General features: G+C 32.1%; 1 protein-coding gene across 3 annotated transcripts; it reads right to left on the reverse strand.

The window, feature by feature from the left end:
- Nucleotides 1-53,902: 53,902 nt before the first annotated feature.
- On the reverse strand, nt 53,903-98,868 carry CA1 (carbonic anhydrase; the record flags this gene model as incomplete). Of its 3 annotated transcripts, none has more annotated exons than XM_051210462.1 (6): nt 98,537-98,868; nt 83,707-83,918; nt 75,660-75,780; nt 70,087-70,409; nt 66,020-66,129; nt 53,903-54,300 (listed from the first exon to the last, which is right to left on the reverse strand). In XM_051210462.1, the coding sequence occupies exons 1-4, from the start codon at nt 98,652-98,654 to the stop codon at nt 70,402-70,404; spliced, it is 459 nt and encodes a 152-aa protein (XP_051070457.1). In that variant the 5' UTR covers nt 98,655-98,868. The 3 variants fall into 3 exon arrangements, with proteins under 3 accessions (XP_051070457.1, XP_051070458.1, XP_051070459.1); XM_051210463.1 differs by lacking the exons at nt 53,903-54,300; nt 70,087-70,409 and adding an exon at nt 62,321-62,434 and having other exon boundaries at nt 98,537-98,725; nt 98,759-98,868; XM_051210464.1 differs by lacking the exons at nt 53,903-54,300; nt 66,020-66,129; nt 70,087-70,409; nt 75,660-75,780 and adding an exon at nt 78,533-78,789 and having other exon boundaries at nt 98,537-98,725; nt 98,759-98,868.
- Nucleotides 98,869-104,728: the final 5,860 nt, after the last annotated feature.

Genomic DNA, 104,728 nt, shown 5'->3' on the forward strand with positions numbered 1-104,728 from the left:
CTAGTATGGGATAGTGGCTACATACTACTGAGGAGTCCCATAGCAGGACAAAGCAACTGTCTCGCGAATCAAGGTTTTCGTTGTGGGTCTAACGTTGGTCGGCTAACGATCCTATACATTAATTGATTTCTTTAAAAGAAATTAATTGAACAAATATTATATTTATGTATATGATCGTCAAGGGATTTCAACCAATCTTTATCTCAATGGTTAAGATCATGAGTCATTTGAAGATAGACTACCATTGAAAACCTGGAAGCACTGGACGGCCGTTTCGTCGTATTGTGGGACGCCTCAGCAGTGCGCATCCACGACCCCGCTTCCTGCGAGATTCCAACCCAGGACCCATCAGTTTCGCGCGTCAACGTTTAACCTCTAGACCACTGGACCACTATTCGACGGTGTTAATGTATAATTTCAACTAATCCACCTAATTGAGCGGCACATCCACCATCGTCTTCGGTGAGTTACTATCTCACAACAGACCTGGTTGAACTCCACTAGTTACTGCTTCTCACTAGAACTTCAGGAAATACTTCTTGAAGCCAGTCACTGGTGAGAATCTGCTGGTTAATATTAGAAGGGGTTTTGGTGGATAATATAGTAACCCAGTAGGTCCTGGGTTGGAATCTCGCAGGGGTTGGGTCGTAGATGCGCACTGCTGAGGCGTCCCACAATAAGACGAAACGGCCGTCCAGTGCTTACAGGTTTTCAATTATGGTCTATCTTTAAATGACTCGTGATCTTAACCATTGAATTACTATAATATCCACAAAACCCATCTGATATTAAATCTTTATCTGTAGATTACGTACTTCTAGGGAAGTCTGAATGTATAGGTTCCAATGTTGTCCAGAGTAGCGGGTTCTCGTCGATATATGTTGAATCAAACTAGTAACAAATTCCATTTAATTTATCAACGCTTTACTGGACACGAGTCTCGAATTAAAATTTTTGGAGAGAATTAGGAGTACAAACCTAGACACAGATATTTTGTTTCATAGAGCGTGTTTATTAGGATAACACATAGATGAACAATGTTGCTTTCAATTAGATCATGAGGCTTTACTCTAGAGTATGACAATATTTGTATTTATTTATGAAGAACATTACATAAATCAAGGCAATTTATGGAAGAAAGATAACAAGGTAAAAGGAATAAATGATTAATTCTAAGTAATAAATGTACGAATGGATAGTTCGGAAATAGCTGAAATAAAAACATAGGAATAGTAATAGTATGATTACGTGAAAAATAAGTCGACACTGGTCGTGGTTGATAGCTTGAAAAAATCTGTAATTTGATCTAGCTTCGAACGACTCATGAATTGAATTATTAAACTAGGCGTGCGCGCGTGAGAACTATAGATCCTGGGTTGGAATCTTGAGGGGCGGGATCATGGGTGCGCATTGTTTGGGAGTCTCATACTAGGATGAAGTGGCCGTCCAGTGCATACAGGTTTTCCATAGTGGTCTAACTTCAATTGACTCATGAATTAAACTATTAAATTGCTAAAATCTCCGCAAAACCATTCTCTGAATAATTGTGATCTCGAAGCAATCAGTGTTAGACCACCACTACAAACCTGGAATCACTGGACGGCCGCTTCGTCATAGTATAGAATTCCTCGGCAGTGAGCATCTAAGATTTTGCACGCGAGCCCCTAACTTAAGACATTTACACCGTTGTATGCTCAACGGTATAGAGTTCAGGGGTTCATATGGAACTGAAGGTCAAAGCCTGACAATATTAAACGTAAGCAAACTTAAGTGTCGAGGAGGTGCTATAAGTTTAACATGGTAAATTTGAGTGATTTAATAAGTATTCAAAAATTCAACTGAATAACCTTATGAATAAATGCCTTGTCAATCTTAAGCTATATTTACATCATCGCTAACTTAGATCAAAACAGCATTATTTATTCACATTCCGTAGGTAATCATGATAATGGAGCTATTTATTGATCTGAAACGTTACTCAGTTGTAATAAAAAACAGTTTATTTATTACCTATTGACCTCAAAACTTGGGTTAGCATTTTTTTGTCTGTAAACTTGCGGTAACTTTTATTGATATCATTTTTAGTTAAACAGTGGATTTTATTCAATGTCAAATATTTTTGACAATTTTTTCAGGTTTTCCATGGTGATATAGTTTCAATTTACTCATGATCTCAACTATTGAAATTACTATAATATCCACCAAAACCCCTTCTAATATTAACCAGCAGATTCTCACCAGTGACTGGCTTCAAGAAGTATTTCCTGAAGTTCTAGTGAGAAGCAGTAACTAGTGGAGTTCAACCAGGTCTGTTGTGAGATAGTAACTCACCGAAGACGATGGTGGATGTGCCGCTCAATTAGGTGGATTAGTTGAAATTATACATTAACACCGTCGAATAGTGGTCCAGTGGTCTAGAGGTTAAACGTTGACGCGCGAAACTGATGGGTCCTGGGTTGGAATCTCGCAGGAAGCGGGGTCGTGGATGCGCACTGCTGAGGCGTCCCACAATACGACGAAACGGCCGTCCAGTGCTTCCAGGTTTTCAATAGTGGTCTAACATCAATCGGTTCATGATATCAATCGAAAATAAATTTTCCTACTGTCTCAAATTACCAACGTTATGCTTAACATGTACAACTAATTCTCTTAAAAAACTTCTTTTTATATGAAGAACGAATTGATATGATAACACAACTGACAAATAAGATGCTGTTGAATCAACAATTTGCTTTCAGGACTAGTATCTGGAAATAAACGTAACATTTAGAAAAAAAGCAGAATTATTACCTAATTGATTGAAAAAATACATGAATTTAAACAATTGTTTATAGAATAAGTAAGCCATATATAACGAACCAGTTTCTAACTGATAAGTTGAGATACGTTGATAAGTTCACGTGTTTTCCAACTCGGTGTAACATTTTATAATACTGATTAAATATCCCCAGTGGGATATTTTGACAATAGTTTTATTCTTAGCGTAATCCAGCACGATATCGGTTTAATATTTTTCAATATAACATTATTTCAAGTCAATATGTTTTTACCGATTAAGTATGAATTTCGTTTCCTACGACATTTGAGAACTTTCTTCCGGTATGACAATTATATTCTTTGTGTCTGACAGTAATCCTGTGTTTATTTTCATTTATATTGTGCTTATTTTCATATCGTCAATTGTCTGTAAAACCACCACACAGATAATTGTATTTGGTTTCATGACGACGTGAGTTAGGTCGACTTGTTTAGAGGATTTGTCTTTTGCGAGTCAGTAAATCTCCATCTGCACAAGTCTTCTGTTTTTGCTTGCTTGCGTGAAAATTATGGTGATAGAACAAGTGTGACACGGCCATAACACTAACAAATGATCAACCAAAAATGGAAGTGATCGCAAAGTAATTACTGTTTAATAAAAGCATTGATCGAAATTTGAACTAACGTGTTGGTGGTGATTAGGCATTAAGTATGTAGAAGACAATGAATGTAATAAATGTTTATTTAAGTCGATTTCTGTGATAAAATTTTAAGTAATTCCAACATTTCACCTAACCGTCTGGTTCGAGCTTCTTTAGGGAGATAATCAAATTTTAGTTTTATCAAAGATCAGTAAGGTATAAAACATATATATCATTAAACGTTTACTCAATAATATTCTAATGTTGATTCTGCTCATGTCAGTATTATCAGCAATATAGGAAACGGGTGAATTTTGTAAAAGTGTTTTAAGCACTTCAGTAAAATAAATTCACTTGGTGTTGCCTTACTTGTATCTCTCCATTGTTATTTAAGACTGCAATTGATCAGTTTCTTTCTGGCATATATGCATCCTGTGCGGACTGCCTCGATACCAGGACTCAGTAGCTAAGTGGATAATGTTGGGTTCGAGTCCCAGAGTGGACATCAACTCAGATACAGGTACATCCAGCTGACGAGTCCTAAATAGGGCGAAACGCGTGTGCTGGATTGCAGTGCTAACCATTATCCATCTTTGCTTCGTTCAGTAAAATAATTTTAGTAATGGTATGGATTAAAATAGGCTTTTAATTAACTTTTTTATAAAGTTATATATTGTTCACTCAGGTAAATTAATTCATTAAAGTGATATCAGGTCAATTAAATTGTTCACTTTTTGATAGCAATTTAAGAATCGATTACCATTTTCTAGTTGTGTGGTAACACTAGACGTGTATCTATTGATCATTAGTGGACAGTATTAATGGGTCAAAGAGTAAAGCTAAATAAAAAGCCGAAACGCACAAGTTTACTCGTTTTGTTAGTTAACAATATCTGTTGACAATAAATCCCATGGAAATAATTTATTGTGATCAAATGGTACTTTGTCTTCTCTGTTTATCTTTTAAGTTGATATTATTAGGAATCATACACTTTTCAATGATGAATTATTTTTTGAAATAAAAGTACTGATGAAATATGCGATATCAATCATAAATAAAGTCATTAAAGTTGTACAACTAATGGCAATGATAATTATTTACAACCATATGAAGGCTTTCACTCTATAAACAATAATCCTTGATTTAAATGGCTTGGATACTTGAGTACTCTTAGTTAGTCTCCTGTAATATTTTTGAAGTGACCGCTTGTTGTGAATTCTAGAGTATAATTATAAAGTTTTCACCTACTTTTTGATCAACTCTATCTATACTTATCTGAAATAAGTCAGCTTATATAGAGTTATTACATAAGTGTTACACTTGTTCATTTGGGGTTCATTTCCATTTAGACTTTGTTAATTATCTTATAGTATGATATTTATATCTTTGAAATTGACCGTAAATGTATGACTGATGAGACTCATGAATACATGTTTACGGATTAAATTGATGTAGATATCCTTATTTGGTATGGATTGGTAGGAATTCCATGCTTTTAGAAATTTGTCAACTGTCTTAGCTTTTTCTTCATTTACGTTTACGTTTACAATTTTGATTCGTAGCTTTTTGTATGACAACAGGTAGATTCATTGGATTGTGGATCTAATTTATTATGTAAGTGAGCAAAAGTTGATCGTATGAAACTATTGGGTTAATATACAATATGTGCATTTATCCTATATATTACATTGAGCCCTATTTTTAAATATATTTTAACTCATTCATCATATTTATTAATTACATTATTCAATCACAAGTTGTTCTTAAAAGCTTAAATATTGTCCTAGCGGTAATCACTTTGGAGGGAAATAAAAAAAACTCTATCATTTAAAGCAGGTGACCGTTGGAATTCATAGTACAACTACTCTACTAAATCTAATCAAATAAAATGAAAGAATTCTTAAAGACAAGACTGAGCGAAAATGTATATAGCTAAATATAAATGGCAGGTTGATAATGCTGTAAAACATACCTTACCATATTCATAGTATCCTTACAGTTAAAGTACATTTTAAAACAAATATATAAGAACACTTCATATTAAGAGATAAGAATCGTAGTCTGTAACACATAAATAGCATCAAATGGGGGAGATTATTTATACCAAAACATCCTATCAAAGAACACTTTAAACTAATTATGATTCATTTTTCCTGATGTAAAAAACATCTAAATTATGTGGTCCCAATGATCATGAAATTTAGATTTATGATTTCTAGGTGATTTCTTTCAATTTGTAAAGAAGCTTAGTTTGATGATTACTGCATAATCATATTCAAAAGGATTTGTTCACTTTCAGCGGCGAGATCATTTACAGAAAGTAAGTTTCCAAATATTCTAATAGATTTTATTGTCTTAGAATAACTTTAGGTTTTGAGATCACACATTATTTCATATCCGTGATAACCCCAAGTGATTCTAAATTTTAGTAGTTAAATTCATGAATTGATCAAGGCTAGACTACCATTGAAAACCTGGAAGAATTGAACGGCCGTTTCATCCTAGTATTGGACTCCTCAGTAGTATGCATCCATCCAGTACTTCCAAGTTTTCCATGGTGGTCGAGCATCAATCGACTCATGAATCCAACTATTAAACTATTAAAATCTTCACAAAACCCCCTTCTTTTAATAATTCTTATATTTGTTGAATTCGTAGTGTTGTTTAAATTTTCCAATTGAAATTACAGTAGGATCTTTAGTTTCATAGATACAATATCATGATAGTTTATGTTCTGCTTGAAGATTTACTGTCAATGACCTAAAGATATATCACTAAAGCATGTTGATTTTTACAACTAGTGACTATATTGTAACTTGTGTTATACTAAGTTTATGAGATATTGGATGTTAGTCAATAGATATCAAATATTTCATTAATACAACATATTAGACATAGCCAATTGGTTATATTTTTAACTATGACATTAAATGACACAAGTTTCAATCTTCTATGATACGATATAGTATTATCATTCATGGTAGAGGTATAATATGACACACCAAAAATACTAAATAATTCAAGATATATTCATCAAATGTCCAAAAACAATTCAATAATTCAAGAACAGTTTGTCATTTCATTTAGAGAATTTATTTTATTATTATTATTATTATCATTCTTTTTTTATTTACCCAACTTTTGGAACAAAAATAACTTTGATTTCGGACTATTCTATCCATTATAATTTCAACTTCGAATTTACTCTTGATAAGTTAAATAACAATAAAAGAAAAAAAAGAGAGAAAAAGAAGCAAGTTAAAAAGAACTAATAATATAAACAAATAAACTGTCAATTAATTCATAATTTTCTAGTTGACTTTTAGGTGAGATCAAAATAATGCGATAAATTATATTGATCGATATGGACAGATAAAATCAATTATTATTTACTCATTAATTATTAATGGGGGGCAGTATTCGAGTTGTTTACATTAATTCTGTAAGTATTTAACTAGAACAATTTTTATTAAAATTAATCTTCTTTTGTGTAAATTAAATGATAAACGTGTGGTGAATTGAGAAACATTAAGAATTGAATGAAAAAACAAACAAACAAACAGGCAAACAAAGGGTTTGAAGAATTAATTGTTAGGTATAAGCTATCAAATACTATGATGTAAATGTCCGTATATATATATATATATATATATATATATATATATATTCTACCTAAAGCGCAAAAGATTTTGTAACGGTGTTTGTGGATATTTTACATGCATGCATTTTAACATTCATGTTATTATCTTTTATTTCGGACATTGATTGGTACTATCAAGTTTGATCTATTAAAGAGAATTTTGTTTTCTACGCTCACTGAACTCGGTGAGTTGTTTGTTCTTATGTAGTGAACAAGAGCACCAGTGGGGAACAGTCGAATGTATTTAGCACAAAATTACTGAACTTTTTAATAAAATCTAACAATCATAAAATGAATGCTTAATTTGCAAAATGTCCACCAATTGTCTCAAAATGACTCAGACTTCATTGTTCTTGCATTTTCATACAAATTGCATTTTGTTTTCATTCTTTACTGTTCGATCCTCTTGTCTCTCTGTTGCTAGACCTTCCGTTCACGACTAACATCATATACTACTTATGTCAATATAAGTAGCACACACCACACTTACACTGAATATCATAATTATGGTGCTAACATTGATTAGCTGCTCTGAGATGGGTTGAAAAAGGAACACCACATATAGTATAGGTTACACGCAACTGACCACTGAATAAGACGTTTACTATAAGGCTATTTAATCTGTACCGCTGTACAGATGTGGGCAATATAATTCACGAATAAAAAAATATATTGTGGTTTTAAAAGCCGATCACAAAATCAATGTGTGAGGTGATATTGAAACGACGTTATTTATTGATACATGGCATTGTAAATCTTCGTTGGTATATTTTACAGCAAGTGCAGTTTGTTTTTGTTCACTACCAAAGAAGACTCTCTTCAGGAACTTTCAGTTTGAAGGATAAACTACATTAGAAATTCTGATAAACAGACTTTTGAGATTTAGGTAAAAAGTTCTATTCGACTCAACTTCGCATTATATTTTCTAGTCGTCTTATGTTTTGAAGTTGTATGAAGGATAAGCTCCAGCTATGGGTCAAACCGATCTGCTAGTATGCTTGCTCATATGGAGCAGATGGATTGTGGGGACTCCACTTCACCAGAAGCCCCCTTTTGAATTACACATATACAGAAGAGTTGGCTCAATAGAAATGCAAATGCTGTCTACCAGTTTAAGCCTCACCTTAGCATGGAAAACCAGTATGTTCAATACCTCATTCTTCCATGGCCCTAATCACCCTATCTTCCACAATTTGTCATTTTTCACTTATTTTATCATTTCTACTCCTTTCCAATCATTTTAATAAGTATTAATTAGCAGTTATTACAACTTTTAATGATTCTGTGATAAGATGATGCAATCAGGCGAGAAAATGAGTGTTAGCATATGACATCGGACTAAGTGCAGACTAACAGCCCTTTCATTTTATATGTGCATGAAAAGCACTAAATATTTACTTATTATTATAACTCCATCTGTCACTTCTTATTAATTCTGACCTAAACTCCATAGAATCATTCTATCTATTTACCTTCAATATTTTCATTACAACATCTGTGTTTATTTAAAACATCAACTGTTCATAACATACTGAAATGCTCCAATGTATTAAATACAAATCTATAAACAAATGTTTATAGTGTTCAAGATTTTGAATAGTAACAGTCATAACATATAATTATAGAATGTATTAGGTTGGTTAGTTTCTTAATGGTTTTTTCCATGTTATTCTAGTTTAAGTTGTCGAAAAATCATTGTAACATTGAATCTTATTAAAACGAGATAAATTAAGGATAGAGATATTTAGTAAAAGAAATTTTGCGTGCAATTCAAAGATAATGCATGACGAACAGTTATCGAAATTTTTAAAAGGATATAGAAAAAATTGTGTTTTTCAACCATAATGTTGAAATGCTGATGTTAGATGTATCAAATACTCAGTTCTTTCTCTTTAAATTGAATATAAAAGATTAATCAACACTATTCTTTAATCTCAACCATAAACCTTTAATCCTGAAGTAAACCTTAATTTGTTGGTATTGTTTTCAATGAGCGAATGAATCAGATAGCGCCTGGTGAATTGTTAAACACAATTTCATCATCCATATTGGCTAAATAGATGACACCTATTCCTACTGGAAACCACAACCCTAAATCCCTTATCTTAACCTTAAATACCTAACCTTAATGAAGAATAATATGGGGGCTCCTAATAATCCGTTTTAGTAGTTTCAACTGTCCAAAAACATCAGCGATCTATATTCATAGGTACGGATACATATGTCGTTGTTTTCTCAACTTACTAACAGAACAACCAATAAAGTGCATTAATGCAATTGCTAATTGTATAGAACCTACCTACACTTTATAAAATTTCCTTTCCATTGATCCTCCATTTGTAAAATTTATTATCTGATTAGGCAGAACCTGGACAATCATTTTGGTTGTTTCAAGCTTGTCTCTATTACTATACAATGCATTTCACTTAAGTAATTTTTTCCCATATAACTAGTATTTATTTACAATTATGAAACTTTCTTGAAATCCTATGTACTTTATAGTTATAAGTTATTGTTGAGTAGTGACTTGAACGATTGTCAATAGGACAGAATGTGCAGCCATGAAGAGTTTTTCAAGGTTAGTTTTATTATAAAATAGCAGATGTTTAAGAATTATTAAAAATATCATTTCGTTTTAGAGGCCTATCTCATACTTACCTACTGGTCTTCCTTAGTTAACTACTACAATTTTGTAAGAAATTGGAGTCAGAATCATCAGATTTGAAGGGAAGCACGATACTTTTACGCTATTAAGTTTATATACATTGGTTTAAAGATTACAAACCTAGTTAATTGATGTTATAACAAAGTCTTGTTTAATGTCGCCTTTTGGTAACAGGCGGATTCTAAGTCATTTTTATTACGTGTGCCTTAGTATGAAAGTTCTGTTTATTTTTTGTAATTGTCAATTTGTTAGAATTTCGTACAATTCGATGTTATATTACATCACAAACAGACATCACTGGACAGCTATATCAAACTGTAATGGGACTCCGAAAAGTTACAAATTCATAACATTTAGCCATTCTGATTGGTTCATACTTCATCAGTGCATGCAGTTTACTAACTTGTGGATAATACAAAAGTTTACCAATCGTTAATTGATTCACACAGTTCTGCAGTCGATTTTATTACGTGTTTTTGTTTCATGTCTTTATATGACTAGACGTTGGTAATTAAACTTTAGTAAATAAAATATACCTTACTTTTCAATGATATGCTTTACAAGTTAATTAGATTTTGAAAATAATTTTGTACAGAAACGATCTGAAAAATGTGATGAATTTGCGCTATACATTTTGAACAATCTGGTCACATATATACTTGTCAGGGCATTTTATATGAATACATGTATCACAGTACGTTAACATTTAGGGTACACAATGACAAAGTCAACTGTTATTTGTTTATTATTCAAAGAAATTTGATTACTTAATTGCAGCAATTATATTGTGCTTAACTCATAAACTCTGAAATGAATTCATTTCAGTCTATTTATAAAACGGCTATCTTAAGATTTCAACTTCAAGACACATTTCCGGTTTTTAATTTCTGTAAGATCGATATGGTGTAGTATAGCTAATAAGAAATAGTACAAACTTATTATCATAACGCTATAACTGGCCTGTAAGTTACTTAGCAACGGTCTGTTACAAATAAGTTAACAAGAAGTTTACCGTAAGAAAGAATGAATATGTTTCTTTTATGTGTAATTCGAAAAAATACACTTAAATCCATCAGAAGATATATCAAATGTGGGGTAAAAAGCATGTTTACTGATCAAAAAATTATTATTCTTTGTTTCATACTACTAATAAATTAAAGTTAGTTAAAAAATGTTTCTAATAAGATTGTAATCGATTACTGCATTGACATATCTGTCAAACAGAGTATGATTTGTCAATTGAATGAGTTGCTGGTAACTTCTATCAATGAAAAAAGCGATGTTATGTATTCGTTCTTTGCAGCGACTGTCATGAAATCTACTAAATCTAGGGTTATATTAATATGGTATCCAAAAGAAAGCTGGATATATTACAAACTGCCTCTATCCCACAGATTTAATGAGAAATGATTGTTTGTGGGATTACTGTAAGGGGATTACTGAACTAACCATGGACCTTAACCTTATTAATTTGTATGCATATGTGAATAACCTTACCAAACTAATTCCACCCTTTTTGATATGTACAATTAGGTTGGTATAAGAACAGGGTGGTATGATCAGATTTATAAAAAGGGTTGTTTATCCATAGGTATCGAATTTGCTATATCAGCGATGACGTTTGTCGATCATTATAGCTTACTTCAATGCAGAAAAAAAAAATAAACGAAACTCAGTGTATTCAAACATAGTTTTGATAGATTTTTAATATCAAAAGACTTGTTGTCTTTGGTCTTTGCCTTTTCACTTCATCGTTTATTCGCTTTCTATGTTAGGAATAAGAAACGCATTTCGTTCTAATAACATAGGTTAGGTGTACAACCCTCATTGCTATAAGCAAAACATTTTAAAAGGTTTAATAATGTTCAGTTTGTATTTTGTTTAGTAGTTATTCATAAAGTGGCTAACATCGATAATTATTTATTTCATCAACGTAAAGGATCACTCCAATAATTATATGTAATATTTTCACTCATTACTACTCGGTATCCATTGGGTCCATACTTAGTGTTTATACTAATAGTTACCTAGAGGTGCCGACAAATCTCCAAATATTAACGAGTCATACAAGTTTTTGACAAACATGTGATGCAAAAAAGAACATGTTTCGTGTATAGAAATGTTTTCTAATACTGGATAATATCAACCGGGAAACCAATAGCACCAGGTAGAATAAGAAGACTTTGTAATCATAGCTTACGAATCGTTAACAGCGTAGCATGAATACTCTTCAAGAAATCGAACACGAAGTTTAGTAATTTCTACCGACTATATCGTGCACTCTTTGTCGCGTCAGTTGGGCTAATGACTACTTTGTAAATTGACTGATGGACGTCGACTGACACCAAGGAATAGGCAAACACCTTATTGCTCAAGACACAACGGTTAACAAATGTAAATGCATCATTTATACAGTAGGTCATTGTAGGACTGAATAACTTAGTAATAACCTTTTGGACTGTGAAACAGAACGGTCTTTGTTCGAGCCCCTCAATCGGCATCAGTTACTCCGAAAATGAATGTGTGACTTGATGACAAATCCCAACCAGAACGAAGTCTGCATCCAAGGTTTTCAGTCGATTATCTCTACACACCTAACATAAACAAATGATTTTTATATTTGGAGAAATTGCAAAACGAGTAAGTAACTATAAGCTTTTTATATCCAGTTATTCCATGGGTACATTTCGATATTTCTTTGCTAAAAGCACGTATTTAGTACAGATTCACTAATTAGTGAGTATTTTCGACCTTAGAAAACGATTCCTTATGGAATAATAAATCCTAGGAGAATGCTTATTCACTCAGAAGCATAGATAATCGAATGAAATTGTTTACCACAAGCAGTGCACCAGTAAAATGAAGTTAACCTAATCAGCATACACCTCTCTGTATTTTTATTCATTCTCACAAAATTATATTAGTATCAATATAATTTAATAACTGACTTAATTCAGCGCATACAAGTTTTCTTAACAACTTATAAACATTTTAGTCTGTTAAGAGGTTAAAAAACGGCGGACATTATAAATAATTATCTGCCACAGTGAAATTATACGTTGTAATTTTCTTTATAAATACATTTCTTAAACATTGTACGAAAATTCAGTTTAAAATTCATCATTCGTTGGTTCAATTGATTGGCAAACATCAAGGCAATTAGAGGAAAGATATTTCAAAAGCTGACACTATCTAGAGAACAAGTGATTACGTAAGAGTTTAAAAAGGATAGCCGCATATTTGAATTCAGTACTCAAATCGTCTGAGTTTATAAGTTGAACCTATTTAGAGTATATTTCAACACTGATCAAAGCCCATCATTGAGAAAATGTCTCACATCTCAGAAGATTGATCGGAAGGACTTTTGAAATCGAATCAGATGTCAGTCTCTTGTACAAACATGAATGCTGTTGTGGGTTAGAACTGTCAAAGAATGTTAGACTACTACAAACAGCTACCCCATTTTTTTTACTGTCGTAGTTTCGTACTTGATGTTAGTCAATCATTAAACCTAACTTCAAAAATACGCTTTTCTATTTGAAATTCAGTCATAATTTCCAGTCACATTCTAAAATTTTGTTGACTACGAGCTAGATTACTACTAATAGTTCGTAAACCATATTTAATATAAATATAGAACTTCAATGTTTTCATGATAAAATCTCATCTCTGTAATTGAACAGTATAAATCTAAAAAAACTCCTGGAAAGTATTTATTGAATAATAGAAATGTTTCACAATATTTCTTTTTTTAACATTTAAGTATGTGTTAGCATAGTTCATATGTCTGACTTGAAATAGCAATACTAATGACAATTATGCTCATGTTCTAACAGAGCAAAATACATTGAATCATATTTCACTGACATGAATCCAATTTTTTGTCTTCATGTCACCAAACATATTTTAATAAGAGTTTAATAATATACTACTCACTTTTTCAATATTATTAGATAGTAAAACATTAATTAAAATATTGATTACTTTCATTTGTTATCATCATCATTGAATGAAACTAGTGAAAAACTTTTAAGTTTGTTCTGTTAATTTGGAAATGTATATACCTATAATAAAAAGGTGAATGCCCTATGGAGACTAATGTTTATCATAAAATATAGTGATGTATATTTTGTAAATTTGAGAAAATGTTAGGCGTCGCAGACTAACTACTGATTCCGATAATTTCGGGCAACATTCGAAGAGCTCGTTCTCGTAAAGTTACTATTTCTCAGTTATAAGATTCCAAATTAGGGGCCTGTTAGTATGCTTATACATACCAGTAAACAATAGTGTCAGAATATTGGATTGATTTGCAAACTGTTAAGAAAGCTGGTCAATGGCTATGGCTTACAGATTTTGACTAATAGATTATATGTTTGCATCTGGATCTACACACGTTTGCTTGGGTATTCTGGTATAATTGACAAGCTTCACAAAAAGAGTATAGTTTAACTGTGAGTATATAGATAAACATTGGGTTAGTAAATTACATTATTATTATTATTATCATCATCAATATCATCAATTTCACTATTATAACTATAGTAATAATAATAATCATTATTTTGAATAAATGGATATCATTGTATAAGACAGTACCGTATATGTTTACTGAGAATTGATATAGGAATAGGAGTGTTGGGTATGCGACATCGATTCTTTGCCAATAATGGAAGATGTTTGACGAATATTGAGAATCTATTAAAATTAGACTTGTACAATATTGGATGCTGGCTTAGTGGTCTTTGGGTTTAGCAGTCACCATGAACCCAAAGGTCCCGAGTTCAACTTCTAGATAAGAGGTAGTGAATGCTCACTGTTGAGGACATCCATTCTAGAATGAAACAGCCATCGGGTTCTTTCTAGTTTTCAGTGATGGTCTAACTAAGGTCAATTTGTGATCTCTACTATATAAATCCATATAAATAAATCGAAAGGAGAGAGTTTACTAAAACTCTCCAATGTTATTTTACACATGAATGCATCACAAATTCAAAGAAGCATAAATTAATCTTCATTTTCATCATTCATTTATAATCAAATCACATAGCTAACAATTGATATATACCTGCATACATATTTGAACTTTAATTGAGAATGACATATTCATAGCCGAAGATCTCATTTTTACTATAAACTGATTTTATATCATTATTTCTGATCAGACTATTATGCTGTAAATCATTGTAGAAATATACGTATGCATATATATCAAACTGATTTAGACATGCTACAAAATTATTATGCAAATGACCATAAATAAAGACTAGTCCATATGAAAATGTAAATCATTTATGAAAATTTAGACACTATTTAGATTTTGAGTGAATTAACTGATAAATTTGATGGACAACGAAAATGAATTGGATAACTGTGTATTACCTTCATAATAATTATTAGTTCCTTTGTAACCGAGTTTAGTAAAGAATATTTAAATCCCTGGTGATGAGTATAAATTAAAATGTGTTGAGTGTAAAACAGTTACACAATACTATCAGATAATATCTTTATTTTAGCTCAGTAGTCTATAGATAACCTACGACGAGATTTGAATAAGTTACATTCTCGGTAGGATACGTAGATTGACACAGTTAAAATATACCTCTTAAATCTGATATTAGTTCTCGACAGAAACCATTAATAAGTTGGATTGTTCGGCACATATCCATATGTTTCAATCATAAAATAATCGTCAAGTTTTTTTCAAGTATACATGTGTTTTCTTTTAGGCAACCTGGAGGATGTCGTAATAAGGAATTGTGTTAAGAAAAATAAACTTAAATACAAAATGGTGGATTCATTTTTCAGTGCATCGTAAAAGATATCTATTTTCAAAATCAATGAATTTTCCATTTTATGTTATAGTAGTAGAAAATATAAAAACTGTATTTGGTGGATTAGTCGAAGTTACACATTAACACCGTTGGATACCGCTTCAGTGGTGTAAAGGTTAAGCGTTCACTCGCGAGACTGGTAGATTATGGGTTGGGATCTCGCAGTGCGGGATCCTGGATGCGCACTGCTGGGGAGTGTCATACTAAGACGAGACAGCCGTCCAGTGCTTACAGGTTTTTCATGGGGTCTAACTTCGACTGACTCATGAATTCAATTATTAAATTGCTACAATCTTCACAAAGCCCCTTTCTCATTCTATTTACTCAAGGTAGTAATCATTTTTCGGCATAAAAATGTTTTGAAAAATTATTTTATTTCTGTTTACTACTTAAATAAATCACATATATTCTGCATGAAAAAAACCATATACATTTTATAAAAGTTTTTCTCATTTCAAACGTTCTTATATAAAGTGAAACTATTCATTAATCCTTTTTAAGTTGTATTAAATTTTAGTGAATTTCTTGTTAAATAGTATGGATATTACGTCACGACTAAACGTAGTTAATTATCTATTGAAATATCGGAAGGCCTGGATAACCGTTTCATTTTAGTATAGGACCATTATATAATAATCATTCTTGACCAAGAACCACAGTCATAGAGGTGAGCGACTAGCCTTTTGACTACTGAGTCGACGTCCAGTAGTTTGAAAGTCTAACTTCAATGAATTATTGATATTGCGAGACATTCTTTTATTGTCATTGGTAAATAACTACCTCAATATTTGTGTTTTTTTTACGATAATTATTAATCGTGTATTCTCAAAGAACTAATTATGAGAAGTAGTTCACGCGAATCTTAGAAGTAGGGATTAGTAAAGTTTAATCATGATGCAGTTGAAGCACGTATCTACCACTGATGATGGAAGATGGCTTAGCAATAGCGTGAAACGTATGTCCAACGTACCATTTGAAATATATATTAAACAAGAGAGAAGTGGCAGCACAAAGTTGTTTTGCTTACATGAGAATAGTAAATCATAATAAATTCCATTATATCTAGAAGCAAGATTAAGTTAAATAGCTTCTTATTCTAATCAAATCAGACTACAAAGAAACAGCAAAATCATTCATCATATCCACATTAAACTGGCTTACATTAGAAATATCAACTTTTATTAAAGAAAAAATACAGGTATCTCAATATGTCATTAGTACATTGAATGGTTGTCAAAGTATTAAACTGAATACTTCGCATATTATATAACCTTCTTTTAGATTTAAAAAAATAAGCAGAAATGTAAGATAGTAAAAATGAAATAGTCAAAAATTATGATTAATCGAAGAATGCTACTGAAATAACATGTATGTCAAGTAGTATGAAATATAATCATCAGTAATTAATAATTTTATATAATAAGTAGGCTTCAATAAGGCTGGTGCAACACAAAAAAATACTTATGACATGAAGTGAAATACTGAGCTATGAACATGTATATTAATCACAGATAAACAAAGTAGGCAAGAAGGTGGCTCTCGTGGGATTGATCAGTTTGTACTTTATTCATGTAGGATAATTTAAAAGAGACGAATGAGGTATTGCGTAGAATCGTAAATACGTTGTTGTTAGAAACAAGAATCATTAAATGTTAGGTAAATGGTTTAAGTGGTGAAGCTTGACGACTGGCATTTGATCTCCATCGTGGACTTCCAAAAATTAAATGAAAAAGCTAATCAGTGCCATCCATATTGCATTGGTTACTTAATTACGTAATGTCAGTCACTGTTATGAATTACAAATGTATTCAGAACAAACTTGTTTTTGTTATTAAAGGTAGTACTTGTCACTGAAGTGTTTTTTAAAAATCAAATAATTGACTGTTTGGTACCCATTATCAACACATTCAAGTTGTCCATGGAAAATTTTAAAAAATATTATTCATTTAAAAAATCTACTGTACTAATGACGACAGTAAGGATTTGAGAAATAGATGATAAACTATGGTAAAGAATTTACTCAATACATTTGCCGTATCACTTATTACTGCTAACTACTACGTGAATAAATTTATTAAAGCTTATGCATTTATGTATGAATAGGAATATTGATTGAAAATTTGCAATGTATTTAAATAAGAACCTTCTGACTTAAGGCAAACTTCTTTCCAGAAATCTTTCAACTTGCTGATTAACAATGATCATAATACATTTTATGGTAGAATAAATTTTGAACGGTAAATCTATTACCCGATAAAGCATTATGCTTCATTGGTTCTTGAGGTCATATGACAAAAGTATATTATCATATCAAAGTATATGGTGCAGAACGTGTTTTATTACTAAGGAATGAAAAATTGAACAATGAAATGATTAGAACATTGAATTATTTGTTGTTGATTGAAATCGTTATTTTAGTAAAATTCAGTGATGTGATTGTTTTACTGTTGTTCGTAGCTAATGTATGTATATAGTTAAATAGAAACGTTGTTTTATTAAAACACATCATTCTGTTTTTCTTCCAGCGTTTCATCGTAGTGTTGGTATTAAGTAAGCTGGATCAATCAGTTATACCGGTCCAAAGTCAAGTGATAAGCGAGAGATAGTGACGGGTGTATGTCATTGGTCCAAACCTGCGTATTAACTCTTGATTTTTTCTCTCAAGCATAAGGTTGAATCGCATACATTTAACATGTATATCAGTATCAGAATTTGTAAGACCGCTCCATACAGTAGTATTTGTGTAAATCTCGAAAGATTAAAAATTGCTAATGATTACAGTTTGTATCAAGACTGATTGTTGTTGAGCAATGTTACAAATATGCTTGTAGTCAAGCATTTGAAGTGTGGAGTCTAATCATTCATGAAATATTTAGCAAAATTTGCACCAGAAAATACCCTTAAATGGAAAAGAAAGGTTAAAATTAGATTACATTATCTATGATCAATGATATGGGCATTTTTTTGAAAATTTCGTGGGAATTACATAAGAATAATGGTGTCCACTGAAAAATTTTCAGATTAATCGGCTCTTATGCAATCTATATAGAATAAAATCACTGTATGAATAAACTTCGAACATCATTCATACTACATAAATTGAATTGGACATGGTGTAAGAATTAGTCCTATTTCAATATAGCCGATAATTTGTCGCTAATCCCTGTCTCTCAGGACTGCACATGAACACTGTTTAAAACCATTATGCTCTTATTTACTCAATAATAGAACCATTATATTTTAATATTTGTTTATTTGAATGATTCTTTACTAATATATCATTGGCATCAACATAATATCTATTACAACATACTATGATGTCATTGACGGTAATGTCCATCATTAAGTCAACACTATAATTAGATGAACAGTATTTGTATAAGTCTAACAGCTAAGGTTAGTTTACAATATTGTAAACATACTATAATAGACAGATGGTTTTGATAAATAAAATTGACGCGTACTGAGTGAAACAAACATGACAGAACATTTAAATCAAAAGTACTAAACTAAATTGAAATATTCAGTGAAAAAGTAATATAGAACATCATTATTGTTAGTAGTATCGATTGTATTCGTTAAAGTTTTCGGTTTTCTTTCCAGAAAAAATGACAGAACACTATTGCGAAATGCTATGGAACAAATGACACTGTTTTCTGAAACACTAGAGTTTATAGATTAAAGTGATTATTGTAAATAACCACTATTTCACACATCGAAATTCCTCTATTTTGTTTGAACTAAGTAAAATTCATCCAGAGTCTGTTTAATGTTGAAGTGAGTCTCATACATAAGTAGTTTAAAAGTGGATTGAATTACCATAGTTTGTATGATTTTGTTTTAATAGTAAAAACAGTGTCTATCCTTCTTATAATTGATCTCACTAAGTCTAATGTAGAATTAACATACTTGAGTACTATTGTTTCATCTCATTTCAGTTACTTAAACATTATTAGTTAAGTATTAGTCTATTACAAAAGAAAGTGATCAACGATATAAGCACATAGATCTAGGAGACAAACATTTACTACTACCAGTTGATTAGTAAACAAAATCATAATGAACAAAGACAAGTCAGATATGGTTGGTACCGTCAAATATTATTAATAATATAAGATATCGGTTGTCATTCACCAGTGATAAGTTAATAAATGATTACTACATTTTTGCGAGTATCGTTATCAAGGTTTTGAGCATTGAATAAACTGTTTATAATTACAATATTAGTGTATTTATATAGTCTCAATGAATAAAAAAAAATAAGATTTCTGGCTTTTATCAACCGAAAACATTGGACAACTATTTCTTTCTTATATAAAACTCTTCGGCAGTGCTTTCCCACAACTCAATAGAAGATAAAATCCAGGACTGTTAAATCCTACTTCGATTAATTAACCTTCAGAACTTCCATACAATATCCAAAGGTCTTCATATCTGATGCTATTTAACTCTTCCAAAAACTATGGTGTTTGTATGAGTCATATCATTGGAATTCACCGGCTACGGTTACTGATTAGCAACTCAAAAATTCCACTCGAAAATATTCACTAGTAAATACATAATTACTATTATTAGTATATGCGATTGCAGGGATATTTAAATTTTATCGTTCAAATTACGAGGTGATTTTAGTTAGACAAATCATTCATGAATCACTTTGTCTGATGTTATAATGTTCATCTTATGACTTTTACTTATTATACATATTTGTGCTGATTGCATACCATCGATCATCTTTTATAAACGCGTTCAGATGATTTTTGATTACGAAATTGTAGAAAGCAGCAACGAAAATTATTATCATCCAAATGAAATTAACAATAGAGTCTGGTTACTTTTGGTGTTGAACACTACCGATAATGGTCATCTGTACTAATGTAAAATTTGTGTTTGTAAAAGTATATTAGTGTACACAGAGTTACTGTTTCTATGTTATTGTATCATACTGTTTAAATCTTTAAATTACCATGGTTTCTGTATTGATTTGCAGAATATATTATTTTTATTAGTGATGGAAAAAACATTATCTGGTGTCAGTGAGTTTAAAAAGATACTAAGAATGAGCATTTCATTATTGTGAGTATTTCAGAAACCATTTTGATTTTGTCAATAAAACCTAAATGATACACATATATGCTTTTTATAATGAGGTTTTTCAGGGATTGGTTAAAGTGTAGAATATAGAATTGTGAATTTAACAAAAATTCCATGTTCAATATTTTATCTTTCTGTAGCTAAGATCAATAGGTTTAATATGTCACATTAAATAATTCCTCAAAAAAAATAGTTTTATTAGTCTTTTACACGACTGTTGTATTGCACACATCACTAGCTGAAGACTTTCAACTAAGTAATACGCCATAAGACACTCCTTATCAGGTAATTAACCAGTTTCAAATTTACACAGAATGATAACTTTACCTATATGTTAAAAATGTGTCACTGTTCATTCATCCTCGACTTCTTGTATTGGTTTTGAAATGATTTCATTAGGAGTAACTCGGATATCAGTGATGTAGAATTTCGTTATATTCATAATCTTTTTAGATACCTTCTGAATATTCGTCCCGACTTAATACAAACGAATAGTGAGGAGTAAGTCATATGATTAAGTCTTAAGCTGATTATTTGTGGATAAAATGTACCTAAAAAAATCGAATTACTCATTCACCTTTCCACTAACAATAACAATTTTTTTAATTTCTGGACAAACGAGTGTAAACAAAGTGAACAGTGGTAATGAAATTGACATTTGTAATTTATCAGTATAGGGTTGTGGAGATTATTAAGTTATTGATTGAGATCTTGAACCAACTGATGTTAGACCACCATTGAAAACCTGAAAGCACCGGACTACCATTTGTGGGACTCCTCAGTAGTGTGCATTTATAGTGAAGTTCGATGTGTAATTTAATTAATATTTAGACTATTGGAAATTATATTAAAGTTCAGAAAGTCATTAAGATATTGACACGATAACAATCATTAATTTATATATACAATTCATTTTGAAAACGGTTTGAATAATAAAAACCAATGAAAAGATTGAATGGTTAAAACTTGTCAGATTATTAATAAAAATAGGATATTTGTAATATTTTAATGTGCATTCATTTGCTAAAGAATTGGCTCATGAAAAGTAAGAAAATTCAATTTTTCCATTAATTGGAATATTATAAGTATATTGTTTTCATTGATAATATTCTACCTAATGCTCAAATAATACTCGTGAACTCGTTAATTGAATTCGTGAGTTAATTAGAACTAGATCACCATGAAAAACCTGGAAGAACTGGATGGCTCAGTGGTGTAGAGGTTAAGCGTTGGCGCGCGAGACTGATAAGTGCTGGGTTGGAATTTCGCTGAGCGGGATCGTGGATGCGCACTACTGAGGTGTTCCATACAAGGACGAAACAGCCGTTTAGTGCTTCCAGGTCTAGCTTCAATTGACTCATGAATTCAACTATGACAATTAAAGTAGAAGCATTTTATTTTAAAACCATCCAAATATTTTCAGTTTTATAACTTCTATGATGATGACTCATTAACATTCTATGATTATGTTTTATCTTAATGATAATATTTTATCGGTTCCATGCATAAATAGTAATATGTTACAACCTATTATTATATACATTCAAGTTAGCTATTGTACTTAATAGAATAGAGAATAACATATTCATCAACTAATTGTTTTCTTTTCGCTTTTTTCTCTTTCCTTTTTTTCTCTTTCATTAATTCAATTCAATAACAGTCTAATTAAATTTCGTTTTATTATTTTAACAATGAACTTGTGTTCTGTAATATAGTTTTTCTTCAGTTTATTTATTCGTTTATAAATAGCGGAAAAATCACTTTGTTAAGTATTAATTATATAAATTTATTTATTTTAAACATAAATACATTTAAGTTCACAGTGAGATATTTACTTATTTATTTATTAGAAAGAGCTTACTTCATCTTGATTGAAAGGAGTCAACCAAGTGAATAGTATAGAACAAGAGCGAGAGTGAGAGAGGGAGAGAGTAGAGAGTTTGTTGTGATTAATGACTTTTTCCAGAAGTGTGGCATATAAATCAAATTAATATCATTACTATAACATAGAAGTGTAGAGTTATCAGTTGATTAATGGTAAAATTAATGATTCATAATTTGTAAATGGATAATTTCTAGCATATTTATGAATTTGTAGCTTGAAAAATGTAACAAGATCTTGAATAGATAAGTTTTTGAATTCTTGAAATCATATTGTCAGTATGATTACTATAAGTACTATTACTATAATTATCATTGTTATTTATTCCAGTTGATACAATATCACAGTCAAGGATGTTAAATCTAAGAGTGATTTACTTGAGGTTCGAAATGAACACAGTGATTGGTTACTCGAAAAAGCATACAAACTACAGGTATAATTAAACGACAAGTAATATTCAGGAAGAAATTCAGACTTACATCTTCTAGTTAATTTATTCTATGTGAAAATTATATTTGAAATAATCTCAGCAATTGAAGTTCCAGAAAATTCCAAAGTTTTGTCCAGAAGAAGTGTCTCAATTATTACCCTGAAGAAGTCCAGACAGGTTTGCTGGATGAAATGTTGAAATTATTTTAAATTTCAATCGCTGAGATTATTTCAAATATACTTTTTACATATGATGGCTTCTCTTTACTCGGCGCCCAATTTTTGTTAAACCATTCGTTCTAATATTGACAAATATTCCTATAAATTAATTTCTAATTAATTGTTTTCAAGAAAATGACTGGTATTCAATAAACTGTAATCAGGATTCATGACAAGATACCATGACATTATTTACTACTGAAGAGTCATAGTTTATGAGTAGACTGAAAATATTTCGATAGACATTCTCCTTGTTTAAATGGAATTTCACAGTTTTTTTTAAAGTGTAATTTTCACTATATGGTTGTGAAGAATAATATTTTTTTATATTAAAACCACAATTGAAAACCTGGAAGCACTGGACGGCCATTTCTTCCTATTACAAGACTCCTCAGAAGTGCACATCAACGATCCAACTCATAGGATTCGAAATCAGGTCTGGTACGCGAGACTAAAGTTCCTGGGTTCGAAGGATCATCCATTAAATATAACTCATTCTCATAGTTCATTATAATATAAAACCTAATTTTTTTAAAATGATCGAATACATTAGACAATTAAAGAATGGATTCATTGAAAGCATTTGATTAAAGTGAATAGCAATTAAAAATAAATCGCAAACAACATTTATTATTTAGCATACGTTAATAACTTCGTTAAATGATTCATTTAAAACATATTTTCTCTTTAGAAAAATGTAAACTGTTATGTGAATAGTAGGCGTCACTAGATTCAACATTTGTGCCAAATAATATATATATATATATATAGGTAAAGGAACAATATCCTATTGAACAGGGGATAAGGGGTGTTTAAGTATTTTTTCTCTTATTTCGTCTTGTCCCTAATTACACATGGCGGTAATAATGAATTACTTTTGAAATAAAGAAAGAAAAGAAGATGATTAATAATTCATGTATAAATAGAGAAACAAATGAATAGAATAAATCGGAATGATTATTCTCCTTTTGTTTAGGAAAAAGAAAGCTAAAAAAGGTGTTGAATAATTGTTCCACCTTTTCTATTGTCAAATGTAACACAATGTATTCAAATGTTCTTTTCTTCTAGTGAATTATTTCCAAAATGAAGTATTTTTCTTTCTATTGAATGAAGATTAAGATGATATTGATAATTAGGATACATATTATCATGGTTTATATTAGGAAATAGGTGGCATTAGATAGTTGTTTTATTTTTGTATGGACCTTCTCAACATTGTACAGTGTTGGGATTAACAAACAAACAAACAAGATTAGTATTAGTCTTAATGAATTTGTAAATTAATTAGTTTTTTTTTGGAAAAATTTCGTTTGAAAGAAACTGTATCTTCAAGTTGTTCTTTATAAGAATTACAAACGTTCAGAACTGAGTAAAACAGAAAAAATGTATGTTGCTAGCTGTTATTCAACATTATTAATACTACTCTAGAGATTACGTTTCGATATTCTGCTGACTAGAAATCACACTACTAATCATTAAATCTATATGAGCCTTTCACTTATTTCTAAACTCAAGACATGTATATAAGTAGAATTAAATTGTTTGTCAGTTTGTATGTTCCTGTACTATGTGTAACCATAACTGAACGACTGAAATTTAGATAGTTTGAGTAACGCAAACTCATGCTACCAAAGTGGCTGATATTCAAATTGAAGCCTAGTATTAATTACATTGATGAATTCGTAAAAATAAATCATTTGATTCAGTTGGTTATTTTATATTTCCAAAGTGACCAACTATTCTTTTTGAAGATTTTAAATTGTCCTGTGATACAGTATGATCATTTGAAAATATGGGTTATCATTTGCTAGAAATTATACGACAGTTGACTATAAAAATAACTTGGTATTTCGAACACAAAATCTTTAAATTTACAATGGATCTTATTTTGTTCATATAAACTTGGTCAAGTATAGCAGAACTGTTTGTGACTTATATGACAATTAACATTTCCTACCGTAATTTGATAGATTTTTATGTTTGCCTGGTTTACGTATTAAATGTTAATTTTCTCTATCACATTTTTATCAAATCGCTTCGGTTCCATAAAAACTGGACAAATATTCGTGCTTATTGACTTATGTACTGGTTTGTGAACCACGATATTTTGTGGAGTTTAGTGATCAGACAGTATTCATATTTTGCAAATCGTAATTATTTTATAAAATAACCGAGATACGAGGTATGATTGTGTGTGCGCTTAGTTTCTGTCCATAAAGTGTAAACGGTACATAGTATTTATACAGACAATTATTTGTTCAAAAAAGCTAACTTCAATAGTATCTGAATACAGAATGCTCCAGAAACTTAACAATACATCATTAATTTTAACTGTCCGAGCTGTAATAAATCTGTGTGAAAAAGTAAGCCAAGCATGTAATTAAATTATCCCACCGTACTGATTAAAACAAAACATAGTTCTTAAATTTCCTGCCGATCATCTATAAACATCCAACTCCGCCTGTGGCTCTTATAGGGTTACTGCCGGTCCCAAGCCCGGGTAAAGGAGGAGGGTTGGGCATGGGGTTAGCGTCCCCATCCCGTAGAAAACTAACTCGCTAAAAAAACGCTTTCCAGAAAAAATAATCCAAACCATTTTAACTCTGCCCTGGGAGTTAGAAGGTCTTCATTTAGAAGAATTATGACGCTTCATGGTGAAAGCCGAATTCCTTCGGAAGCCACGAGGCCGGCGCCCCTTCTAACAACCAGAGCAAAACTTTTTATAGGTACATGGAACGTTCGAACAATGTGGGAAACCGGGAAGACCAGTCAAATATCAATGGAAATGAGGAGATACAACTTAGCAGTACTGGGAATCAGCGAAACCCACTGGACCCAAGCTGGACAGAAAAGGCTAGCTACGGGAGAGATGCTGCTATACTCCGGTCACGAAGAGGACAATGCTCCACACACACAGGGAGTCACTCTTATGCTGTCCAAAGTAGCACGAAATGCACTTGTAGGATGGGAATCTCACGGATCCAGAATCATCAAAGCATCATTCAAAACAAAGAAGGAGGGGATCTTAATGAATATTATCCAATGTTATGCACCCACCAATGATAGCAACGACGACATTAAAGATCAGTTCTACGAGCGGCTGCAGTCAATCATTGAGAAATGCCCAAGAAAGGACCTAACTATTCTGATGGGAGATCTAAATGCCAAAGTCGGAATAGACAACACTGGATATGAAGATATTATGGGACGACATGGACTGGGAGAAAGAAACGAAAATGGAGAAAGATTTGCAAATCTATGTGCATTCAACAAATTGGTCATAGGAGGCACAATATTTCCACACAAACGTATACACAAGGCTACATGGATCTCACCGGACCACACTACAGAGAACCAAATAAATCATATTTGCATCAACAAAAAATTCCGAAGGACAATGGAAGATGTGAGAACCAGGAGAGGTGCTGACGTAGCTTCAGATCACCACCTAGTTGTAGCCAATTTAAAACTGAAGCTAAAAAAGAACTGGACAAGTGGACAAACAGCAATACAAAGGTTCAATACAGCCTTCCTTCGAGATACTGACAAACTCAATGAATTCAAGATAGCTCTCAACAACAGGTTCCATGCCTTACAAGATCTACTGAAAGAAGAAGAAACTACTATGGAGGACAACTGGAAAGGCATCAAGGAAGCATTAACTTCAACGTGTCAAGAGGTTCTGGGCCTAAAGAAACACCATCATAAGGAATGGATCTCTACAGAAACACTGGACAAGACCAAAGAAAGGAAGAACAAGAAGGAAGCAATAAACAACAGCCGAACACGAGCATTGAAAGTCCAAGCACAAGCTGAATACATAGAAGCAAACAAGCAAGTGAAGAGGAGCATTAGAGCCGACAGGAAGAAATACGTGGAAGAACTAGCAACGACGGCAGAAAAAGCTGCTAGAGAAGGAAATATGAAACAGCATCACAATACAACGAAGAAACTAGCAGGGAAATACAGTAAACCAGAGAGGCCGGTCAAAGACAAAGAAGGCAGGAAAATCACCGAAATTCAACAACAGCGTAACAGATGGGTAGAATACTTCGAGGAACTCCTGAATAGGCCGGCTCCAATGAATCCACCGAACATCGAAGCAGCACACATAGATCTTCCTATAGATGTCAATCCACCAACTACGGAGGAAATTAGAATGGCCGTCAGACAAATCAAGAACGGGAAAGCAGCAGGACCCGACAACATACCAGCTGAAGCACTGAAATCAGACATCGAAGCAACCACAAGCATGCTTTATCTTCTATTCAAAAAGATTTGGGAGGAGGAACAAGTGCCGATGGACTGGAAAGAAGGACACCTCGTCAAGATTCAAAGAAAGGAGATCTGAGCAAATGTGAAAACTACAGAGGCATTACACTACTGTCAGTACCAGGGAAAGTCTTCAACAGATTGTTGCTGAACCGGATGAAGGATGCAGTAGACGCCCAACTTCGAGATCAACAAGCTGGATTCCGTAAGGATCGGTCGTGCACAGACCAAATTGCAACACTACGGATCATCGTCGAACAATCAGTTGAGTGGAACTCATCACTATACATCAACTTCATTGATTATGAAAAGGCATTCGACAGTGTAGATAGGAGGACATTATGGAAACTTCTTCGACACTACGGAGTTCCTGAGAAGATTGTCAATATTATCCGGAACTCATACGACGGACTACAGTGCAAAGTAGTGCATGGAGGACAGCTGACAGATGCATTCCAAGTAAGGACCGGAGTCAGACAAGGCTGTTTACTCTCTCCATTCCTCTTTCTTCTGGTGGTCGACTGGATTATGAAGACCTCGACATCTGAAGGAAAACACGGAATACAATGGACAGCTCAGAACCAATTAGACGATTTGGACTTCGCAGATGACCTAGCTCTCCTATCACGTACACACGAACAGATGCAGATAAAGACAGCCAGTGTAGCAGCAGTCTCTGCATCAGTAGGCCTCAGCATACACAAAGGGAAAACTAAGGTCCTCAAATTCAAAGCGGAGAACAGCAATCCAATCACTCTTGATGGCGAAACTCTGGAAGATGTAGAGTCCTTCACATATCTGGGAAGCATCGTCGATAGACATGGAGGTTCAGATGCAGACGTAAAGGCGAGGATTGGCAAAGCAAGGGCCGCATTCCTACAATTGAAGAACATATGGAACTCAAAACAACTTTCAACCAATATCAAAGTGAGAATCTTCAATACGAACGTCAAGGCAATTCTACTGTATGGAGCTGAAACTTGGAGAACTACAACAACCACCATCAAGAAAGTACAAGTATTTATAAATAGCTGTCTACGCAAGATACTCAACATCCATTGGCCGGATACCATCAGCAATAGCCTTCTGTGGGAGAGAACAAACCAACTTCCAGCTGAAGAGGAAATTAGGAAAAGACGATGGGAATGGATAGGACATACACTACTCAAATCGTCGAACTGCATCACGAGGCAAGCTCTAACTTGGAATCCTGAAGGGAAGCGGAAAAGAGGAAGGCCAAAGAACACATTACGTCGGATAATAGAAGCAGATATGAAAGCGATGAATTACAACTGGACGGAGCTAGAAAGGATTGACCAGGACAGGTTTGGATGGCTAATGCTGGTGAGCGGCCTATGCTCCTTCACGAGGAGTAACAGGCGTAAGTAAGTAAGTAATCTATAAACATCCAACATTCTGTAATAAGAGACAACCATTTAATCACTATGTCACATCCTTCAGTGATTTACACTCGAAACTCTTGAAGGAATCGACCACAGAACTGTCATATTCAGTGTTAGGCATAATATAGATGACAAAAACTGCCCATACATTAAAAAAATTTAATTTTGGTCCTCAGAAACGTTTAGGGATATATTTCACTAATGACCAACTCCATACTGGGTGCAGAGAAAATCATGTTTACAAAGATAATGGGTTTCAAGGATTTTTGTCCATTAAACAGGTCGACTTACTTAAATATATGATCTACTATATATTTCGATATAGTTCAACTTTGAACACATACATGTACAAATACTGTAGAGGCCTATACGGAACAATTGATAAGAGGAGTAATAACTTAATGAATTATTCCGAAGCGAATCGACCTCAATATAAAATGAATAATTTCCCATACTGAAAATCGTTTAATTTCCAAATATAGATGACCTATTAATAATCATACAAAATTATCATATTAGAACACTGCATAGTGAGACTTTATTAAATATCTTACATTTACCCTATATGCCTATTGGTAACATAATTTTTTAAGGTCAAACGTATAATGTAGCTTTGAAGCAGATATTTTAGATAGGCAGAAGAAGGATTACACGTTCCAGTTTCTTAAGAAGAATCATCCTTTCACACAAATATATTTTATATTTTAAAGAAACACTTTATAAATATATCCGGAAACATTCCAATGAAATAGAGAAACATAATTGAAACATAACTGAAAAGTAAACAAAATCGTTGATCTAATCTCAACAATGTATTAACTATCATTATACATTAGAAAACAAAGGCTATATATAGCTACTTTCTCTCCTTAAGCATTTAATTATTATCATTACTATTATGAGATTGATATTTCCTCTTAAGTGATAATACTACACATGTGATTCATTCAGTACTATTGAAAAATACAAATTATATTATCTTGTTAGTAATCTATAATAAAACATTTGGACAAATTCATTACCTGAGATCATTGTAGTTATTCATTTGCATTGTAATTCATAGTTACCTATTGGAAACATAGAATAAATAGATTATTGATCAATAACCATAAATGAGATCAACTTTTAATGCTTTGTTTGTTTCAAAGAAATTAGTCAGCTGATCGTTGCATCCATAAAATAGATAATAGAAGCAAAATCTTTGACGGATGAAAAATTCGAGTGATGTATTTTTAGATATTTTACACTTATCTGGAAAGTAAACAAAAAAAAAACAATTTACTATCACCCAATGGAATATAAGTGGAATTAAGTTAGCCGTTTTGTTCTAGATTGATACACTTCAATATATTGTGAAAATATAAGTATACGTAAGTGTTAGAGATGGGATAATTAAGTTTCAAGCGTTAAACAATCAATCTATTCACGTTAAGATTAAATTAAAGATGTGTGATTCATTTCAACTAAATACGTTTGAAATTTTCATCAGTTATTCGTCACAGTTTGAAAACGTTCTGCAGGAATAGTGTATTTCTGTAATTCTAGGTGGTGAACATTGAATGACTTGTAGGCCAATTTTTTATAGTCATATAATCTTCTGCATTTGAAATCAGGACAAAAAGAAAATGAAGGAAAGTTGATACAAAGTTTTTACTTTTAATATTAGGTTGATAATAGGAGGGAAAATACATTCACAGGTTTACACAACACTCTAAATATCCAGAAGTTTCTAAAGAACAAACTAATATTAATAGTAATAATACTTTTAGCCTTCAGTCATATAGACTATATGACTTATAGCTTGGTGAGAACTTTTAAAGAGTATTGATTCGTTAAAATTCATGTTTATTCCAGGCCTTTATGGGATCTATTCAATAATAATGAACACCACAAAAATCAGTCTATGATTTTATGAATAATTGTTATTATAACACTTTGCATTGTAAGCACTTGTAATATCACACTTAGCAATATGAATCTCAGTAATAAAGAACTGAAATCGTTGTTTCAAATGTTTCAGTGAACTATAAATGTTGAATTGTAGTAGATAAAGCCTCAAGAAATATCACACAAAGTGAAACCAACGATACAATAGAAGAATTAGGTTTCATACAGTTAGATCAGGTTGAGGTATCTATTTTTTGCGCTCAAATTAATAACAGAACAAATAAACTTACTTATTAGATAATTTTAATTAACATTTTGTTGTTCTGATATTATCACAAATAGGTAAATCCTCATTACCGTTCCTTAAACTGTCAAGGAGTCCCATAATAGGACGAAACGGTCATCCAATGCTTCCAGGTTTTCCATCGTGATTTAGATTTAATTGACTCATGAATTCAACTATTAAATTTTTAAAAAATGCCAACATATATACAGTTAACTCATACTGATGAGAATAAGAAGAATCTTACACCACCCTCTTTACTTTATTAATTATTCCTGTATAATGGTTCAAATCATACTGACTAGTTCTTGTCCTCTAATGCGAATTATTTGTTTTTTTTTGAAAAACAAAAGATTTTACATTATGTTATATAGACTTCACTTCTGAAGCTAGAAATTTAATTTAACCTCTGATTTTTACTAAATTACACTGATATATGAGAAAAATCATTTACATTACATACTATAGAAATATTAAATAACAGGTAACTAGAGCCATACATAATAGATTATGTCTATAGTTACCTATTTAGTCCATTGTAATTTTGGGTTGTAGAATGTAGAAAATTCATCCTGTTATTAATTTTTTGCTTGTGGATTAATTTTCTCTTCAAACTATCTTAGTTACAAATAAGATACCTACAAAAATTGATTTTCTCTCATTCTTAACTGTGTATTGCTAAGAAGGAAACTGTAATAAAAATCTAACAAACAGGCGAAAATTGTTCAAGTTGATAAATGAAGGAAACAAAAATGTCAGAATCAATGGAGTAGAATGAAAAATATAGTTTGTTTTACAGAAAAAATAAAACAATAAAAAGAAAAACTAACATCCGTTTGACAATTTTAAAGAAAGATAAAATGTTATTGATTTGTAATGTCTATTTTCTATTTGACTAGAATGAACTTAATCTGAATAGGAATCAGTTGAATTTCACTCATGATCTTAAGTAGACAAAAGCATAATGCATATTTGAGAGTTACATATTAATGAACTATACAAAGTTTGAACGTATTAATATTCATATATTTCAGTAGTGTATGACTCCAGTCTCACCTTGCAAGAGTGATATGTAGAATCTTCAGACTTAAATTATTAGTTCATAAATAAGAATACAGTTTAAGTTTATGATAAGGGCCTTATTATTATTATTATTATTATCCTAAAACAAGCATTATGAACGCATTAGCATCAACTTCTTTTTTAATATTCAGTTGTCAAATGACTGGATCAGAAATTATGTGTTAATAATATGGATCAACTATTTAAAATGAAGTGGTATTCCTAACAGAAGATCATCTAAATTTCTGTGTGTCATTATATTACATGGGTTTGCGTAAACTGTCAATTCATGTCATGTTTTTAAATAAAATCCTGGTATCAGTAAGGGTTTTTATGAAAGCATTTTATTGATATTAAGAACATTGATTACTCAATTTTTTTTATGGGATATATAAATCCTATACAAGTTGCTTGAATGTAACCTTTGAAATATAAGTTCTGGCATATTTAAATTATATAATATGTTCCATCAGATAAGCGGCTTTTATTTAACTTGTTTGACTTATGCATTTTCATATAGTGCTACAAAATTTCCGTATTCACTGTCACTTACAACTGATCATCGAAATTATTTCACTTGAAATGTGTCGCTGTATTCAATATTTAATTTCTTTTTAAAGTCAAAATAAAAAAAAGGGACATCGATTAGAAATTGATGATAAGTCATTAATATTGTGTAGAAGATAATTTACATTGAACACAACTATAGCCAACAGTTAGATAAACGTAGATACAATCAAATATGCATGTATATACTTCACGAAATTAGTTAGGTTGATAATGAACATTATCTCACTATCATTGGCGGCCTGCTGGAATATCTGGGCTACCTCTTCCTGTCATTTAGATATTTCAAAAAATTATCTGTTTTTGTTTGTTTCAACATATAATTATATCTATTATTCACACAAACTATGCACGAGCGTTTATGAACAGTTTACGACCACTTGCTGCACAAATTACACAAAAGTACAATCAGAGAAATTGTGATGGCTGGCAATATGTACTGAAAAAGATGAACATTATTAAGATGTTGATTCCGGAACTGCTTACATTTAACTAACGACCACTCAATAGTCTCGATCAAGAAATAAGGAAAGAAAACTGGTTGAAAATATCTTGTGCTGGGAATTCTTCATTATACCAAAAATATAATACTGAATAAAGCTAATAATAATAGTAATAATAATAATAATAATAACTAATTATAATTTATATGATGCATCTCAAAAATTCATCACATGAAACTCACTAACCTTTTCACATGTTAATTCAACATTGATGATTGTTAATAACACACAGTAATCAATCTAGAACTTGCTTAAGCAATACAATATATCAACGACAACGACAACAACAGCAACAGTAACAAAAGATGTTTCATTTACAGAAGGAAACATTCTATTTTTAGTAGTTTTTTTTTTGTATAGAATAACTGGAGTACGCTTATTAATATTATAAAACTTATTTCATCTATTAAATTTATTGACTGAAAGATTACAGTTGAGAGATCTTGTTTAAAATGACATCACTTACTGAAGATACAAAACTGTTTTTATTCAATGATTTAATAAGTATAATCTATTATAAAACCACAATTGTATGAACGAAGAATATTCTTTTCAATCAATTTCTCATCAGGTTCTATAATTATCTCATATCCAAATTAATAATCTATAAAATTGGCCAGATTTAAGGCAGAGTACATCATTTGGAGATTGTAATATGTGAATTAAGAATTGTTGTTTGTTATATAAAATCAAATCAAATCGTTAATGGTGGGGTTGACTAATACGAAGTGTTAACTTGAATCAGTTTATAAGTGAAATGAAATTGTGCGGTAAATAATCAGAATAAATATGGTCAACATGGGGTAAGAGAGAGAGAGAGAGAATATTGTGATTACAAATCGGAAATTGCGTAATATGTAAAATAATTAGGTCAAATACAGTAGAATCTACTAGTGAATCTACTATATATATGAATATTTAGAAAAGTTGGTTAAGTGCTTTCTGTTTTCATTATGTAGAGCTGGATACATTTCGAAAGGCTTTCCACAAGAGTACTCATCTAGTTTCATATAAAACCTTTATTAGAGTAATGATTGTCTTAAGAAACTATGGGATTTGATACTTCAAACTATGCGCTACATTATATTGATCAGATTTTTCTTGTTAGTTTGTCTGTTTTTAAATCTTGTAGAAACACATTGAACATGCATAAAACTTCATAGTTTGCCAATATTTTCAAATGTTTTGATTTGTTTGTACATTGTTAGTTCCATTTATAAGTCATATAAGTAATTTCTTTAGCAGGGTTAAATTATACGAACACTGTTTATCATGCTATTGTTTCTGGGGCTTTTTTTCAATGAAAATGTATACCTAAATCATTGAATCACTTACATGAATAATACACACAGTTCTATGATTATCTTGATCAAATAATGTATAGGGTACTTTTAAATACCCAGTTAAACGTATTAACTACCACACCATTTCATTTACAAACATTTAATCTGTATAAACATATTTTAACATTATTAATCAAAACAATTATTCTTCTTCGATGCAGCATACATTCCGTATGACGGATAGCAGGTATTGGTTTTCTATTAGTCTATCAACTTATCGTTTATTTTGAGAGTTCAATTAGGAAAGTCGATTTTAAAAAAAATGATTTCATTCTAACCTCCTAAATGAATTATTGGTAACAATCATTTATTACTGTGACTCAATATAACTATGAAATGTTAGACAGAACTCTTATATCACGGCTTAGGTTGTTCGAGCTGAATGATTTAATCAAATAGCATCCATTTTCATCATTGGTTTTATAATCAACCTAGGGTTGAATAGACCACCTTTACTGCCTAATGTTGTCATTGCTACGAGAGAAATATAAGACTGCAAAGACTAAGGTAAGTATAACTGAGTATCAATTGAAACAGAGCTGAATATCTCGCAAGAAAAATATTAGAAACAGTCCATTGTAAAAAATAAGATTGACTAATGGAGAATTTTTGTAAACTTATGAAAATCTTTTGTAAAGTTATATCTAGAATCAATAAATCATTTATTATCATTCTAACTATTTATAGTCTCATTTATACATATAGATCAGTGAGACCATTATTTATGGACGACCTTTGAGTGACTCTGAAGTGACCTTCAGAATGTTTACCTGATGACTAGAACTAAATGAAGGTTTTAAACCAGTGTGAAGAATAAGGATTGTGATTTGATTGATGGTTAGGAATAGGGAATAAATTAAGGGTTTTCATCACGAACTGACATCAGCTAAAATGTCGAAACGCTATTTAGCTATATGGATAAAGAATTTTGCGCCGAAATCCAAGACCTGTTATCGTAAATCTGATTGGTTCGTCCACAAATTATAGTCTCGCCTATAAACTATATGAATGGCACTTTTTCTTCTCATGTATATTCAATGAATATTTTTGATCTACTTCATTCTCATAAAAAATATTCAAACTTTATTTTAAGATAAACAATGGCTAATGAAGTAATTCATCTTATTTTGTATTTATCGATGAATTCCTTTTCAATAGTTGAATTCATGAATCGATCTAAACTAGACCACCAATGAAAACCTGAAAAAAGTGGACGGTCATTTCGTTCAACTATGAATCCCCTAAACAGCGCTTATTCACGATCCCACACGCGGGACTCAAACCTAGAGCTTCCGAACTAGTTCACTAACGCTTACTCCTCTAGATCACTGAGCCAGAACTTAACCGTGTTCATGTCTAACTTCAATTCAATTATTCATTTTCTGATATTCTTTTGTCACAATATTTTAAATTAATAGAAAAAGATGTTAAAAGAAAACAGTCATTCTACTTTACGTTTATCATTCATACATATTACGTAATGAACTTTTGTATGCAAATGGATTTTAGTTCTTCTATATACTAATTTTGAACTATAATCAATCAGGTGAAGGTTAGATTCACTTATCTGTTACTTATATTTTTTTTGTCGTTTAGTCTCCATAACAAATTCATATTATTCTAATCATATTCATACATATATTAATATTGATAAAAATGATGGGTGGGTAATTGCTATAATCTTTAAATTAGATACTACTAATTACTAAATCAAAACTCATTTAGAGTCATTATGAACAAATTGAATATAAGACAAATATAATTTCATTACTAAAGTAAACTATATTGTTACATTGAAAAAAAAAGTGTTTTATGGACCTGAAAAATTATTAAAGAAATAAAATAAGTCAATATCATTCATTGAAGAATTTGTCATAATTTCATAGAAAAAATTATTATAATTAAGATATTTGTGATCATTAGCATGGGTATTGTGTAGATTGTTGAGTTTTTGATTGAGATCATGAATTAATTAATGTTAGAGCAGGATTTAAAACCTAGAAGAACTGGACGATCGTTTCATTCTAGTATGGAAAAAGTCAACAGTACGTACCCACGATCCCTTGTCAGGTGTTACTTAATGGAGATAATGGAAGATGGTCACGCAACATCGTAGATTGATTGAAGTTAGACATTAACACCGTTTGATGCCGAGTCAGTGGTTTTGAGGTTAAGCGTTCTCAAGCTTGACACCGAAACTCATGTGCTCGATTCCAACGTGTAAGACCGTGTGAGACGTACTGCTGAGGACACTCATACTAGGACAAAACAACCATCCATTGCTGCCAGGTATACAATTTTGGTCTAACATTCATCAATATTTGTTACTTTTCTTAATCAGTTAACCTAGGTGTTAAGTTTTACATGATAGGGATATGATAGTTAAAAAATGATTTATGTTTTTTGATGATGGTTGAATAACTATATTTAAATATCAAGTTATTTGTGTGTACACTTGTGAATGTTTTAATTAAACAATATACATATAATACAAATCAACACTTGTACACTAATGAAATGGATTAAACCTACAGATGAAAACTGTCAACATAAAATGAAGTAATACTCATGATAGATTCAAGCTTGTTTTCATTCATATAACAAGTTTATCTGTTAAGTTATCTTTCAGTATAACTATGACACAAATAATAGGAAATACATATTTTCTTGAAATTCTCACTGAAGTCACTAATTGATATTGATAGAATTGTATAATTTTCTTTTTTTTACTTCTCATTTTTTTTAATTTTTTTAATTTTTTTGACTCTTAGTACAATTGACAATATTAAAAAGTTTATATTCACAAATTGCTATTTCCTTTTTTTTGGGGGGGGGGAGGTCGAATTTGCATAAACCAATCTAATCACCTTTTTAAAAATCAATATGGTGTTGATTAGTTGTTGATTGGCATTATATTATATAACTGGTTATATGTTTATATGTGTATTCATTGTAGTCTATTTGCATAGACTATACATAAATTTACTTCAGTTAATATCTTAATCTAGTTAACAGTAAATGACATTTTATTATTTTTCACTATTGTGATGTTTGTTCATATATATATTCAACTAAATTATTTGTACTTATTCATGATTTTACATTGTCAATGAAATAATTCACTTTAAGTTTCGTCTAATATTCATGAATTTTAAATTTGACTTAGTTGAAGTTAAACAATAACATCGTTCGATGACGGCTTAGTGGTCTGGACGTTAAGCGTTCGCGCGCAAGACCGACAGGTCCTGGGTTCGACTCTCGCGGTGCGGGATTGTGGATGAGCACTGCTGAGGGGTCCCATATTGGGACGAAACGGCCGTACAGTGCTTCTGGGTTTTTCACTGTGGTCTAGCTTCATTTGACTCATGAATTCAACTATTAAATTTTGAATTATTATAAATTCTTGTATGTATATTACTTGATGTTTAAAAACACCAACTCAAAGCGTCTACATTTATTTCTAGTAGTTCATAGCTTATATGAAATCACTAAGAAACAAAATTACTTTTTTGAATGGATAGATATTTCTGTCAACTGTATTTCACTATTCCTTGTTATGTCATAAGCAACTAGGTTGAGTTGCTGAATGTAGTTCAAGAAATGTGGTTAGTATTACACCACATATTATACAAAATGGATTGATGTATAAATATTCACATAAAATTTGTATTCCTAATCTAGCTGGATATATCGATGTTATTCTGTTGTTTCGATCTCGAATTCAGACACAGACTGACTGGATTATTGTAGATAATTTAAAACACGAATTTCAGCGAAGGGATCTCTTTTCAACGAATTTATTATTAAGCTGTACAATCGTATATACATGAAAATTTTGTTTTTTTAAAAGTACTAATTCCGTGAGGAAATGTGAACACAATTAATAAAAAAGGTTATAATACTAGATTACGTAATATGAATAATAACAATAGATTTAGTGAATGTAACAAGGTGATTAAAATGTTTTTTGTCATAATAATTAAAGGTCATAGAGATGTAAATAATAATAAATAAGGTGATATGATGAGTATTTACGAATAAAACAATGAGAATATAAGACATAAGTAAAAGGGAGAATGCAGTAATAATAATAATAATAATAATAATAATAATAATAATAGGATAATCAAAATAATTAAGGCCAAGGTAATGATAACGATAAGACGTACTTCTTTTGTACGCATAGTTCTGGTTTAAGCTCCTGGGTGGTAAGAGCTTCGGCTATTTTGTAAGAGTGGGATACGAAGAAATCTGGGTAGATTTGAACGAACCATATAAACAACCTTAAAGTCAATTTGTGGATCTGTAGAATGGTTATGGTCGAACAGGTGTTTAAGTATAGAACTCCTAACTGCTTTCCTTTCCCCCTTATAGAACCAAGCTGGGATATGTTCCCGTATCCGAGTTGAAAGTGAGCGCTGGCTACGGCCAATGTACCTTGCTCCACAAGAGCAGGTGAACTGGTAGATGCACATGGAGGCGACCAGACACGGAAGCTTATCTTTTATGGATACAGGAAATAAGTTTCTACTAGTGAAGGTTATTCGCAGTTTTGCTGCGTTAAATGTTCTGCTAATAGTTGTTGTTAGACGATTTTTGATTACTTCTGATGTTCGATCATCTTTAAATTCCAGACTTATATAAAGGTTTTTCTTCGTAACGGAACAACTAGGTTTCTTGTCACAACTACTTCTATTCATATTCTTTTCTATGAACCGTTCTGGGTATCCATTTTCCGTCAGGGTTTTCTTGAGGAATTCAAGTTCTTCGTTAATGCATTCCTTACTGCATATCTGATGTATTCGATAACATAAAGAGTGGATGAGGTTTCTCTTTCTACTTAACGGAACCCAGCTATAGAAGTTGGTTAACTGTCCATTCCATGTTTGTTTTCTAAAGATGGATCTTTTTAAAGAACCATTACTCCTTCTCATCAGACGTACATCGAGAAAATGAATTTATTGGTCCCGTTCCCTTTCTAACGTGAAGTCTGTAGAAGAGTGGCATGAGTTAAAGGTGTGTAAAATATTCTCTAAATCAATATTATTGTCACAAACGATAAACGTGTCGTTCATATATCTGACGTATAGGTGAAATTGATTGATCATTGAGTTTAGTTGGTCGTTTTCTAGTTTTGCCATGAAACAATCCGCTAAAATCGGACCCAGTGAAGAACCCATTGCGATCCCATCCCTCTGTCTATATATTTCATTATTGAAACTAAACTGGACATTAAAAGTGCAGCGTAACAATAGTTCTTTCAAGTGTTCAGTCGGCAAACCTAGATCTATGTTGTTGGAATCAATATACTCACATACATAACACATCGTTTCGGTTAAAGGTACGCTAGTGAACAAAGAGTTAACGTCAAGAGATAACATGTGTTTTCCGGAAGTATTAATGTGCTTAATACGATCAATAAATTGAAAAGTATCATGAATAGAAAATTTAGATACTTGCCTTCTAACCCGTCCCAATATTTCCGCTAGCCATTTGGCGATTCTGTTGTATGGTGAATCCGACATATCCAAAATAGGTCGTAACGGTAAACCGGTTTAATGGGAATTATCTGTCAATTGTAGATAATTTGCTTGGAATTTCCGACCCCCACCCAATTTTTCAACCATACAAATAATTTTTCTGTTTTTGATTAAAGTAACATTTTATGTATATTGGATGCCTACTATTTTAAAGGGTTTCATTGGACGGTTTCAGCCAATTGTCAGTAAAATAACCTCAACATTCATGTACAATTGACAGATTTCTTGTCTTGCTCAATTTTAGGAAACAAGAAGCGATTACATTGAAAATTATTGTCTTAAATATACTATTTAACTAATGATAGATAAAATAATAGGTAAACTGGTCTTTTAAAATGTCTACAGATAATTTATAGTGGCTAATCATTATTACTGAACAAATGTTACATGTACTTTGAAGTTCTGAACAATTTAAACGGGAATCGATCAGATTGGTATGTTTATTTTTGCTGAATAGTCCTAAAGTGCTGATGTTAGATGAATACTAAAGTTTAGATTTCTAAATTATTTCGTCTTTCTGTGGTTCTCTTTTATAAACGTATTTGAGGCGTAATTTTCCAACGCTGCTTATCATTGCAAATCGATCTGTTTCACACAAAAACCAACTACATCAAGATTGAGAGTAAAACCAATGTTTCAAATTTCATATATCATGCAATGAATGATTTGTTGTTACGTAACAACAATATTAAGATTAGCTATTATAATCAGATGTACATACTGTGAATCGCTACAAGTATATTTAAATGAAATATCATATTTAGTAAACAGTAATATGCTATAAGCTTACAGAATTTTTCCGGTACACTTTTCAGCTAAAAGTTTGAATACAATTTTGCTTAAAGGAGTAAGAATTTTATCTGCTCTTCAATTTCATGATCTGCTTTCGGGTGATAACAAAGTTGAAAAATGAGTGTAAATAGTGAGTGTTCGGAGTTTATACCTGATAGGAACTGTAAAATTGACCATATCAAACTGTTACATCGCTGTAATCTCTGTTGCATCACCATCTTACTTCTGCTACTTAGAGACAGGAACCACTACAATTGCCATGATATAAAGGAATAATACGAAGACTGGTACAAATGAAGAATTATATGAAGATTTTGCACACTGGACGAAAGTTCACTAATGTCATACTGAACAAACTTCGAACTAAATTAATACAAACATAATGATCGGAAATAATGTTACACTGGAAAAGGTAGCCTGAATATTGTGCGAACTTAAACGTTAAATTGACAATCATAGTCGTATCAAAATATCATATTGCGAATAAACTACTGCCATAACAGTTTACACTGTGTTCGAGGGATTCAGAACACATCATTTTGTTCCGAATTATTCACAAACCACATAATATCTGGAGTAAGTGGCATAAAAGTAATGACATTTGAAAATGAAGTTACATTACGTAACAAACATCGTTAATGAGTAATACCTGATTGTAAATTTTTAAGCTGACTATATACAAATTATTTCTTTATGTTTGCTGGATGAGACATCGTCACAAAAGCCAGAAATTTAAAAAAAGAATGAAAACGCTTGTTTTAACATTTATCATATGCAAATAACTCTATTGTCTTAGACATGCACTAAGCTTCCATTTAAAACCAGCTAGTGGTTGGTTTATTTGTTCAGATTACTGGTTTCAGTCATATCTAGATGTTCTATACTTTACTGAAGAAAAGTAACAGCAAACAATATAATACAAATGCATGACAACATTTATAAAAAATATTTACTGTATACATCAAATTTATGAAAATCTTGGGACGAAACCTATTTTCAACCAACCATTAAAAACTTGTTTGAAACACGTACTTTTTGTTAAGTACACATGATAGTATGGTTGTCATCAAAGTATATTTTGAAGAGGTTTATATATTTTGTGCATACTTTGCAAGTGATCAATACCATTTGGGTGTCAACAAGCATAGTTTGAAGTTTTCTTTAAAATTGTCATTCTTGTTTCTACAAAAAATAGTTTAACGCTATTGATTCCTTATGTATAACTGTATTTTTACAAGTTTAAGCAATTATATTTTAACTGAAGAAAGAATATTTTGAGTTTTTGTTATGATTTATAGTGAAACTGTGATTAGGTAACAAGTTCACAATACATGGGAGGGTTGATTTAGAATATCCCTGGAATAGGACTACTTTTTAGTTACATAAGACGCAAATACAATAGTTGAAAATAATATATCAACAAATGATGTGCTTAGTTGCAATCACAGTTATATATTCAACTTTTTTCATTTATACTTAAGTTGAATTCACCTGAGCACTATAAACAACTAGGAACCGTCGAGGAGGTGTTTCACTCTAAAAGCGGACAACTAAGCATTGTGCATCGAGCAAGCCTTCAGAAATCAAAACCAGGACTTTTAGGTCTCTTGGTGTTCAATGGTAAAAGTCCAAATTCAGTCGTTGATACCTTGACAATCATCCAGTGTCACTAGAGACAGTTTTTCCTATATCAACATGTCCAGACTCCAGCAGACATATCTTACTAGAACTACAGAAACTTCTTGAAATAAGTCACTAGTTTCGTTTTGTAGGTTATATTCGTCACAGATTGATCTTTATTTACTACCACTTTTGTCAAATTATGAAAAAGTGAGTTCCTAATTGGATGCCTATTAGTTTAATGCAATTTACTAATTTGTTAAATATATTCCATATGTCAGAGTAAAATAGTATACACACTTATTGAAATCGGAATAAATAACTAGTAACAAACTTTTACAACTGAATATCCTGGATCTATGTATTCATTCAATCCAAATATGTTCGATGGTGTATTATTTTGATCAATTCTATTCCTACAGCTTACTGTTCATCTTGTGTGTTGGATAAATATTACGTTTAAACATCTTGAGAGATGTGACGCAGGTTAAACGACAGCAAACAATGGAAATTGACTCTTCTAATTTTTTAGTGTTTATCAACGTAACAACTTTTAAACCTTTTTTGTATTATCTAGTTAAGATACATATTTCACTGGCCAAACTAAATAATTGACCGATACAATCATCTTAGTATTCGTATGGTTGGAAAGTAGATGACTGAAATTTTTATTCTTTTTTTTAATAAAGCATAAAAACTTTTAAAGCACAAATGCTGCCAGAACTGTGGTGTAATGTACTCATTTCGACAGACATTAGTAGTATGTAAGACCATTTGGAAGTGAAAAACCTGGCAGTAGAGTGTTAAAAGGATCGAGTTGGAAAGAATAGAAGAGTAGATAGAAAGAAATTGTGAACAGAATGTAGAGGACAATGATAAAAATTTGCAAATGAAGTATTCAGTGTATGGTTCTTGCATTTTACTAAAATACTCCGTAATTTTGTATTAAAATGCATTGGTTGTCCCCAGTTGTGTTCTCGTTCATCACAGTAGTAATAAAGATAGGCAGCGTTCTCAAAAGAACTACCACTAGGCAAAGGATATCACAAACATTTGTGGAAGACTTTCCATTTTCCTTCTTTGAGCAACTTTCTACAATCGTTCCTGTTTTGTCCTTATGGCCTGACAATTTTCTCGTGACTTATCGCCATTGACGTCAATGACGCACAAACCAGTACAAGCAGTCGAGAATCAACTCTGAGTTCTTATTGGTTCACAGAGATAGTAGCTTCTCATCTCTAAGATTATGAAAACACATATAATATTGTTACTTAATAGTTATACAATAAGAATGTTTATATAATAATAGTCCATAAATAGATCCTAGCATTTACTATTCATTATTCTTTGTCCAGATATAACATTTCCCTCGATAGAAAATATTTACTAAACGTCACTTATAAGGCATAAATGTTTCTGGATAAAACACTCGCCAACTACTAAGTCTTTGTAACGTAAAGTTGCAGTATTAAGCATCGAGGGTAACTTTCATAAATTTTCAATATGAAACAACAAACTGAACTATTGACTTATACAAATATCAACTCATCAAATCTCTTTTATTTAAGATTAGTGTTACGTAAAAAAACAATCAAATTATAAAGCAGTCTATATTTTTTGATTGAGATCATGAACCGATTGATGTTAGACCACCACCTTTGGAAACCTGGAAGAACTGGACGGCGGTTTAGTCCTATTGCGAGACTCCTCAGCAGTGCGCATCCACGATCCCGCTCGCGGGATTCGAACCCAGGGCCTTCGGTCTCGCGCGCGAGCGCTTAACCAACTGGACCACTGAGCCGGCATCCAATGGTGATAGTGTCTAACATCAATGAATCCACGAAATTTTATCATTCATTACTCAAGAACAACAGTTCAGATAACAGAATCCAGGATGATGAAAACATGCTCACTTTATTTCGGCAATAACGGGATGAATAAAAATGTGTTTGTAAAATCTCAGCGAATGAATTTGAAGTAAACCAAATATATATTTCCTTGAAAAAGCTTGGATTAGATTGTCAGGCAAAGCGTTAGATTTACTTCAAATTCATTCGCTGAGATTTTACAAATACATTCTTCCTCTTTAATATCTCACATCAACTCGGTGCTCAAATACTGCGAAACTATTAATGGAATGAATAGTAAACATTTATTTTTTAAATGTTAAAGTTTACTATACATTTGGATTAACAAAACGACAATAGTAATTTATTTCCATAACAAGTTTTCATTCTTTTCAGATTGTCCAAGCTAATATCAAAGATTGATTTAAGAATAAACTTTTCAAAGAAATCTAATATAAAAGGGAAGTAATTAATGTATACAGTAATAGAATCATGGCTGTGTACACTAACACATTACAAAATTACACTGTGAATAGTGAATAAAATAAATTATCTAGTGAAAACAAGACAATTAATTATAATCAGAGAGGTGTTTTGTAAATGTTATAGTAATTTAATAATTGAATTCATAAATCAATTAATATCAGACCACCTTGGAACACCTGGAAGCGCTAGACGACCGTTTCGTACTAGTATGGCACTCTTCAGCAATGCGCATCGACGGTCCTGCATCGCGAGATTCAAACCCAGGACCTATAGGTCTCGCGTATGAACTCACTGGAATCTCTATTTCAAAGAAAATCTTTTACTAAAAATATCAACTTAATATTTTCTTAATGACTATTTAATAAGTTCCGTGTATTACAATCATATTTATCCTTTAAAAGAACAAATTAATTCGATAAGATCATGTGATTTTTGCAAACACTGTTTATGTTCAAATTTCATTTGAAATCAAATTGCTCCATATTTGTTGCATAATCATTTTAAATACTGGAATTACATAATCAACTCCTCAGTGTTAGTTTTTTTTTTTGTGTTTTTATTTTGTTGCTTAATACGTGTGGTACGAATGGTGGTAAAATGAAATTTAGAAAAGCTTCATCTCATATCGATTGGAAATGATCTTCATCTAAAACAAAACAAACAAAAAAACCGAAGAGATATTTCACATTATAATAAAATCTTTAGTAATACAAAATTAATTTAATTAAGTCACGTAATTTTAAAATTAGTAATAGGAGCTTGTTTTAATCGATCTTCGTTCATAGAATGACTAATGGAATGCAAATCTTCAGGCATATCAGACAGTTTGTGTTTTACTAGCTCAATGTTAACTAGATTTTTCGATTTATTTATATTTTCAGTTAGAAAAATAATAAGCTGAATGGGATTTATCAGGTGTTTTGTGGAGATTTTTACAAATTTCAATAGTTGAAATCATGAGTCAATTGAAACTAGACCACCATGGAAAACCTGGAAGCACTGGACGGCCGCTTCGTCCTAGTATGGAACCCTTCAGTAGTGCGCATCCACGATTCCGCACCCCGCGGGATTCGTACCCAGGACCTACTGGTTTCGCGTGCGAGCACTTAACCAATCTGTGAAATTTCTAGTCTCCACAAACCCCTTCTGATAATAATCATCTGCTCACTAGTGACTGACTTCAAGAGATACTCCTGGAGTTTTAGTGGGAAGCCGTTACCAGTGGAGTCCAACCAGCTCTGTTGTGAGATGTCAGCTCACTGAAGACAATGGTATACAGTGGCGCAACTTCGTGGATTGGTTGGAGTTAGACATTAACACCGTTGGATGCCGGCTCAGTGGTCTATTGGCTAAGTGCTCGCGCGCGAAACCAGTGGGTCCTGGGCTCGGATCCCGCATGGTGCGGGATCATGGATGCTCACTGCTGAGGAGTCCCATACCAGGGCGAAACGGCCGTCCAGTGCTCCCAGGTTTTTCATGGTTGTCTAGCTTCAATTGACTCATGATTTCAATCTGTGAATGGGATTTGTTGATATTATAGCAATTTTAATAGTTGAGATCATGAGTCAATTGAAGTTAGACCACCATGGGAAACCTAGAAGCACTAGACGGCGTTTTCGTCGTAGTATGGGACTCCTCGGCAGTGAGCATCCACGATCGCGCACCGCAATATTCCAACCCAGCACCTATCAGTCTCGCTAGCCAATCGTTAACCTCTAAATCACTGAGCTGGTCGGCATTCAACTGTGTTAATGTCTAACTTCAACTAATCCACGAAATTCAGCGACTCATTCTTCAGTCAGTTACTATCTCACAACAGACCTGGTTGAACTCCACTATTTACTGTTTCTCACTAGAACTCCAGAAAACACCTTTTCAAGCCAGTCACTAGTGACCATATGTTGATTACTATCGGAAATATCCGTCCAGTGCTCCCATGTTTTCCATAGTGGTCTAGCTTCAATTGATTCATGATTTCAGCTATTAAAATAATAATCTATTCAGTTCTGTAAATAATTGATGGCATTTTAAAATATTGGGTATAAACTACTTGTACTTATATTTGTTGTTATCGAAATCATAGTTAGACGTTAGCACTAATACGTCCTCTAAGGACAACTGTACATCATACAAAACACGCATCCTGGATTCCACTGTCATCCATATTCCAACTATTGGATACTAACATGTTTGCAGATTATTGATAATAATTGTTTTTATCACATCGGACTAAATTTTATTAGGTAGTAAATCTTACAAAGATTACATTACCCATTTCATTGTCATATGATTTATTTCTCTTGTAATCAAGGTAACCGATATTGGATGATCTGATTTACATTTGAGAGCAAACACATCACTTTGTGAGTGCCAATTCAATTGTCTAGAGGTTAGGGTTCTTTTCCAATAGATTAATGGTCCTAAGTTGGATTGTAAGCGTAGTCATCATCACATCTTGAGAGTCCCATACTAGTACAAAGTAGCTGTCTAGTGCTTACAGAGGTTGTTTAACTTAAGTCAGTCCGTGACAGTTCAGCGAAGACTGTTTTCTTGTCAGTGATATCACTTTTCATCGTCATCCAATTTTTATTGGCAATCAGAAGTAATATGTTCAATGGCACTTAACCTTTTTTTCTCATTTCCTTAATTTTCCTTGTTTTTTCTATGTATTTTTTATATTGGTTATTTTAATTTCATTTCCTTCTTATAACCCATTTGATTATTACGTAACTTTTGTCCAAAATCCGAGAGAATATTTGTGATTTGTAGTAAATAATCATTTTAACAATTTAACAAACTTCAATTTTTTTCACAGATTACTCTATGTAGATGTGTACCACATTAGTAAATGGGTGCATAGAAGAGAAAATTTACTTTGTTGAAGTTAATTTATGCGTATTTTAAGTATCGGTAAATGTGATTGTTCTATTTGTTATGAATAGGTTAAATTTTATTTTTGTAATAACCATTAACTATTGATATTCAGTATTATCCTGTTTATTCTTATTCAAAGGGGGAATTCCATTAGTAGTTTTAGTCTAGTGAAAAATCTCGTGACGCATGAAATAATACGTATTTGATTCCATAGCATCGTGTAAATAATTATTTAACTTATGAACAGCATTATGAAAAATATCTATCTAATGCAATCAAATGATAGTTCATAACAATATTTGTAAAGTAAAGTAGAGAACTAATTGTGTTTTCTATGTAATCTATATTTTATTGTCTGTTTGAGTAGTCGGAGAATACTATTAGTTTACGTTCAAGTAAACTAATGAGTCACTGAAAACTCATTGCATGAACTCTTAAAAGTTATTTGTATGATAGAGAAGATATGTAGATCAGGTGGATGATTTAGGTGAAGTTTTGTTCCCTGAACTAAATGGTTTGGTTTGTGCTGATGACGTCGTTCAGATTAACGATGAAAGCTCTACAACCAAACCATCCATTCCAGAGGACAAAACTCCACCAAAAAAGTTATTTGTATGCTTACAGTAAAACTCACTCACATATTCTCAGTCCAAGAATTACACATTTTATGAGACGGCTCAAAATATACCCTAATAAATTGTACTTATACATGATTCTGCAATTTCAACAAACAGTTTGTTTGTGTATGCACCGTTTTGTTTTTCATAAAATGCTTCCGAAATATATTATCGTTAAATATGAAGCATATAATAAATATATCTTACTGTACCTATTTAAACTTCGGAATCCGGGTGTTTAGTGGAAGGGTCCCTTTTAAATCAGCTCATAATCGAATATATATGTATGCAGTTTTAAGTTTGAACTCTGTAAGGAACTAAGAAAAGTAAATAAACATCTGACATGACAGAAAGATTGTCATATGTTTTATGGTGTAAAATGTTAGAATCAGTAGTTGAATGATTTTTCTCGGATGGGTGAAAATGGAAACTGTGCAATATTAATAAACTTACATTGAATTATATGATGATTAAAATGTTCTTATCACAAGAATTACGGTTGTACATTTGTCCAGTTTGATAATAAAGTCGTTGAGAAGAGATATCTTCTTTGAATTTTACTTTTTCATAAAGATTTTATGCATAACTAACTTTTTTCAATAGTTGAGATCATAAGTCAATTGAAGCTAGACCACCATGAAATTAATACAATCTCCACAAATTGACTCATGATCTGAACTATTGAAATTATTACAATCTCCACAAAACCTTTCTGATAATTAACTCCGTTGTTTTCTTCATACTTTAAGTCTTAACATGTACTTAATTATGGCAGTAGCTTTTCATTTTCTGATGTGCTGCATGAATAATAGTAATAATAAACGTGTAAATGTTATTGATATTTTTCTGTTCTGTTTGCAATAAGCAAATGACAAGAAAATAAAATTTTATTGGTAATTAGAAGAAGTGACATTATGAACTTCATGAAGAAGTTATTGCTGTAAAGAAGTCAGATGTCTTCTTGAAAGATAGTATTCAAATTAATGAACAACCGATAGACATATTTAATTAGAACCAATCCATCAATTCGTAAATATAAATGTCAATCAACTACATGGACAGAGGTTAACGAAACATGGCAGTCAACGTGAATACAATGATAAACCGATGATAAATCAGTCGATCAGATCTAAATGTTGAAACAACTAACTCCATAATTAGATTTTTTATCTCGAACAAGTCAGTATAACTATAAACGTTCACCTGAATTTGAACTCTTCGTTAACATTCATCATAATTCAAACTTATACGTTAAAACTGTATAAAGTACAGATGATTTAAATAATGAGATGTTCAACATAACCATAATTACGAACTATTCTCAACTAGACTACTGTTCAAAATCTGAGTGTGCTGTGTGGTCTCCTAATAATTTCTTTAACATTAATACATGGATACTTAGTTTTATTCTTGGACTATGATTATCATATCGTTTCACTTCTTATATATGCATATCAATGCAAAATATTTAAAAAAAAAAGAACTAAGATGAATATTCATAAGTTGATTAGTACAAATTGGAAATAATGAAAACTACGTTGATTATAAACATGCATAACTGTGAGACCATATTTTGTTACAAATAGAACATTGATAGGTCATGTACATAGTTTGTTGTATTCTATTGTAATGAATTTATTACTTATTTGGTATATTAATGCTTTCAATACATTCTCTTTACAATCATGTACATTGAATGATTTAGATTAATATTCGATCTCTAATATGACAACATAAAAATAGTTCTGGTTTCGTGTTAGAAATCAGCTTGTTCCCATTACTTTTTCAATAGATACGATAATTAAGTTTCAATGGTTTACATTAAAATCGGACAAACTTTACAACATAATCATAAAGTATTGACAGCTATTTCATTCATGTTAATCACGGTCGTCCTTTTTATGAATCGTAATAGGTTTAAACGACTTTTAATTTTTAGGATTGCTGAACACATTCCTCTATTGTACTTTTTCATCAGTAATATACCATTCTGATCACTTTTGAGGAGCTCAATTCGATAAAACCGTTTGTTTACTCGAATCTAGTAAAGCTATAAACTATGAGGTAATTGAAAAACCTGACACTGAAAGGCGAATTAAACAGTAGTGATGTTGATGTAATACTATGAATAAAAAGTTTTGTTAATTATATAATTCCTAGGATGAAACATTGATCTGTACAACTGGTTGATTAATTATTTACGCCCTGGAAAATATCAGTAAATCAAACAAGGAAGTTGGTTTATAGTAGCTGTATGCACAAAAAGTGCAAAATATACGAAATACATGTATAGCATTTTATCCAGTCCAATTTGCAATCACATGAATTGGTATAGTCAAGCTGTAATATTTCAATAGGATACATGATTCAGAAATGTAAAACCAGCTACTTGTAAAAACGTTAATCTGATGCAACTCAAGAAAAGTGTCTGTATTCTCACGGAATAAATGATTTCAATGTACTCAAATGTCAACAATAAAAGCCATAGGATAGCAAATATACGTATGTTAGGAAGCATTAAACTAATTACTTGTCAAAAAAGAAGAAAAGTAGTTTGGTCGTCAAACGATAGTTTAATTCAACCAACTGAAGTAGTAAAAGTCAAGCTCGATTTTTCAATATAGCAAATTAAGTCAAATAAAATAACACAATCGCTTGGAAGTTATTCAAAAGAAGTGGCACATTTAAAGCGACCAAACAAGAATAGTAAAATGAATATTAACATGGAAGGATTTTTACACACACATACAGTAGCAAAGAAGACAATACAAATATTCTGAAGGTGTATGAAACTGTTGTTTATTAAAGTAAGTAAAATATAGTATTCTATGAATCAAGTGTTTTGCGTCATTGAACTGATCGGATTTGTTTCAAAGTATTACACCGTATATTTGCAAGCAGCATTTCTGTGAAATAGATATTAATAACTTCGGCTATAGTTTCTTTAAGCAAAACTAAGGAAGACAAATGATCTATTTTCCAAAATAGATGGTTTACAAGTAAGTTTACGTTTACCGTGTATACATCATTTGCCAATACAATCAATACATTTTATCAAAAAGAATGTTATGTGGTTAGAAAAGGAAAGTAATAACAATGCTTTATCACTGTATGGGGGAAGAAATGTAGTTTGTTTACTGTTTATTGTCATTTGTGGTGGTAGAACCTGCGACTGAGCTAATGAATAATACAAATTCAAAATGTTTTAATAGGGTGATTCTATTCAAGATTATAGAATAAACCTTGCTGGTTAGTATCAACTAGCATGGACCTCAACTGTAGTCTATTCTAACAAATGCTGTTAACCAACTTAATTGCCAATAAAAAATACAGTATACTCTTAGACTATGATTATGTTTAACTTGTAAACACCTTATTTTAGAAATGTCTTACGGTTAGATAACAATAAATATAATAATTTATTCAATATTATGCTAAACACATAATAGTCGTCCGAAATATTTAAAAGACTATTGTTAGTTTTTATCTAATTAGTGTATCATAGACTTTGAAAGTATGTAGATTTCAACTATGCTTTAGTTCAAAAGAAACATAGTAAATTATGTAATTATCCGTAAAGAACTTTCTGGCTACAAAAACAAGTCAACTAATTATAAGTTCATATTAATTAATATGACTGTTTGATCCAGATCATTGAGATAACATTGAAAAGTGCGTTTTCTTAACAGACTATGAGGATTTTTCACAAGATCAACTTATTCATTTTTAGCCACTTTCTCTTAATTATCAATCACGTATCTTAAGTATACAGGACATTGTATTTTGGTTTCTATATTAATAGAAATTATCAAATCATTTAACTACTCAACATACATATATGTACCTGTAATCAGTTAGGATTTTCTGGATATTATAGTAATTTAATAGTTGAATTCATGAGTCAATTGAACCTAGACTACAATGGAAAACCTGGAAGTACTGGACGACCGTTTCCTCGGTAGTGCGCAACTACGAAACTCCTCTCTGATTATAGACATCATATACTCACTAGTGACTGGCTTCAAGAGATATTTTCTGGAGTTCTAGTGAGAAGCAATGACCAGTGGGGTTTAACGCGGTCTATTGTGAGATAGTAACTGACTGAAGACAATGGTGGATGTGTCACTAAACTTCGTGGATTAAATGAAGTTAGACATTAGTACTGTTGGATGCCGACCAGCTCAGTGGTCTAGTGGTTAAGTGCTGGCGCGTGAGACTGATAGATTCTGGGTTGGAATCTCGCGGTTCGGGATAGTGGATGCTCACTGCTGAGGAGTCCCATACTGGGACGAAAAATCCGTCTAGTTCTTCTAGGTTTCCCATGGTGGTCTAGCTTCAATCGACTCGTGAATTCATCTGTTAAAAAAATAAATGTATCTATCATTAAGGTTAGTTATTATTTGCAAGAATATAAAATCATATATAATATGTTATCTTTTACAGCATCTATCTACTGGTCACTGAATTTGAAATAGGATCGACAGAATACCAATGAATTATTCTATAACGAATATGTTCTCATTAACCAATATTAAACATGATATTACTACTTTCAAAATTTCAAATTAAATTTTGAAAGTCGATATTCAAAGTTTGAGTTCCTTTTATTTCACTATTATTACTATCAAAATAGATATCAACTTAAACTAGCAAAAGATTTTGAATTAGCTAATCTCTGTCCTTATGATAAATAGACTATTACGGTAAATAAACCAGTGAAAAGTTGAACTCCTTCTCAACGAAACAATTACATCATTAGAAAAATGAATCAATATTCGATTAATAGGATGAATTCTCCTCGTACAAAATAAAACATCTCTGATGTACAATTAACATTGTACTTCATATAGTTATGAAGTTTAAGGTTGAAATTTATCTTCCATTATTATTGACACTACTGCATGTTGTTCACTGACGATTGAACTCAATATCTCATCATAATTATCGCCTATTTTCCCTATATTTCTCTCACCTATCATCACAGATTTATCTTTAACAATTCTTTAGGATGGAAACTTCAATACAAAAATCGCTTTAAGAAAGATAGTTAATGCCTAATTTATTTTCGAAATTGTCATTGATGAACACTTAATTTTATGACTCAGAAAAAGCGGAATCAAACGAAACTCTCCACTCATTATTTGGATGCCTTTCATTTAAAGTCATAAAACCATACAACCGTTCTAGTACCGTTATTATAAGCACAATATCAAATATCACAGGTTTCAAAATGTTTCTCTATTTTTTTGGGCGGGGGGTGGAACAAACACAGAGCACTGATTAGACTTATCGGTATGTGAAAAATTTTTTTATTGCGCATATATATTACTGTTATCTGTTAAAATTATTGTAACCTACAAATGACCAGATTATGTTTAGTATTTTAATTAACGAGTACTTGTCGTTAAATCTGGCCTTTAGGTTAATCAAAACTGTTTTGCACCTTATTTTGTGACAATCAATTTTTTTTAATGTAAACTAAGGTGATCACATTATTTGGTTAATACGAGTTACAGATCCTTAAATTAGAAACGATGATTAAGCAACTTGAATTCCCTCCATTATCAGGGTTTTCATTACAATTCAATATAAATGAATCTGTCAACATTACTGTTTTCTTTTATTAAATTTATATGAAAAGAAGTATAGATTGTAATCATTAGCAATAAATCGACAGTTAAGAGTTGAAAAAGAAAAAAAAGACATTTATCTATCACGAAAATTTACTGTCAATTAACACTTTTTTTTATCAGGGTCATTAATAAAACAAGGGAAATCGTATATTCCGTTTCTCGTGACTATAAATTGATCGGTAATTCGAGTTTCTACTCCATTGAAACAAACTTCATTATTGATTTCAGTTTCTTTCGAATGAAAAACTTTTTGAATTTTCTTTCTTGTTTTTTCAACTTGATTATAATGAATTTCTATTTGAAAATATTGGCTAAGTTTATATTGAACAACATGATTCACAGGGAATAAAAGGTTATTCATTCATATGATGGACGGATATTATGTTGATCTTTAGTTATTCTATAAAGTTCTGTGAAAGAAGTTAGTAAATTTTAGATTTTCAATTTACCAATGAACTTATGTCAAATAATAATTAATATTTTCTGTTTTTAGTTCTTACGCATTGAACAAGCAAGTGTATAATAAGTTGATACTAGAAGAAAAATGTTTTTCGGATTCGAGTTTTATCATGACCATTTACATTCGAATACAAGTACGTTCGGCGGTCGAGTGTTGTACAAGAGGAAACATGCAGTCAGAATTCCACTGTTAGCTACAACTTAAAAGTGCTAGTATCGTAATACCTGTCAAATAAGCATTAGCTAAAACCCAAATTTCCTTAGCACCATTCTACGGATTTTATAATTCCCCTGGTAGTTATTATTGCTGTTGACAACCTGCTGAAATTATTCTGATTTGTTTAAAGCGTAATTTAAAACTCAGATCATGAACTGGGAAAGGACTTTACTAGTATTTTGTCAGTAGGACACATCTTCTACTCTACTAGGGATCAAAACCATGAATTTTAAGCTTTACTTATATAGATTGCTTTATCATTTTCAGAGGTTGTTCAGTGAAATATATCCTAGTAAAACAAACTATAACATTAATGGCTTATCTCTCAGTTGTTCGAATATTATTCTTGTTCAGCTCATCATTATATTTATCAATAACATCAAATTCATGAAAAAAAGCTGATTTCAAATATTTTTTTTCATTTTACTTTGTAATCAAAACGTTTTCATGAATGTGTTTAGTAGATCATTTATTTCTTGACGCAGTCTCAGTATTAACTTCAGTTCAAAGAATAAAGTAGTAATGAAAGGTTTTTCTTTATTATTTTTAATCAGATCATTAAGTGATTGATATAACCTACATAACAATTAACACATCTTTATATGCTCATTCAACATATACTAATATGTTCTGTGAAAAAATGATTAAAACTATAAATCGATGTATTCTACTGTTATAATCCATAAAGAAAATCACATTAAGGTATGCCTAATTGACTTGTTAAAGAGCCCATAATCATAATAAAACAAAGGTCAAGGTGTTGGATCGCTTAATTAGCAAAATCGTGCTATTATGATCAGTAGAAATTAATAAGCAATGAAAACTAAATAAACAAGACATTAGTTTCCACTGCAACATTATGTGACAAGTATTCTAATTTCGAAGTAGGCAGAGTTTTTTAATATTGTGGTCACATAATGCCAATGCAAAATAACGGGTTCAGAGTTCAATAATTATATATTGTGTGCATAAACATTTGTAAAAGTGAACTTAATATAAATACATCTAAATAATATGAAAAAATAAACACGTTTTGTTTAGATCATAAGCGCTCTGATTTAGATAACCATTAGAAGGGTGGAAAAAATGGACAGCTGTTTCGTCCTTGCACGAAACCGCTCAGCAGTGAGTGTCTACAGATTACAGTTGCTTGCAGAAAGCTTGACCACAAAATAACTGACTCGGCATCCAACGCAGCAAGCCATTTAAATTATTTTGTTGATAAGTAGTAGTCAATATGAGTTTATAATTTCCATTTCATCACAATGCATTTTTTGATAGTTGTAAAAAATAAGAAAGAAACTCATGCAGACTGATGCCAATCACCAAAAGATATCTATAATTATGACTGGACTGATTGATATGTTTGGATATCACAATACTACGAGAACTCGATTGTTTTTCATACCACTGTGTCGTAGTTATAATACTTTATAATGCTTATTCAAATCATATGGAGATGATCGATTCCCTCATTATTGTAGACATTCACAACTAATAGTTGGCAACTAAAACGAACTTGTGTGTTCATAGTGTCTTGGAGACTGCCTCCAACCAATTGGCTGACATGTTACACCAACACTTTGCGATAAAAAATGTTCTTTTTTGCCTTAAATTATTTTCTGTTTCTCTGCGATAGCTGTACATAGACGGAACAAAACTAATCTTATTTAGACAATCATGATCAATATTATTAGTTTTATTCTATGTGATCTATATCTACTCAGGAACTGTGAATAAAATATAAGGTATTTGCATACCTAATTATATGGATGTCATGAAACATAACTAATATACGGTCCTGGTAGATTTCATATCATTTTGCAAAGCTTATTGATTGAGACGATTTTAATGTGAAAGTTATAAGTGGATAGCAAGAGTTAAAAGATTGTAAGATGCACCATTCATTGCAATGTAGTGTTTATGTGAATAAACGTTTTTCTTACAATTCTTGTATTTAAAAATCATGCACAGATAACACAATATCTTTTAAGTAACAGAGAAATATTTCAATGGTTGGTTTGCATATATTTGTGTTACATTTTTAAGATTAGTTTCATCATGAGCTGGTTAGTTATTTGTAATTTTTCAGAATCTCACAGGTGTTTTGTCTTCTCACAAATAGAATCCGATAAATCTAGAACTTATGAAAACTTCAGTCTGTTTATGATAATCATGGAATCTCATTGTTGTATTCCATATATTTAAAAAATCCATAATCCACGATTCTCAATAGAATTTCTCGAACATTTTAAGTCCCTCTCTTGTTCAGTTATTAAGTTAGGTCTTTTTTTCTGGAATGGAACAAAATACCTGTCCACTGTCTTCTGATTTTCATTGGTACATCGATTGGGTTTAGTCGGTGACGAATAAAGAATTAAAAAACTAAACCAATTTACATAACCTTCGTTCCGATTATCCGAAAACAATTTTAGTTAATTTATTTCTAACTAAATAAAATTAAAATGAAATAAGAATACGGCCCATGTCTGAAGTTTTTCCAGAATAACTAATTGCTAAACAAAATGTTAAACAATCATTATTTTCAGTAATGTCGGTAAGTGGCTAGCAATGAAACACAGTACGTCGGCTACGTTCTTCTTCGAACTTATTAGCTGATCGTACTTGAATCCCAGTATCGAAGTTTACACTCAGACTTCAAATGAGGGCTTGTTACATCTAACACAAACGAATTATTGACCGAGCTATTTCATTCAGATAGCTTGCGAATAAATATAAATGAAAACTCATTTATTTAATGATCCACATATAAGAACAATGACTGATCAAATGCAGCTATCTGAACTCAGTGGACAATGGACAGTGATTTGGAGCTAAAGGTACTTGGTTCGAGTCCTAGTGTGTGTACTAGCACCAAGTTGTACGAACTCAGCTGAAGGGTCACAAATATGACGAAAGGTGTGTATTGGATTTCTGCGCTAGTCACTGTCTAATTTTCTTAAAAATTTATGACTAAGCGACTGTATAGAAACGAACCTCTAAAGATGCATATATATACTGAAAGATGTTAATCAATTCAACGCTTTAAAACTTAAAACGAAAAAAATACAAACTTTTACAAATAGTATTTGTTATATTAAAAACAACCATTCTGAATATGAGAATTTTCCTAGACTAATATTTTAACTACCATTGAATAAAAGTGGTTAGATTAACAATGAACAACCAAAAGATTTTATAAGAGATAATATAAACAATACAATTGAGAATTCAACTTCCTTCAATGAGTCATAATACGGGCAAAACAATCTATCAATTTATTTAGAAACTAGATTTATTTCCACCAATTACAGAGGCATTTCCTGAAATTCTCTGTCTAATAAGATCAATCATACAGTGTTTGCTTTCAATTGTATTTATCACTATATATATACACATAAATATTTGTATGGATTCCAAATGAATATCAGTACTGTAAACATTAATTTTAATTCCGTTCTAATTCTCGGACAATTTTGCTGTTAGTTGTTATTATAGAAAATCCATTAGTTGAACTGAATATCTTACTTTTGAAATAAACTAAGTTTATACAGTTTAAAAGATCATTCCTTTTGGGTATAGACGTTGTCAAATTGTTAAAGGTGCATTTTCTCTTTTATCAATTTATCATAAGGATGTTTTTAATACTTTATTGTATATAATCGGAATACGAGGAAGATGATGGTGTCTATTACAGACAAATAAATATTCTCTTGAGTGAATTACATTAGTTTGCTAAGGATACTCTTGTAAGATAACTAGTTATGAATGGTGTACAATATTTAGCTTTTATTTGCAAATCTTATGAAAGATTTCAAAATAGTTTAATTTAGATGCATGTGACTTCAATGCTAGATTGTATGTCCTACTTATGCAAGTAATGAAAATTATAACTTAGAAACAAACAAACCTCAAATGAAGAGGTACGATTTGTCATTGATGATGCAAGTAAGATTAATTACTGTGTGATTATACAAAGTCAAAATGACCAAAGTTTAAAATAAAATATCATTGGTCCGTTTATTTATGAACCATAATTAACAAGTCATCTTTAGCCCAGTACACATACCTTCAAACGCCAAGTCCACATAGCCACATTTCAGACCCTAGGGAGTTGTTCTTTTAGGATGTTCAAATGCCAACAGTTAATAATAACTGTGAAAGATTAGAATATTCAAGTTGTTATGGATAGTTTCATAGTCTTTAAATAACAGCTTGAGAGATATTAAACGTTGTTTATTATATAAGAAGAACTAACTGCAATTTAAAATATAGAATACTAAATTTCAAACGATAGATATTTCACTCATGATATCTAAAGTTCCTGGGTTTTAGTTCAAATGGATTGGTTTGTATACACTAATCGGTATGAAATTATTCATTATCATAAAATGTTTTTAGCAATTCTCAAATCCCAGTTACAAGTAACCTCGTTTGTTAACAATTTTATCGATATTATTGGAAACAGTATTATCGATCAATCTATAACAAGTATAATCTATAAATTCTATTAACCAAAATACTGTTGATCCGCTGATATACACTTTAAACATACATTGCATAAATGTTGATAAATTCGTAAAATAAATAGTTAATTCTAAACCAATGGTGATGAAATTCGAAGATAAATTGAATTGTGATTAACTTCGGAAATTACATTCAAATCAATAATTATGAAACGAAAAACATTTTTAATAAAGATAACCATTTGATCAATGTTAGATGACTGTTGAAAATCTGGGAGCACTGTGTGACCGTTTGGTCCTAGTATGAGACTCCACAGAAGTGCGAAACCACGATTCCAAACACGGGATTCAACACAAGATCTTCGGTCTCACCCAAATAGTTAACCTCTAAATCAATGGTATTAATGTCTAACTTCAAACATTCCATGACATTGCGCGACCATCTTTTGTGTCTTTTGTGGGTAACTGCTTCAGATTCGACACGGCTGAACTCTACCGGTCATGGCCTAAAAATGTATTTAAAATACGTTCAATGTAACTCAATGGAGAAACCCAAGTTTATATTTTTGGTTCATGTTGATGTCTTTCATGTTAGACCAACTATTTTAATGAACTATCTTACTCGAATTGAGTAGAATGACGTTCAAACTAATGCTATAATATATGAACGTTTTGAATCTACAAAACTGATCGGAAACTTTGTTTATCTGTTTGTTTGTTAGTTGCAGTGATCAACACATTTGTACAATATTTCGAGAAACTTAAGTCTTGTTTTATTTTCATTCCAAACATTCTTGAAAAGTGTGTATACTCATTGATTACAGAATGATAAACATGTTATTGAGATCGCGAATAATTCAAAGAAAGCGAAATACGATGAACCTGAATGAACCAATGTTTTATTTCTAGAAAAAAGCGGCTTTAATTTAAATAATATTTATACATAAATTGTCTAAATTGCACAAGAATCAAAGGTTTCAAAAACAATGATTCATAGAATAGATGGATTATGGAATCCAGGTCCCATCTTTTGTTTTGGTTGTGACTTGTCATTTGGACATACCTGCATTTTGTCACTTAAATTCAGTGCTTTTCAGTTCGAAAGTGACATTTTCCACTGAGCTATTAATCTGAAGTAGCTATTGGCTTGTTTCGTTCTAAATTAGCAATAGGATTATCTGAACCATGTTTAATAATCATAAAATAATAATCTTATCTGGAATGATAGTAAAGGCTTCAAAATTGAACCGTCCTATTTAGTGAATTCAAAAGTACCAAATAATCTGACATTAGCCATAAATCATTTCTACTCAACTAACTACCAGTAAATAATGTTTACTGGAATACAATATTATTTCTGGTTAATTTCAAACGTCTGATTTTCCAGTTTAGTTTCTATTCATAGCATTTAAAGATCATCTAGGCACCTAAGGAATTTTCAGACATTAGAAATAATAATAAATCAACCAAATGATAACTGTGATTAATTTTTTTAAAAATAAATTTGGTGTGATACATTTTGTTATATCTCGACAACAATTATCAATGGTAACTTTTGAGAAGTATTTATGGACAAATATTATACTTATATTCTTAATGTATAACTATTCAGTAGCTAGATTATGTATAACTATACTCCATTTATTTCAAGTTTTATTTTGACCCATAGACTACCGTTCTTGAATGGTGCCTAGTCTACTAATTGCGGTCTCCCACATTCACAGCCACTTTTGTCTAAGCCTTATATAAATAATATTTTCTATTTTGTGGTACAATGTGGTCTATTTGATTTGTATATAAACCCAGTATTTTAGAAATACCTGATTCATATCACGAAGGCTGTGATTGGTGTTCTGGACTCAAGAGGCAGGGCTAGGCAAGAAGACGGACCGATAAGGACTGTAGACTACTCGTACGGGTTTTATGCGTCATCGGTCCGGTCAATAAACCACTATTCTCTATTTCGCGGTATCATTACGTTATATATTGATAGGGGCATAAGGTCACAAGTTATAACACAGTAATAAAGTGGATATCTATCTATGAAATGTATTCATGTAAAATTTTAATCCGTACCAAAATATGTAAAATGCTCTTCTAAATACAGAAACGTAAACATTGAAGTAATTTATGACTATTATTCATCACCAATAACATTTAATCATTGTCACGTTTATTGATTTTTATCACTTGAAATAGCATATATGAAATCGGTCATTATATTTCTGTTGGATTATTGGCAGGAGTTATTTTTTAAATTACCGACTTTCAAGGTGTTTTGTTTTAGTATAACAACCTGAATTCTGTACCAGAAGATGATTTACTCGGATATCCCTAAATCTAATGAGTACTCCTAAGTTCTGTATATGTATATTTATATGTATTTCGTTTATTTTCTTAATCGTTCAAGTTTCATTTAATACAAATAATATTAAGAACCTCTATTTTTGGCTTCCATTGCATTTTCATCAAATCTTCAAACTGTTATCATTGTCTTGAACGTGTTTAGAAAAATAATAATACTTTCACAAGTAAACAACTCAGCTCATAGAGAATGCAACTTCACCTGAATCAATTACATAACAGTAGTATATTTTTAAAACCAGCTTGTTAAGTCATTTCTTAGAAACCTTCAACTGATTTGAATTAGAATTTTCCATACATATATTTAATTAATTATTTATTATTCTGTTTAATTCACTGAAAACAAACAAGGTGAAAGTAATATGTTCTTCAAATCTAAAATCATTAAATTATATTAACAATGATAAACAGGTAAAGCAAAGGAAAGGAGACCCTTTTCAAAATGAATAATAATTAAATAATAATCAATGAAATGATGAAAATAAAAGAAAGAAATCAATTAATTAATTAATTAAGCAGAACAAAATGAGAATCTTGCTTAGTTAAATTTTTACAGTATAATGAGAAGAAGCATTAAAACATCAATTCAATGATGAATAAACTGTGTATAGTAGTAATTTGATAGTTTAAAGGAACAGAAAACAATAATTTGATATAATGGGTCTCTTTATTATTTTTTTCTTTTTGGGTAACTATTCTGTGGAAATAATCAAGCAATGTATAGTATAGTCTCATATGATTGTGAATATCGACTAGAATACTATTGGATAGATTGAAATATTCCTGATTCTTTTGTAAATGAGAGAAAAAAAGTTTTTTTCTTCTGTATACGGTTGTAAATAAAATGACTAAATGAGTAAATTGCATGTGCATTCAATGAATCTGGCTACATTGGATTGTTTTGTTGTTCGTCTTTTTTTATTTTTAAACTCGAAATGAACATCTTACTAAACGTGAACCGATTGGACAAATTGGACGAAAATTATCGGTTTGACCACAGGTTACACAATTAGCATGCATTTGTCGTAATGTTTCGAGCTGATTTTAGAATAACAAAGAAACAGAATATTATATATGTATGTTTGATTAAGGCTAGCAACATAAATGAGGCAAATAATTTGAATTATTTAAAGCCATTAGCCCTTTTGATAAATTTCGATCATGTAATAAGAAGACGAAGATCATCAGAACTATGTGATGATATATTAGCGCAATATATTTCGAACAATCTGATCACACATTACATACTTGTTACGAACATTTATATATAAAAATAAATGGTCAACTAGATTGGAAATGAGGCAAGAGGAGACAAGTATAATAATAAGAGTAATAATAATAATGTGAACACAATTCAAAACCTAATCACTCTGGATAATAAGTCAATATTACCAGGGTAGATTTAAGTTGAGAAAAAAATGTTTTTGAATGCACAAAGGGGGTATGGCTAAGGTTTCAATAGACCTTAGTATACGCCCTTTTATACTTTTATATAACACCACAAAAACCGAGTTAAGATCAATCTTATGGCCTGTTTCGATTATATATTTAGCAACAGAAGATGAAAGTTTATCCTCTACTCTTACTGAGTCACTTGATTCTATTTGATTCTGCAACCATTACTCTTATTATTATCATTGTCCCCTCCTACCCCATTTCCAGTCTAGTTGACCATTTATATATATATATATATATATATATATATATATATATTCGTAACAAGTATGTAATGTGTGATCAGATTGTTCGAAATATATTGCGCTAATATATCATCACATAGTTCTGATGATCTTCGTCTTCTTATTACATTATCGAAATTTCAATTATCCCATTGTTAATAATCTTGACTGGAATTTAATGAGTTTTTGTTAACATATAGATACCCTATATAAAATAACCATTATATTTTACAGTTTTATAGAACACAAGGATTCCTGTGTCAGTAGTTTCATCCGGATTCAAACTCCTCATCTAGATGTTTTTATATCTCAGTGGCTATTTAGACTTAGTTTTCCTGACCAACAAATTCTCTCACTCTCTCTGTGTGTGTCTCTTTCTCATTTATTATTGAATAAAATTGAATACATCATATTAAAAATTCAATCTTTCATTTATAATAGAAATGGATTAAAACAAAACAAAACAAAACAATTCGACTGATTCAAATATTTCGATTCTATCAGAACTATGTCAGTAAACAATGAAACAAAAGAAACGGAATAAGATAGAGAACAAACAAAATTGCGATGATTTTCTCTCTCTCGTTTTTTTCGCTTTTTGCGTTTATTTCGTTTGTTTTATTTTGAAAAAATATAAAAAAGGTTTTTAAAAACAAAATTTAAGATATAAATAAAAATAATATATTTGTAATATCCCAATGAGTAGAAAATTGAATTTTTCTGACGTTTCGTGGCTTAGTGTAAGTCACTTCTTCAGAGAATAAATAACCAAATTAAATTAATCCAAGTTTAAATAGTACAATGGAACAATGCAAGAATAATATTTGATCAATCAAAAACAGGTCTGAACAAGTTGATGTATGTCATTTCTGTCACGGTGATTCATAAGTGATATGTATGTAAATTTGTGTGTGTATGTATGTGTGCATTGTTTAAGAATGAAAACTGTGTGACCTATATGGTAAGAAAGGATAGAGTTTAAATTTGTAATATGATAGTGTGAAATTGTAAATACGATCAGACTGAATGGTTAGGATAGATAGTCCAAGTAGGATGTATGGTAAGGCCTTCTTTTCTATTGAGAGAAGTGGGATTAAGCATTATATGGAACGCCTCAGCTACCCTCCTTTCTTTGTAGTTGGAAAAGCCTTTTTGCAATATTTTGATATTTTTAAAATCGATTTGGTGGTTGTTGAAAATGGCATGAACTGCTATTGCCGATTTAATTTGAAGTTGGTTCAATTCTACAGGATTGTTAGGAGGTTTCTTTGTGTACCTAATATGTTCTTTGGCTCTAGTCAAGATTTCGCGGGATGACTCTCCAATATAATAGGCATCACAATCGATACAACCTAATTTGTAGACGCAGTTCTGTGTGGACATGAAAGGGATTTTTTCTTTCAGGCGAACTAAAGTATTACGTAGTGTGTTCGTTGTTTTGTAATACACTTTAATTCTGTGATGTTTTAAGATTCTTTGAATTTCTTCTGTTGTGCCATGACGGTATGGTAGGACTACAGTGCCAATCCAAGGCATTTCATTCGAATCATTATTATAATGTAATAAACTGTGTTGTTTTAATATGCTTCTAATAATCTTCATAGGAAAATTATTAAATTGTAGGATGCTAATTATATTCATTTGTTCTTTTTGTTTGTCTTCCTCTGATGTGATGATCTTGTTAGCTCTTCTAAAAAGATTTAAGGCTAGCGAGATCTTAGCACTGAAAGGATGTGCTGAATGGAAGTCAATATAACGATTTGTTCAGACCTGTTTTTGATTGATCAAATATTATTCTTGCATTGTTCCGTTGTACTATTTAAACTTGGATTAATTTAATTTGGTTATTTATTCTCTGAAGAAGTGACTTACACTAAGCCACGAAACGTCAGAAAAATTCAATTTTCTACTCATTGGGATATTACAAATATATTATTTTTATTTATAACAATCAACCCAATGCTCAATTTATTCGAAATTATCAAATCAAACCTTGGTAGTGACACCTACAAAATTTAAGATATTCATGTATAGAAAATAATAAATGGACTAGTTAAAAGAAAATATTCCCTAATTAATTTTACGGGATTGTACATAACTTAATGCGATCTAATCGAATATGAATAAATACAGATTTGAAAAAAAAACTAGGTTTATTAGTCTCCAGAGGATTACTATTCTTTTTCCTTCTCTTACGTGCTCATATTTCACTCTCTTTTTTTATCTGTAGTTTAGAGAAATGGGTCAAAAATTATTTAAAGGAGAAAAAAGAAAAAGAAAACATCCCAACTTATATTACCTCCAGTGATAATCTATATATTTGAAATTCAAGTAGTGAACTGAAGTTAGATTATGAAATTTAATTTGGTCATTTGAAATGATCTTACTTATTTTATAAAGTGGAGTTGGATTCTATTCAGAATTAATTGTTATATACTGTTTATTAGGGTTTGATGGATTTGTTTTGTGAGGATGGATTTTTAAAATGAATTCCTTTCAAGACAAATGTTGTCGTAGATTCATTGTCACGAAATCGATTTCATCTTCTTATCTATTTTATTGCTTTTATAGATCTATTTACTTGATATTTCGATCTGTAATGGGTCAGATTTTTTTGACAAATGTACATAGTGAAAGGAATGTCTCAATATTACGATTGAGCCACAAGTTTTTAGTGCAGATTTGTGATGTTCGGTAATGGAATGGGAAACTATAAAGCCTTACAAATCAAATTCATACTCGCTTTATAAGGTGGTTTTGAGGTAAATTTAGTTGACAAGTCAAAAATAGGACTAAAAACTTTTCCTGTATTCCATCCATACGAAACAGGTGTTCAGTGCTTCCAGGTTTTCATTGATTGGTTCAGTTTCAAAAAATTTAACATAAATGACACAAGGTAGAACAATAGAAAATTTTATTTTTTGACTCAAGTGTATAAACTTACTTGATCAATAGTCATCACTACCGGCTCATCTAGAACGATCCATGTGACACATTCATTACATGGTGGGGTAGTTAATGATCCGGAATACGTGTAGTATCTGGATAAATCATCTGTACGATATAAAAATTTCACGGGTAAGGAAAAACGATCATTTAACATGCAACTGAAGAATTGATCATTTATAAAACAAATCACCTAAAGTTATGCACTTTATTTTTAAAGTTCAGTTAGAGTATGCATGAATTTAGTCAGACTCCAAATGCCCTGGTATTGTCGAGGGTGGGGATAGTCAGCCTCCCCTCTCGAAATGCTCTCACATGGCCACGCGTATACATATGTAGTGTCGGCTATTTGGTTAAGCTCATATACCTTATTCTAGCTTTCGGATAGCCCATTCTATTCCTTCTAGTTGAGTCACATTTTGACCTTGTTATTTATTCGCTTATCAATCTTGACTGTTTTTATATGAGCGTGGAGGTGTGTGTACAATTCTTATCCCACCACTCATCACATGTCTGTAACTTACTTTTGTGTAACTATAAGTATTGATTAACGCTTGTTTAAATGGGAGTTGGTTACCAGCCATCTCCACTCTGCGTTGTTTCTCTTCTTTCTATTCCATTCGCTTTATATACAAAGATATATGTATTCACAAGTCCATTCTCGTTATTCGACTTATTTAATTCCGTTATTGACTAACGCGATTTAAGTCGATGATTATATACGAGGATAGGCGATAACAAACATTCATACGATCTAATTGGAGTCAGATCCACGGGTCACTAAATATCCACTGCCAGGGAAGTCCTAATCACCGCCTTCTCGGGACGGGGAGGTTGTTTGCGAAATTGAGAGGACGAAAAGCGAATGTCCGGCACTTTAACCGAGTTAGTGGATATGGAGGATCCACCTGAAGGAGTTGGTAGACCTTTATTCCAAGACAAAGGTGCACATGGGCTCCAGGATCCTGAGGGAATGACTGACGTATCAACATATCGTAGGTCACCGGCTACCACGGAACTGCATCTCCTACTGCATTGTGGATTAGACCCCAAGGTCAAAGGCACGACGTGTAGTTTCCTAAGAAAATTACGTGCTTCCGTTTGGGCACACGGTCAGTATTCTAACCCTTACACAAATCAAATGATTTGTGGGACGCAAATATATTTGGTGCCTTCATATACCAATGTTTATGTGTTTAAATAAAATAAATAAACGAACCAAGAAACTTTGGGTCTCATGACAGACGCTTAACATTTAAACCACTATGTCCCCATTCAATCACATCTACGCTTAACTCCAATCAATTCACATTATTGCGCAATCAACTTTCATTGATATGAATGAGTAAATGCTCCACTCCCTAAATAGTTGAATTCCATGGTTATTAACTGGAACTCCCAGAACAAGTACGCCGAATAAGCTCCTAGTGTGCAAACGATTACGATAAACATAAAGAAATGATGGAAATTGTAAAATTGTATAGTTGTCTATGTACTGAAATCTCGCCACGAAACCTGAAGTCCGTGGATCCTTACCTCAATGTTCGTGGATGGGTACTGTTCTGAAGCCCTGTACTAGAACAAAACAGCTTTTTCAGTACTCATTGATTTGCAGTTTATCTAGTTAAGATCGAATTTTAATCTGAACCATAAAAGACAAGATAGCAATGAGTATTTAGTTTACCATTCCTACTGATTTTATTACATTCAAGCTAAACATACCAAACCACTCATAATATATATCAGTATTCATACATTGGTTTTCATTGTATCACTATCTTATACCTTAATTTTGCTTGATAAAATAACTTGATACTGTTTAATAAACTAATTACTATTGGTAATTCATTTTGTATTGGTTATCTGAATATTCTCATTGATTTTTAGGACTGTAATTGATAAGTCTGTAATCTGCATCCTGCGGGGATTGCCTCGATAATTCCATGAGTGTCAATCATTATAAGCAACGATGGATGATGACTATCAGTGGAATTCAGGACAAGTGTTTCTTCCATTGTTTTGAACATTAATTCTGGAATGTAGGTACATCCAACTAATGAGTTCCAAATAGGTCGAAACGCGCGTCCTAGATTTCACTGCTAACCACCATCCACCTTGACTTATTATTATTGATGTTTTTCAAATGATTCAAAAAATGTATTCAATAAAATATCATGTTGTTTATGAATAAATTAGAATCTAACATAAATTAAGGAAGCAAAATCTTTAATTAAATTTTATTTTAATATTAAAACAATCATTAAAAAAATAGTTGTAAGTCTTAAAAATAATTTAAACTCTGATAAATGTTTAGTTATCAGTATAAGGTTATGGATATTATTGAGTTTTGATCGAGAACATGAATAGATCAATGTTAGACTACCATTGAAAACATGGAAGCACTGGACGGTCGTTTCCTCCTAGTCTCAGATCATGGATGCATACTGCCGAGGAGTTTCATACTAGGACGAAACAAACATCCAGTGTTTCCAGGTTCCTAATGGCTGTCTAACATTGATCGGTTTATGTTATCAGTCAAAATGTTTAGTTATTATGTTCAAAATGTCATAAGTTGATTAATCAGATAATGTATCCCTAATAAATGGATAGTTATATTACATTGACTGTGTTAGAGAACAAACCAGATTCTAGTGGAGGAAGAAATCAGGAAGAAGCGATGGAAGTGGATAGGGCACACATTGAAGAAAGCACACAACTGCGTCGCAAGGCAAGCCCTCACTTAGAATCCCCATGGCCAAAGGAGAAGAGGAAGACCAAAGAACACATTACGCCGAGAAATGGAGACACGTATGAGAAAAATAAACAACAATTGGATAGAACTAGAGAGAAGACCTAGGACAGAGTGGATTGGAGAATGCTGGTCAGCGGCATATGCTCCATTAGGGGTAACAGGCGTAAGTAAGTAAGTAACTAAGTATATTACATTGAAGAGTATTAATTTAACCTTAAAAACCATACTACAATTAATGTTGTGTTAATATTACATGATAAGATATTATTAATGCTAGAATAATATCACTAAATATCTTCATTATAAAAGAAAGATATTAAAATAAAAATCCAAAACAAGAATAATAATAATAAGAGACTTATAACCAATGAAACTTATTGTTTTATTGAAAAAAGAGGAACTTTTCTTCATGATAATACGGTTTATTAAAGCCAAATAATTAATTGCATTTATAATGATTAAAAAAACCATATTAGTCTCAGAAGGGGTTTTGTGGATATTAATTTTAATTGTTAAGGTCATGAGTCAATTAAAGCTAGAACCCCATGGGAAACCTAGAAGCAGTGGACGTCCGTTTCGTCCCACTGTGGAACTTCTCAGCAGTGAGCATCCACGATACCGCCTCGCCAGATCGAGCGCTTAAACTCTAGACCACTGAGCCGGCATCCAGGGGTGTTAATGTCTAACTTCAACTAATCAACAATGGTGGATGTGTCGCTCAATATTGTGGATTAATATATTAATCTGTTAAAAATTAAAAGCGAGTGTATCACCAATTGTTTCAAGTTTTTTAACTTTTACAAGAATCCTTATGAAGATATTGCTTTGAACGGATTTTTAAAAGGTTAATTTAGCACAGTCAACGAATTCATAGAGGAATATTTCATTTCACTTGAATTAGTTTTTAAAATAATCTACGCAGATAACCTAATTGTTGTGTATTGTAGGAGTTTGAACAAATAAGGCGTTCGTGCCTAAAATCTCTGTGCGTGTGTGTGTGTAGATGTATCACATGTAGACACTCATTCTTTCATGATCTTAACATTTATTCTAGTTTGTTTTTTCTATTTTTCCCATCAACAATGCCCTCAAGCAATTTTTCATGGATGTTAATTAATTGTGATTTATCATTATTTCTATTTTTCATTTCTTTCTCCAATCCGTTTTATGGACAATTAAGTTATTTTCATCTTAATATTCAAGCATTATACAGTGTATAAAAACAATAACAATGAAATTAATAATAATCAAATGACAGTTTGTCAAGGATTATAAATTCATATGTGTTTTTAAGAGAAATAATGAATAATTACCAACATAATGTACATAAATTGTGTACTCCTTTCACTAATAATACAGATGTACAGCTTCGGTAAATGATTTTGTAGAAGAGAAGTTTTTCCAGTGAATTGTCTTCAATTCCTTGTAATTAAGCGATCATATAAATTAAGTGGGGATAACCTCCACTGTCATTCGCAATTTTGACCCTTCACTTGACAACCACCCAAAATAAAACGGGAATTATTGATTGCACTATAATAATCCATGATGGAGGGCGTATTTCGTTCTCTGTCGTTTTTACTCGCCTACATGAAAAATGTGGAATTTTCTTCGACTAAATTACCACTTCATGATGCTATGGATGCATTAAGTGTAGCAGAGTCAGCCATGATAGAAGAAAAATTACAACATAGCAAAAATCATACCTCAAATTAATTCTATAAAAAAAATCATCTTAAAATATCCACAATTTAGTGACTAAATAAACGAAAACATACCCATTATTACTGATATTATTAACTTAGATAACTTGACAACGTGGAGTTTATCCCCAGCCTATAAATTTTTGTTTCAAATTAAGGTTTTATTGACTAAATCTTTATTTCATTACTTAATTGAGAAAAGAACAAAACTGATTTACACTTAAAATAAATTGATAGCTCAAAATCGAGGAGATAAAATTTAAAAGTAATTATTTTCAATGACAGGGATGACACAGGTGTCGTTTGAGGCTACGGGACAATATCTTTCATAGTACATGTAGAACTTTGAAAAAAAACAATGAAGATTAGTAATACAAGTAACTGGAACTTTTAATTCACCATTGTTTCCAAGGTTGTTGAAATGTTTAGCTCTAACGTTGATAAATATATTAACATTTGTTACATAAAAAAATTGATAAAGATAGCTAAAATGCACACGAATTCAACAAAGTTTGTATTTCTATCGTATTTACAACTGCTTTTTGTCAAAAAGGATTGAACTTTAAGATTGGAAGCTTGGAAAGCATTACATCGGCAATCTGTTAAAGTTAGATATGTAGTTTGTTGGATTTCGGCTAAATGACCTAGAAGTTAAATATTTGCGCACGAAATAGAAGGTTCTGAGTTTGGTCTCAATAGTGGAGTTCCATACTAGAAAAAAAACAAATGTCCAGTGCTTCTGTATATTCAGTGACGGTCTAGCTACGATCACTTTCGAGTTTAAACCAAGAAACGTCCAAGACATAATGAATATTATTTCATGTTTACAAGTAGTAGTAACCTAAATTTAATCCAGAATGTCGAAGGTAAATTATTCATTCTAAAAACAATTGATAGAATCTTCAATCTTTGATTTTAATCCGAGTATATTGTACTCATGAACGACGAAGTAGATAATCAACACTTACGCACGTGCTAATTTTTCAGGTGATTTTGGGAACAATTATAATGTACGAAAATGAAATGATAGTCTGTTTCATTCGTATTGATTGTTTGAATATTCTCGTTGACGATTACGGCTGCTATTGGTCAGTCTCTTTTGGAATATGTGAAGCCTATGCAGTTTGCCTAGATTTTAAAATTAAATAACACTATCGCAGTATCGAGGTAATCCACACAACATACATATATATCAAACTAGAGTGATCAATTGCAGTCGCAAAATGCTAATGGAAGGATTCGAACAACCAAAACAAATCGATTAAATTTCGCTCAATTATACAAGCCAGTGTCTAGTTCAAATCTGAAGCGAACGGTATTCACATCGAGTTGCCGGGTAAACGGTCATTCTAAGATGCAGGTACATCTAGCTGAAGAGTCCTGAAGAGGCTGAAGTGGGAGTCCTAGATTCCAATGCCAGCCGTCAACCGACGGCCGATTCCGTTTACAAACCTAGACATAAATGACATTTCGACAACACTAGTTGGTAGAATGTTAGATAATATCTTTTACTTACGTCATCAAGTTTGCTTCTTAATTCACGGATACATTTCTTTCACATCACATTATGTATATATATATATATACGTGAACAATGCATCTAGATTACATTCACTAGAAACTGAAATAATTTGAAGGACTTTCGAAAATCAGGGGTTGCCGGATGGGTGTGAACTTCAACTGACGTTCGTTTATAATAAAATTCACCATCTGATTACAAAATACTTTCCAGAGTCACTTCAATATAACATAACCATGCACTTGACAACTAGATTTGAGATGGATATCTGAACGTTCTAGAGGAAAGTCTATATATATATACGATTATCATTGAGGACCGTACCAAAACACAATTTTACTGAAATTGAAAGTGCTGATTTTTGGTTTTCAGCTTAATAATCCAATCATACAGTAGAAGTTGGATGACCTTAATTATACTCCATATAAAGTATTAGATAAATGTGTATGACTGAAAAGTTTCAAACAATGAGTGAAAAACTATGCAGCGCTTCTTCGGTTTTCGGCAATATCAACTCGTCATATAAAGTGACCAATAAATTACTTGAAGTCTAATGAAAAAGGACCAAGGCACTATACATATATATATCAAAATCTCTCGAACTACCATTTGTTGGAAACCTTTGTAAAACTCAACCTAATCTCTTAAGTCTATTATTCTAAATCTAGTATCAATCATTATTCATTGGCAAGAATATTATATAAAGATGAGTTTTATGTGGGAGTTACCAATCGGATTTATCAGAAGGAGATCATTCACATACTTTGTTAAATACTTTACTTAGTATGAAGCATTAAAGAAGGATCTATCAACATGTATTTCTTTTTTTTAAACATACCAACAGTAATACACACATAATGAATGATAACGATGTATAATCATTACAATTAACTAAAAGTAAATACAAAATACCGTAATACCTGTATAATTTACACAAATTATCTCAACAATAAGATTATTGGTTACTATGTCGTTCAATAAAATAAAACACATCAAATTTATAGGCTAAGAAATTTATTCCCTCTTACAACCAATTGGTTGATTGATTTTCACCTTTGGTATGTATAATTGAAGGCAGAATATACAACAACAACAACAAAATGTGAACAAGTAATTTTGTTTAACAGTCATAAAAAAAAATGTATAAAATTAGTTAAATCGTTAGTGAACATTTACAGTAAGTAAGTGGTAAAAACCGATTACTAAATAGTTCATAATCAATAATAAAAACAAACGTGGAAGAGTATAAAATTTTAACAAACTAATAAAATAACATTATTGTGTAAATTTCATTTAGGTAAAATGATTGTACTTGACTTTGTTAATAAAAAAAAGCTCAACATTTAGACAGCTTAGTAAATTTTCTCTAGTCTCCAAGGGAACTCCGTGATATTATTTAATTCTAGGCGGCCTGTATGAATATCTGGGCTACCTGTTCCTGTTATCTGGATATTTCAACAAGTTATCTGTTTTCTTGTTTGTTTTAACACATCATTATGCCCATCAGTCGCATAACCTATTTAGGAGAGTTTACGACAAATTTATAACATTTCGCTGTACAAGTTACAAAAGAGCCCAATCAGAGACATCGTGGTTGCTGGCAATATGTATCGAAATGAATGTATGTTATTCAATTAGTCGATTCTCGAACTGCTAACATCTAATTAGTGATTACTCAATATTTATCGTCAGGATCGATCAAGAAAGAAGAAAAGGAAAATTTTTGAAATACTTTGCGCTGAGAATTCTATATTGTACCAGAAATATAATATTGAATAAAGCCAGTAATGATAATTAAATGGATAAGATAATTACATAAATAAGTTATTTGGGTTTTTTTCTTGAACAAACCATAATATACCTGAGAAACTCAATAACTTTACTAGAAAGTGTCATTAACTGATAAGGAACATAAAATGTAGTCTATAAGTTGGAGAGAGTATATATGGCAACTATTTGCATGATTTCCATAAATTGTAAAATTGTTTAAATGATGTTATACACCAATTTGATTATGAACCACTGATATATTTGTACTATTTTTTTTAAAAAAAGCAAAAGATTACTTATTAAAATATGAAAAACTTTTTTTGAAATTTTTGTATGAAAACGGAAATCTTATCAATAATAATGACTTTTTAATCATTGGAGTAATCGGACTGTACAGCTTGGTAACAATCTAAATATCCCCCCCCCCAAAAAAAATCATGATCTCAATAGTTTAGTAATCCGATGTTTTTTTTTAAAAGAAGAATATTTAATAATTTTATTCGTAGTTAAATAACGTTCATGTATTCTAATAAAATTACTGGTCATAACATGAATTAGAAATTAAAAAACGATGTTTATAACATTTGACATTTGGTAAATGTTATTTAATCAGACCGTGTTTAAATCAATGAACATACATTTCTGTTTCTATAGTACAGTATTAGATAATAATAATAACAGTGATAAGTATTGTGGTAATAGTAGTACTATACGTTTTGAGATTTTTATATTTTTCGTATTAAATAAACAGAGTTATGTTTAGAAAATCCAGTTTACCCTTTTTTTAAAATTTAATATTCAATCATTATCATTGGCCTACGTGAATACTCTTGTTTACGTAAATTTGTAACAACATTAACATAGTGAAATGTAGATCAGTCAATTATCGTTAGTGTTTGCTTATAATAATGTAAATAATAAAATGTGTAATTATAATAAAGTGTAAAAATACTTTAATACACAGATATAATTTTATGTTTTTGTAAATAAGCTAATTATTAATTTCAACTGATTCATGCGTAAATACATGCTAATTTTAGAGGGTGGATCAATTCACTTATCGTTTGTTACAAGTGATTGTGTTTTATCATTTTTCTATATTTGAATTCACTCATGAATTGAACCTAGACCACCATGGAAAACCTGGAGGCACTGGATGGTCGTTTCATCCTAGTATAGGACTCTTCAGCAGTGCTCATCCACAACCCCTCCTCACGAGAGTCGAACCCAGGATCTATCCGTCTCGTGTGCGAGCGCTTAACTATTAGACCACTGAGCCGGCCGGCATGGAAAGGTGTTAATGTCTAACTTTCACCAATCCACAAAGTCGCGCCACCGGCCATCCAATGCTTCCACTTTTTCTATGGTGGTCTAGTTTTAACTGACTCATGAATTCAACTAATAAATTACTATAATATCCACAAAATCCCTCTCTGATTTTTTCTGTATATATAGTTAAAATGATTATAGATTGATGAGGACGGAAATACAAATTCACTCCTTTCACAAACTTATTTTTAATAGCTACAAATTAAGAAGTACTATCAATTTCGAAATATGCTAGTTAAAGACTAGATCTTATCAAAGAATATTGTCAACATTTATGATATAGCATTGAACAATACAAACTAAACATGTAAATGTTAAGCACTTAGAAAAATTACCGATGACTTGAGTTGAAGAAAAATAAAAATCTTGTAACATAAGACTTTTCTCATAATTTCAACTTATGCAATAGATGTACTTTTGACTTGACAACCAGAAATATATATTCATAATGGGAGAATTCAAACCCCTACTAAATATTGTATATATATATATATATATATATATATATATATATATATATATATATATATATATAGCTGTATATAGTTAAAAATTATTTACTTACTTGGCAAAAGTGTGTTCAAATCAAGCATAGGTTGAATATCTTTGCTTTCGCCTTTCTTTGTTGATTTCAACAATGAGCATAAACGTTTTAAGGCGTTATTATTATTCGATGATTTGCCCAACTATAAAATAAACATTAGTAGGGTCTGTTAATGATATTATCAGTAGTGGTAGTAGTATTATTGTTAATGTAATTTTGGAGCTTATTCAATGAATTCATTCGATGAATGTTACCTGCAAACTGACATTATCCCCACAAACCCCTTGAAGTAAGCAACAATAATCCGCTCACTAGTGGTTTACCTTAAAATATTTAAGAAGTTGTAGCAAGAATAAGTAACAGGTTATGTTCACATACGTCGGGATTTAAATTAAATGTCATTATTAATATCAAATGATCGCCACATTTATATCACAAACTGATTTGAATTGGAAGTATTCTATTGAGCGCCTTGTACTAGGCTTCAAGGATTTGGGTTTGGTCCCTGGTGAGGTCTTGGGTATGCACTACTGATGAGTTTCATGCCAAGAAGATGCACTTATCCAGTGATCTTTGGTTTTTAACGGTACACCAACGGAGATCAATCTGTGGTGAATACTGCTTTTAAATTTTAAAAAAATCTCAAAACCCCATAAAATATTCATGGTCTATAATCAGTGAATAAACGTTAACCATTTAGTTATTTAGTGAAAATAACAATAGTGTTGATCGGGTGGTTGATTACTTAACAAACTATAAAAATTATAACTGGAATACTTCATTTACTTTTATTGTATACTTCCTTACATTTTTGATCGAAACAAAAAACCTATCATTCATAACGTTAAGTTATTCGTGTGACTGACTAAAAAAATGTGTTTACGAGAACATGGAATATATCGTCAATATGAGAATGTAAAATGTACGTAAATTTCTTCCGTATTAGTTACATCTATAGTACAAAATATGAACAAATCAATTCAACTTTACGTAATCAAGCTTCTGTTATAAAGTAGGATTCGGTAGGGAAATAAAATTTGTAGTTATTAAAATAAAATTCATGTTTCGTTCTTCCTCTCAATGTTTTATTTAATCTAATTTAACCCACTCTAGTATTACAGACAAAAGTAAGTGTCACTACAACACCATTAACGTATTTCATTTATTTTCAGAAAAGGTTTGTGGAGATTTTAGAAATTTCACAGATTGAAATCATGAGTCAATTGAAGCTAGACTACCATGAAAAACCTGGAAGCACTGGACGGTCGTTTCGTCCTAGTATGAGACTCCTCGGCAGTGCGCATCCACGGTCCCGCCTCCCGAGACATTCGAACTCAGGACCTATCAGTCTCGCGCCAGGCACTTAACCAACCAGACCACTGAGCCGGTATCAAATGGTGTTAATGTCTAACTTCAACCATTTATTTATTAGCTTAACCGATATGAATAATCTGTTATGAATAAAATGTTATTAAAACATCATTATAAATTTACTTGCTTTTTATTAGACATGAAAACCTTTTCACACACTATTGAATGGACAAAGCAAACTATCTGGCATCTTAAACTATTTCTAAATAATGAATTAGGAATTATGATATTATGATTATAACGCTTAGATATTAAAAAAAACTCAATCAAACTATTGATCATACTGAATATTCAGCCTTGTTTCTCTTTACTATTTAAACGAATGTTAATACAACTGAATTATTTATTTATTTATTCTGTAATGATCTGACTTATACAAAGCTGTGAAATTAACAGAATTCAATTTTCTACTCATTAGGATCATTGAGAAATAGATGAACAGTTTTTTCTTTCTATTATTGTAAATCATCATCAACAATTACAGAAGATGAAGAGAATTTAGCGAAGAAAATTTTCTTTCCGATGAAATCCAGAAGATTTGTTGTTGTTATTATTATCATAGAATTTAGAATAATTTAATAAGCAATGTCGAATGTAGTATACACAATATTTAATTTTAATAGTCGAGATCATGCGTCAATTGAAGCTAGACCAGTATGGAAGATCTGGAAGCAGTGGAAGGCCGTTTCGTCCCACCACGGGACCCCTCGACAGCGCGCATCTAAGATCCCGCCCCACAAGATTCCAACCCTGGACCTATCAGTCTCGCGCGCGAACGCTTAACCTCTACCAAAATCTCCACGAAACCCTTTCCAATATTTATTTGGTTGAAATCATTACCCTAGTCAAATCACAACAAACACAACGAATCGTTAAGGACAAACAAATATACAAAGAAACAGATTTGTTCCACTTTTATTAATTAAATTTAAAAGAAAAAGAGAGATTTCATTGAAATGGTGCACAATAAAAACAACCGATAATGGGTTTATAGCTAATTATATAAAGAATACTAAGAAGAAGAAAGAAAGAAAAGAAAAAGAGGAAGCAACTACATTAAATTATTCATAAGGAAAAAATAGCGAAATTAAGAAGAGAAAAAAAGTAATCGAAATCTAAGTATTTTTCGAGTAAAAAGAAAGATTTCCTAATGAAAAGAATGAAAGTAGGTTGAGTTTCTGAATTCAGTAAAAAAAATTTAATTCGGTGGCTCCTGAGACATGTACTCTTTAATAGTTTTTTGTTGTTGTGAAATATATGCGAAGCTTACGGATCTTCAAGCTTAAGTGTTCTTGAAATATTGATTAGGTATTGGGGAACAAACACGTAAATAGTATTAAGATGATGTATATGGAATATTAGTCAATGATGAGTACTTTTACTATATGTTTTTCGTATTATTTTTTATTCATTTTCCGAACCAAATAGGACACTTAATATATAATGATAATATGTATTCAAGACACAATTAATTGATAAAATGCATATGAGTTCCTTGTTCCATTCAAACAAGTATGGGCATTCCTACCTTTATATTTTCAACACTATCTTGGAAATCCAACATTATAACAATTAAGATAACTGATTGAGCAAAGGAATTATAATGTTACGGTGGCCTTCTGATCACATTAGCTGACCTTTTGTAGTAGTTCTTCATATGTAGAAGATAGTTCCAGAGCATAAAATTAGGAAATTTGTTCAATTTCTAATTAACCCATTTTAATAGGTTTTATGGTAGTTGGCCTATACACATTTCGAATCGTAAACGTAATTTCATCACCTGATGGGGTAATTTACAATAAATTTAGTAACAGTCAATTAAATCAATCGTAATCATTTCGCATTAAAAGTAGGGTAAAATGAGTAACACGTTTTGACGCCTTAGTTAGCGTTGAAGTATAGTAAAGTCTACGTAACAACATGTGTTATAGATCACTATTAAAACATATTGAAAAGCGTTTACACTCTTTATTTAATAAAGAATCTATAAACCTAAGAATTAAAAACTACACTGGTAACTGCTTCTCACTAGAACTCCAGGATATGCCTCTTGAAGCCAGTCACTAGTGAGCATCTGTTGATTCATATCAGAAGGGTTTTGTGGATATTATAGTAATTTCAATGGTTGAGATCATGAGTCAGTTGAAGCTATACCACTATGGAAAACGTGAAAGCATTGAACGGCACTGGATGTGTCGCTCGATTTCGTGGATCGGTTGAAGTTAGACATTAATACCATTCAATGCCGGCCGGCTCAGTGATATAATGGTTAAGCGCTCACGCGCGCGAGACTGGAAGGTCCTGGGTTTGAATCTAGCGAGGAAGGATTGTGGATGCGCACTGCCGAGGAATCCCGAAATAAGACGAAACGGCCGTTCAGTGCTTCCGGGTTTTCCATGGTGGTCTAGCTTCAATTGGCTCATGATCTCAACCATTGAAATTACTATAATATCCACAAAAACCTTCTGATATGAATTGAAAACTACTGAAAGACTGAACTTGTAGCTAATGTTTGTGATCATCTTTACCATAAATGGTTGATTTCTATCAAGTGGCTCAGAGAGATTTTTTCCTACCCATATTCTGAAACCCTTAGATTCTATTTGATATGATTTGGTGGATGTATTGCAGAGCAATATTTTTTCAGTACTCCACGGGTTTAAGACGTTCGGCAGTTAATATCATTCATTAACAGGAAGTTGTTTTCAAAGTACCCTACAATCGGTACACGGTCATCTCGTTTCATAAAGAATAGATGAAATCTGGATTGAAGTTGTATTTAGGACATGAGCTTCATCCGATTTCGGACTCATCACCTTGATGTACCAGCGTTTACAACTTCATGTCCACTCCAGGATTCGAATGTGGTTTTAATTTATAAGTTTCACAAAGCAATCTCAATATATTTCCAGTGAATTGAGATTAGAATAATCACTAAATATTTATTCTTCAGACAAATATCAGAGAGAAAATTTGTGGGATCATTACGTTAGTGTAAATCAGAACAAAAGTGGAACAGAGAGCTTATGGCTTGAGATTTAAATTGAAGATGACTAAAGTTACTTCAAATGTGATGTGGATTTAAGTGTTACCCACAACCGCTCTTAAGTTTGCTAGTTCTCGTTTTAAAAAATTATAAAAATAATTTCGAGGACGATGAAGTTTTACATGATAGGCTCCAAATTTAGTCTATTGAAGGTAGATATTTACCCATAGTAAACGTTACTATTTGTTTTATTTAGTGTTGTTCTTTTCTAAAAAGGAATCCAATCTAATCTCGAATGACTTCATTTATTCATTTTATGTATCGACAGACTCATGTTTAAGTGTTTTTCTGTAACATGAATCAAGAATAAGGTGTTGTCTGAGCCAGTTTAGCCGAAAATTTATTTTATCAAATAAATAATACTAAATATAACAATTATTATGAATACTGAATGCAAGAAAATACTAAAATAAAACAGATGTATCAAACATTTGTAAAGATTGGGTTTAATTTACGAGTTATCTTTCTCATCTCAATTAGGTAAACACTACACGGCTATTTTCCCTCCGTCATGAACTTCTCAGCAGTAGTACTGTTCCATCTTCAATCAATTTACAACAGAACAGATGTAAGACAGTTACGCAATATCGTTATTTGATTTAAGTTAGACTTTAACGCTGCTTGATGCCAGTTCAGTAGTCTGAAGATTAAAAGTTTGTTCGCGAAATTCAGGACCCTAGGTTCGAACCCTGGCGGAAGTGCACTGATGATGGGTCTTATAGTTGAACGAGACGGCTACCCAGTGCCTCTACTTTTACAAAAGTAATTTAACTAAGGTCAGCTAATGATTTAAAATCTATTAAATATTACGCTATGGTGCGATTATCATCCAGTTTTATAGATATCAATAGTTTCAATCCAGCGATGTTCGAACTCTAAAAGTTACTAAATGTTCTATCCAACTAAACAAGATTTCAATTAACAGTCAAAAAGGTGAACACCATACAGTCTTGTTTATAATTAAATAGATGAAATCCGGCATTCATGATGTTGGCCTTGTCACGGAATTCACCTTGCTTATTTCTACGAAACATAAATGATATATATATATATATATCACTGAGATCATGGACCGACCAATGTTAGACCACCACTGAAAACTAGGAGGCAATGGACGGCCATTTCTTCCCAGCATTGGGTTCCTCAGAATCTGGCATCCACGATCCTGTACGCAGAACTCCAACCTAGAACTTTCCATCTCGCGTGAACCTTTAACCTCCAGACCACTGAGAAAGCTTAACTTCAACTAATTCACAACAACACTGATCAGTTTATGATTCAAATCAAATTCATCAAACGCCACAACCTCTAGCTGAAAATATATATCTTTTTATTTCATGAAATAAAAAAATAGTTTGATGCTGTTTTGGCTTTAATCAGTGAATCATGTTGACACTTACTTTGATGAATGTGGAAAAGAAAGTAATTTTTATTGGGGAAATTAAATTCAATGAGTCTATTAAATTAATTTTTCTTTCATCATTATTACTACCTTATTACAATATAACTATAATTAGCGTATATTAACAATTACAGGTTTGACTGATAATTCCCATTTAAACATTGAAAATTAAAAATACGAAGTTCAGAGAAGGGATCTATTTTCAACGAATTTATTATCAAACTGTACAATCGTATATATATGAAATTTTTTTCTGTAAAAGTACTAATCCCGTGAAGAAATGTGAACACGAATAACCAAGATGACATAATAGAGAGTTTATAATACTAGTTCCGTAATACGAATCATAACAATAGATTTAGATTTAGTAAGCTTGTAACGAATTATAACATGAATGTAGTAAGAGATGATTAAAATGTTTTTGTTACAATAATTAAAGGTCATTAAAGTTCATAGTGGTGTAAAAATAAATAGGATGATATGATGAGCATTTATGAATAAAATAATGAGAATATAGGACATAAGTAAAGGGGGAATGCAGTAATAATAATAATAATAAATAAGGCCAAGGTAACGATAACGATAGGACATACTTCTCTTGTACGCATACTTCTGGCTTGAGCTCATGGATAGTAAGAGCGTCGGGTATTTTTAAGAGTTGGATACGAAGAAATCTAAGTAGATTTGAACGAATCATATATTCAACCTTAAAATCAAACTGTGCATCAGTAGAATGATTACAGTCGATTAGGTGTTCAGGTATAGAACTCCTAGCTGCTTTCCTCCCACTCTTGTAGAACCAAACTGGGACATGTTCCCGTATTCGAGTTGAAAGAGAGCTCCGGCTACGGCCAATGTACCTTGCTCCACAAGAGCAGGTGAACTGGTAGATGCACATGGAGACGACCAGACGCGGAAGCTTGTCTTCTATGGATACAGAAGATACGTTCCTACTAGCGAAAGTTATTCATCTTACCACATTCATGTTATAATTCGTTACAAGCTTACTAAATCTAAATCTATTGTTATGATTCGTATTACGGAACTAGTATTATAAACTCTCTATTATGTCATCTTGGTTATTCGTGTTCACATTTCTTCACGGGATTAGTACTTTTACAGAAAAAAATTTCATATATATACGGTTGTACAGTTTGATAATAAATTCGTTGAAAATAGATCCCTTCTCTGATTTTCGTATTTTTAATTTTTAAATACAGGTTTATAGATAATCTGCTTAGAGTTGGACTTTAATTGTGTAAAAACCAACGTTTCTACCCAGTTTATCAAACTAAGATAGAGTGAGGTTTCTAAATATAATCCTATTTTCTGTAGCTCACGAACCACTAATTATTTACTGAGATTGAACTGGATGAAACAAACACAGAGATGGTCAATTTATGACTTCTGACTCTGAAAAATAGTTGATAGTGATCATGTATGTTGGTCTATCATGATTGCATCATTTGGTTCTAATAGATCATTTATCTCCATGGATTGAGACGTTATCAGATATAACTCAGAATGGAGATCGATGGAAACGTTACTGTAGATTTTTGTTACATGGTAAATAAAACTTTTAATTGAATGGGATTTGTCTTTGTAAATTTTTTATTAAAGCATATTCTTGTTGTCTCCTTAGTTAATGATTTTACTATTTTTTCTTCTTGTTTCTCCCCATAATATTATCATTTTCTTTCTTAATAGCCAGCTTTTTAAATGTCATGTTATACCAAAGTTTATGTCATAGATAAACAAATGGAAAACAATCAGTGTAGGGGGTTTGTGAAGATGTTTAAATTTTATAGTTTACATCACAAATGGACTATAATTTGAAAACCAGTTAATAGCAGGTAACACTTAACAGATATGTTGTCCTTGTATGATACTTCAAAGGAAGACACATCCACTACGACACTGTGAATCAAACTCAGGATGTCCAAGCATCGTGATAAGCGCTCAACATTTAGACTACGTAGTCCATTCCCATTATCTTACATTTCTAACTCAATGATCTAGACGTCGAGCCCTCACAATGAGACATTCAGTTGCTGGGGTCGATTCTGAGTAAATATCTAGTTGGGCATTGCTGGTTGGTCCCAAACATATGTTTATTACCTCCAAACAGAACCTAAATCTGCAATCTAATAAAGATTAATTTCAAGTGTTTCAATCATCGGATCGATAAACCATCCTTTCAAGATATATGAAGTAAAATACACTGTTTTTGTGATCATAATTTAACTAACTTGAAAAAATATACCGACAACTGATAATCCATCAGAATAAGTAATAGCGGTTTCCATTGTAGCATATTTAGTATTAATAAATACACAATGTAGTTCAGCTGGACAACTTATCCCATTGATCATATGCTCGGAGCCCCAATTATTACCGGATCCCCAATGTAAATGAAATTGTATCAGCTTATATTCTGATGCCAATGGACCACCGGATAATACTACAAAATAATAAAAAAGTAGTTTCATAGAAAAAAGTTATAAATTTTAATTTATATTATATTTTCTAAAATAAGTTTTTAATGAAGTGCTCTAGAATTAGAAATTCCCGACAAAGATACGAACTTCATACCTTTAGAAAAGTTAGTAATTGTTTGGACTCAGTGGCTCAGTAGATAGCACGTCAGTACTTGAAGTGGAAGGCACTGGGTTCGAGTCCCAATGTGGACACCAAAACTGACATGTTTGAAACCGATAGTACTTAGTTCAAGTTACATAATGAGTATCGACCATGATATACAGGTATATATAGCCAACTGTTTCCAACTAGAACAGAAGGCGCTTCCCAGTTTTCATTCCTAGCAACTAACTAGCTCAAAAAATACTTCGAACTAACTGAAAATACACTCGGGATACTTTTGTATTCATGTACACTGATCGATTGTAGTTTTCATAATAACAACACAAAAATACAGAACCTTACAAAAAGAAACCACTTTTAGAAGTTTCATAATTCGTTCTTAATGGTATTTATAATTATTTTTGATATAATCTAAAAATATTGTTATGCTTAAACTAAATAACATTTCACTCAGGAGTGTCAAAACATTTCTACCAAATCAAATTAAATGAGTAGACATTTTTGTAACATAATCTGTCATATTCACATTCGCTTAAGGAAATTTCAAGTATAAGCATTAGATAACGGTTTTCTATAGGCTTTCTTTTCAGTTATAACGGTAAATAAAAAATATACAGATAAAATAAGCAGTGTATAATAGTCTATAGATTATTTTTCATATGTTATCTCATCAGTTAGAAGTAAAACAAAATTGCCAATTAAGCTCAGAGACTAATTTCTTCATACGCTAGTGATTATATATGTAAGTATATACTTTACAATTAACAATAAAATCAATACCAATTACAAAATGGTTATTTATTTAAACACATAAAAATTGGTACAAAGAGGCACCAAACAGATATGCGCCACATAAGTCATTCGATTTATGTGTGGACTGGGATACTGCTCAGGTGCCCAAACCGAAGCATGTGGTTTTCTTAGGGAACCGCACCCGGAGCCTTCGACCTAAAGGTTTAATCCACAAGACAGTGGAGCAACGTAAGGAGATGCGGCCCCATGGTAACCGGTGACCAATAAGTGCTTCATGCGCCATTTGTTTCCTTAGGATCCTGGAGCCCATGTACACCATTAGTGTGGAATCAGGGTTTTCCAACCCCCTAGGTGGATCCTCTGTGTCCACCAACCCTCTTAAAGTGCCGGACATTTGCTTTTTGTCCTCTCAATTTCGTAAACAACAAACCTGCCACTAGAAGGCAGTGAATAGGACTTCCCTGGCAGTGGCTGTATGCACGTGACCATGTGAGAGCATTTCGAGAGGATGAGCTGACTCTCCCCACTCTCGGCTGTACTTGTGCACTGAGGGGTTAGTCAGGATTTTTGACCAAGGGCACAATTCAAAGAGGAAAGAAAACAAGATTATTGCTGTATTTAAATGTACTATAATTATTACTTATTAATTAGATTTTAGCATTGTTTTGAAAAATTACTATGCATTTCATAGTAATCATTCAAGCTTAAACTATATACCCCCATTTAACTGAATTCTAATTAATTTATTCTTTGATATTGTGCTTACCATTGAAAAGTTGAAGAGATCTAGACTTTATCGTGCATGTGGTCAAATTGCTTACTGTTGCAAAATCCTAAACTAGGACAAATTAACCACTCAGTGTCTTTTTATTTTTACGTACGTATATCCAATTGATTGTGATTACAAGTGATTGATTGCTGAGTAGTAGACTAGTGTCAAGGTTTGTCTAATCTTTTAGTGTAAGCGATATTCAGTCACAGAACTAGAAAACATAGCGTTGGTTACCACGTAGTATCAATCAAATTCAAATATCTCAGCCAATCCCACGCCGAACAGCTCAGTGGAAACGTCCCCATATGTAATGCTATACGACACCTGTTTGGACCTATCAAGAAACATCAGTTAAACCAGGATCCCAAGCACATCTTAATGACAAATGTTAACTAGATTTTTTGACGACTAATTAAGACCTCCTGAAGTTCATATTTGTCCATAATAAATGCTATCTTTTTTAATTAGATTTTCTCAAACACTGTTGATTCAACAATGACTGGAAATAGTGTTATGAAAATTTGTGTTAATAAGTCAACTATTATATATACTTATTAGCATAAGCTGCTTTCAGATTAATATATTCTTTCTCAATTAAGAATAGAATTTGTTATGATCTGTATCATAATGCGTGAATGGATAGATAAGAAAACTCTAGCGAAATGACGGGATAAAGACATTTTTCACCATAATGTGAAACCGATTTCGAAGATAAAACTTAAACAAACAAGAATACGATTATCATATGATGATGAAACAAAGGTGAAATTGTATCCATCATATTTTTCCAAGACACCATATGTAGTTCATGGAACTATTTAAACATATTGTGTCGTGCTCATCATATTTAAGAAATGTTGAATTACTTTATGTTTATGGTTGTCATATTCTCAGTTCGAGTGAAATGCTCTTCGTAAACTTTTACCTCTACAATTCATTGGTCACTAAGTAGTGGTAATTAAAGTGTTCATCTTGTTCTTTAGTATCCACCAAGTTCTAACGATTATGTTACAATTAGGTCACTAGTCGAAGTGAACCGACATCACATCCACTGTGTCAAGATCTCAGGTGACTGAAAGCAGTCAGTATGAAACCCTGCCCGAACCAGGCTCCTTAATGTCAAGAACTTGTAATGTTGAGAGAAACGATAATTTTCGGATACACTTATCTTCACATCTTGATAAATCATTACCAACCAATTCAATCCTCGATGGATCTTCAGTAGGACTGAGTTATCTCCAATCGATTAATCATTGAGTAGTAACCAATTTCATGCCTACATTGTTTCGTTGTCAAAATATTTCCTACGCACAATCAATGCACAATTATCAAAACGATATTCTTAAACCATTTTTATTTCATAAAGATCTTATGTTACAATGGAGAGAATTTATATATAAGACGGATCTTGATCGGATTAAGTTGCCCAGTCTTAGAAGAAACAATATTTTTGATTGAGATCATGAACCGATTGATGTTAGACCATCACAATTGGAAACCTGGAAGCACTGGACGGCCGTTCCGTCCTATTGTGGGACTCCTCAGCAGTGCGCATCCACGATCCCGCGAGCGGGACTCGAACCCAGGGCCTTCGGTCTCGCGCGCGAACGCCTAACCAACTGGACCACTGAGCCGGCATCCAGTGGTGACAGTTTCTAACATCAACCAATCCACGAAATTGCGCGACCAACTTCCGTTGTACTGAGGTAGATACCTGTCTCTACCCGACAAGGATTAGCTCCACTGGTCACGGCTTCTCACTAGAACTCCGAGAATTCCCTCACGAAGCTAGTCACTAGTGAGCACATGTTGATTACTAGTATACGGGTTGTGGAGATTATTAAGTTTTTGATTGAGATCATGAACCGATTGATGTTAGCAAAAGATTTTATGGAATCCAATGATATTTAACTAAGTGTTTGACTAACTGATGTAAGGCCACTTACTATCGTTTGGTCTACCAAACTGGATTTAAATTGAGGACATGTTATTTTTTATAAGTTAGAATTTTCAATATTTTTTTATTTTGAGATATCCTCCTATATGATTATAATTTGGAATGGATCACATTTAGTTTAATGTATTGTGCGATTTATTGATTTAATGATAATTATCACATACACCAATATAAGTTCCCTACGCTTCGTAAACTATTCTATTTCTCTTCAGTAAACCACAGTTGTGATAACTACAGGGGCATCACTCTTCTCTCAATACCGGGAAAAGTCTTCAACAGGGTATTGTTAAACAGGATGAAGGACTGCGTAGACGCCCAACTTCGTGACCAACAGGCAGGATTCCGTAAAGATAGATCGTGTACAGACCAAATCGCAACTCTACGGATCATTGTGGAACAATCAATTGAATGGAATTCATCACTCTACATCAACTTCATTGACTACGAAAAGGTATTTGATAGCGTGGACAGAACAACACTATGGAAACTTCTTCGACACTACGGCGTGCCTCAGAAGATAGTCAATATCATACAGAATTCATATGATGGATTAAACTGCAAAATCGTGCATGGAGGACGGTTGACAAAGTCGTTCGAAGTGAAGACCGGTGTCAGGCAGGGTTGCTTACTCTCACCCTTTCTCTTTCTCCTAGTGATCGACTGGATCATGAAGACGTCAACATCTGAAGGGAAACACGGGATACAGTGGACATCTAGGATGCAGTCGGACGATCTAGACTTCTCAGATGATCTGGCCCTTCTATCTCAAACGCAACAACAAATGCAGGAGACGACCAGTGTGGCAGCAGCCTCAGAAGCAGTAGGTCTCAATATACACAATGGGAAAAGCAGGATTCTCCGATACAACACAGAATGCACCAATCCAATCACAATTGACGGAGAAGATTTGGAAGATGTAAAAACCTTTACGTATTTGGGCAGCATCATTGATGAACAGGGTGGATCTGATGCAAATGTGAAGGCGCGGATCGGCAAAGCAAGAGCAGCATATTTACAACTGAGGAACATCTGGAACTCAAAGCAACTGTCAACCAACACCAAGGTCAGGATTTCCAATACAAATGTCAAGACAGTTCTACTGTATGGGGCAGAAACCTGGAGAACTACGAAAGCCATCATCCAGAAAATACAGGTGTTTATTAACAATTGTCTACGCAAAATACTTCAGATCCATTGGCCGGACACTATTAGCAACAACGTACTGTGGGAGATAACAAACCAGATCCCAGCGGAGGAAGAAATCAAGAAGAAGCGCTGGAAGTGGATAGGACACACATTGAGGAAAGCACCCAACTGCGTCACAGGACAAGCCCTCACATGGAATCCTGAAGGCGAAAGGAGAAGAGGAAGACCGAAGAACACATTACACCGGAAAATGGAAATAGACATGAGAAAAATGATTAAGAATTGGATGGAACTAGAAAAGAAGGCCCAGGACAGAGTGGGTTGGAGAATGCTGGTCAGCGGCCTATGCTCCATTGGGAGTAACAGGCGTAAGTAAGTAAGTAAACCTCAGTTGCAGTTTGCGTAATTATATGCTTGATTTTCATTAATTCTTTTAGTTCACAATATTAGACCATTATTTCGGTAAACATACACTCAAGTAATATATATATGATTACCCCTTTTTCCACAGAAGATGAATCATACCATTTCACCATTATATAAATTAATTACGAATTATCTTAAGCTGGTCTAATTCGTTCTGCACTTAATTAACAAATGAATAACTATAGAAAATTGTTATTTTATGCTTCCATGAACATTAAAATATCCACAAAAAACAGCGATTATTTAATTCGGTAGGGGGGTTTGCGGAGGTTGTAATATTTTTAACAGTTGAATAGACTAGTCGATCTAAGGTAAATCAGATATTTATATACTATAATGTGTACAATGTTTATACACCTGCCCAGCTGACATAAAATATCAGTTGTAAAACATTTAGTGTCTTATAAATATAATTACTATTCTAGAAGATATATATATATTCATAATTGATTGATCACTGGGTGGGGATCAATGTCATGTGTGTCAAGTCCTTCTTAGTGCAGATAGAATATTATCGATCAAGTTGCAATGTGGCCACTAATCTAGGTGACTCGACACTGCGTGCACTATGTTGACATAAGATGGTGGTTGGAGGCAGTCAACAGGAAACCCTGGACTCGGGTTTTGTGCTGCCTGGCACTCATCAGCAAGGTGTCCAACGCATTTTTTCAAGTACAGATTTCTGTACTTGACTCTGATCTTATGAACTTACAAATAACTTTGAGTTATCTATGTTCATTCTGTATATTTGTATGTTGCTGTCACAGAGATCAACTTTGAAAATTTCTTCTTGATATGAGATGTAAACTTGTGTAGATGTAGGTTCGAAGAAAGCTAGGAACGAATAAATCATGATGGAGATGAGTTGTGTTAATAGGTGAGGACCATTTGATTGTGGTTTGCATCATTATCATAACCAATAGTTGGTAATGTCTTGTATTATGGTTAAGTGTTGATCATAATAGCACATATGTACTCACTCTTTATCTTTGCTTAGATCGTAAGTTTGTAAGTTGACCGATACTTCACTGTCTTAGAAGTTCACTTCTCGAAGCATCATATTAATGCCTAATCTTTTATACTACTACAACTACTTCTACTGCTCTTCCGTGTGTCTGGATTATTTCATTTCATTGTACTGATGTGGTTTAGTAACGTAAACCAACGTATTAGTGTTAGATTCTCCTTTGTTGATGACTAAATGAGTTTTAAAATCAACTATAGAAAAGCAATATTCTATTTAAATCACCTAAAATGAAGTAGAATTAATGTATAGACAATGATTTGAATTTTACTGTTATTATGTCAAGTTTTCTATTCATTAGCTTGATTTTATGCAATTTTAAATACGTGAGTTTTTTTTAATTTAATAATTTACCTTAACCTTCCTTTTTTGGTATTCACATGAAATATTAGCTCACATTTTGTTTTCCATTCTCCTATGATGATGAATTATCTTTTTATTTAACTGAATGATTTATTGAAGTGAATTAAAACTAGAGAACAACTGATAAATTAGAGGGTAGTGGAGAACTGATTAATGTTAATTTGGAATTATTTTAGTGTGTACACTTCAACAGGGATCGAATTTATAACCCTATCGATTTTGGCCCCAGTTTACTATCTGAAAACTGTTCCATCGAAATCTAGTCAGTTAATTAACTTGGGATATTACTGTAGTCATTACTGAATACCAATAATGATGACTCATCCTACTTCGAATATAGTTACTCTTTTTCACTTATAATTTCTTCATGAATCCATCTCAAATTTAGCCATCACTGATGAACACTTGATCATAGTTTAGTTGATGGTTTGTACATATTAATTAGATTCTAAGTATCGTTGAAGAAATATCCCAAAGTAGAATGTAAAAACTGTTTAATACTCCTATAACTATCAATAGATTTTTAGTCAATTTCAAGTTATAATAAAAACAATCTTCATACTTTAAATTAATTAATGAAGAAAAAAAGCTTCATGAGATGATATTATCAGAATTCTTTGTTTGTTTTATTTTTATTTTTTTGGGGGGTAGAGGTAGGGATTTCATGAAGTGATAAATTGTGTGTTATCAAATCAGTGTAAAAGTAATGTGAACACTTTTAAGGTAAATTATAAAGTACTCTAACTAATAAGTATAACTATTATCAAAATAAGATAATTTGGTAGTAGTAGTAGTAGTTGTTGTTGTTTTTCAAAAAAACCCATTAACCTATCAGATGACAAGTTAATTAACAATACAATTTTATCTACAGTAATTAATCAAATTTATTTATAGAGACGTTGTTCGTTTAGAAAACACTAGCTCTTGGAGTAAGAAAATTATGTTTTTTTAAAATTTTAGTATAACTATGATTTCAAGGTAAATTGTTATGATTTACACAAGTTAGAAAATGATTTATTAAAAGTAAAATCAAGAATTATTGAACAATAACTAACTCTTAATTCATTTTCGTATTGGTCTTCGGAATCTTCCCACTGATGTTTAGGACGGCAGTTTATCAGTCTCTTATTAGCATATGTGCATAATGTGCGTACTGCCTCGATATTGCTTTAATTCATAAGCATTATAAGCAAAGATAGATAGTGGTTAGCAGTGGAATCCAAGACGCGTGTTTCGTCCTATTTAGGATTCGTCAGCTGGATGTACTTGTATCTCGAGTTGATGTTCACTCTGGGACTCGAACCCAGTACCATTCGCTTCAAACGCCATCACGTTACCCACTTAGCTAATGAGTTTACATAGCCACTAGCTTGTGGGATGAGGGGGTGAAGTTTTAATTCATCACTGCATATAATGTTAGTGATTCACGGCAATATCGAGGCAATCCGGACAGAATGTATACATGTCAAATAGAGACTGCTCAATTGCAATCCAAAACATCAATGGGAGGATTCAAACGACCAATACGAAAATGAATTAAAAATCCCCCGCTCATTCCACAAGCTAGTGGCTATCTAGACTCATTAGATAAATGGATAACGTGATGGCGTTTGAAGTGAATAGTACTAGGTTTGAGTCTTAGAGTGAACATCAACTCTGGAGTGCATGTACATCCAGCCGATGAGTCCCAAATAGGACGAAACGCGAGTCCTGGATTCCGTTGTTAGCCACTATCTATCTCTGTTAACAAGTAACTCTGTCTTATCTACTTTATTCGAAGATTTACACTGGAGACATTCGACTTTTATTCGAGTGATTCTTCCTCATAAATGTAATCAGTTATAAGAAATATGAACAAGGATATTAATATATTTTGCACATATCACTTTTTGCCTTGTATTGATGATAGTAATAATAACAGTAAGAAGGTTTAGTTTGGTCAAGAATTTCAAGACAACTACAAATGTGTATCATTTTTAAAGAAAACAATAACAAACGCTTCAACGAAGTAGCTCTGAATTCATTTTATTTTATTATTTAATCATCATCTGGTCGTATAATCTGAGATACATATAAAAAGGACTGAAAATACCCACACAAAAGACTCTAGTTTTGGGGTTATTTTGTGCACTTATCGGCATACTATAGCAAATAATTTGACAAATTTAAGAGATTGTGTACATATTTCTTACATAGAAGAACACTACACAATGTTGATCTTACCATTGATATTGCTATCTTTGTTCTTGCCCTCTTCATGACTTAAAAGTTTGGAATTTCAAAAAAATAATACTTGGAATTTACAGACAACAACTTATGTTTCAGACTACACAGATTTGTAATTGACCCGTTTCGAAAAGCGTTTTCTAACTCAGTATATATCTGGAATATTATCGAACATACGTTCTACAATATATAAGCTAAAGCATATCCACCCATTATATAATCATTATCCAACTTTTTAATTGTCATTAGCGAAATCAATGGATCTAAATTGACAATTGGATAATTTATTTTAATTGACTATTGATATGATTAGATACGAACAAAACATAGTATTTCATCATTCATTACATTAGGAAGTAAATGGCCTTCACTTGTCATAGCTTTAAATAATTGATTTGTTAAATGACTTCTGACAATGTCAATTCTTTTATTCAACATTTTGTAAATAATCATGTTATTTTGTTTTCAGCCTCGTCTCTGATCTGAAATCATTAAGATCTTAAATCAATAATCTGGTCTCTCGGGCAGACAACACCATCTTGCATAGTTTCATTCCATTTTATCTATTCAGTAGTATTCCTTACTTTTATTTCAATAACCGAAAATTCACTCATAGCACCACAAAATCGTAATTTATATCTGATATTACGGGATGAAAGTCAAAATTAGATTGATTTACTCATTATGATTTTTGGTCAACATTACTTCAGCTTTAATTCAATGAAGTATGTTAAACGCACTAATCTGATTCTAATTCATTTTTAATAGCGATACAGTTCACATTATTCCGTAATGAAAAATGTCTCCTGTTTCAACAAATCTTCACAATCTATTTGTCTGGATTGTAACTTCCAAAGTCTAAGTGTTTCCTTCATAGAGTTAACATATTTGATATTGTTATGACTGGTGGTCGACTGTTATGACTGCGTCGCCAATTGTTATATCTGTCGTCGCAATCGTTTATCACTTATAATTATAAGGCGAGGAAAATCTACAGTTCCCATGACGCGAAATTACGAACACAAAGACTGGTATAAGTGAAGATTTGTTAATCCCAAAACACGAAGACGACGACCCTAGTCAAAAATACACTCATTTATATATTGATTCATACACCCAGTTTGATTGATAATTAGAATAAAATGACATATATGAACAATACTTACAGCTATGACAAATCACATGCTGCATGTCATGTTGAGCATAGTTCAGGTCAATTGAATACAAAAATATCGTACATTATACAGAATAAAGAGTCATACGGGAAAACAAAATCTTCATATCACGCTTACTACGATACATGTAAACGAGCCTATAGCATTTCTATTCTTTAGCAAGAATATTCATATGGATTATTGAATACAAATCCAGTGATTTATATTCTTGATTTTAATCAGTTATCAATATAGGTAGATCATCAAGCGGACACTGATGCTGGCAGTCTGACGTTAAAGGTACATCAGCTCTATAGTTACTGCTTCTCACTAGAACACGCCATGTATTTTTCGCAAAGCAAGTCTTACATAATATATACATAAATATTTGATTTCTTAATATTTATTCAATTTCAAAACGGTTCTTATCATCAACACCAGTCTAAATATTATTTTATGATAGTTTTCTTTAAAATGTCCATAACCTTGAAGTAGTAAGACTATTATAATAAACAACAATAAATTCTTTTATCTAAAGTAACTTGACTATTTCGTTAAAGCATACGTACAACATGTGAATTACACTTTTTCTGTTGGAAGCCGAAATGTAATTAAGAATTTTCTTGATCATTAAAATGTCGATATCTAATCAGGATTAATGGAAAGTAATTAGAACCAACCTAATCGTTCTATTATAGAATATATATTATAGAACTGTATAGAATTTAGCCCTACACAACTTAATTTTACTCTACTTATACAAAATTGTGTCGTTTAACCTCATACAAATATATATACTCTAACGACAAGTGAATGAATATGCATTCGACTGATTAGTTCCATTGAATACCTGTATTACTCATTTAAGAAATTTTGCTGTAAATTTTAAAAAATCTAGCTTTAAATTATATGAGATTAGTTACAGCTTCTAGATAACAAATAACTTTAAAAGTGACCATATCTACCCTAGCTCATTTTGTATACAGTTGAAGGGAAAAAGAAGCAAATAATACAAAAAAAAAACAAGTCAAGGTTTTCGAAAAAAATTAGCTATCTAGTATTAAGTTTTCAAACCGCCATAAATTCACCCTTATAATGTAAAAATAACTCAAATTTTATTGAATAGCAAAGTCATGTGCGTCTGACTCATGTAATCATTTAACCGGTTCCAATGAATTATTATTATTTCTTAAATAGCATTGGCATTTCAAAGTTATTCATTATATTTTCAAGGGATTTTTTGTTGTTTCTATGCTTAATTATTAATAATAGTAATAAAATATGTGTTTATTTAGTTATTTAAACAGCATAAACAACAAACTTTAGTCAGTATATAAGATTTGGCAAAATTAGATAAAGCGTAAAATGATATTATCAGACTAAAATATATATTTTGTATATTAGTTATTTTTGGCGTGATATACTTTCTTGTATTAAAAGGCTTATAATAGATAAGTGTACAGACCAAATCGAATCATACATAACAAGAAATAAATAAATGTTGAACTATGAATTCATCCAAATTTTTTGTTTGTATTTTAAACCAAAATACTCATTGAGACATAAGTAGTTGAATAAATATGTATTCTTTCAGTGATTTCATTATAATAATTTCAATTACATAATGAAGATAAAAATGCATCCATTAAGTTTGAGGTGTTTCAAATTCATTGTGATGATGAATTTGTTTGTTTCAATTGAATAATTAGTTTTTACAATATTTTCTATTATTAAATTCCTTATATGCCAACCTATAGCGCATTTTTAATTTTTATCCGCTCCAAGTGAGTTCAAGAATACTCTCATCCGTGGTTGTGTAGGGGCAACACCTCATATAAGCGAAGTATACAAGTAGAAAAATCGTTGAAAATTATTCATTCGATTGAGTCAAACTAAACATTCGTAACAACCTATGTAGTGGATACGCAACTATTGGAACCAGAGAATTTCCTTTTCTCTTCCCCCATGATAATAATAATATGATAATAATATTAATAATAATCACCCTATTCAGCACCTAAGTTTGATTAAAGTGGATAGCTTGCAGCACAAATCGTGCAATATCCTAACTTATATTTACTGAACTTCACTTCCGCAATATCATGGTAAACAGTTTAGTTCTGTAACTATGATTCTTTGTCTAGTCTCTATGCCAGTTTTGAATTATCATTTGAGGTCCTGTAGCAGTCACGTTGCTATCCTTTACACACATATAATACCTATTGTGTTTTTACTAACTTGTTATCCTGATCGAGCCATTATTATCAAATATACATTATTATTTTAAAGTTGAAAATATATTTGCGAATGCAGAACCTCAATATTTAGATCCCCAGAAAGCTATGTTTCTTTCCTAAACCATGCTATCTTGTTTAAAATTCCATTTCTGAGTAACAAAACTCCACTAGGAGACAAAAATAGATTTATCTCATTTTTTCAATGGATATAATCTGTTTGTTTGGTAGTTTTGGGTAAATTTGCATTTTAAAATGCAGAATTAGTTGATGATAGACCACACCGTTTCTCACATTAGAACCAAATCATTACTAGTTAAGATCAAAGAAGATACGTTTAATATCCTTTGTCTTTGTTTAAACCCCCACGACGAGTAACAGGCGTAAGTAAGTAAGTCTTTGTTTGAGACAAAATCAGTCGGCTCCATTTGATTATAAGTTAACTTGGGCAAAACTTTATTTATTACCTAAAGACATCTGAGATCGAGATATTCTACACCATTAATTAAAATGGAGGTAGTTCATAAAATATGTATAAATTTCAAGTGAAATTGTGTTTTTAACATGCAAAAACCCCATAGAGAATTGTATTTATCAGTTTTATGTCCAGACAATTAGATGAAGTAATAACACGTGAGCATAATGCTGTGACTTTATTTGGCGATTAGCCCTCAAATACTGTTGATAATGTTATTATTCATATTTTTAAAACATTTAGTTAGGGTATGATGGTTACATTTGGTCTACTGTATTATCAGCGATCATTATTTATGAATTACAAAGCAATTTAAGAGAAAGTAAATGACTGGTGTTAGAGATATTTCAAAGGCTACAAAATGTGATACTAATATCATATGTGACTGAAAGACTATTTTTCAATGGATTCTGTATTTTGGTTTTATTTTAAACCTCACAACTTGTTAAACTGAGCATCATTTAGTGAATAAATAGGACAAAAACTTGTCTTCTGCTCTTAACTGCATTAATACATATTTTAACTTAGTCTATACTATTACATAAAAATGTTAGTTATTATCACTTGAAAATGTACATCCGTGGCTAATGACTTCGTTAGACCCATGGAACAACTGAACGTAAAATAACAACATACTATTATCTGGGAGTCTTAACAATAGCTTTGGTGTTGACTTCACCTGAAAAGTATTTTTTACGGGATGTATAAATAAACAATTTATGGGGGATTGTTTTCTTTTTACTTGTAAATGTTGTATATATATAAAGTTCCATACTTCAAAGCATAAAAGCAGTGTAAAATGTAAATGTATTCACTGCTTTTGTTAGTCATAACAGCTCTTGACTATAGCCCGAAAGCAATGATTTTAGGAAAAATAGTAGGTAGCGTTTACGTTCGTATGATTATTGTTGAATATCGTTTGTCTTCAAGCAGACAGAGTGACAGGTACGAACCTAGGTTGCAAAGTATCACTATTGGCTAGATAAGTACTTCAAAAGGACCCACTTGCCAGGAGTTTCAAAAGCAATGTCTTTATTAAAGCTCAGAAGAGAATACAAAACAAATATGGGTCTTTCATATCTACAAAGCGGGAGCTTTCTCATAAACTAAAGATAATTAATGAGAAACGACACAGTTTCAAAGAAATGTACTCGAACGACGACCATATATCTGGGCAAACGCCGAAGAGATCCCTTAACTAGCATCTCATGAACTCTTGTCAATAATCAGGTGGGAAATACATATAATTTATTTTGATTTGTAATTTTAGAGAACAGAACAATCATGATACACATTTCTGTAACTAAAGAATACACCTATGTCGTATAAAAAGAACCAACACGCTAACATCTGGCGCAATGGATACATCAACAATAATCAGCCTACAGAAGTTTATTAGGCTTCCGACTCACTAATAACTAAAACTACATAGACGGTTTATTTTCAAAATATGCGATGTTAAGGTCAACGACTTCTCTAAGACCTTGTAAAGAGAAAACACACCATTTAATGAGACGATCTAACAATGCAGCAAAAAATGAATAAATAACAGGTTAATTTTTGAGTTAAGTTTAAAATATAACTGATGAAACAGTGATACCTTTCCAACGTTCACTGCCAGTCCATACAGAGATGTGCGATGACACGTTATGAGATATTTTTATATTACTTTATGTAAATTAGATCACTTTAACAGTAGTCTCGTTAAATATACTTTTGTATATGTGATGTTGAGAATAGCAACGGACGTTTTGGACACTTTATTTTTAGTGAGAATATTCCTAAATACATCTTTTCCAGATTTTCAGTTTCAACAAATCCTTTATGGAAACTTCCAAATAGGAATCAGCAGAGAATAAATACATTTCAAGAAAAACATCAATGATTCGAATTTATTATAAACCAAAACAAACTTCATGTTATTAAGAGTGAAACCTTCATGATTTACCTGCGTTTCCTTTCACTTCGACTGAGAAATTGTGGTCTTTAACGTGTAAAGTTTGGTTTTGAAGTCCATTTAAGTCCACATTTATTGGAGCCAGTGATTCGTCAAGCCTCATTGACATTGTGTTTAAGTTGATTGGGGATTGCTTTGTTCCTCCAGCATTAGGAAAGCGTAACACCCATGTATGAGGGCCTTAATATGTATTTATAGTAAAACTTTTTTTACCATTTTTCTCTCCATAGTCATATGACATCTTTTGTGCTTAACGTGCGAGACGTTTTCGGGGAACGAAAAGCCATACTAACCTATAGCTTATTAAATACGTCCAAAATGACCTTGTAACAAAAATAGCTGACTAAAACACAACAGGGGTTATTCTCATTTCGGCATGAAGAATACGTTAAGCTATGGGTTCTTTTGCCCATGTCAGGTGTTATTGAGTACTTTGAATATCTCTGTTTATAAGCTGTGAACAGCATTTTTGACGCCACTTGTCAATTTTCGTGTTTGTGCTCATTACATAGCTTTAATCCCAGTTTATTAGTATTTTGATATAGTTACTGTTAGCTATCTGGGTGGATGATAAGTCAGGTTTGATGTGGCTATTTGTATTGGAATTCAAGTAAGTGAAGTGCACTAATTGACACTGATAGCCGGGTACTCACATGGTAATTGTCACAAACAGTTACGCATTAAAACTATCGGTATGCCTCCCATGAAATTACAATGAAGACAAAAATAACGATCATGCAAGAATTTATTGATACCTCATTACTGATGGTAAAGGATGAACAACATTCGCTGCACAAAAACAAGTTTACAAGTTCTATGTATAGTTAAGTTAAAGTACAACTGAAAAGACCTTCTTATGGTAAATAGAGTTCCCATCACGTCCTCACACCTTCCTATATTCCGAGATATGATTTCTCCGTAAACTAGACTACACAAAAATAAGCATTGGAGAAACTGGAGTTCAAACAAGTTATTGACGATTCTTAACTAATAGTTGTTGACTTTTCTCCTCACAATCATCACTAACCGCTTACCATATTTATCCACAATCTGTTGTTAGTTTATTTCCTGGTTTCTTTAAATCTGTACCTACTGTGTCTTTAGCGTGGAGAACGAAACGGTTCTGTTAGTATATATATATGTGCTTTCCATCGACTACAGTTTCTAAGAATATGAATAACTATGGGGTTTATACTTCTTAATTGGTTGAAATTACCTTTTAGAGTTCATTTTCTTATGTATGCCAGAAGCACATGAAAACAAGTATACTGGGATATAACACACATTGAACAGTCACACTCATAAAAGCTTACATCTACCTTATTAGGCCTGCTGCAATCAGTCATAAACATCCAATCACTGTCTTTATATTCCAAATAGAAAAAGCACAACCTTTTCAATTTCGTTAAAACCTCCCTCCATGCAAAAATATCAAGTTGGCTAACTATTCGAAGTAATCGTAGCACCTACCGGCCCTAACATGTCTTCACCAGTTACTCTTACCGATGTTATGGTATTCTATCGGAATAACTTGTAAATACATTTGTCCAAACTATCATTTTTCCGTACATATCTTTTTTGATGGTTCAATGACTTCACATAATTATTGGTGTTGTTAACAAAAGTCAAAACATATGCACTGAACTCTGCGGCCGACATTGTTTAACAAGACATACAATACCTAGAAACATACTATCCGATTCGCATGACCGTTTGGTAAATCATTTTAAAACACTGATTTACTCTGCAAAATAAATACGTTTCAAGCAATCATTCCAACAGTTTCGGCGGTTACTATTTCTCTGAAGTAATTGCTTCCTTATGCCTATTATCCCTCATGGAGGAGCATGGGCCACCCACCAGCTTTCCCCATCCAACCCTGTCCTGGACAACCCTTTTCAATTGGTCCTAGTTACTATTCATTCTTTTGATTTCTGCACCCAATTCCCGACGCAATATGTTCCATGGTCTTTCTCTTCCCCTTCAAAATTCCAAGTTAGCGTTTGCCTCGTGATGCAGTTTGGTGATTTAGGTAATAAATGTCCTATCTACTTCCAACGCCTTCTTTTACTTTCCTCTAAGGCTGGAAGTTGGTTTGTTCTATCCCACAGTAGGCTGTTGCTGATGGTGTCTGGTCAACGGATATTGTGTATCTTGCGCAGACAATTGTTCATCAATACCTCTACCTTTTTGGTGATGGTTGAGGTAGTTCTTCACGCTTTAGCCTTATATAGTAGGGCTGTCTTGATGTTCGTATCAAAGATTCTGAATTTGATATTGGTTGAGAGTTGTTTTGAGTTCCACGTGTCCTTGAACCGTAGGCATGGGGCCCTTGCTTTGCCAATCCTCACGTTTACCTCCACATTCGATCCTCCTTGTTCATTGATCGTTTTGCCCAAGTACGTAAACGTTTCCACCTCTTCTACAGCTTCACCGTCAAGTGTGACTGGGTTGGTGTTCTCTGTGTTCTGTTTCAGGATCTTGCTTTTTTCCTTTTGTATGATAGGGCCTGCTGATGCAGAGGCTGCTGATGTACTATTTGTCTTGACCTGCATTTGTCTATGTGTATGGGATAAAAGTGCCAGGTAGTCTTTGAAGTCCAAATCATTTACTGGCATCCAACCTGTCCATATTATTACATACTTCCCCTTAGATGTGGAGGTCTTCATAACACATTCAACCACCAGAAGAAAGAGAAACGAGGAGAGTGAGCAACCTTGTCTGACACCAATCGTCGCCTAGAATGTATCCGTCAGCTGTCCTTCATGCAAAACTCTGCAGCGCAGTCCGTCGTATGAATTTCGTATGATACTGAAGATCTTCTTGGGTATAAAGTAGTGCCAAAGAACGTTCCACAATGTTCTTCTATCCAGCTGTCAAACGTATTCTGACAGTCAAGGAAGTTGGTGCATAGTGATGAATTCCATTGAAATGATCGCTTAACAATGATCTGTAACAACTTGGGTTTATTATTTAAGAGTTGACCTCAAACAACCAAGTATATATCAAAACAATAGAGCTCAAGTTGCTTATTTCGTATAGGCATCACATTCTCTGTTATCTTATATCGAATGTTGAAAATCTTTGTGTATCTGAACAGGTTGTAAGATTCATCTTGAATGTTTTGTGTGTGAAAATCCCTCCACGTATACACTTGTAGTTTGTTCCTATTGATTTCTTTAGTTGTACATTTTGATAGTCTTTTTGATTCTATTTGAAATGTTAATATTTGTATTTTATTATAAATTTTATTTTTCTTACGCCTTCACTAAGTTTCCATGTTTCTTCTTGAACTTCATTTACGTTGTTTTACTTGGTGCTAAGTCTTGGCAGCAGCCATATTGGTTTGTTCCTCCTTTTCATTGTGTTGCTTGCACTGGCTGGAGTTGTGCATTTTTGATTGTGAATTGAAGCACTCTTCTAGAATTAGAAACTCTCTGTGTTATAAAGCAATCAAATATTATCTTTTGGAAGAATCTGTGCGTGGTCTATCCAAACGGGAAATAACAACATTTATTTGTTGTGATTGGTAATTTTCTCGCATCCCTTATCAACCTCCGTATTTGTTGTAATTTAGATTTGATCACTTGAACAATTATTGGTTGGATAGCTGGGTGATCGTATTTGTTTAGACAACAATTTACATTTACATTTACAATGAGTTTCAGAACCGTCATTTTACCCAACCACTGTTTTGGTTTCAACTGGGCAAGGGTGCGTATCTAACCAACCTAGACAGTTACTCTTCAGTCCAAACCTTAGTTTGAAGTTAACACAGGTAACCTCCCGCTCCACTGTCATTAGTTAGAGACTCAATTTTGATGTTTGCGTCGATTGATCCGCGTTGTGTACATTACTCTATCTATCTGTCTATCTGATGTCTTGAGCTTTTTTAGAATTATTTTGCTTAAAACGAAATTTCTGACTAACTACTAACCTGTAACTTTGCACCACTTAATCTGGTATTCGTGTTTGTAGTTATCGTGTGTGTCATAGTTGCAATACTTTTGTTGTGCATGTTACATAATAGACCAAAACACGAAATAGGATACAATTCGCGGAAGAAATGCACATCTGAACTTTGAGGGCGAAACATAATAAGGATAAGTGAACATATGCTACATGAGAACAGAAGTAAAAACGTACTGTGTATACAGTTTAATATGTATATTTGTGAAACAAAATAAGTGGGAATATATGTATTATAAAATGAATTAAAAAGTGAGTCATTAATGCAATTATACTGGATGGTAGAATATTAGTTCATGAAGTAATGGTTAAGAATGATGCGATGAAAAGTTTAGTTATTTGCAAAGAATTCCATCAGCCATCAATTATTATGGGTCATATATACGTGTTAAACATGAAAAGAACATGAAAACTCAATCAGTTTTGGTGTAAAACAACATACTGTGTTTTTATTAATAAAATTTAGATAGGTAAATGTGAGACATACATTGAGGTAAAAGTGAGAGAAAAAATCATTCAAAGTCCTAAAAGGTCAACGACAATGATGCTATGGTTCACACTGACGCATAATTTCCAAATCACTTTCAGAAAATTGCCTCGAAGATGATTAATTCAGTTAACAACAAAACATACACTTTCGTAAGTTCATTTAAGGAAGAGAGGAATGGATCACAATTACTCCTAGTCCCAACACTGATAGAAGAAAACAGAAAGGTCTGTGGTAAAGGAAACACAAGCTATATAAAATTGCATCCCTAATATGTATTGTTCATCTCCAAACTGGGAATTTCCGTGATACTTATCAAAAATAGATCTAAACAGTTTGCCACCATCCTGAACTTTCTGCTTATAGCCTCGTACTAGGTAAACTATATTTCTGACCAAGCATGTATGCAGGTCCGGAATGTGATGTAAAGATATGTTGTCACTCTGAGCTAAAGCTATCCGAATAATTTTTATGCTTGTCTCCTTACCAAGGTTGTAATATCATAAATGCTTACTGATGCAGCTCTCGATGAATCTCATTGGCCCTTGGCTTAATTTATTTCTTGAAGCGATCTCTCTTGGGTTTAAATGTCATTAAGATATGCTGCACTGACATAACATCTCATCCAGAGGTGTGAAGACTGGCATAACGAGAATCAATACGGCCACTGAGGTAACGGTTAGCCCTCTAAGACATCTATCGGATGACATGATTCTGGTATTCATTAATTAGTCACCTTGAAAATCAATGCTTAACACTGAAAAAATTCTTAGATTTCTGTGGTGAAAAATATTTTACAGTGGCATTCTTGTGAGTCTCGGCAAATACTCAGAAAGATTAAAATAATTGTAACGCTGCAATATAAAGGTATTGAATTCTGAAAGGACCAATCGAGCATCCAATTTGCGTTTTTTCGCCACATAAAGTGTGGAATAAAAAGGTGCTTTTTAGCTATTAAAAACCCTTCCGTGTTCTATAGACTGCCAGACATTACCTGTGCACACTATTTTGTATCACATACTTTATTCACCGGTCTGGAGCAAAGCTACGACCATTCCTATACACCAAACAGTCCCGGCGCCACATTCATCAAAGAGAGACTTATTGAAGTTGTAAATGTTCAATTGAACTTCGGAAAATGCCATTCTGATGAGATAATCTCAACCTCCCCACTATTCTGCTGATTGCATAACATGGTCTGCCATTGATTTGGAAATGACTTCCAGAGATTTACAAATCTCATGACAACAGGAGAGGAAGCCGAACCAAGCCCCTATACTAGGTACTATTGTTGAAAATGACCTGGGCTGATTTCCCAAGACCGTTCGATAAAGTTCAAAGCACTGAGTGTTATAGATGACACAGAATCTGTATAAATATCCTTCAGGTCACGACGTGAAGACTAAGACTCACTGTTGTTCATTGTCGTTTGTGACGGTTTGAGGTCCAGGGTTCCGCAAATTACTATGGATTTAAGATCAAACTTTTAAAACGCTTATGAAATCAGGAAGTACAGTTCGGTCTGATATAGTCTTTTCTTTTACCCACAACTAGGTTAGAGTAACACAAGAAATTAAAAAGTCAGGGACTAATGGGTTTCTACACAATGAAGGTCTTCCATTTAGACTAATTGACGATTTGAAGTATGCCGACTGGAGTATTTGTTCAGGAGTCTTACCATTTATCCTTCAAGAGCATACCAGGCTCATTAAAAGGTGTCACAGTAA

Source organism: Schistosoma haematobium, chromosome ZW (genome assembly GCF_000699445.3).
Source record: "Schistosoma haematobium chromosome ZW, whole genome shotgun sequence".
In the NCBI taxonomy this organism is placed as follows: Eukaryota; Metazoa; Platyhelminthes; class Trematoda; order Strigeidida; family Schistosomatidae; genus Schistosoma; species Schistosoma haematobium.